The sequence below is a fragment of the Acomys minous genome, assembly GCF_964271855.1.
Source record: "Acomys minous genome assembly, chromosome: 3".
NCBI lineage: Eukaryota > Metazoa > Chordata > Mammalia > Rodentia > Muridae > Acomys > Acomys minous.
In genome coordinates this window covers 133,181,272-133,325,450 of record NC_140485.1, presented here as the reverse complement: position 1 = coordinate 133,325,450, position 144,179 = coordinate 133,181,272, and the positions used below count along the sequence as shown (strand labels likewise).

Sequence of the window (144,179 nt, the reverse complement as noted above, 5' to 3'; positions counted from 1 at the left end):
GTCTCGGTCTTGTCATTGCCAGATTCTCAACTCCACGCCCAGTTCTGGCAGAAAGGGACTCCATACACAGCTGCTAAATAAATGAAGACTCAGAGGTCCCAGCAGAGGGAGTTCAATTCCAAGCCAACAAGGCTGGTGAGAGGTCATGAGCAGAAGGCACATAGACAGAGGGTGTGGTCCACAGCACTGACTCACTGGCCTGTGAGATGGACAGGAATGCTGGGGTAAGGTAAGCAAAGAGAAGAGATGACACTCAGCTGACTAAACTTGTAGTGCACACGCTTTCGGATGCCCCTGAGTGATGCAGGTTTGGATGCAGCGCAGGGGATCTCTCCTCCATCTCCTCCCATGGGAAAGGAGTAAGCATTAGTGGATGCTAACACAGAGAGTATATAGTTTTTAAACATCATGTGTAAACAGCACAAATATTTTTATAACATCTGGCTTAATATATCCAAAGGAAAAGAGAGTGAGAAGAGATGTGTCATTCTTAGTAATACTGTGTACTTTTTATCTTAAATCCATTTTAAGCAACAGCCATCTTGGGGCACTCAACTGCACTCCCTTACAAAAGATCCTACTAGTTGGGCCCGTTTATGTTTTATAGCCTCACATATAGGGGCAGTGATGGGCACAAGATTCTCACCTGCAGGTCTGGCTGCTCCCTGCCACCTGTTGTGCACAGCTTTGCCTTAACTGCAGTGGCCTGAATGAGAGGCTCTAGAGTGCATATCTTATATCTGGCCAGGGAAGACAAAGCATAGACCCCAACACTAGCAAGGAGCCCCCATCCCTTCTGGGTAAAGGCTTTATAGGCCCTGCCATGTTGGGGTGAGGAGCAACCACACCCTGTACATAAGAACTCTCTTATGTTTTATAAGGAAGCCCGATGGACCATTGGTTTCCCAGAGAATCCTACCTCGGTTTGTAGTTAGAGCCTTGTGGGAAGGGGCTGACATTGTTTGTGTCTACTTCTGCAAAGAAATTCTAGCCACAACTATTAGTTTTTAAGTGAGCTGCCCCTCCTTGTTCAGCATGTTACTTTCTGATGTCTTTTTTTTTTTTGAGACAGGGTTTCTCTGTGTAGACTCAATTGTCCTGGACTCACTTTGTAGATCAGGCTAGCCTCAAACTCACAGTGATCCTCCTGCCTCTGCCTCCCAAGTGCTGGGATTAAAAGGCATGCACCACCATGCCTGGCTGTTTTCTGATGTCTTAAGCATCCCTTCTTGCAAGACCAAGTTACAGCGCGGATACCCTTGGCAGTTTCCACTGAAAGCACCAAGAAACTACAAGGAATGTCCTAAGAGAAGTAACCACCGTACTGGAATGTGCTCCAAACACTTATTTATTCAGGGTTTTGGTTGTCATGTTTTGTTTTGTTTTGTTTTGTTTTGTTTTCATTCTTCCTCAGCTAAGCTTAGTGCTATTTTTTTTCCTTATGCTGAAACACTGAAGATTTAGCTGAGGGGTTGAAGGGGGTCCTACTTTGATGTGTATAAATTGCCTATGTCAGCTCTCAGTGGCAGTTTGCCAAGCATCCTAGATACAGAGATTAATGCTACTATGCTGGTTGAATTTCACACTTATGCTCTCAGATGTCTATCTTACTTTGCAGCCAACAACTCTTCCCTTAATCAAAGAACACCATGTAGAATAAAAATGTATACTGGAAAACACTGAAACACAGGATCTGGGAAAAGAAGAAGAAATAATGCCTGCATTGGCCCCATATGTCACTTTGGAACAATTCCACAAGTAAATTTTTTTCCTTGAACTATGACAAAACAGAGACACAGATTTCTGTACCCAAATTCATAATCAAATCTAAATTTTCCTTGCTACCTTCTCATTGATAACAATGAATTCTCTAAAATGTTGGGTTATTTTTTATTTTATTTTATTAATTTATTCTTATTACATCTCAATGGTTATCCCATCCCTTGTATCCTCCCATTCCTCCCTCCCTCCCATTTTCCCCTTACTCCCTTCCCCTATGACTGTGACTAAAGGGGACCTCCTCCCCTGTATATGCTCATAGAGTATCAAGTCTCTTCTTGGTAGCCTGCTATCCTTCCTCTGAGTGTCACCAGGTTTCCTTATCCAGGGGACGTGGTCAAATATAAGGCACCAGAGCACATGTGAAAGTCATACCCCACTCTCCACTCAACTGTGGAGAATGTCCTGTCCATTGGCTAGATCTGGGTAAGGGTTTGAAGTTTACAGCCTGTATTGTCCTTGGCTGGTGCCATGGTTTGAGTGGGACCCCTGGGTCCAAATCTGCCTATCATATTTTTAAGGTGCTAGGGCACAAGTGTTTGGGACTGTTTCGTACACATCTGCAGATGGTGCCTATTTCATGTCTCCCTTTCCTCTTTGAACTTTTTGTGTTTTCTCATGCCTTACTTCTCTAGCTAAAACTTCAAGTGCTACAGAATAAAAGCTGAGAGAGCCGAGCCACACTTTTCTTCTGGTTTTAGATGAGACGCACTCACCGTGCCCCCCACTTGATACAATAAGGGCTATAGATTTGCCCTCTGTGGCTTTTATACAGTGTGGGTTTGCTTTTTCTTCTTCTTGTGTTTCTAGTGCCTACAGGGCTTTTATCATGAAGGAATACTGAACTTTGTCAGACCTTTTCTACAGGTAATGGAGGATCTCATGACCTTTGTCACTGATGCTATTCATAAGCTACATTAGACTTATTGATCCGTGTGTACTGCAGCCCTTGGACCTTAAAAATGAAACCAACTTAATTGTGTGATGTATCCTTTCAATGGATTGTTGAATTCTATTTGAAAATAATGTATTAAAACTTTTGTCATCATGGAAACTTGTGTGCTATTTTCACTGTTGTGTTCTTAGCACTTTTGGTATCAGGGTCTTAGTGGCTCCACAAAATGAGTTTTGAGGCATTCTTTTGCTTTCTTATTTATGGAAAATGTGCTAGTCTTTTAGAGGCTTGATAGTTGTTCTAGATAGTTCTGTTGCTGTAGAGAAGAAAGGGTATATTTTAGCTCACCGTCCCAGGCTACTTTCTATCATTGCGGAGAGAACACAGAGACAGGAGCTTGCAGCTTAGTCACACCAAACCTACAGTCAAATACCAGAGAAAAGCAAATGCACACATGATGCCTACTTGCTTGTTTCTAGCTTCACCCTGTCCTGTATAGCTCAGAATCACCTGCCTAGGGAATGGTGTCACCCACAGTGGGCTGGATCTTCCTCCCTCAGTTAACAATCAAGACAACCCTTAACAGGCAAATCTGATAAAGATAATTATGGAATTGAGACTCTTTTCCCAGATAATTCTAAAGTTGTGGTATGTTGAAATTTAAAACTAACCTGTGCAGTGATGTTCAGTGGTGAATCTGTCTAGTTCTCGGCTTTTCTTTGTTGGGAAACTCCTCATTCATGGTGCTTAGCTCTGTTTAAGCTACTTACCTACTCTTTTGATGACACCTCACTTTAAGGAGGAAAACATGCCTTAGTTGCTACTGAGTAATACGAAGGACAAATGAGAGAATGGATAAAGATCCATCTTTAAGGCTGGGACAGGCCATAAATGATGGCGATTTTGACTAGCTAATGCGCTGTGAAAAAGAAAAGAGATTATGTCTATGTTAGATGACAGTAAGGGGTAGGGACATATACAATCTAGGAATGTTTATCAAATAAACATTTATTGAAATATTTTGGGGGCCGAGGAATTTATCAGAGAGTAAAATGCTTGATGCACATGCATGAGGACATGCGTCCAAGTTCTCTGTACATGTGAAAACACCAACATGGCTGAGCAAATGTGGAACCTAAGTACTGGAGCATGGAGACAGGATTCTGGGAGCTCCACTGGCCATGCAGTTTAACTAAACTGGCAAGCTCCAGGCTGCCTGTTATACTAAGAGTGCTGCTGGTGGAAGTGTCAGGAGCCTGAAAGGCAAGTTCGTGTTATAACAATGGCCTCAGCCATGACAGGAACAGCTTAATGAACCAGTCCGTCACCATGCCTCCTTCTGGTTCCCCCAGGAATGAGTAGCTCTCTGGGATCCTGTCAGGTGGTTGGATGATGTGAACTAAACAACAGCAAAATTGTCTCTTTGTAATGGATGCCCAAGGGGGTGTGAATCCATAGACAACCTCCATCCCTGCCTGCCATCTTCTTATGTCATTGAAAGTGCGCATGGAGGGACTTGAGCGAGCACGTTTCTATCTGCTCACTCTTCGTTTAACTCATCCAGTCAAGCATCCAACCTTCAGACATCACGACCTGACGTTGTCATCTACAAAGTTCATGCCTGGGAAGAAGCACTCGCTCTGATCTAATTACCAAAAAAAAAAAAAAAAAAAAAAAAAAATTGCAAAAAAAATTTCACCCCTCATCAAAAAAAACTGTTTTTCACAACACATGGAATCAATTACAGAAGATTTCACGATTCCAATTTTGCATTGAACAAATTTACAGCTCTCCTCACCTATATGCAGCTTTACGTGGCCAATGGGTGTAAGGCTAGACATGACAGAACTTCGACAACAATAACATGTGCCCAACTCGGGAAATTCAGAATTCCAACTTGACCTCATCTCTGCAATGCTACCCTTAGCAACACTTTCAGCACACCTGTGTTTTTTGTTTTTTCAAACATTTCATCATTCATGTGCAGGTCATTTATTTATACATGAAAAGTTAAAATACCCATTTTTTTAAAAAAATCATTTTATTATTGACATCCACCTTAAAATTTTGATTTCTCCATTGTGGAACAACATAAAGACTGTGACATGTTCTATATTGCATTATTAATCATTTTCTGAGGCTGAAACAGTTAAGGAGTGAATATACATATATATATACACACATTCATATTTATATGTACTAAATATATGCATATATGGATAGATAGATGATTGAGAGAGAGATAATATAGAGAGATAGATAGGGAGATAGATGACAGACAGACAGACAGACAGATATTATATCTAAAGTTGTGTGGCTTATTTACACACACCGCTCTCTTCCTTTACTCTTAGCTCTGCGCCCCATCTAGTTTTCAAGGTCTATAGTCTAACTGACTAGTTACCAGGTTTAGGACATTTCTCCAAGCTTTGATACTTCTTTAATATATTATTGTATGAAGAGAGACATCCTTCCCCTAATATAAATTCCCATAACTAAAATTACTGAATCAGATGAAATGAATATTTTGGGGCACTAAATACAAATACCAGCATGCCTTCAAAAACAATTGATAGGTTTGTTGTTGCCATTGTTGTTACTATTTTGCTGTCAACAATGTTTAGAGTTTGCAAGTGGGTTCAAGCTAAAACGATGTCTACTCTCTTCTATCTAGTAGTTAAAAACTGCGATCCTTAATGGCAGTAAACTTTATATTCACCTGCTCCTTCCATTTCTGTGTTTGTCTTGTTCTTCAATCATTTCCGCACAGAATAATCCAATTACATTCGGGATTTATCAACAATTTGGTAAATTATTAAACCATTAAGTCCTGTACATTCGACTGCCACCACTTTGCAAATATTTGTCAAGTCTGTCATTAACTTTTAATTCTATTATTCATTTCATTTGTTTGAGTCTTAAGGTTTCAAACATGGAGTTGCCATTCATTCTCGCTTCCCTTCCCAGGTTTTGTCTCTGATGAGATAACCTAGCCAATGCAATGGTAGGCAACAGCTTGTTATAATTGTATCATATTTCTTGGTATACCTTCTCTTAGCTTATATCATATTTTTATTCAAGAGTCTGTCTATGTGAGTATGTGCCATGTGACTGTGTGCCCACAGAGTCCAGCAAAGGGCGCCAGATCTTCTGGAGCTGAAGTTATAGACAGTTGTGAGCCGCCAGTGTGGATGCTAAGACCAAAATTATGGTCTTCTGCAAGAGCAGCAAGCACTCTTAGCCACTGAGCCATCTTCTCTAGGGCCAAGGTAGGTGTCTTTTAACATGGTTCCTTATAATGACTTTGTTCTTGAGTGGGACAAGCAAATTTTTTTTCAGCACAAACTTTGGCTTATGCTTTGTCTACCCACAATTCCTTGCTCTACTTCATGCAGTTTCCTTTGTTTTCTTCAATACATGGACTTTCAAAAGTTTCCTTTGCCTATATAATCTCCAATATTTTTTAAGAAATGCAAAATTTATTTTGCTAGTGCTAACTTTTAAGTTTTGGGGTTTTTTTTTCTCCTATACTTCCTGGCTTTGTTGCCTATAAACTGGGGTTTTATATGGCAAATGCCGTAATGAGATTTAAGCATTATGTATTTAAATGTTTCCATTCTTGTTTTTCATTGGTTATTTTGGCTGTATTCCATTTTTATAGTCCGCACCCTTTTGCTGAGTCATGATACCACAGTTTATCCACGTTGTATCCTTAATCATCCCAGCCTGACACTTCCTCTGATTTGCCTTCACTTTGGATAATATGTGTCATCGGGTGATTTTTAAAAGATGACATCACATAGGTAGCATTTAAGGTACCAGTTTTATTAATAAGTATGCTTCTATATCCCTTCATAATCAAGGAAAAAACTATGTGGCTTTATTATCACATCACATAAGGCTTTACAAAGCATCTCTGTCATTTAGGCCCACATAAAATGCTGTAGTTATAGTCTCCTTTTCCCTCCATGCAGATTTAAAGGAGCTGCTCATTTTATTTATTTTTTCTCTTTTTCAGACTCAAAATATGCCACAGTAAGTTTTGTACCCATTGCCCTTGCGTCTTTCTATTGGCACATACAAAGAGGTTTAATTGGTTATGGCTTGGATTATTGTTGTCTGTGTTTATAGTCTGCAATAAAATTTGTCTATTCATTCCCTCTTTTCTGTCATTTGCTTCTGAATTCTCAAAGAACTTCAGAGTCTGTGCTGCCAGATCACTAACCCATTGTCTACTTTCTGGTTCTGATATTTGACCAGTCATAATTGGGCTATTACAATGTCATTTCATTTTTAAATGCCCTCCTATGCAATGTATCTCTGATAGCTTTTTTAGTGCATCCTTTGGTTTAATAATATTTGCCTAGTATTTCTTTGGGACTTTTAGATCCTTTCTCATTGTCATTATTTTTTTTCTTACACTCCATAAGATTTTTTGCAACAGCCTCATGGTAATGTTTTTGGTTTCCATTTTCCTCTCTCTTTATAATTATGCTCCTTTTCCTGGCCCAGAAGTTTTCCACATGGGTTTCATTCCTTGTCTTGTCCTTGAATAAAGCAGAGTACAAAGGCATGAAGCTTTCTCCGAGGGATCCTTTCAGTGCCTTGCCCATGATGCTGTTAGTCTTGTGGGTGGTTCTCGCATTGATAACTGGAGAGTAAATTCTTGTGAAGGAACCTGAAGGCAGCCATAGTCCCCAGTGATAAGATGGCTAGTATTCTCAATGTGATAAAAATCTAGAATCACCTGGGGGAGGAACATCCTGCTTGGGATTATCATTATCACATTAATTGACGGGTGGGACCATTCCCTAGCCAGGGGATGCTGGCATGTATAAAGTGGAGAGGGATCTGAGTATCCGTCATCACTCTGGTCCTGATGGGACAGATGCGGTGTGGCCAGTTGCCTCCAGCTCCTGCCACCTTGGCTTCCTGGCCATGATGGACAGCACCCTTGAACTGTAAGCAAAACTAAGCTCTTTTATCAGGATATCTTAACACAGCAACAGGAAAAGAAACTGAGACAAGTGATAAATTGATGTGGTTCGAGGCCGTGCCAGGTGTTGTTCTACCCACTGTTTAGTGTCCCTGAATTGAAGAACTCCGTCCCTAGAACCGACAGCCACCACAGCTCTCCCCTCTCCTAGTGAATCTCTCTTTTTAATCTCCTTATCACTGTATATTTTGCTTATTCTTATACTGCTGTCTGAGCATCCATATTTCTACATTATCTCGGGTGCTGAGAGATTGAAGTGTTCTGCTTAGAACTGCTGGATAGATGGTAGTTAAACTTACGTATGAATTCCCCAACTCTCGTATCTAATAAAGGTCTTTATGTAGAATAATTAGCTCCCGACTCTTCTGGATGCTTATCATATTATACTTTATCTAATCCATTGTCACTGGATAGATTGTACCCCACCCCCCAATTGAAGTTCAAATGTAGTTGCTATTTGGAAGTATAGTTTTAATTAACTTTCTAAATCTAAGATATTAAACACAGGGTTTTGCTGTGACATTTTACACAGTGTGTATATCATCCTTGTTTTTATTCATTCCCCTTCCACCCTCCCCCTCCCCTAACCTCCTCTCTCCACTCTTCCCCCCCCCCCCCCCGTTACATGTATTTGTTTGTGAGGGCAGGAGCCTGCCTGCGTGCCAGAGTGTATGGATGAGTGGAGGCAGTCAGTTCTCCCCTCCCACCAAGTGGAGTCCAGGATTCACTGCAGGCCTCGTGGCTGACAGCCTCACCGGCTGCTGAGCTATCTCCTGGGCCTTCTTTCTCTAAGATGAGAAGAGAATGTTACACAGAGATTGTGGTCATGGGATTTAGAAAGAGGCTGTCAGAATCTGAGTCCTCGCCTGCCCCTTCCAGGTGAGCTTGAGTTGTCTCACCTGCAGCTTCCTTACCTGCGGGATGCACTCACACCTCACAGAACAAATAATGCACCAAAACTACTTAGTAGGAGATTTATATGCAGGAAGCGTTCAACATATGATTTCCTGGTATTGTGGCTGCCTTGGTATCAGATGCTAAGAACAGTTCTTTTTCCTTTGAAGTCCAGAAAAAGCCAGTTCTCCTTCTGTGCACCCTCTAAATCAGCATTAGCATACCTAGGCTTTTATTTCCTATACTTTCCAATATCTGTGCCATGGGGGAACAAATATTTTTCTAAATAAAACCAATTTTAAGGCCTTAAGTAGCCCTGACTACATTGCAAAAGAAGTGAGCAGAAGAGCTGTGGGAACCAAGCAGCGGGGCATTGCAGTGGTCTTCTGGCTAAGGCATGGCTGCTGTCATCATGAACACAGGGCAACGGTCAATGAGAGAGCCTGGGAACTGACAAAAAAAAAAGGGAAAAGAGGTACCTGATGGGTGGGAGGAGACTTGGAGACTCCTTGAGAGGAAGAGGTGGGTGAGCAGAGATGGGAGAACAGAAAGATAGAGGGAGTTACTGGGGTAAGTGTGGTCACAGGACATGGTGTACAAGTGTGATACTGTCAAAGATAAGTAATTAATATTTTCTAAGTTTAAGTTTAAAAATACACTCACTTATAAGAGGATATTAGCCATATACTACAAGGTGACCATATTACAATCCACAGACCTAAAGAAGCCAAGTAACCAGGGGGACCCTCGGGCAGGTGTTTAATTCTCGTTCAGAAGGGCAAATAGAATTAGATAGACAGCGGAAGTGGTTGAAGAGAGGGAAACAGAACTGCAGCCTCCCATCGATGTCCTCTGAAAAGACTCCACCCAGCAGGGGATCAAAGCAGAAGATGAATCTCACAGGCAAACTTTGGGCAGAGAAGCAGGGAGTCCTACGGAAGTGTCAGGGGATAGAAGGACCCAGAGGGGCAGGAGCTCCACAAGAAGACCACCAGAGCCAACAAATCTAGGCCCAGGGGAGCCAGCAGAGATGGATGCACCAAACATGAAGAGGATCTAAGCTCCCTCAGCTCAGATGTAGCAGATAAGCAGCTCAGTCTCCTTGTGGGTCCCCTATTCAGGGGAGCAGGGGCTGTCCCTGCCATGGACTCTGTTGCCTGCTCTTTGACTGCTTCCTCCTGGGGTGACTTACCAGGCAACAGAGGAAGAGGATGCAGGCAGTCCTGGTGAGACTTGATAGGCTGGCGTCAGTTAGTAGGGGAGAAGGGTTCCCCCTCTCTGAAGACTAGGGCAAGGGAGTAGGCAGAGAAGAGGAAGAGAGGGTGGGACCAGGAGGAGGCGAGGGAGGGAGCAACGATTGGGATGCAAAGTGAATACATTTAAGAAAATAAATTTAAATTTAAAAAAAAATTAAAAAGTAAACCAATTTTTACCCAGCCTTGCCCTGTGTTGTGACTGGATTCTCCCATTTCTTTGGAGCTCCTGGCGTTCCGTGGCTATGGGTGACACAATTCTCATCTTCTCCCTGACAAGTTGCCTAGCTCCTCAGCCTCTGATACCAGCTAGAGTCACTAAAGAGGAAGGAGCCTCAGTCAAGAAAATGCCTCCATAGGATCACGCTGTAGGCAAGCCTGTAGGGCATTTTCTTAATTAGTGATTGATGGAGAAGGCCCAGCCTGCTGTGGGTGGTGTAATGCCTGAGTGGGTCCTGGACCCATGGAGGACAGAGGAGGGCATCCAATTCCCCTGGAGCTAGAGAGTAACAGAAAGATGTGAGCTGTCTAAGGTCGGTGCTGGGAAGTGAAGTGTGTGTTCCTAACCATTGAGCCATCGTGCCACCCCTCAAAGCCTTTTATTTAGAATTTCAAATGAGAAAATTGTAAACGTTGTTGATCTCTGATGAATCTATTATTTATTTAGTAACACAGGAACATCGTGAGGCCTCAAGGCCAGAGCCTCTGTTAGAATTCTATTGGGATGCAGCCTCTCCATTTATGAGAGAGAAAAAAATGCACAATTTACCACAGGTCTGTGGTGTGCTTGATGAAGAAATGATTCACTATGTTTTAGTGTCTCTGGTACCTTTGGCTCCTTGCCAAGATTCAATCAAAGCAACATCTTTATTACCAAGCAGTCCCTCCTTGTCACTTTGGTATAACTCTAGCTTGCTAAATGCACACTGGGGTCACTTCTTGTCACCAACCTTTTCCTCAGCTTCATTCCTAAAGTAGACAGTATTTTAGACCCTCCTCTGAGTCTTCCATTTACCTTGTGGAGTCTATTAACTGCAAGCAGACATTCAGGTAAGGAGAGGGCAATTGTTGATTAGGAAAAAAAAATGAACACATCCCTTCTGAAGTCTAACGAGAATGGACCAGATTTTATATCTACTTTCCAAGCTGGAAATAATCCAAAATATATGTGTCCATCAACCCCTTTGGAGTCATTAAGTCATTAAGGAAACTGGGGGTAATCTCTCTTTACAAACATTGGAAGCCCATATAATCTGTACTTAAGTATTGGTGAGAACAATATGTTTCAGAGGTGGCTTTCAAAAGCCAGTTAAAATTTCCCATAGTCCAATTAATGTATTTGCCTTTTAATTGATCTAATATTGAGTTGCTCTACTACAGCTGGCATACAAAACCATATCTGTCCTGCATGTCTGCAGACTTACCCCCATGTGCTCTGCCTCCAACCCCAGCTTAGGAAGGACCAGAGTCTATATAATTACTGAGATATGCATTACACCTTAATCTCTTTATGGGTAGAAAGAAAAACAAATAAATTCTGTATCTCCCACCAACAGATCCTCAGATTTCCCATAGTAAATAAAATATGCTGAACAAGTATTGGTGGAATCAATAAATAAATGATTAAGTAAGTTGATAAAAATTTGACTCTCGGGGACTGATCTTGAGTCCTTAGCTCAAATACTCATTGAGTGTGAAAATATGAACTGGGTGGCCGGGTTGGTCAATAATTCTATATTTCTTCTTTTTCTTAAATTATTGTTTTTAATTATGTCTGTAGAGGGTCTGTGCTTGCACTTATGAATGCAGGTACCCATGGAGACCAGAGGACGGCACTGTCTCCTATGGACCAGTAGTTACAAGCAGGTGCTGGGAACTGAACTTGAGTCCTCAGCAAGAACAAGATGCACTCAGCAGTCACTGATCTGCCTTCCCAGCACCCAATAACTCTTTGTGAGCAACTGTTTTGATTTGCACTCAAGTCCTTTCTTAGCTTTTATTTGTCAGAAATTTTTGGTCTTGCATTTGTTTGAATTCTTTTACTGCTAAGCCGGCTCTCCTTTGTGCTCGCCTTGCAAATTAAAATGGTATCTTTAATTTTGATCTCAGCATGGGTGTCAGGCCCCATGAGACATGTTGGAACTTCAAAACAATCAGACAGGAAATGAGTCAAGGTGGGTCTTAAACATTTCAAATGAAGAATTTCTTTCAGATTTTTCTTAATTATTTATTCCCTGCATCAGAGACAAAAATCTACAATGCAAACAAAAACAATTTTGACCTTGCATCATGAGAAATGTCAGAAATTCACTCTAGGGTCTACACCTAGATCGTATTCTATCTTCTCGGAGATGTTCAGGGACTGGGTCTGATGGAGAAACCGATGCCTCTATTGTATCAGATTGGGATGGAGCTCTGTGTCCTTGGTGAATCATATTAAATATGTAAGTAGCTTCATGCATATTTCAAGGCATCATAAATTTAGCAACTTAATTTCTTCCCCACCCCCCTTTGAAGAGAGTTTAGGGGATCTTTCCGAAGAGATGTCAAAAAGTCATTGTTCATTTCTGGATGGAGTCTGAGCAAGCCTAAGCAGGTCTCACAAGAATGAAACCGTGAAGTTCAGTGTTTTTCTACATCCCTGCCAATATTCCCCAACCAAGCATGCGAGCACATGCACACACATACACACACACACACACACACACACACACACACACACACACACACGATGAGATAAGGAATGTGGTCAAACCAAAGATAAAGAGATTTTTTTTTAACAGATAGGTACATAGTAAAACTCCGTCTGCTGATTGAAAACAGCACAGGACAGAAGAGAGAAGACAGCAAAAGAGAGTCTATCCATCCAGAGACTTCAGAGAGATTACAGACTCGAAGCAGCCAGTGAAAAGGCAGAAAAGTGAGACCGTAAAGTATGATTTAAACTTCCTTCAGGATCCATGGCTTACATATAAGATTGCCGCCTTTATGTCCTGTTCCCAAGGCAACCTAGGTGTTCTCTATCAACACCTGATGAATTGATCCAATAAGACTGGACCCAGGAGCGGGCACTGGCTCACGCCTGTAATACCAGCACTCGGGGAGGCACAGGCAGGTAGAGCTTTGTGAATTCCAAGCCAGCCTAGTCAACAAAGCAAGTCCAGGACATCCAAGGCTACACAGAGAAACCTTGTTGTGGAGGGGGAGCGGGTGGGAATAAAAGACTGGGCCTAGGCCCCCTACACAGATGAAGCAGATGGGCAACTCAGGCTTCATGTGGGTCCCCTAGTAAGGGAAGCAGAGGCCATCTCTGACATGGACTCTGTTGCCTGCTTTTTTTTTTTATCACTCCCTGCTGCTAGAGCTGCCTCACCAGGACACAGAGCCAGAGGAAGTGCTCAGTCATAATGAGCTGGGGTGGGTAGGTAGGAGAGGCCTCCCCTTTTCTGAGGAATAGGAGATGGGGGAGGGGGAGAAGGAGGGAGGCGGGGAGTGTGAGGAGAGGAGGGAGAAAGCTGCAGTAGAGATGTAAAGTGAATAAATAAATTCATTAATAAAAATACTTTAAAGGCTAATGGAATTGTTGGAGCTCCCGGTCAAATATAGTTCATTCTTGTACATCTTCAAGTGAAAATTATGAGATGTCAGAGGCATGAAGACATAAAAACATTTTTTAATCTTTTTTTTTTTTTAAGTCTGAGTCCATGTTGGATCCATCTGGACAATCCGTGGGCTTTCATAAAGGCCTCGAAAAAGATGCATAACCTTTCTGAATCTCTTAGGCTGAAACATCCAAATGGGGCTCGCTCCTCGGCGGGTCTGTTCACCAACAACAGGTCATTCAGACAGAACGGGAATTTAACAGAAGGCCATGGGTAGCTGAGGCCTGGAGAGTAGGCTCGGAAATCTAAGGTACTGAGAGAGCACACATCAGTTTTCCGCCCAGAGCAGCAACGCTGGGCCTGAACCACGGGCATCCCAGGTGCAGGAAGTTATCTCAGGGCTCAGCAACATTATCAGCCTGGAGATAGACAGCTGCTCTCAACCACCTTGGGGCTCTCTGAAAATAAACATAACAGCTGATAGTTTTGTAATACATACCCCAAACTGTCACTTTTTAGAATTCCCAAAGATAATAATTCTCACCAAGGATATTCACTTGTGTCAACTAATAAGTTCATTCACCTTGACAAAGCTAATGAGATAAAAATTATAAATGGCTTAGATTTCACATGTATTTCATGTGTATATGTGTGTGTGTGCATGTATGTACGTGCATGTGTGTGTGTGTGTGTATGTGTATACACTCAGACATGCACAGGTTAAGAAACCCAAGAACAATGGTATTAAGTGACGTTGTGCCAACACTGCTGAACATAGGTTAGGTGCAAACCCACTCATTACTAAGTGGTGTGACTTCTGTAGCACCAACAGCACTCGTCGGTAGAGTGGAGGGCAGGCAGCAGCTGCTCTGTACTCAGATAAGATGGCGAGCTACTCCTCACAGCTTTGGGGAACAGGTGGACCTGACCGTCAGATATTTCTGAGTCATTTATATTTCAGAAATGCCTTTCTGCGCCGTGAGTAGACAGGTTGCCTCTTTTGAACAAGAAGACACATTGGTGTGTGTCTGCAGATTCAAATCCCAGAGATTCCTTGGAAACATCAGGGAATGAAAGGAAACCTTAGATAATGCTTCCTTTCCATTTTATATCATGGCATTTGGGGGGGGGGAAGTAATATTCTTACAGTGAGATAGAGAACCCTGCCAGGAATTTTAATTTTCCAGGGAATCTGTACACTCGGGGCAGCTCTGTAAACCATTCAAAGCAAGTCAGTGTGAGTGCTGAGCACCACCTGGATCCTGAGAGAACATTCTTAAGTGTTAATACATGAGATGATGTTTTTAAAGTATTCTCTTTCCCCATTGACTAAACCACCAAAAGAGGAGTAAACTCTTCGAGCCTCCCACTTATTTCCCGTGTGTGCATTTTCAGGTTCCTAGAAGTGCCACTTTCAAATCACGTTACACAGCAGGCCTCAGCTACTCCCAGGGAGAGCATGAAAGGGAAAGCTTGCCAGAGGCTGACGCATAGGCCGGCACTCAGAGCTTACACTCTTCCTCCTGTGGGACAGCTTCACGTTCCTGGAGGGGTGTATGGGAAAGGTTGGTTTACATAAAACGGGCTTCTCCCTGCCTCCCTGACCTCTGCACCCCACTGTACCAACTGCTCCAATCTGTCTTCATCACTGGATTTTGCTATATAGTCAGATATATATATATATAATCATCAGTGTTTGAGTCACAAGAGCAATGAAAGTGGATCCTCAGCAATGCACACCCCATCACTTGACTTCCTGTGCTCCAAGAGCTGGGGGTGCCTGGCGTATGGGAACCTAAACTAATGGGGATTTGGATGCAGGCCTCATCTACCCAGCACCCTGATATACATTTAGAGAACGTGTGCAACAGGGGAGCCTTTCCTGTGAGTAAAATGGAAGCCAGGATATAACAGAAATAATGGAAGCCCTGAGATAAAATCAATCGCAAGAGAAAACACTGCTTTTAGTGACACTTTTGTATACCAAAATAAATTATTCTATTAGTGTACAAAGACAAAAAATAAAAGATTTGATGGTTTGGAAATAACTCTCTTCCATTAGTTTGAATATGTTAGGTGAAAAACTGATGTAAAGAACTGTTTTCTTTATTTTATTAATTTATTTGTTCACTTTATATCCTGACGGTAGCCCCTTCCCTCCTCTCCTCCCGGTCCCACCCTCTTCTCATCCCCCGTCCCCTACTCCTCAGAAAAGGGGAAGACACACACATACACACACACACATACACACACACACACACACACACACACACATGTGCACACACACACACGCACACACACACAAACACACATGCACACACACACATGCACACACATACACACACACGCGCACGCGCGCACGCACACACACACACACGCGCACACACACACACACACACACGCACACACACATGCGCACACACACGCACACCCCAGCACATCAAGTCACATCAGGACTGAGCCTGTCCTTTTGCCCTTCTGCCTGCAGTGTGTGTGTGGGGGAGGTTAGCCCCACCAGGTGGAAGTGATTGAAAAGCAGGCAACAGAGTCTAAGTCAGAGACAGTCCCTGCTCCATTTACTAGGGGACCCACATGAAGCCTAAGTTGCCCATCGGCTACATCTGTGTAGGGGGCCTAGGTCCAGTCCATGCATGGTCCTTGGAAGGTGCTGCAGTCTCAGCAAGGCCCCCTGGGCCCTGTTAGTCGGCTCTGGTGGTCTTCTTGTGAGGCTCCTGTCACCTCCAGGTCCTTTTCTCCTTTTCCACAAGACTCCCTACGCTTCTCCCAATGTGTGGCTGTGAGTCTTCATATCTGTTTGGATCCGCTGCTGGGCGGAGCCTCTCAGAGGACAGCTGTGCTAGGCTCCTGTCTGCGAGCATAGCAGAGTATCCTTAACAGTTGTCCAAGAGTTGGCTTTCTCCCATGGGGTAGGTCCTAACCTGAGACCCACCCCATGGGAGAAACAACTATTTTCTAATCCTGAATGCTTTTTAACACCAAGAGGAGGAAAAGAGAGATCTGTGATGAAGTCAGCTTTGTCGTATGAACCCTAAAGCCACGTAAACATTCAAATTAATACACACATGTGGTCCTATGCAAAAAAAAATGCTCCTCTATTAAAACCTCAAATTTTGATTAAATGACAGTGAGGAAGATTTATTAATAATAATCAATAAACAGCCTCCGGACAGTTGGTGAAGTTCTCACTATGTACTCTTCAGTATTTGAGATTGGCATTTCCACGCATCTTTGCATCTACCATATATGTGCAGGATCTCACGGCTGCTGTCATAGATGGCTCACTAGTGGAAAGTGCGTGCTATCATTATTATTCACCACTATACCTTTTCTTTTATCTTTAATAGTGGACTTCAGTAATTATTCATTAATTTTATTAAATAAGTATCTCAAGAGGGGAATGTTTACTGATAGTAACAGAACCATGCTCAGGCCTTGACATCTCGTCACAAATCTCTAACCCACACTCCGAGCTTAACTCAGCATCACTAATTTTGGTGCAAATGTCAACTATTGCAGCCCCAGTCCATTTGCCTCTTGCGGTGTCTAGATATCTTCATTTTTACCGTAAGGTCGGTCGACACATGTCTGCTCCTGCCAGATGCTGTATTCTGAGGCATGTATAGTCTCTCCCTACCAACATTTATCCAGTTTAGCTCATATAAGTAGTTCACGGGTCCAGAAGATGCTATTCAGTTCTTCGTTGCATAAATACTAGTTAAGTGACTCACACCAAAGGAACTTTGTGGTGTTTACTGGGCCCATGGAGTCCTTACACATCTATGCCCAAGAAAAATGACGATCCTGGTTGTCCAGGGATGTAGCTGCAAGTGGATACGTTTTCTGAGTTCTTCTTTATTTCCCCAAATAGTCAATAGTTCACATAAACAAGTCTATGAGGAAAAAAGTATAGATGAGAAATGGGAGGTGGGGGAAAAAAAAAACACTGGAGCAACAAGACAACTGCTAAACCCTTGAGGCATAATGAAACAGACCCACACGTGGTCCATAAAAACAGCGCTACAAGGGTCTCCGCTCGGAGCTGTTTTGGCCACAGGAATTCACCAGAGCAACAATGTGGTCAAAGAAGATGACATCATCACCAACTGAAGAAAGGGTATATGATCATTCCTCCTTTGTTCTCTTCTGGGTGGGCAGAGCGTACCAAGGGAGGAGGAGTTAACAGAAAAGAGATGGTGGAGAGTGAGCAGGATACTCTTTCCTTACAGAAGGTTCTGAAGCAGCATGGCAGATGAGAATGACAGGAAGAGAGACGGGATCTGAGTGTAAGCATGACATTAGCATTGTAGATAGGCCCAGCCTGCCCATGCTGACTAAGGACTTGCAACACACCCCTCTAAGCATCACTAAGGCCAAGGGAAACATGGCCTGCTGAGGCTTATTAGAAAGAAGTAAAAGGAGAGAGTAAAATAGAGAAAATAGAAATGTTCTCTTTCAAACGAATGCTTAATAAATGTCAGCCTTTGAATAAACTAGCTGTATAGACTATCACCTTCCTACTCGGCCATGTTAAATTATTACAGTTCCACCAACATACATTTCCTTTTTCCACCTCAACTTAATATTCTTCCACCTTAAGATTCAATATTTTTCAACACTAAAACCATATACTTGACCTTGAGCTCAGAAGGCTGGTACCGTCTTAATCTAACCTAAGATCATAGCATCATCATGCATGCCAAATGTGTGCTTTAGCTATGGCCCCCAATCTTCATGCAGACCTCCGTCCTTGTCAAGAGACCCAGCATTCTGGACTATATTTCCCATTTTTAAAGAATGAGTGGTATGTTTGCTTTGTCATTAGAATGCAGAGATCATAGCAAATTGGTTGAATTTATTTTGTCTTTCAATCTGGATGGAGATACATTTTACAAACTCACAACAGCCAACCTGTACAGAACAAAACAACACACACAGAAAAACTACTCAAGGGACAATGCATTCTCCACAATTGTGTGGAGCGCGGGGACTGCCTCTGACATGAAATCTGCTGTCCCCAATTTGACCACTTCCCCTTGGTGGGGATACCTGGTAGCACTCAGAGGAGGGGAAAGCATGCCATCCAGATGAGACCTGATTGGCTCTGATCATATGGTGGGGGAGGAGGTCCCCTTCTGTCACAGGTCTAGGGGAGGGGAATAGGGTGAAAGAGGGAGGGAGGGGAGAGCGGGAAGATACACATGAGGGGACAACAATCAGGATCTAATATAAATAAATTACCTAAAAAATGAAAATTAAAAAAACTACTCAACAACCCCCCACCCCCCGCCAGATTCTTGATTAACAGATAAGTAATTTCATGGCTCAGCAATGTTTTGTGCTTCTGATCATGAAACAAGGTCAACGATAGATGAAGCCGTTCTTTCTATGAAACTGGACGTTCACCTCAGATACTACTGAAAAGATGCCAACTATTATCTTATCACTGTTATTAAGTAACCTCCAGATGGCTGGTCTAGGAAGGTCTCCTTCCTTCCCTGCCTCCCTCCTTCCTTCCTTCCTTCCTTCCTCCTTCCTTCCTCTTACCTTCCTTCCTTTCTTCTTCTTTCCTTCCTCCTTCCTTCCTTCCTTCCTTTCTCCTCCAACCCCTGTCTCTCTTTCTGAAAAGAAATACAATATTTTCAAAAACCCAGAATGTTGTCTTCAATCTATATCATAACTCACAGACTAAAAACACTAGCAGATAATCCGAGCCTTATCTGTACATCAGAAGCATAGCCTATATACTAAGTGATCACAATCACCAGGAAAAAAAAAGACAAAAACAAAAAGCCAGCGCTCTTTGCCATACAAGCATGCCCCTGACTAGAAACAGCTTGATTCAAAGCTGTGATCTAAACCCTGTGACACAGGAGTAATGGAGCATCGAAACTCTATTTATGCAAGAGTTTCTGAAAGACAGATTTATGCAATTTTTCAATTACTCAATCCCAAAAGAGTGTGTCCACAGATTTTATATTCTTATTTAAACATTAAACATTATCATGGGAAAAAATGACTTAGACTTGACAGTGACAACATTTTTATTAATTTTTATTAATATTAATAAGGTTAATAATAAAGATTTAGTTTTTGTTCAAATTAAAATGGTTAACTGGTTCCCAGGTTGGTTTTGTTGTTGTTGTTGTTGTTGTTGTTGTTGTTGTTGTTGTTGTTTTCCCCCGTCTTGAGTTACAGCAAAAGCAGGCATTCAAACAGTGGCTAACATATTTATTATTCAGCATTCTCATAGTTTACTACTTTATCAGCATCATTTACAGAGAAAAGTCATGCTTTGTGGCTGTTACTATATGATGTCATTAAGCAATGTTCACACACACACACACACACACACACATACACACACACACAAACTTATGACAAAATTCAGTGCTATTTCCTTTTTACTGACGATATTTTACCCCGGACGCCTGCAATTCTATGGGAATACCATGGGAAGGCAACAATGCAAGGGTGGACATGCGTGAGACCACGGCCCTTTGCCTAAGAATATGGTATTTGTGACTCACGGTCAGGAAGCCCTGACCTTTTAGTTTCAATGATGGTGATGACTTTGTCCTGAGTCATCCACAGTTTTGCCCAGATGTTTCTATGACTAAGTGCTTAATTCTCACCAAGAACACTCCAGCAAAACAAACATATAGCATGAGATATTTATATTAATTTATAAATGTTTATATGAACATAAGTTATCAAATGAAGACGACTTCTACACCACGGCCTGCAAACATGTATAGATTCACTCTACAAGATGACTAAGGCCACCAGTGTTTTTTAGCACTAATGACTAAACGCTTCCTCTATCTGACTTCCAGCAGGCGTAGCAGGGACTACCAGTCACTGAAGCTTAAAGGGACAGTTACTGGGGTCATTTTACTGATATCTCCAACTCATTCCCAGTCATAAAGCTTTACTTCCCTTCGTTCTAAAAGATAGGAAATAGAAGGATATTTCCACATAGCTGTGTGCTTAGCAATGCTACAGGATGTCCTGCTAGAGCACTCTGGTCACTCTTTCCAAGGCAGCTTGTTCAGAGACTGGGTGATAACGGTTAATATAATTCTTGAAAGTCAGTACTGTTATAATCAGTAGGGCTGGGAGATAATAGTCTCCTGAAATTAGTTTAGAATTTGTGTCTCCCGGCTACATTAACATCTGTGTGTTCCTCAAGCTTTCAGAGTGAGTGCTGCTTTCGGCCAAGGGATGCTGTGTTCTCAAAGATAGATGCTTCAGAACCCCCCCCAAAATATGAGGCAAAATAAACAGCCCTTCTGTGAATTTGTCCTCCCAGTGTTTTGGTCACAGCCACACAAATGCAGTTAACACAGCAAGTCATTTACACATTTGCAAATGCAAACAAGCATCATCCTTAAAATGTTGCCTGAGAACGAAGATCACCTCCATGCCCTTAGAGTGGTGTGTAATCAGTGTAAACCAAAACAGATGCAATCACTTTGGAAGGCCGAAGCTTAAGATTGAGAAACTAGCTGGCACTGGATGTTTATTAGAATCTGAATTATTAGGCAAGGGTAGGCCACATAATTCTTGAGGATTATGATAGTCCAAGCAGGGTTGTTTGTTTGCAAAACACTAAGCGCGGTAAAACTTAAGCCCTAGCCAGTCCCTCTACAGTGTTTGCAATTAACTGACAAGATTCACAGAAACTCCTGAAGGAAAACAACAGACATGCAAGCCTGAAAGGAATATTATTTAAGCCTATTACGCTGAAAGCAAACAACTGTAAGTTTCCATGTTGCTTTTCAAGAAGGCGATTGGGATGCAAGTGCTCCTGTTTATTTGATGTTTATTAGCATCTAGTCTTGAGAAGTTTAGCAAGGAGTCGTCTTAAAGTACAAGATTTCTGGTTGTGAGCCTAGCCTTTCACGGCTGAGCCATCTAGGAGGCAGAGGCAGGCAGATTGCTGTGAGTTCGAGGCCAGCCTGGTCTACAAAGTGAGTCTAGGATGGCCAAGGCTACACAGAGAAACCCTGTCTCGAAAAAACCAAAAAAAAAAGAAAAAAAAAAAAGATTTCCCTTTCTTGCCCTGCACTGCTTATATTTGATTGATAGAGATTAAATAAGATATACAACCTTGGCTTCCTGCATTCTGAAACATCTTTTCGAAGGGCAGTAGAGTAGATTCAAGCCTATATACTGCACAAGATCGACTAAACAGCCATTTCATTAGACTGAATCAAATAAGAGGTAGGCATGGAAGATGTCCACCTCTCGTCTCTTCCCTAACCCGGTACTGCCCATCACTCTCCCACCACTCTTAGTAAAAACTTCATGCAAAGCTGAACAAACCATCCATGATGCTGAGGGAGTCACTCAAAGAGACTGGCTAGGATCAAAACTCACAAGTTAAGTAACATGATGGGTAGTAGGTGGTCAGCCCATGTGCTGGAATAAAACAGCGTGTGTTCTTTCTTGATGCGGTGAGCCTATCTTAACATAAGCTGCTGGTGAGTAAGGCTCCAGGGAATATAACCTCTTCCTCTGTGGCCTGGCAGGCCACCCTACACTGTCAGCCCTTTGCCCAGTATCCATCTTTGAGTCTCTGTAACTGTCCCTATCCCCCGCTGGGTGGAGTCTCTCAAAGGACATCTATGTTGGGCTAAAATCCACATATAAGTGAGTATATACCATGTGTGTCTTTTTGGGTCTGGGCTATCTCACTTAGGATGATTGTTTCTAGTTCCATCCATTCACCTGCAAAATTCAAGATTTTCTTGTTTCTAATAGCTGAGTAGTATTCTGCTGTGTATACGTACCAATAAGGTCTTCAAAAGCCTCAGAGGCCCACAGAATATGGCATTTAAAGATGTTTTAATTATTCTAAAGATTCTTTGACAACAAGACAAGTTAACTCCTGGCAACACCCAGCCGACCTCAAAGAAGATGCTGAGCATCACAGAACCTCCTTACGGAGATGGCTTCAAATATGGCAAACAAGCCACTGGGGAAAATGTCCTTGTTTCCACCACAGACAGAATTCTGCCTAAAAATGGACAAGCTTAGATGCAGATGGAGTCAATGGCCAAACTCTGCCAAGATAGGGTAAGCAAGTCCTCAATAGTTCCTGCCTCACAAATATGTCTCTCAGATATACTGGGCCAGAAGGCTGAAGAAGAGGCTCCGTTATAGAGAGTGTTGGGTGACTCTCTCAGTCACTTTTTCATTTTGGAAGCTGCTAACCTGCACTACTGGTTCACCCAGGCATTTAAGTTTTATTCCTTCTCAAGTCTCTGAGAGAGGGTTGGAGACCAGATAGTTTAATTTTACAATCAAGCTCAGTTGGTTAGGCGATAAGATCTTTTTAGATCAAGATAAAGGATTAAAGTTAATAGAGGTGAGATATGATAGGTATTGGATTTCATTCAGAAATGTAAACCCAACAAGAAAGGAAAGATGTTTATTTCAAGTTTGACAAATGCAAACAGCCAGAACACTATGAATGTGACATTTATGGAACTCATGATTGCCTCATGGTTCTCCCTGCTGTATGTAGTTTGTTTTATTCATGTATAATAAAATAAATATATATGTGTTTTAAAAAGACTCAAGGGAATAAGAAGCCAACTTAGAAAGCTGTGGAAGAGGCATGCAAGGGGCTGGGAAAATCCCTGCAGATGGAGTAGAGTGACTGCGAGTTTGAGGAAGTGATGCGGTGTTCACTGTCCTGACAATCCTGTCTGTAAGAATGGGAGCTTTGGGGGGAGGTGTTGAACAGCTTTTTTGAAGTTCAATTTGGCTTAAAAGTTTGAATAAGGCCAGCCAACCTTTGCATATTCAGGGGAAACTTTCAAATTACAACTAAAATCATCATAACACTTTTCTATATTCTTATCTAGCAGAATTATCTATTTAATTATCTGCTTTTGTTATGCAGACAATTTGAAATTGACGAAACATTTCTTCTTTTTAAAAACACTTTTTTGACATCATAATACAATCACATCACTTTCTCCTTCCCTTTTTTTAATCCGTCCAAGCTCTCCTATAGATCCTCCTTGCTGTCTTGGAATTCGTAGCCTCTTAGCTTTCATCTTTTATTAGTTTTTAAGAACTCCCCAATGTATTGCGAGTTTCGGATTTCATTATTCTAACCTTCATTTTTAAAGTTACTGAAACAAGTTAGGTGAATATTAATTCTTAGAGCAATTTCTCCCATTTTCAGAATGGAAACTGGCTGTTTTGGACCTGGATTTAGGGATGCACTCAAGTTTCAGATAAAAAAACACTTACAGGACTCACAAGGAAACTGGTCTAGAAATCATTTGTACAACTCAAGGGGTCTGGCATAAGGAGGGATCATCACATAAAAGAGACAATTGGATTTGCAAAGACACTAAACTCCAACTGGAGCAGCCCTGATTTTATCTCTGCCTTTCCATTTGCTGTTTTATTGTAATAATATATAGCACATTGCCCACGTTAATCATTTTAAGTGTTTAATTGATGTGCAAATTCAGGGCCTGGAGAGAGGAAAGGGAAGGGAGTAACATTGTAATTAAAATACAATCTCAAAAATAAACAAAACAAAAACTTTGCCATGGGGTGGAAGACAGCATATGCTGGAAGCATTATGAGCTAGATCTTAAATCCTCCGCAACTGACACCAGCAGTTAGAAAAAAACAAAAACAACAAGAACAAACAGGAAACTTGACTCTGCATTCTCTTTTATGTCACTTTATACCTTCATATTTTAGCTATACCTTAGCCCTCTGATGTAGTTATTTCTAATTTCTTTGATCGTTGTCCTCACACTAAATCTACGAATGTTTTGTCTGTTTTACAGTAAAGCCTTCTGAGTTTGTGTGTACGGTTTCTCTTACCACAAATAGATGCATCACCATACTTTCTTCTCACTAAGTTTTTTGGGTTTGGGTTTGGTTGTTTAGAGCTGAGGACCGAACCCAGTGCCAAACCCAAGGCCTTGCTTGTGCTTGCTAGGCGGGCGCTCTACCATTGAGCTAAATCCCCTATCCCCTTATGGACAGTATGTTCCGAGGTATTGGTTATATTGTGCTGCAGCGTCATCATTACCCAGAAGCCTGTCATCCTCAGCTCTACTCATTAAACATTAAGTCTCACCGTAAGACTGAGGACCCATGAAACTGAGATTTTAGATACAATTGCTTTAAGAGACAGAGCAGGGGTCCTGCTCAAACTATGGCACCAACCAAGGACAATACGTGCAGTAAATTTTGAACCCCTGCCCAGATCTAACCAATGGACAGAACATTCTCCACAGTTGAGTGGAGAGTGGGGACTGACTTTCACACAAACTCTCGTGCCCCATATTTGACCACGTCCCCTGGATGGGGAGGCTTAGTGGCACTCAGAGGAAGGATAGCAGGCTACCAAGAAGAGACTTGATACCCTATGAGCATATACAGGGGGAGGAAGTCCCCCCTCAGACACAGTCATAAGGGAGGGGAGTAAGGGGAAAATGGGAGGGAGGGAGGAATGGGAGGATACAAGGGATAGGATAACAATTGAGATGTAATATGAATAAATTAATGAAATATATTTTAAAAAGAGAGAGACAGAGCATCATGGGAATGAGCCATCTAGGCCTGCTTCCCCGAGCCCTGGTCCCTTTTCTTCTGTGGGTACCCTACAGTGAGCTAACAAATACTTCTCCGTCTCTGTGGCTAGAAGCAAGCACAGCCTGCTTCTATCAACCCAGGCCAAAAGACACCCCTTTCTTGTCTGTGCCTTCAAGTGATGCATTCCTCACAGAGAGGCCATTTATTATCTTAGAGCCCCAGCTCCTTTGAGAAACCTCTAACCTTGAAAAAACTTCCCTTTGTTCTCAGACTCTTCCTCCTTTAGCTTGGGAAACTTCCTTGCTAGGATCTGGAATGAAGGCCCACTATGGTGTCTGGCATCCTTAAAGGACCTGTTTACACGAAATACTTGTTTGCACCTATTTGTTAGAACTTGCTCACCTGTGTGCCTTACATCACACCCATGACCTGTCCCCTACACCTGCCTCTCATACTCACAGCCTGCAGTTTGTGTCACTATGACAAGATTTTTTAAAGTGGAATCACAAGATCAGTATTCACTTTTTAAAATATAGTTATAAATTTATATAAATATATAATAAAATATATTAAAATAAAATATAAATAAAATATAAAAATAATTTCATATTACATTTCAATGGTTATCCCATCCCTTGTATCCTCCCATTCCTCCCTCCCTCCCATTTTCCCCCTACTCCCCTCCCCTATGACTGTGCCTGAGGGGGACTTCCTCCTCCTGTATATGCTCATAGGGTATCAAGTCTCTTCTTGGTAGCCTGCTAAACTTCCTCTGAGTACCACCAGGCCTCCCCATCCAGGGGACGTGGTCAGTATCCATTTTTATCTGCCTTGTTTTACTTAGTGCACAGGACCCATGCGTGTTTTACAGTGTTTATCAAAATCCCATTCCTCTTCATAGACAAATACTATCCTTTCACGTGCAATCCAGCTTGGTTCATCCACTCATCTACTCGCTTCTACTTTTCAGCTACAGTAAGTAGTGCTGCAGTGGACACTGTCAAGCAAATACCAAGTCGAGTCCCTTTTCCCCTCTCACGAGTGTAATGACTACAAGTGGGATTAATTACTGGTTCCATTGTAAATGTGTGATCAGCCATTTGAGTGGTCCCCAGGTTTTGCACAGGAGTCACATTCACATCCTTCAGAGGAGTTTCAGTGTCTCACTACCTGCTTAACTTTTCTGGATTTTTTTTTGTCTTGTTTTGTTTTGTGTTTTATTGTTGTTTGTTTGTTTGTTTTGTTTTGCCGTAGCCTTCCAACTTCGAATGCTATAAAGGAAGGGGTCATCATGATTTGCTTTTTCACCTCCTTAATCCCACTAGGTCTAGTTGTAAAGTCCATGCTTAGTAAGGCATGTTTCTCGGTGTTCATTTCTGGTATTTTATTAAGTAAAATGGATGACTGTATATTCTTGTGTCAACACTTTAGATGAGCTTCACGACAAGAATAGCCTTGTTGACATTTTTCCGAGTGTACTCTGAAGCCAAGGGACAGCAGCATCTTGACATAAACACGCAGTCGTAGCTTTTAATAGAGTGCAAACATGTACTGGGGTTATAAAAACCAAGAGTAGCAAAGAACATCTAATGGAAGTATCATGTCAGAGTTCCTCAGCAGCGTTCTTACCCACTTCTTTTAAGAAATACGGAATGTGTTTCTAATTCTAAGAGATTTGTTTTAGACGGTTCTATTAAGACTTTTTTTCTTATATTCATGTTTTTTACTAAAAAGACATATCACTTCATCTTTAAATGTAGCTTTATTTTAAAAGAGCTTAAAGGACGTTATATGGGTCAGTATTGATCTGCAGCTTGATAACTCTGCAGTCACCTGGGAGACAAATCACGTAGCACATCTAGGAAGGAGTATCTTGATTAAATTAATTGAATTTGGAAGGTTTGTGGTAAAGAAAGGAGCACTGTTCTGTGGGCTGGCATCCTGGACTGCATCAAAAAGAAGAAGTAGGCTGAGCTAAGAAGAAATGGTCCTCTCCGTCCACTTCCTGACTGTGGGCGCAGCGTGACCGGCTGCCTCAGGCTCCTGCATCATGGCTCCCCTTTTCTTCTTTCAGTTGCTTTTGTCAGAGGACTTTGTCTTGGCCATGAGAAAGCTAATACAGTTGTTCTCTGTCCATGAACTTGTAAGACACAAAGAAAATACTTGTCAAGCAGCTGGAGCAATGGCTCAGCCATCAGGACCACCTGCTGCTCTGCCAGAAGACTTGCATCATATTCCCAGCACTCATGTGACAGGTTACAATGACTTTTTCAGACTCTGAAGGCACCAGGAACACAGGCCTACATGCAGGCAAAACACCCATATGCTTGAAATGGGCACTTTAAAATGATTTTTAAAATATTTTTTCTATTGTCAAGCCTCTCTGTGTAGAGTTTTGGATTGTTATTTTCTTATACTCAGAGTATAAAAATTGGACTTCATTATTCATGACATCATAAGAATTCATGGTCATCCTTTAAACATAGGCAATATAATTCTAAAAATATGATATGTAGATCACCAGGTAATTAACCTATAATTTATGCACCTAATAATTAAACATACTAAACTCTGAACTCAGAGAAGAGACATGTGGGTGATCTGTTTCTAATACAGTAGTAATATAAAACTCACTGAAATAATATTTTTGTAAATTATTTCCATTAGAGTATACATTCACTTATCATTTAGTAATTCCTTCATTTGTCTGAATATAGAGAATAAAATGAGTGACAGGTAATGTGACAAAATTACTCTTAGTCATCAAAATGGCTACACAACATTGATATCTCATCTTGTGACTGCATTCCATTAAAACTTTTATAAGTAAGGAGCAATGGGTGCTTTCCTGGTTTTAAATTCTGAGCCATTAAGTGTGAGAATTGCCAGCTTATCATCGGGGTTTTCCAGCATCCACACCCACCATGTCTCTCTGAAGCACTGACAAGAGGCTTCTGGGAACTTGGCAAGATCCTCGTCAGGGAAGGGAGGCAGGAACAGCTGCCCCACTTCCAGCTTCAATCAGATACAAAGCCTACAGAATGTCGGCACAGACTGCTTTCTTCACTTGCAGGTTTGTGTGGTGATCAGCTGGGGCAGGGAGGAGGATTCTATCACAGCCCTAACTTTGGAATCCAGGAGCCAGGGTTTCTTTTCTTGTTAAGATGATGATAAAAGACATGAACGATCCTTGCTAAATTAAAAAAAAAAAAAGTACAGTGTAGTAACATCTAAGAATGCCCTTCACTGTTTTCCTTGGTTTTTTTTTTTTTTTTAAAGAATTATTACCAACATTTATTTCTACCTTTACAAAGAGGAAACTGACAAAACTTCACCCAAAGCAGAAATAACTGGCCAAAAACTAAAATTTGGCAAACTTTTGGCTCTGGCCTACACTATTTGTATTTCTGCTAATGAGGAAATAGGGCTTGAGAGTATGTAACTATTATGATGCCATAGCAGCTTGTACACTCTTATCCGAACACCAACAAATAAACAAATAGACACAGACAACAAAAGCCACACTTCGAGTGGCCTCTGCCTTTGCTCATGTAAGACAATTAGTTGTGCCTGGTTGTAAAAGGTTTGACTCACAAAATGGGACAACCAAACAGTAGTGCCTTTCCCTGATGCTCCCAGGGTATATCGTGACGTGCCCTAGAGATGAGTGACAGCTAAGTGATCCCCGTGACCCACGGAGAAGGTTGCACCACTCAGGAAGACCCATTGGCAACTTCTTTTTTAGAAATAAATTGGTCTTCAGTTCAAGCCTGGGGAATAAAGTCAGGCAGTGAACACCAGAGTCCTCTGCTGTTTTCTGGCCCCTTACTTGCATTTCAGTGACCCAGGGGGTTCTGCTCTTAGCTAAGTGTAGGAGTTCCAGAGGAATCTGAGATAGTGTGGACACACAACACACAGATACACTCTAAAAGTGAATTGGAAGGTGCTGAGATAAGAAAACAGCTCACTGTGGCATACCTAAGAGGAGTTCTGTCAAAGATTATGGAATAGTATGGAATATTTAGGCATAGCCTGCTGTGTAGATTTCTCATTTGTTTAAAAAAAATTGAAGATTCTGAGCATCTGCTACCCTGTGGCCTTGTCTTAATAAGTTGCAGACACTAATAGAACTATATCCATGTGATTTGGTTGCTTTACAGTTTGTAACATGTACAGTAATGGCCACAGTAAGTACAGCTTGTAACATGTATAGTAACGGCCACAGTAAGTACAGCTTGTAACATGTATAGTAACGGCCACAGTAAGTACAGCATGTAACATGTATAGTAATGGTGACAGTAAGTACAGCATGTAACATGTATAGTAACGGCCACAGTAAGTACAGCATGTAACATGTATAGTAACGGCCACAGTAAGTACAGCATGTAACATGTATAGTAATGGCCACAGTAAGTACAGCATGTAACATGTATAGTAACGGCCACAGTAAGTACTGCATGTAACATGTATAGTAACGGCCACAGTAAGTACAGCATGTAACATGTATAGTAACGGCCACAGTAAGTACAGCATGTAACATGTATAGTAATGGCCACAGTAAGTACAGCATGTAACATGTATAGTAACGGCCACAGTAAGTACAGCATGTAACATGTATAGTAATGGCCACAGTAAGTACAGCATGTAACATGTATAGTAACGGCCACAGTAAGTACAGCATGTAACATGTATAGTAATGGCCACAGTAAGTACAGGTTATAACGTGTATAGTAATGGTAACAGTAAGTACAGCTTGTAACATGTTATGTTTTGTATATACTGCTAGAACTAATGCTGAAAGATTTCTTTTCACCTCTCTTGTGTGCTTTCAGAAAAAAGCAAAGAATCGTCATTTTACTATAGAAACAAAACCTTGGAAGACACTTCACACATGAACAGCAAACTTGAAATTCTTACCAGGAATCTACTCCTTACTAGACTCAAATGGAATACCTTGGGTTTATCTGTGTGATCAGTTCTCACACAGTGACTAACCATAGCTCCAAGTTTCAAAAGCCTTTACTTACCAGCTGTCTATGGTAACATTTTCCAGGCTCTTACAGCTCAGATCAGCATAAAAACTTGCCAACTCCCACAGTATACAGTTAAACTACAGCTGACAGATTTGCTGTCAATAGGTTCAAGACCCTAAACTGGGCTCAGTTCAGCCACACATGGGTGTGATTTGTGCTAAGCAGTCCTTAGGAGATGTTGGGTAAACTAGGTGGTGTAACACCCATCCCAAGTTATAACCATATGAAACCCACCAACCCCATATCTACCTCACAGTATAGGAACATTTTCAGGGCTCAACAGTGAAGATTCATTGGCTTTCCATCTGTCCTGCCATACTTTAGTGGTCCCTAGAGTTAAGAGACCAGTTCCCGAATCAAGTGGAAAGGAATTACAATTCTTGCCAATAAGCCTAATGAAGACTACGCAGCTATGCTCAGCCATGACAGCTGGCCAACTACTGTGTCTATATTACATTTGCCTTGCCTAGATCTCTCTAACGATCCTATTAGAGAGTTTAATTTCAAAACCAGAGCAGAAGCCATGGGGGAAAGTTAAGCTTTCCTCAGCAGGCTTCCTTATGGGCTGGGGAAAGGGCTCTGGACGTGTTCTTAAATTCTCTCGAATATTCAATGACTAGATTATCAAGTGACCTGCGACAAGTGTAACCAAGTGGACATAATTTGGTTCACCCTGGATGATAAGTATGTTATCAAGCTTTGTATCCAAGTGGAAGAGGCAAACTTTCACAGCTGACACAAGGCCAGAGGAGTGCACTGTAATATGGGCCAAAGCTTCACATGGTCAGGATTCCTCTATGCATGAGTGTCAGCCTTCAGAGGACACTTGGGCCTCACACAGAATTGTGCCCCTCCCCCACACCCACCCAAGAAGTCCCCAAGAAACAACCTCTTGGCTAGTTGATTATATCCTGGTACCAAGCAGAATAGCCAGCCCTCTGCCTTATACATGTAGACCCGTCCCCGAGGGACAGTAGACATAGGAGCTCCTCCCACTGGGAGGCAGTGTCAATTGAAGTGCCAGTTCATTCTTAGCTATCTCTAGGAAATATTTCTGTTAAGCTGCATAAGGTTGCTGATACATGAGCAGAGACAAGGAAAGGATGTCTGTCACTTGGGGAATTGTCCTTGGTCCTTCCTGGTACACCACGTGAAAGTAATAATTTATCAGTATAGTCAGAGAGCACCATGAAAGCTGCAAACTTCTTATCCAAGATTTTCAAGTCAATCACTTGTTAGAAAGGTGTTGTCTAAAAGCAAAAGAAACACTTAATTAGGAGTTGAGCAGAAAATGATTATTTTTCAAATATGACCTTATGAGTTTCTGTACAAGTGAGAGCTATAATGACCCACATTTTTTCATTGTACCACAATGAAGGTGTTACATGTGACACTAGCACACTGAGGTTCTGTGACTCTCCCTGGGACTTCAATTATAGGAAGATAAATGGGAGGTGATTGTTGACCAAAGTGTTCATCCTGTAAAAGCCAATTTGTAGTCATAATTGATTCAAAACTCTTGGCCAGCAGGAAATAGAACTTAACTTCCTACACCCAATGACAGAATTTAACAGTCACAGAAGCAAAAGTAATCACATCACTGAAATATAGGTGTATTTCTGCACTCTTGGTAATATAATAAAACAAGAAAAGAATGTGATAAGTTATAAGTATAAAATAAAAATATGAAATTCATCGTTATCTTCAAGTGATATTGTCAAAATGGCCAGAAAACAACAGTGATTGAAAGCTCTCCTAAGCCAGCTAAGACTGAGAGAAGTGTGTGTGGCTAGGAGAAATAGGCCAGGTCTGGAATTCTTCCTGGTAGAAACAAAACCAAGAAATTATTACTCTGTTATTCTACAGAGAAAGCCAGTGTGCCTTGCAAGTCTCAAAATAATCCAAGAAATCTCATTTTATTGTAGTTCTTACTCTAATAAAGGGAACAAAGAAATGTTTTCTAACACCTTAGGAAATTATTACAAGGAAGTCATGAATAAAGCCTTGATGACCCTAAGACAAACAATGAGAATTCATGAGAAAAACAAGGTCATGAATCAGATGAAAATAGTTAAGTACTAGGGATTAATTTTAGTTTTCATTAAAAGAGAAGGTACAAGAAATAAAAAAAAAAAACAGAACAAATCAATAGGCATCTATAAAAAGACAGCAAAATGTAGAAAACAATATTTCATTTTTTAAACTGTGAATTAGAAAGCTGAAAGAGCCCAGAGAGACTATAAAAGTCACAGGGAGGAAACTGGAATAGGAAAGAATATAATCCACAGAAGAAAAATGAAGCAGAAGTAAGATTTGAGAAATCTGTGTGGCGGACAGAATAGTGACTTCCAAGATGTCCCCGCCTCCACCTCAATCCCTGGAAGAGGTGAAAATGTTGCCTTGCAAGGCACAGGGACTTGAGAGGTGGGAATACATGAGGGAGCTCAGTGTCCAGGGGTGTAAGACAACACATGCGGAGCCATGGAATGCAACCAGTCTCAGGATGCTGAGGCAGGCCCAGCTGAAGGAGGCAGGCCAATGGAGACATCTACCTTGCCTTAGTCATTTCCTGTGTTCCTTTCTCCCTTCTTCCTGTCTGCCGGGAAGTAAACAGCAGTCTCTATACATTGTCCGTCACCATAGTATTCTGTCCAAGCACGTGGGACAAAGGGACCACGGGGAAAATAAACCATCTGAAGCTATCACACACACACCATACACACACACAGACACACACACAAACACAGAGAGAGAGAGAGAGAGAGAGAGAGAGAGACTGACAGACAGACAGACACACACACACACACACACACACACACACTATATATATATATATAATTTTTTTTTTTAAAGAAAGACATTCAGTGGCTAAGAGCACTGGCTGCTCTTTTAGAGGACCCATTTGCTTACATCCATCTGTAACTCCAGTCCCAGGGAATCCAGTGTCTTCTTCTGGCCTCTGAATGCACATAGTACACAGATAAACACATGCAGGAAAAACACATACACACATTTTTTTAATGGAAAGGCTACCATAAAAGTTGTCTAAGTCTTTTATCACAGTAATAAAACTCAAGTCATAGACACTAGACACAAAATGAAGCACTACTTTAAAAGATTTTAGTGGGAGGAAAACAAAATGATACGTTCAACATTCAACCTTCAAGGAAGCCCTGAGGGGTTAGTATACTGATTTGGAAAGGTAAAGCCTAGTTTGCAGTAGAGACACCATGATTCTGGAAATGCCAGGACCATGTAATGTTTGCCAATGAAGGGAAAGTAGGAACAGGGAAGAACCAGGACAAAAGAGAAGCCACATGGGCCTGTAGTTGACAGATCTAGAGGGACAGGCCTTCTCAAGGCTGTTTGAGCCCAGGTGATTCCATCAAGAGGCCCCCCCACCACCCCCTGGGGTGCTAGATGGAGTGCTGTAAGAGCTGGTGTTCTCCATACTGCACTTTGGTTCTGAGCCAATCCTTCCTTGCCTTCCTTTTGCCCCTGACTACGTCACTTGTATTAGAAGCTTTTGTTTGTTTTCATTTTTAGTGGGGCTAGTAACTAAGAGATTACCTTGGGTCTCAGAAGAGACTTAGGATTTGGAACTTCTGAAAAGTGTCAGAACCGTGAAAACTCTATGGTTTGGGACATTTCAATGCAGGCTAAATGTATTTTGCATTATGAGGGGCAAAAATAAGACTGTGGGGGACAAGATAGAATGTTCGGGCATAAAGTGTGATGTTTGGGTGTCAGGTTGGCAAAGGATGGAATTGTTGGTAATCTTCATTATTAATGTGACTGGATTTAGACTCACCACAAAAACACATATGCAGGAATAATTTATATGTCTGATTTCAGGAGGGTTTAGTTAATCAGGGAAGAAGAGCTACCCTAAATGGGAGTGGTGTTATCAATATTGTGGTGCTGCAATCTGAACACAGAGGAGGACTTAGGTAGAACACCAGCCATTTTCTGTCTCTCCTTCCTGATTGCAGATGGAGTGGCTCGTGTTGGTCAGCGCCCCTTGTTAAGCCATGAGTCAAGACGGGCCTTGATTTCTTAAGTTGCTCTAGTGGGATATTTTCTCACAGCAATAAAAAAGTTGACCAACATGTCTACAAAACTAATTTCTTTATCATACCAATAAAAAAAGGTATTTTGGATAGAATTTAAAACCTAAGAGTGAACAAATATAACCAAATCAATAGAACATAAAGTATCAACTAACATGTACAGGCAAATAGCATCAAGAAATACTGGGGAAACATCTATTAAAATTCATTTCATAATGCTAAAAGTTACATTTTTAGAAATGAAATACACTAAATATCTATATACCAAAAATGTAACAGTGAATAAGCCCCAATTTTCCTCAGAGATAAAGTCCCATAATTTTACTGTGTCTTTTATTTATTTCTATTGCTGTGATAAACATTATGACCAAAAGTAACTTTGAGAGAAAAAGGTTTATTTTTGTCTTTTACTTCCGGGTAACAGTCTATCCTTGAAGGCAGTAAGGGCAGAACCCCGGAGCTAGGGACTGACCTACAGCCCATGGAGGAGGCCTGCTTACAGGCTTGCTACTCATGGCTTGCTCAGCCTGGTTTCTTACACACCCATGGGACCACCTGCCCATGGGTGGCACCATGCCCATATCAATCATTAATCAATAAAGCACACTTCAGACATGACTACAGGTTAAGTTGGTGAAGGCACATTCTCAGTTAAGGTCTCCTGTTCTCAGATAGCACTAGCATGTATCAAGTTGACAAAATAAAAACACAAACAAACCAACAAAGGGTGGGGGATGTCATACTAAATCAAATTCTCTTTATAATATTTTTCATATTTACATGTGTTATATGCATCAATATCAAGTACATTTTATACTACAGATACTAATTAACATACTTTAGACATTTTAATATAAAGTAAATGGGCATCGGTTTTGTGTGATTTTCTCCAATATAAATATGTAGCAGTGTATATTAAAAGTTTTTTTTTCTTCATTGACTCACTCGGGTCATTCTGTTGAAATTTAAATATAATATTACAGATCTTTTTCTAGATAAAAAAAATCTGTGCCATTGATGAGTGACCACTCTTGACAAATGGAATATGAGTTATTGTATCTTTTATTGTAAATGCTAAAAATCAGATATTGCAAGTCTTCCAATTTTTTCTTCCTTTCCAAGATTGCTTTTCCTGTTCTAGGTCCTTTACATTGACGTGTAAAATTTATTACAAGTTTCATTCGTGCTACAGTTTGAATCTGTTATTTCCCCCAGGAGTTCTTGCTTAGAACATTTACTTACCAGCTGCAAAGCAGCTGGGAAAGTCAATAAATGCTTTAGGAGGCGGGACTTGCTAGGTCCCTAGAGACAGGATCATTTTCTACCACTGCTGGTGCCTCCTTTTTTGCCTCTCTGCCAAGGCATGAAGACCCACCACTCAGGAGGAGGCTGTTCGGCCCCTGTGCCTTCCTGTCATGGTGGACAGCACCCTGTGAGACCTGAGTTGAAGTAAATCTCTCTCCCTGTAAGTGTTTTTGGCCCCATCCACAAGATAAAACTCATTTTTAAGAAGCATGCCTTCGGAGTATATATTGACTGATTAAATGACATCAAGGATTTTTGTCTGAATTTAAACTAGCAGTATTAGCCCATCGTTTCATTTTTAACAAAAATGTCTTTTGGGACCTATAAGTGATGTCATTAAAACTTACTGAAATGAGCTAGCAGGCTTGAAATTAGGTCCTTTCTTAAATGTTTAAAGTTCTGATGATTATGTTTCATTGTTTGTTTGTTTGTTTTGCTTAAAGACTTGACAGAACTTCATCAGTATTAATCATTTATAAATGTTTTGCTTTGATTTAATTTTTTTGTACAGTTTTATCTCTCCTGAGCTGGTGGCCCTTCTGTATCAGGACTCCGAAGTTTACAGAGGAAAGGCTGGTGACTAGCAAAGTATGAGAAACGTTTGCCGCTGTGAACATTCACAATGTTGAGAGCCTTGAGTTTGGGGTGTGTGAGTGACAGCAGAGGCCAAAACACAGCTAGAGTGACTCTAGAATCACACAAGGTCATTGAAAAAAAATCACAATATCTGAAAATGACACAAGAAAAAAAATGTGTCAGTGAACAAGTTACTCAACATAAAAACAGAAGACATAGGAGACACCGAACAGGAAATTTAAGAATTGTGTTTTAGTTTTACATACATAAAATTGGATTCCTAATACAGTTTGAACAGAGAAGAAGAAAGAATTTTTTAAGTTAATCCCAGCAGAAGTCCCACTGTTGTGTATTTGTTTTGGTAAACATCAATCTAGAGATGTAACATGCTTAATGAGATTCAAGTAACATAAATTAAAGAAACGCCTACACAACCACATGGTGATCCACTGTATATGAACAAAAACCAAAGAGAATACAAGAGAGTAGCAGGAGAAACTGAAAAGCTAGCCCTGCTTCATTCAAGACAATAGTAAGGAAGAAGTCATTCTTGACTTCCTGTCATGAGCAAAGCATGTCCAAAAAAAAAAAGAAAAACACTATTAGGGCTGGGAATTTTTTTTTTAATCAAATTGTTTGTTGCAGGAAATGGAAACACCTACACATACATAAAAGCTGATAGAGTTAGTTATTGGAATGCTACACTGCAAAAAAATAAGTCTTACTTTTAAGTTCCAGTGTTTCTTCCATTTCTCAGGGTGCGGGGGAATGCTACTGAAAGACTGAGTGTCTGGAACAGTAGTAAATATGCCAGTGAATAGGAAAAGGTCTTTTATTTTTCTGACTTATTTAAAGGACATCTGGCTATTTAAATCTAAAAGAAAAATCTGAATCATGAGGTTTATGACACATCTGATAAAAATAGCTAAAGTTGGGGTGTAGGCAAAAAGAAATCTATTTCAACCTTCTTCAATTATGTATGAGGTAATAGATAAGATTCATTTGTGATAAGGGAAATCAATTAAGAGTTTGCGCTGCCATTCCTGGGGAATGCTCTGGGGAAAAATTAAGATATGTATAAACTAAAATCCAATAGAGATAAAATAAAACAGAGTATAAAAGGCTAAATATCTGCCAATTTTTAAAAATGCAACAAAAATGGCAAAAAGAAGAAGAAGAAGAAGAAGAAGAAGAAGAAGAAGAAGAAGAAGAAGAAGAAGAAGAATCAGCTTTTGTCTGAACTCAAGGTCTGAAATGGCGACACTGTGAGCTTTCTGAAATTCTAACTTGCCCCTAATCCTATGGCTGCTCCTCAGTGGTTATAAACTAGAGTGCCTCCTCCCACGCCCCAACTCGTGGTCAAGACACTTGGCCTCCAGCGCAAAGCCACTTGGGAGATCGGCTCTAAGAGGACCCTTTAGGTTGTGAAGGTTTTGTGCTCATGAGGGATGGATGCTGCTGTGAAAGGGACTGACAAGACACTTACAGGATTCACTGCTTGTCTACCATGCAAACAGATAACATTCCCCATCTTCTGCTGCAAAAAAAAAAACATGAAAAGAATCCCCAGGTGCTGGGCATGGTGGCCACACTTTCATCCCAGCGCTCAGGAGGCAGAGGCAGGTGGATCTCTATGAAAATGGGGCCAGCCTGGTCTACCGAGTGAGCTCCAGGCATTGCAAGGCTTGTGTTCAAGGAAAACTTCCATGGCAACCTAAGGCAGGTGTGTTACAACGTCTGCATCACTCATCTCCCCTCACGTCACTGTTCAGGCGTTGAATCCTCATCTCACATCCTCACAAGGACAATGACTAGGGCCTGAGGTCCTGAGAGAGAAAGAGGAACTGTGTTTACACAACTTTTATTATAGCTGACTGTTACAATTATCCTATTGTTAGCTGTTAGGATAAAGTCTTCTTGCCTGGTTTAAAGATTAAATTTTATTGTAAGTTATGACTATATAAAGGAAGAAGCATAGTACATATCGGCTTCACTGTTCCCTATGATCTCAGACATCCACAGTGAGTCTTACAATGTACCTCTGGTGGACAAAGGCCACCAGGGTTTTGTTTTTTTTTTAATTTGTTTATTTATTATTATGTATACAGTGTTCTGCTTGCATGTACATCTGCAGGCCAGAGGAGGGCATCATATCATATTATAGATGGTTGTGAGCCATCATGTAGTTGCTAGGAATTGAACTCAGAACCTCTGAAAGAGAGCAGTCAGTGCTCTTAACCACTGAGTCATCTCTCCAGGCCCACTGGATTTGTTTTAAGCTATTCTCAGAATCACAGAACTGCAAAGAGAGCCACGCTGGACCTGAAATGAACTGATGGAAGAATAAAGACCAAGAGATGGTCACAAACGTGCCCAGGTAAGGTCAGGAAAAAGGAGGTAAGGAAAAGAAAATACGAAGTAGCCTAACAGATACTCAAGAAACACAAGAAATAAGTTCAATTTCACAACTTGCTACAACAGTAAAGAAATGCCTGTTTGGGCACTGCAGTTAGTAGCACGTACTGCTCTTGCAGAAGACCTGAGCTCAGTTTGCAGCACCTATGTCTGGTGGCTCTCAAGCGCCTGTATCTCCAGCTTTAGTGAGTCTGATGCCCTCTTCTGGCCTCTAGAGATAACCACTCATGCATGCACACACGCGCGCGCGCGCGCACACACACACACACACACACACACACACACATCAATAAATAAAATAACATTTTTAAAAATGTGTTCATATGAATCAGGGGGTATTTACAAGACGATTTGGCCCTGCAATGCTCTTAAGAGTCTTAAACAAAAAAATTAAATTTTTATTAAGAGTTGAATAGATACATAAATAATGTTATATTCAGACCATAGAATATTGAGCACCAACTAAACTATAGCTGTTTAAAAGGACTAAGTACAAAGAGCAAGATGTACTGCTCAATTCTTTTTTTTTTTCCAGTGTGGACACAAAATAAATTGTTCAAAATTTACCTTCAGGAAATGTGTGTGTGTGTGTGTGTGTGTGTGTGTGTGTGTGTGTGTGTGTGTGTGTGTTAAAATAATCCCACCTTCCCAGATGCCTGCATTTGTGTAACCCACACAGTAGATGAAAATTTGGAGATGAGGTCACATTTAGGACCCTGAGGTAAGGAGCCTAGTCACAAGGGTACTTAACTCAGAGCAGGTGGAGGTGTCAAAGATGCCGTGCTGCTGGTTTGAAAAATGGAAGGGACCACAAGCCAAGAAGGACATGGGCCTCTAGAAAAAGAAAGGGGAGGGAATAGTCTCTGCCAGAGCCTCTGGAAGGAAATGCAGATCTCCTGACAGGTTTAACTTCAGCTCAGCGACACCTTTGCATGACCCAAGATCTCCTGCACTGGACAATAGTACATTTGCATTGCCTTAAGCCCTGTGGCTCCTTGTAATTTATAACAGTAGACAGAAGTAAGTGTGCTGAAAATATCTTTTTGATGTACAGGAATGAATTAACACAAAATCTAGACTCAGAAGATGCACTGGGAAATATTTCAGTTCTCAAAAGGGAAAACATGCAGTTGAGTATTTTACTGGTGTGCTTGAAACTGTCGCTGTATGATTATAGACAATGTATTCTTCAGACGAAGCCTTTAACAGTGCCAGGACTGAGTGCATAGTCTTACAAGTGCCAGGCATACTGCCTGCCTACTGAAAAACAAAAACAAAACAAAACAAAAACAAAAACAAAAAAATCTTTCTTCTCCTTGTTGTGTTTTGAGATAGGGTTTCTCTGTATAGTCCTGGCTGTACTGGAACTCACTTTGTAGACCAGGCTAGCCTCCAACTCACATAGATCTACCTGTCTTTGCCTCCCTCATGCTGGGACTAAAGGCGTGTCTTTAAAACAAAACAAAAAAAACTTTTAAGAGAGACTAGAGAGATTGGTGAAGTGCTTTTTCCCACAACTATAAAGGCCTAAGTTTGATCCTTTGAAGCCATGTAAGACGCAGGGCGAAGTGGTGCGTATTTGTGGTGTCAGCACTAGAGAGAAAGAGGCAGGTCTCAAAAAATAAGGTGGACACCTTCTGAACTTCATAAACACACATCACACACACACACACACACACACACACACACACACCTTTAAAACAACCAAAGCAGTAAACAAAAGTGTCTGCAAGACGAGTGTTGACTTCAGGACAGGGCATGGGCAGCTGCTTGGGTTGTGGGCAGACTCACTGCCCTATGACTAAAGGGTGGCAGTAGAAGAGGAGGGTAGCCAGAGAGGAAGTAGACTGGGTGACTGTCTGGTAGTTGTATGTCTAGCAAAATTTACCTACATTTGAGACAATTTGCTGGAGTCCCCAGCAAAGTGCCAGCTTGCTTAGGAAGGAGAATCCAGCCCTAGGAGTTTATGGATAGAGCCTCGGTGGCAGGAACTATTGTAAGAGAAGCTTCTAGAAGTTCTGTAGCAGAAGCAAGCCCTCAAGGATCCGGGACCTGTATGGTAAGAGACCATGCCCTGCCTTCTGAAGACCCCGCCATTGTCCACGGTTCACTAGCATCTGCACCTCTGCTACAACCCATGCAAATGCCAATGTCAGCATATGCTGTTTCTAAGCATAAACAGCCAACAGAGAGCTGTGGCCAAGACTAGCTCAGTGAAGAGCTGTTTACCCTTTCCTCTACATCTCTCTCCCCTGCTCACCTCTAACCCAGTGTGAGCTGAATCACAGCTAGGAGAGGTGGGGGAGGGAACGACGGAGCTGTGTCCAGTCTTTACTCCAAGTCTCCCAAGCCAGAAGTTTGCCCTGCCACTGGGAAGAATAAATGTTTCCCAAAAAATGAGGAATTGGATTATAAACTTCACTAGCGTTTAATAACGGAAAGTGGCCTGATAATTTTTGGAATCCTCCAAAGTTATCATCAAGGAAGGCGGGGGAGAGTGATTTCACACAGGGAAGATTAAAACTGTAGTTGGAAAAAAGAAAACAGAGACAAGTTCGATTGATAAAATATCCCATACATATTTGTGGGACATATATAGAGGGTCATATGATTCGCTCTAAGCAAGGAAGGGAATGTGCATGTTCAAAGATCGTAGAAAGCATAGATTTCCACACCAAATGCTCTCGCTCGGGTTTGCTCACCTACACAATGAAACATTCCTTTTAAAGCACTGTCAGTTTGCTCAAGCTTCAAAGACAGATAATAAAACAGGACCTTTTCACAGGATAGGTGTGAGGAGCAATACAAAGAAGAAACACAAAGCTAGCCGGCCTGAGAGGTGAACTTTAGTGACTCAGGCTCATGAAACTCAAAGGGAGAAGCTAGAGAGATGGCTCAGTCAATAAAGTGATTACCGTGTTAGAGAACCCGAGTTTGGTCCCCAGGACTCACATAACGCTGAGTGTAATGACAGATTCTTATAGGAGATGGATCGATCCCCAGGGCTCGTTAGCCAGCCAGCATGGCCTATGTAGTCAGCTACACAGCTCCAGGCCAGTGAGAGATCCTGTCTAAAAACACAAACAAACAAACAAACAACACGTAGACATATCCTGAGGAATGGCACCTGAGGTTGCTGTTGGTCCTCTACACGCATGCCCATATATGTGCACCTACCACACAGGCACTCACATACACAAATGGACACACACACACACACACACACACACACACACACACACACCATCAAGCATTGTGATGGAGGGAGGAAAGAACATATGCAAAGAAAGCAAGAGATAGAAGCAAAGTGACCTACAGGGATGCCCCGACATGAGGAGAGGAGGTGTGAGGTGTGCAAAGGTGTTAGCACAGCTGGAAGATAAAATGTTAAGGGAAAGTAAGGCCTAGACAGTGAAAACCTTCATGCTGTACTTCAAATCCGGCCAGGAAAAGTCACAAGCTGTTTAATTCGCATCCAACACAAACCTTTCCATCTGGTTCCTGGACACCTCCCTAAATCCAGCCTCTCCTGTTCTACTTGGATCCTTTGCTGCTTGAGTTTTCTTGAACTCGTTTTTGGGGTCTCCATGCACTCCTTCTTGTTTGAAACCATCTTATTCTTTCTCTAAAATGTAATTCAGCCAGTATCACCATCAGGAAGCCGTGTCAGTAATTCAGTTATTACTGTTGTTGTTATTGTTGTTGTTGTTGTTATATTATTATTATTATTATTATTATTATTATTATTATTATTATTATTATTCAACAAATATATATTGGGCTCTTTGCACATAGTACTATACAAGGCATCGGGCTGCAGATTTGAGAAGGTAAAGACCCTTCTGCAGAGGCAAAAATTCAGTGAGGAAAGCTTAAATAAACAGACAATTGCCAAGGTGCTGATATGACTGAGCTCAGAATAGGGTGCCATGCCAGGTCTGAGCCCCAATCCGTGGTGTCAGGAAAGAAAAATAAAGATTAGTCAAAATGTACTCCTCTTCTAGCATGTGTCAGAATTTCCTGTGAAGCACTGTACTTGGCCATAGCCCTGCAACACATTATTCTGGCTTGTTTCTCCATTCTTGTGAGAAACACTGGCCAAAACCATGTTTGCGGAGGAAGGGGTATATCCGGCTTACAGACCACAGTCTCTCATCAACGGAAGCCAACGCAGGAGCCTGGAGGTGGGAAGCAGAGGCCATGGAGGATCACAGTTTACTGACAGGATGTTTCCCCTGACAAGCTCTGCTACCTTTCTTGTTTAGCCCAGACCCACCTGGGTAGCCATGGCACCGCCCACACAGAGCCACGCCCTCCCACATCAATCGGACAGTCAAGAAAATACTCCACTCACAGGCAATTCCAAGTCTCAGCTGAGGCTCGCTCTTCTTACTCTGTGTAGGGTTAACAAAAACTGACTATAAATACATCTAGCTATAGCCTCATTAAAAAGACGACAAAACAGGTGTAAATTCACATAGCAGTGACAGTGTCAAGTCCACTCTGACGTCAGGCTGAAAAAACACACACTACAATCCTCATACAGTGTTTGCTTTTTAAGAGTATGATATACCAGTACTTAAGTTGCAATTAGCACAGTTCACTAAGGATGAGTGTTGCAGGATCCTTGATCCCGTTGTGATCACTGAGATTGTGAACTGTAAAATCCTGTCTTTTGTTTGGTGCAGCTGAGCCCTAACACACACCATTAGTCCAAGACCTGTCTGTACGAAGGATTTAATAAAGTTAACGCTAGGTCAAGAGGTGGAGCAAGAAACCAAATGACAGGGATTAAAGACTACGAGAGACTTCGAGTTGAGGGTATTTAAGATGGCGTGTAGAGGTAGACAGGCTCTTGGGCTTCTCCTCTTGAGCTTTCGAGTTCCTTGGCCTTTGCCTTTTTATTTGTTTGTTTTGTTGCTGTTGTTGTTTTGTTGTGTTTAGCTTTGAGCTAGCAAGCTTTTGGCCTTGAGTTTTTTTGGCCTTTTCCTCCTGGGCTATAAGCTGAGCTAGTGAGCCTTTCAGGCCTTTTCCATTAGGACGTGAGCTGAGTAGGAACATGTGGGAACAACAATAAAGCTTGAGAAGACGGTGGCAGATGGTGATATGGAAGGTTTGGGCTAGGATGGCAAGCTGTCCTCATCCTGGAACTCCCACCACCGGCAACAGACAGAACTTTTAATGGGCCAGCAATGTCTGTGTCCACAGATTTACCAACACACAAAGCAGATGGCAGCAGACAAGGGAGGTAGATGGCACCAAAGACTGTGGAACAAGACGGCAGGTACAGAAGAGCGCTGCAGGACCTCGTTGCGTTGAAGGATTTTTATGGATAGAGTGGCGTTCCTGCCCTAGACTACACAAGTCCACATCTGGAAGCACAAGGCCCAAGATATACAGAGCCAGGATGCAAGGCCAGTGTGGCCCAAATTGCAAGGTTGATTCACGTCATTGGCAGCAAGACACTTGCGCAGCACCTCCCTGGATTCATTTACGCTACCTATAACTCTTCCAGATCGTTACAGCAGAGGACCCTGAGAGACTAGGTAAAGGCTGCTTATAGTAGTTTATTGCCCTCAACTATAAGATTCAGAGAGCACTAACCCCAGAAGTAAGACCCATCATTATTAAAGGAACACCCTAGTCCTAACAGTAAATCCAATGGTGTATTCTTGGTCCCTTGAATTCTTTTGGCTCATAATCTGACAGACTACCTGGAAACGCACACAGCATCTGACTTCTCCCGAACACTTCCCCTACTATGACCCTGATCCCTGCCATCCTCTTCGTAGACTTCCCCCAGCCTGTCTTTCCCCACTGTAGTGTGCAAAATAATCATCGTCTCATTTGCCTCACTTTTTTCTATTTGGATTTCCCCCTCTCTGATATTCAAGAGGCCTTTATAAGGTTGACTTACGTGTATTGCCACTGTGTTCTTGCGTTGACTATGGCTCCGCCTTACAGCAGTCCTTTTCAAGATCCTCCAGCCCTCCTTCAAGTTACCCAGAACACAAAGCCAGCATCATAAAATGTAGTGAGACTTGGCTCCTTTTCACCGTCTAACCTCAGTGGCCACCACTCTCTCTGCTGTAGTTTTAATGTGTCCGTGAAGGTCTCATGTTACAGACTTAATCGCTGAAGGTGTATGTCAGTGGTATTCGGCTCAGAGTCTCCCAGGCATTATTAGAATTAGAGGAGGTCATAAGGGTGGGGCACTGGTGGAAACATTAGTGGCTTTTTAAGATGAGAAAGAGATAGGCAACTTGTCCTGCCTCACCATCTGATGCCATCTTCCATATGTAATATGATCCCATATTACATAAAGATGACAAGCGGAAGCTAACACCATACCCTTGAACTTCCCAGTCTCCAGAACTGTGAAGCAGATAAACTCTCTTCTTTATTAGTTGCTTAGCCTTGAGTAGTCAGTTATAGTCTGCATAACTAAGTGGATGGAGATGTTCCCTCCCTGTTCTCTGCTGTTTTACCTCTGAGCTATAGCCCCACCTTTCAGGAAGATTGTTCCTGTGATCATACCTAGCCCACATGCATGCCAACTTCTTCTCCCCCTTTTCAGAGTTAGTTATTCCCATCAGCACTTATTGCTAGCTGACTTACAAAATATTTTACTTTATTTGCATGGAATTTCATCTGTATCATTAGAATATGACCTGTATGTAGGAAGAGCTTTGTGGTATATTTTCCTCACCTCATCTATAGTGTCTAAAGCAGCGCTTATTACAAGCCATATGATAGGCACCCCATACAGTGACTGGATGAAATAAGGGAAGTGGAGCTTAATTACACTTGTAAACAAATAATGTTCTGGTTCTGATAATGTCACATGCATGTGTGAGAAATGAGAGAGGGGTTTCCTCATATATTCATGGAAGCCGTTGTAAATTTTCATCTTGGAGCTTTTCAGAGTTTTTAATATGCCAATTTATCAAATCTTAAGAAATACATGTATATGTCTGTTGTCATTACTCAAGTTTATTTGACATGTGAGAGCATGGATCTTAGAGCGACATTTTTAGGCAGGGGAGGAAACAGCTTGAGACTTCTTCAGTAATTAATGCCTTGATGTATGTGGCCTCTCCATTTCAAAACCAACTGCATATCCAGTGCTCTCCACAGGTTCATGGGTTTGAACAATGGCCCCCAACTGGCGGTGCTGACTTGGAAGGTTGTGGGCCCTCTGAGAGACAAGCCACGGTTAACACAGGGGTGGCTGTGGGTGGGCCTTTGAGGACTGGGGCTCCATCTTTATTTTGGTTCTCTGTTTTCTACAAGCCAGGGGTATCAGCAGGCCCTGCCATAAGCTCCAGCCAACATGCTTTTCCTACCGTTATGGACTGTGCCCTCTGAAACTATAAGCCCAAACCTCTTCTCCATTAATCTTCCTCTGTTGGGTATTTCGCTACACTGAAAGGAAAAGTAACTAACACGACCTCCCAATTGATTTCAAATGCCGCACGAAGCACCCACAGTATATCATGCAGAGCTAGTGATAGCAATCATCTTCTTGCTTACTCCCAATAGTGACCACCTTAGAATCCCACCTAACACAACACTATTTGCAATCAACTAGACTCAGAACACAGATGAACAAATGTCCCATAATGAGCCCTTAACCCCACTCTCATCACATTTGCAACTTTATAACTTTACTTTAATGAGTACTCCAGAGTACAGCCAAATAGCCTGCAATTCTCACCAAGTCAGTCAACTAATTATGAAAGAGGCCGAAGGGCCAGCGAAGGCTACAAAACTAACCCTGGATCTTATTGTTATTGAAAAGGCTTTGGATGTTGAAAAAAGAAAAACATTAGAGCCAGCTTTACTGAAGACAAAATTGTCTTACTGTGTTACATTAGTAGGACATTTTCATCATTGGAAATTCTGTACTGGGCAATTGAGAGTTCTGAAGATTCCTTCCCCTCCGTAAGTTTCTGGCTTGAATTTGAAAAAGAAAAGAAAATGTCAAATATTCATACCATATGATTAACACCTACTTTACCTAGCTTCGAGATTATTTTTCCATGATATTTCCATTCCCCACAATGCCAGGCAGATGCTGCCTAAGAGAGCTCAAGTATGTGGGAGAGTGGATGGGTGACTGGATGAAACTTGAATGGGCAATCACTCCATATCCGGTAAATTCTACTACTATTCACACATAAAGATTTAGGTGAGACTCTGTAAAGCACTTTCGTCTATCTGTCCCACATATTTCACACTGTGACTAGTGTACACACACACACACACACACACACACACACACACACACAATCAGGAAACCAGGAAGTCTTTAACAAGACTTGTCTTGTAGCAAAATGAGTCTACATTCTGATCTGCATCTTAAGTGCATTTCGAAAGCCAGCCGTGTGAACCCTTCTCTGTGTTGAATATCCTTAGTGTGCTAATTCCCTCTCACACACACATTCAAAGGCCTGCTTTAACTTTACAGCCTTTCTCTACCATGAACCGAAACATAATAAAGATACCAAAAACCTTGCAAAAAATAAAATCAAAACATGGTTTTCCCGTATCTTTACTTCCTTCCGGCCCTGGAGGGAGATCTGATAAGGGAGGAGATCGCTCCACAAACCAGCAACTCTCATGTAGGAAGAGCTTTTGCGAGTCTCCAGACAACATACCCTTCACTATTAACTTCTGGAATTTGCTAGTCTTCCGTGAATCCCACTGTAATAACAGAAAGTTACCACGTTTTCTGCAGGAGGTAAACACACAGAAAAGATATGTTCTCACTGTGAAGGAGCAAACGTGTGTCCTCTCACAGTACAGTGCAGCAAACCAAACAGAACGTAAAGGTGAAGATTCTATCAACTGAGCATTCTCCTGAAGCAACTCCAGATGTCTCTGTTGGAAAGAAAAGGTCCTAAGAGGGATTTATGCTGAGGCCACACTGTGAGTCAGCTAAAACATGGCTGACATCCGATACCCAGGGACTATTAAGTCAGCACAAAGTGGTTGATGCGAAATATGCAAGGAACCCCTAGAGATCAGTGCTACAATCGGTTATATAACAATTTTTGGTGTTGCACTACTTTTGTGTGGGTTCTACATGATTACGATCTTGATGTCCAAGGTTCCAGAGCCTTCGCCAGCCCTTCCATATGTGTCATTTCCTAAGCCTGAATGGCTACCTCCATGAGGCCCGTGTGCTGGTCTGAGTGTTGCCTATGCCTGTCCTGGGGTGACCCGGGGTATGCCAGCCTGTGCCTGGGTAACCTGCTGGCATCTGCTTTGCCCATAGCCCTCTTTCTTTTCCAGCTATGGAGCCTGGACATCATAGTCTCAAAAACAACTCTGCATCCTCAAGCAAGAGTGGGAACTCATATGAATTTGAGAGCAACCAATAGACATTACAGAAAGATGTTTATGTATATCTTTACAGAGCCATCTAACTCCCCTGAGATACAAATTCTTTACTGGGAGCCTGAAGTAATAACATAGAGATTTTCAACCCAACTCAGGCAAGTTGAGCAATTCAGGCAACTTTAGTAAAAAATAAACTGTAAAAAAAAAGTATGTATAAAATATGAAACTGTATTCCAGTTTACACATTTGGGAGGTGGTCTGCATTTTCTTTCTTTTTCCCTTTACCTTGTCTTTTTCAAGTATCCACAAAGAAACCCAAGGGTTTCCACATCTGGTTCTCTGGGAAGAAACGCTGGATTTGACCATGTCCCTTGGATGGAGACGCCTAGTGGCACTCAGAGGAAGGATAATAGGTCACCAAGGAGAGACTTGATACCCTATGAGCATATACAGGGGGAGGAGGTCCCCCTCAGACACAGACATAGGGGAGGGGAGTAGGGGGGAAGTGGGAGGAAGGGAGGATGGGAGGATACAAGGGATGGGCTAACAACTGAGATGTAATATGAATAAATTAATAAAAAGAAAGAAAGAAAGAAGATGAAGAAACACTGTAAGCTCCTTGACTAATGTCATAGAAAATGTGTCCATAAATTCTCAGCCAGGTGATACTTCCCCATGGTTCTGTAGAAGTTTACCTGGATGTAGCAGTCACAACTTCCTAAATTCTAAATATCTTTATTTTCCCTTGTTCTTTGTAAGGATAAAGTAGCTACTTTAAGATAAATATGGGGGAAAGGAGAAAAAATGGAACAACCTTTTAAGGGGACCAGATTTACTGGGGTGACTTCCATTTCTCCTAATGAAGACAAATATCTGTAATTATGAATAAATGCGCTGCAGGTGTTTGACTGATGTTTTTTTTCCCCAGCATCTTAGATCTGAGAATGTTTTGTCTATAAATCTCCTACTTTATTATGAAAACATTGTATCAAACCTACTACTGTGCCCAGACTTCTCCTACTTGAGAAATACATTTGTTGCAGTGTGGAGGTGTTCGTGGGTGAGATTCTGCTTTTCATAGTTACCACACACATGCTTAATGCTAATCGGTTCAAACCGGCTGTGAGGTCTTGGTAGACAGTACAACATGTGTCCCTGCTGTCCAGATGAGTAGCAATTCATTTCTGACTCACCTAAGGTAACTGTATATCAACAATACTTTTTAAAAGATGACAGGGGTGGGCAAGTAGGAGACATTCATAAAGCTTATTTAGATGTTGACCTAGGTAGGTATCACTCTGTCAAGACAATTACAGATATTTTTTAAGACCAAGATATATTCAGAGACTGAGATAATTACAAGAAGATTATTTTGAAGGCCCTGATTGGACTTGGCCATCTTGCCATCTCCCAGATGGGAGTCATCATGTCCCGTTCCTAGAACCTTAGCACCTTTTCTAGGTTTGTGATTTATTCAATCGTTCGTGTTTTCATTCAACAGATATTCATCTACTTGATGTTATGTGTTGAATCTTGTTCTGGACCCCAGAGATGAAACAGGGAAAGTGAAATTTTGGAAGACTTTACTCTTTCAAAAAAAAGGGATCCTTTTCAATAAAAAAGAACTGCTTGCCTCAGTAGCACTGTGTATGTATAGGATTCTAGGAAGGAAGAGCAATGGGTATCATATGCGGACGTCTCTACGCAGCTTGAACACTCATAGCTATGGACCCTGGAAGCAAGATTCAGCAAATAAAGTTTGAAGGATATTGAACAGAACCTTCCACGCTAGGGCATGGATCATGGGCGGTATTTAAACTGCACGGAAGACTACTGGAGGATTTTTAAGCAGGCTCATGACACAATCCGTATGCTTCTAGGAGATCATTAAGCTGCTATTTGGAGTGTCTGGAAGAGAAAATCAAGGAATCCAAATAGGCGGCTCTTGAGTTGTCCAGGTGAGAGAAGAGAGTGGGTTGGACGGAGGCTACAGCAGTGGAGTGGGAACAGAGTGTGCAAATTGGACATATATTTTTAAGGTAGAGGAAATCTGACTTGCTAATTAACTGGATGAGGATGCAAGTAAGGAGGCAAAGGAAGGACAACTTCTACATTTTTGGATTGAATAACTGGGTTGAACAATCCAAGGAGGAACAGGTTTGGAGGGGGTGGATTTCCGCCGCTCAGCTTCTGAGATGCCTGTTAAACATGGTAAGAATAGTAGCTACCTTGTGGGGTTGTGGAGAGAGTAGGAAACACATGAAAAGATTTTAGGCCAGTGTCAAGCAGGAAGTCATTGCACAATAAATACTAACAACGATAGCTGTTGAAGTAAAGGTTCGAGAATGTTGTTCAAGAAGATTAACGTCCGTAGTTTTTCATTTAACGCGACACAGCAAAAGCTCATTAGAGATTAAGAATAAAGATACAGGTATACCAGGGTGTTACACTGCTGCTCATACCATTTTTTGAAGTTTTTTTTATCTTTCTTTTTGCTTATTATGGACCAATAATATAGAATGCCTGTCTCCTTCAATGCTTATGCTGACACCTGAACTCCCAAAGTAAACATAGTAAGAGATGTTGGCTTTGAACATGGTTAGGTCAAGTGGATGAAGGCGCATGTGTGGATGTAGTGGTCTTCTAAGCATCACACTGGAGAGCTGTCTTGCCTACTTCCAATGCATAAGGAGAGAGCAGCCCATAGGTCAGGACTCATAAAACACACAACCTGACATTCTGTGATATTTCGCTAAAGCAGCCATAATGAACTAAGGTAAACTTCTGTCATCTCCAACAACAACAAAAACGAATTCGCCTCAAAATAAAGCCTGTCAAGTACAACTGACTAAAACACTCAGAAGCCATGGCAATGGTACATCCCTACAAAATTTTCTAATTTTTACTCTTCGTTTCTGTATTTATTTCTCATTACGGACCAGTAGAGGTTTCTAGATCAGCTCCAAGGAGTGCGCTTTCAGGGCATCAGTATCCAAAGCAGAAGACGTAGCTAGAGGAAACAGACTCTGAATTATTGTAACTGCAATACCAACCTCATTTGCTTCCAGGACCCCAGTAGGGAGGCGGCATATACATCTACAAGCAATCAGTTCTAATTAGGTGCGAGGAAAGAGCCTCATCACTCCTGCAGGAACTCCTCTTCCCACAGATGTGGAATCTAAAGAGAAAGACATCCGCTTTCCTTGTGCCCCCTCAGAAACACTTGAGGCTAATCACAGGACTTACAATCTAGGGCTTGGAATGCGTTAACCACCCCAGGTTCCTTTACCACCAAATTGGCCTCTGCTAGCTGAAAGACGAGCAATTCCTGTGTCTGCCAAGTGGTCCTATAAGGATGCTTTAGGCCCCAGGTGTCCATGCCCGGCTAAGAGTTCTTGTCTCCTGCTTTGATTTTAGGTTTCTCTCACTGAGAACCCCAGCTCCAGTGGCCAAGAGGGTGCATATACCTAGGTCCCAAGAGCGCCTGGAGGAATTCTTGGTTATTTCTTGGTAAGACATCAATAAAGTAAAAAGGTTAGAACTTATTTAACTTTACAATCTCTTGAAATCTCCCCAGGCACAGCTAAGGCGCACTGAATGCCTGAAAGACCTGCAAGTGTGGTCCCAGGGACTAGGCGAACACTACATGGGATGTGAGTGAAAGCGAATTTGGAGGGTCCACTCCACAAAGTGTGCCCTCTTCAGGAATAACCATCGCGCGCGCGCGCCCCGAACCTACCCACTGGTGTCGGCTAGAGCCAGCTAGCACCGAAACACCCCTACACCGTGAGCTCGGTCCGCGGGAAGGAACGCCGGGCAGAGACGCGACAGTGACTCACGCGGCCGCGCGCCCGCGGGAGGGGAGGACGTCTCACCTCCGGCCGCGCGGGGCGAGGGGCTGCGCCCGGCTGCGAGACGCATGCGCTGCGAGGCGCTCCGCTCCCTCCCCGCCCACCCCAGCCTCCTCCCTCTCGCCTCTATTCTGGCCTGTCTCCCTCTCTCCTTCGCCGGGTGCTGAAGTTGGGCGGATGGCAGCGAACAGGCTCCGCTAGAGGACCGAGCAGCCCAGCCTCGCGCACCCTTGGACTGGGACCGCGGTGCGCTCGCCCATACCCCAGGCCACCCGGTAAGACCCGACCTCTAAATCCCGGAGAGGATAAGAAATGACATAAAAATGTCTGCTTTGCTCTGATGGGTGGGTTTGATTTTTTTTTCTCATTTTGTTCACCAACCCCCCCCCCACGAGGGGGAGGTGCAGGAAAGAGGGGGCGGAGGGGGCGCTTCTCGCCTGTTCTCTGGCTGGTGGAGCAGTGGGGCGCACGGGTTTCGACGGGCAGCACTGCGCCGCGGCTCCGTGAAGTTGAACCCCGCGTGGTCCGCCGCAGGGCTCGGTCCACTCGCGTCTCCCCGCTCTGCGGAGGGGCTGGACCGCTCTCCTGCAGGGTAGCGTTTTCGGGTGTCCCCGCTCCCGCGGGCAGAAATCACAGCACCTTTGGAGACCTGGAAGTGAGAGGGCGCTGCGGTGGCGGGACGGGGAACGCGCAGGGGCTCGGGGTCCTCAGACGTTTCGTGGCTGCTTGGTTGGTAGAGAATCGAAGGTGAAATGAACAGCGTCTCAGCCACCGACCACCTCTGACGGTCTCATTTCTCCCTTTATCTTTTGGTGCCTTTAGGGAAAATGAGCGATTCAGGTGCCGATGATGGGCTTTACAAATACCTTGAGCAGCAGCTGGTGTGTGTGTGTGTGTGTGTGTGTGTGTGTGTGTGTGTGTGTGTGTGTGTGTGTGTGTGTGTGTGTGTGTGTGTGTGTGTGTGTGTGTGTGTGTGTGTGTGTGTGTGTGTGTGTGTGTGTGTGTGTGTGTGTGTGTGTGTTGTGCAGAAGGTGAGAGTCTCTTTTGTTCCTCCCCAATCCCTTAGTCCAGAGAAAGCGAGTTCTGATGTGCATGGCACAGGGTCGGTTTTACAGCAACCCAGGTGGTGTGAGGACCAGGAACGCCCACCAGCCCCCAGCCGCTGCCCCGCTGAGTGCATCAGCTTGCTGTGGGAGCCGGTTCTCTTGATTCTGGGTGGATCGCAGCTTCTAGCTGCCTCCTCACTAGCCTCCCTCCTCCTCCTCCTCCTCCTCTTTTTTCTCGCGCTGCCGCAGAGGCTGGGTGCAGACACTTCCCTGTTGTCTCCTCTTCTCCTTACCTCTGTGTCTTGGTGAAAAATGTCGGAGGACCTGAGGGTGGCAGAAGGACAGAGCAGTGGGTGGGGACCTGCTCCTCGGTATTGGGAGGCTGCTTGCTGCGAGTCCCAGGCAGTCTGAGGAGTCTGAGGGCTCCTAGAGACTGCGCAGGATTCACCTGGTCTAAACGATGCCAGCATAAGACCATCCTGTGTCTTCTAACTCTACTGAGACCTAGGGATGCTGGTGGTTCTCTGGGCAGATCCCGGTCACCTAGGAACCCTGTCTCTGTCTTTGGGCATAGTGTTTCCAACTCCCTAAGGACTCTTCAGTAAATTTATCCTTCTAAATCTTGCCTGGAGAACTTTGTAAGCTTTTAGCTGCCTCTTTCCGTCTCTGGGGGCCGGGGAGGGGGGCGGCGTTTACAGCTAGAATCTGTCCATCATAGGTTGGCTGTCACAGATAGAGAAACCTTAGGTGATAAACACTTCTGAGACTGGAGTCCAGCTGCATTTCCGGCACTCAGGCACACTGGGTTTTTTTTTTTTTTTGGGGGGGGGGTTGTTGTTGTTGGTGGTGGTGGTGTTTTGGTTTGTTTTGGTTTGTTTGTTTGTTTTCAGGGTGTTGAGCCATTCTGAAAACTATTTAGTTGGTGAAACGAGAAATACATTTCACTCGTATAATGAAGATGCTTTTCTCATAGGTTCAGAGCCGCTAGATGCATGTATTAAAGTATTTGCAAACTGTACCGCTCTCTAAGTTCTTTGTATGCATTGCCAAAGCCTGTCACAGTAATCGTAGCAGCTATGCACGGAGCATGCATTATAACACTGATTAACTAATCAAAGGTTAATTCATACTCGTCATGTCACATGACTGAGAAGTTGGACCTGGTAAGCTGGAAAGGTAAAGCCGTGTTTCTTCTGTTAGCGTGAACTAAAGCAGAAATTAGCCCACTCGCGGCAACGTAGACTTATTTACTGATTTATAATCCTAAGGACTGTATTTAGGGCCCGTGGGCCAGGTTTACTCACTGTTTTTGGAGCTAAGAAAACAAGTGTTTATTATTACAGAAAAAGATCAGATGGCATATTTTGTTAAATGGGCCGCCTCTTCTTGGTGATAATAAGTGAGCCCAGGTCACCAGTAGCCTTCTTCCCTCTTGACGTTGTGTCCAAAAGATAAAGAAAAGCCAGTCCCTTTCAAACCAGCAGTGCAAGGTGTTCATTTTGCCCATTTCCACCATTTTTTTTTGTTGTTGTTGTTGTGATGCCTCAGCTTCTCCTTGGTTTAGTCACTACTTTGGGGTCTGTGATGATTTCTATGGCGAAGAAATGGCTCCCCGCCCTCAGGTTTGGAAGGCCATCCTAGCCAGGATTTAGTTCATTTAAGCTCATAGTATTAAAATGGTCTAGCTGCATCATCATCATTTTCCTAAGTCCTGTTAGCCTTTCCTACCCCAGAGTTAGATACTTTGAAAACAAAAAGGTGTGTTCCTATTAGCCTAGCCTTATTATACGACTAAATACAAGTGAGTGATCCCCGTCCTAACTGACGAGTGAGCATTCCGCCAGCTCACAGAGTGAAGAGTAAGGAAGAAGTTAGGTGTGAATGCTCTGCTGTGAAGACAGTGCATCGGTCTTGCATTAGAAGTCCACTTGCTGAGATGCCTGCACTTCATCCTGGAGAACTGGTCACTATCTGTGAAGCGTGGGGCTAAGAGGGATAGGAAACCATTCCACAGCATTTCTACACGGGATCCAGGTACCCTGGTTCTGGCTACAAAGCAATAAAGATAACACCATTCTTCAGAAGAGAAAGTGTGAGGACCAATGAATTTGTTTTCTGGTTACTACAAGACTATATTATGAGATTTTACAGAAAGAGTTTAAAACAAATGCATCATTTTCCCTAAGTGGATGGTAGGATTTTTGATGTGATATTGATGGATATGTTGCCCATATTTCCTGTCTCCCCTTACCTCCTCTACCTAAAGACATTTTAGCAACTTAAAAAAAAAAAAACCCACTTAGATTATTATGCTTGCCACCGCCAGCACTCAGCATAGTAATGAAGAAAGGGGAGTACTAAATATTTCCTAAATAAATTAACTTTGAAAAACTGACATTGCTCAGAAAAGTCTTCTGACCTGCTTAGCTGAAATTGTGGGCTCCAGGTTCTGTGGGAGACAGTGTTTAAAAAACTAAGGTGGAGGGTGGGGAGATGGCTTAGGTGGTAAGAATGCTTTTGAAATCAAGGGGACCTGAAATCAGATCTCTAGCACCCACATGTAAACATGGCATGTTCTGAGTGCCTGTACCCTCAACACTAGGATTCAGGGAGACAGGTGGGGGGATAGGAGGAATTTGCTGCCAATCAACCTGGCAGAAACTATTAATGTCAGGTTTAGGGAGAGACCCTCTCTCAAAAGTTAAGGTGGAGACAGGAAGTCCTCATTTACACACACACACACACACACACACACACACACACACACACCACTCTTGCTATGGTCCTATATCTTGGAGGAAGCAAGTTTTAGAATTGTGAACGCATCCTCCTGATGTAACACTTACCAGGTTGGTTTGTTTCTGGGTGATAAAACCATGTTTGCTTGTCTTAGGTCTTCTAGAACACAGGAACGTATATGAAATGAGAACACATGTCGATATAATAAACGAAAATATTTCTTGTCAAGACAGTTCTGATTTATGTCCTGATCCACCATTTAGTGACTTTGTTATTCATCTGCCCCCAGCCTCAGTTTCCTTCAGTGCAGAAATCCTGGGATAGCTTTAAGCACAGATAGAACACACTGTATAGAAGATATACTTTACCACCAATTCATCATATGCATAACTGTACCATCATTTGAATAATTAATGTGTATCCAACAATGTCATTCTTGCTCCTTAAAAAGCTCCTGTTACCTTGTTACTGTTTCTGTATTTTAGTGTGATATAGTGACAGCAAAACAACTCATACATGATTTAGTTTACTAACCGTCCTTTTATTTGTGGGCTTTTATGGGTTTTTTTTTTTTTTTTTAGTATTTTACTATTTTAACAGATATATGCCTTTATTCTCTTATTTTTTATGCATACCTGTAGTGGACCTTTTTTCTTTAGGTTTGATATGTACACGATATAATTCTCATCAACATGTTTTTTAAAGCATTGCTAAGTTTGTAGGTGAAGCTGATCTTTTTCAAATTCCTCACATTTCACTAAGAAAGATGATCACCTTGTGACATGCTTGTAACCATTCATTTCTTTTGTTGCTGCTGCTGCTGCTGCTGTTGTTTTGTAACCATTTGTTTCAAACACATCCTGAAGTATGGAAGAGCATTCAAATGCTTTTTTTTTTTTCTTCCTTTAGTGATAGGATTCCTCTTTCCAAAAGGAAGTGTAAACAAGGAAAGGAAATGCTCAATGGCAAACATTAGAGAAATTACCATGGTTACCGCTGAGGGACTGAAGCCTGATGACCTAAGGCAGCACGGTGCTCCACACTCATGCCCCAGTGCTCCACGCTGATGTGCTGGTGCTCCACGCTCGTGCCCTAGTGCTCCACGCTCATGCTCCGGTGCTCCACGCTCATGCTCCGGTGCTCCACGCTCATGCCCCAGTGCTCCACGCTCATGCCCTGGTGTCCGGCTTCCATTCCAGCCCCCAAAATTCCCATTTGAAGCACCGGGCACTAAATGGCTGTCAGGCTTATGCTTTAGTCTGAATGGTTCAATACAAAGAGTTCTCTAGCTTTTGCAGATTTTTCTATCAGTCGCTGATGTCATAAAGGGAACTTTCCAATTTTAATGGGATAAAAAAAAAAGAAAAGAAAATAGGCATAATAGTGAATCCTATGAGGTGACTGAGTGACATTCTCATCAAAATAAAATATTTAAAGTGAGTTACAAAATCACCTCAGGTTAGTGTCAGGTCCTGTCCTTAAATTTAAGCTGCAGGTAAAATTTAAATAGTTTAGAAGGCAAATGTCTAACTTGATACCTTAATGATTTTTATGTCCAGTGTGTGTGTGTGTGTGTGTGTGTGTGTGTGTGTGTTAACAGTGTTTTAGTTACTGTAAGCAAACACCATGACCAAAAGCAACTTAAGGAAGGTTATATTTTGGCTTTTAGTTCCTGAGGGCTAGATGTCTGGAGTGGCAGGGAAGGGGTGTCAGCGGGAGCAGGCTGCATGCAGAAATCAGGGAGCAAGGGCTGGAAGTGTGTGTGTTGGGGGTTGGGGGGGGGCGGTGAGCTATGAACTCTCACTGCTTGCTCCAGTGAAGACTTCTTCCTGCAGGACTACACCTGCTGACCATCCTCCTACCTCCCAAGCATCCCAGGCAGCTAGAGACCACGTTTTCCTGTACACAAGCCTGTGAGGAACATTGCTCATTGAAACCACCAGACTGTGTCTCAAGAATCAGTGGGCTTTAACAACAGACACTTTTATGAATGTTTTTACTAATAATACACGTGCGGGAGAGAGAAGGGGGATGGTAGACATATTAAGAGAGCATGCCACAACATATGCATAGAGGTCAAAGGTTAACTTTGAAGTCAGTTTCCCACCCCCACTTCCCCTCCATCCTCACATGGTTTCCAGAGTCAGACTCGGGTCCCCAAGCTTGCACAGCCCGGGGATTCCTCACCTGCACAAAGCAATGGCCTTCTGAGCTTATAGTTTTGACTTTTAAAATTCTATGACTTTTGGTGACCTTAGCTCCCGAAGTTTAATTACTGAACTTGGGCAGCCAATGGCATTCTCTAAAAACTAAACAAACTACAGAGCACGGAGTTTTATAGTCATCGCCTATTTTCCTGTATCCGCTTCAGTGAAACCTGCAGAGATCCGGAAGTGGCCCTGAGCTTTCGCATGCTAGGTGGGAGGTCCTTATGAGCAAAGCAGTGGGAAACAAAATCCTGTTTCCAATAGAACTAGGTTTGGGTTATTATTCATGTTGATATGCAGGGTTTTCATAAAAATTATTCAACCATCTTGTATTGGGATTTCTAGCACGAGGCACTGACATCCAAAATCTCCTTGACTTTCTTTAAACTTTGCATGTGACGTTTTCTTTTAAATCCCTTTGTCAATAAATATAATTTTATTATGGACAATGAGTGTGGTTAGCAAAGCAAATATTTACTTTTTTTTTATAGTGTTGCTGATTGGCCATTGAAATACACGGGCCGTAATTCAAGAGCTGTGGCATCATGAGACAGCAGGCCCAACCCAGGGGGAAATTATGGCATTGACAACAGAGGAGGTTGAGTGTTTATTCCATTTCTTCGGTTTGCCCTGACCTTCTTAGTTTGCTGATGGAGATTTCACTAGAACCATGTTCCGGTTCATCACGTCTCAGTGAAAAGTATGAGCTTGATTTTTGGCATAGTATAAAAAGTCTTGCTGGGCATGGTGGTGCACCCCTTTAATCCCAGCACTGGGAAAACAGAGAGAAGAGAATCTCTGTGAGTTTGAGGCTAGCCTGGTCTACACAGTGTGTTCTAGGCCACCAGGGCTATATAGTGAGACCCTGTCTAACTATTCAGTCTCATTTAGTGCAAAGTATCTACTCCTCATCTCTATTTCCCCAACTCACTTTTCTTTCTTTCTTTTTTAATTAAAAATATTTTCATACAATGTATTCTGATTAGATAGCCCTCTCCTCCATCTTCTCCCAGAACCTCCCCACTTCCCCACCCATCCAACTTGTCCCTTGTTTGTTTTTTTGTTTTTTGTTTTTTTGTTTTGTTTTGTTTTTTTGAGACAGGGTTTCTCTGTGTCACCTTGGCTGTCCTGGACTCCCTTTGTAGACCAGGCTGGCCTTGAATTCACAGAGATCCACCTGCCTCTGCCTCCCAGAGTGTTGGGCTTACGGTTGTGCACCACAGAGCTCGGCTCCCTGTCTTTTTTCCTTTTTTCTCTTTATCTCTTTAGAAAACCAACATGTACATGAAGGGGGGAAAAAAGGAATAGAAAGAAAAGGCAAGAAGATCACACACACACCATTAAAAACATGAAACCAGAAACCATAATATATAAGTAAAAGAACAAGAAGATTTTTAAGTAAAAAAAAAAACCAGATATTTTAAAAATCTGCAAAAATATCATTGAGCTTGTTTTGTGGTAGCCATCTACTGTTGGCATGGGTTACCTACTTATTTTTTAATTTAGTTAGCCAAAACGAAAGTCTGACATTTGACATTTCATTTAAATAACAGGTGTAATCAACGTGTGGAAAACTGTCCCTGACAGAGATTTGAAAATCAGCCGAGTGTAACTTGTATGCAGATTTAAGGCTTTTATCACAAATAGCCAGGAGTTTAGCCTTAAGCTCTTTGAGCCCCGTTATCACCCCCATCTATAACACTGAAAGTGATAATTTTCAAAAAAATGCTGAGGGAATAAACTAGAGGATACATCTATGTCAAATGCCCCAGGGACTGCCCATCGCTCTGCAAGCATTACATACTATACTACAGTTAAATAAATAAATAGAAGAAACACTGCATAGGTGTTACACATATGAAAGAATTTTTCTTTCTTAGAAGTCCTTGTCTTAACCAATGAGCCCTATCCAAGTTGAAGCCTGTCTCCCTGTCCGTTTCTTTTTTCTTTTTCCTTTTTTTTTTCCTTTTTCTTTTTTCCTTTCTTTCTCTGACTAGTTTGCATAACTATTGAAGTGAATATTTTTCAATCACAAATATTTTCCAGTAACTAATATCGTAGACTCCATGGTATGAATTTTGGATGCAAACATTAACCCCTTTACCTAGAAGTTTCACACATATTTCTTCAACAGACTTTATCATATGGGAGGAAGAGGGGTGGAATTTCTTAAGCTTTTAGGAACTTAAGTTAGTTAGATCTCAACATTCAAAAGCCACTACCTCAAAAGGGGCAAGGGAGCTGCTAAAAGGAGACTCAAAGATAAGGAGAAAGGCAGGAAGTGGCTTTGTTGGTGCCTGGCCAGCCATTGAGCAACAGCCAGCCGCCACCACATGTAAGCAGTGAAAGATAGCAAACTTAAGCCTCTTAGTGAACTTACAAACAGGGAGAGTCTCCAGTTCTTGCTGCAGCTGTCCTACACCCACCCGCCCTCCATTTAAAAGTCCCTTTGGGGTGATGTCCTGAAAGGACTTAAGGAGTCCTGTAGTTTGCGCATCTTAGTGTACCAGGACCCAGCATGTCATATGTGCTCTGTAATGTCGTCTGTGTCTCCTGTGCAGAACAGTGATCCACACTCTTCTCCTGGTGCTGTTCCAGTTCCGCGTTTGACAGCAAACTGTCTTTGAAACAATAGAACAGCAGGGCATGGTGGCACAGGGCTGTAATCCCATCACTCAGGGAGGCAGCGGCCCAAGGATCTCTGTGAGTTCAAGACCAGCCTGGTCTACAAAGTGAGTCCAGGATAGTCAAGGCTACACAGAGAAACCCTGTCTCAAAAACAAAGGCAAAAACAAAAACAAAAAACCAGAAGTCTCAAATCCAGCATATTTTTATTTTAAATTAATTAATCTGTTTGTTTTTGTTTTTGTTTTGTTTTTGTGAGACAAGGTCTCACACAGCACAGACTGGCCTTGAATACACTAGGTAGCCAAGGATAACCTCTACCTAGTGATGCTCCCGCCTCCATGCTCCTGCACGCTGGAATTATAGGTGTTTGCCATGATGCCCAACCAGAAAACTCCTTTGAGAAAGAAAATTTTGATTTTGGAGACATAAAAACATCTTTAAATTTTATCTTTTGTAATCACTAGAGTGATTTCTAAACCTGCCACCCAGATTTACAAAGATTTAATATTATCTGTAGAACAGTAAAGATGTAATCCTGCTAGGCAGTGTTCTACACACACCACTGGTTTGCTTACTTGTGGTAATAACAGGCGTCCGCGGTAGGAATGAATGAGCTTGAAGGTAAGTGTCAGGCCCTGGGTTTTACACGCTTGTCATTAAACCTTTGACTGGGCTGTTAATAAATAACAGTGTGTTCTAATTTGACGGTTGAACCTTTTTTTTTTTTTTTTAATTATTGCTCCCCATGACTGTACCACCACATTTTACCTGTAATGTCTGAGTTGTGTATGGCCAAGATTGACAGGATAAATGCAAAGGGAAAACTAGTAGCTTTCATAAAGGCCCTAAGGTGTAGACCTGCATGAGTCAATGTGTAGTAACTTGTATCATTTATAGACTGGCACAGCTTCCTGCTGTGGTGCTCTGTGAGTTAGAGTGTTTGAGACCATAAGTTACAATACTGAAGGGTCTCCGAGGAAAGCCTGCTATCCTGTGAGGTTTGACCTTTGACTCCCCTCCCCGTGTCAGTATTGTTAGTCATAGTGCTAAGCAGAGTTTATCTGTGTGTATGTGTGTGTGTGTGTGTGTGTGTGTGTGTGTGTGTGTGTACATGTGTAGATGATATGCTCACTATTAGGGTGAGAAGATGTCTTCCTCAATCACTCTCTCACCTTACATTTCAGGGCATCAGTCTTTCACTGAACCTGGACATCAGAGTTTTGAGGAGACTCAGTGGCCAGGGAGCCCCTAGGACCTGCTTGTTTCAGCCTTCCCAGCACTGGGGTTATGGAGGTGCCTGACTGCACCCAGAGTTTGACTTTTATGTGGTTCTGGGGATCAGAATTCAAAGCCTCATATGTGTGCAGCCAGTACCATACCCAGTGAGCTGTTTTCCCCCAAGCCTCTCATGCAGAGGAGGAATATACATTCTTTTTTAAAAATACCTAACACATCAGAAAAACATTGGCATTGACTGTAATTTTATATTTTTAATTATTTATTTGTTATTAATACTGTGTGTGTGAAAGTGATAGGATGACTGTCTCAGGTTGAAAGGAGTCTCCTTTTGTCGAGGGCTTCAGGGCTTGCACCCAGGTTGTCAGGCTTCTGTGGTAAATGCCTCTGTGGTAACCTGCTCTGCCATCTTGCTGACCCTATTTCACATTATCCGGGCAACTGTAAAATAGGTTCACATCAGAAAATTTAAACATATCAATGCTTTAATCTACTTAAGCACAAATGTTTCAGTCTGTCAGGACAAATTGAAACAACAAGAAGAATTAAAACACAAAATGCCGTTTTGCTATCTATTTGGTGTATAACTACAAACTGCCTGCTCACTTCGTCCTGTCTGTGTGAACTTAGAAATAACTAATATTGACAATTTTACTCAAGGTGTAAAAGCCACATAACCCCAATTTTTACTGGTGAAGAAATTAGTTAGATAAAATTGTCTTTGGTAAAGTCAATGTCTAACGATTTACCTATATTTATACAAAACAAAATGAGTGACTTCATTGAAAAATATACTTACATAATTATTTAGTACTGAAAGCCACAAGATGGAAACTCCCTTATAGATTGGAGTTATCTCCCAAGTGTAATGTCTGGCGTAGATGATTCATGCGTCAGTACGCGCACATATGTGTGTTTTATTCATGGATGGAAAGATAAGCACTTGTGTACGATCATAGATTAGTGTTTGGGGGGAAAAAGTTGTGTACTTGGGACATAAATAGATGGCACCGAGGAGGTAACAGAGGCTAAGGTAGAAAAATGCAAGGCTGCAACCAGAAAATGAGACTACCAGATAAAACCCGCTGTATTTTAAGCATAATATCATTCACTACGTTATTATACATCAGCTATATTATGTAACCAGCTCCAGTTCTGAGGATTCATGCAACCAGTCTTGAGAAGGTAATTTTCCCCCATTAATTCAGTAATTTCATTGACTAAACATCTGAGTGATGCAAGTGAGTTGTCATGAGGTAGAATCCCATTAAATAAATGCCAGTTCCAGGAAGGAGAAAAAAAAGCATGAAGCCGTCCTTGCCCTGATGTGTACGTTACTAGGAATAGTCGGTAACATTTTATAAGTGATACCAAAATTCTGTCCCATCGGTAAAATATCTATTCCAAGCCTATCTTTTTACCTGCAACTATTTGTGTGTCTGACGGATGTAAGTCCCTGTTCTGGTTTTATGGTGTTGACACACCCGTGCGTATATTTAAATAACAGCAATAAATTAATGTGCAAGCTAAGCTTTTCTTTATTGACTAGCAGGGCCATTCAGTGACTTAATGTCTAAACTATTTATTAAGATTCTGGAGGAGTGACAAGTGTACATGGAGAAACTTTATGACATTTGTTGTGCCTAAGACTATTTTGAAGAGAATGTGTAGTTTGGCTTAGTAGGACTGCCAAGATTGTCGCTCAGTAGAGCCGCTGGTTATAACTGAAATCAACTTCGGTACTTGGTGTGCTAGCCTCTGACCACTTAGCCCCAAAAGAATGCCAGTCTGGTTAGATTTCAGGGGAAAAATAGAGACCATGTGCCTGAGGGTATATTTCACATCTTCAAGGCAGATGTGATGGAAAGAGAGAGAGGAGTCGGATCTGGTTTCCACGCGTTTGCATCCAACCTCCGTGTCTTCTTCAGGCTCGGCTGCTCATCAGTTTCACCTCTTCTGTGTCCTTCCTCCTCATTCTTAATTAATGTGCCGAATAATTGGAGACCTGATCTGCATCCGGGAATACGGAAATTATGTAAGACACAGTCGAGTCTCAGGGAGATGAGTTGAAGACAGAAGATATATATTATCTTTTATTATTATAAAATAGTCTAAGAGAGAAACAGAGGGCCCTGTGAATTCAAATGCTGAGACCATGTGAGATGAGCCAGAGTCCTGGGGAAATTTCCATGGAGAGTGTGACTTTTTAAAGTATTGAAAGAATTTTGATAAGGAAAAAAAAAAAGTCTTTCCTAGCTCAAGAGTAATAAAAAAAAAAAGGTGCTGAGTACTTACATCTTGGAGACTGCAACGTCCCATGGGCAGTGGGCTGGACCCACAACACAGTGTCCACCACTTCTAGGGCAAAGGAATGTGGGGGAGCTCTGGGTTTAGGGTGGCAGACAGATCCCTGTGTTGGATATGACCACTGAGGCAGGAGCAAGAGACTTGGCAAAGCCTGGAGTGCTGTGGCTGGTTGAACGGCCACGTTGCAGACAGAATGTTGCTTATAAGCTTCCAACAGGAAAGGTCTCAAACAGATATTTGATGCTGGAAAGAAAGGTGGCCACAGAACCATAGCAGTTATTATTTTTTAAATCCCGAAGCCCTCATACTAATATCATCCCATATGCCACTATTTATTGGGCTTGCGATGAGATCCTAATTATTTTGGTCCTGTACCTCAGGAAGACGTTGCTGAATGATGTTTTAAATATAGGTGGTTTAGACTGGAGAAATGCAGAGTATCTTTTTGAACTTAGACACTGTTAAGAATCCTTCGGCCTGAGGATATAGATAAGCATATACTCTCTTTGAAATAAATTAGTGAAAGAATGTGTAGAAGAGAAATAGAACTCAGATGCACACGAAGGCTGATTCATTGCCCTTTCCAAGCAAGCAGAATATTTAACCTTCGGGGAGTAACGTCAAGGCACAATGCTCATGTGTTTACTCGAAGATATTATTTTTATGCTGTAGTCTGATTATTTTCTAAGCTAAAATATTAATTACAAGTGTTCTGGGGCATATATATTCAGAAGACTGACATGTAGGAAAGTTTGTTTCAATAATAATCTTCCAACCATATGACACTGAACACTTCAGAAATGTATGGCTAAGAATTCAGCTCAGTTCTTTATCAGTGAAAATAATTCTGTGGTCTCATGTCACAATATCGTTTTCAAGTTTTAGATGATAAAATCAAAATTACAACAAAAGAAACAATACCATGCCATCTTACAGTCCTATGAAATAATTCTGAAAGCATGGTTTATAATGCACAAGCTTAAAATGATGTTTGCTTAGAAATGTATGTAATGCAGACAAGATTTTAGCCCCCAGTGAAATTTTTTCTCTGTTATTCAAGTTTTAAATGGCACTTTTAAATTTAGACCAAAAGATGTTGTGAACTTTTTAATCCAAAATTTTCCTTAGAGTAATAGGAAGAATTTTTTTTAAAAAAGGAGTTTGACTGCTGGACATGGTGGCGCACACCTTGATCTGAGCACTTGGGAGGCAGAGGTAGGTGGATCTCTGTGATTTCAAGGCCAGCCTGGTCTACAGAGCAAGTCCAGGACAGCCAAGGCTGTCTCGGAAAACCAAAATAAATAAATAAATAAAAATAAATAAATAATAATAACAACCACAATAATAATTAAAAGGTACAGGGTGGGAGTTTGAAAGAGAGACACTGGGAAAACCTGAGTGTTCTGTGGCTCAATTGTTACAAAGGCCTAGCAGGACATTGCAGGGTGATGGAGGAAAAGCAGATCTATGCCATGAGGCCCTTCCAGGCTCGGAAGGTTCGTTTCCTTAATAAGCAAGTACTGTTTGTCGAAGGAGGGCTAGTGGATTGCAGGGAGCATTTGGGAAGGGCACTCCAGCAAGCAGCTGTGTGTACTGGGCAGGAGAGGGGAAAGACAGCAAAGCCTGACCTCTACAAAGAGGACTCTAGGAGAGGATATGTGGAACCTTCTAGATCTCATCAATAGAGAGGCCTAGACGAATTAATGGGAGCCATAAAGCTAATGTGTAGGATTCAAGCCTTAGTGTCTGAGAAGGAAGATACTGCTAAACAGGGCAAAGCAAGGCGATGAAGCATTAAGAATGAAATAAAGTTTGGGAAATTGTTTTACACATCCATGAGAAGTCTTCTAGATGATTAACACACTATAATTAAAAAGCAGCAGGAAGAGCAAGATGTGCTCGGGCTGTGTCAGTAGAGGCACACAAGGTCGGAATGAAGCAAGTGACAAGTCTGCTCCCTGCTGCCCACTCATATCACAACTGGAGCGGACTAGAGATGGTCAAATGAACTCTCAGAAGAAAAATAGCTCACACGAGACAGGACCTTGTGCTTTCCGAGACTGGTATGGAGTGGTTCCTCTGGAGGATGGGTGTGTTTTTCCTCTTGGAGAAAAGCCATGGGAAATAATTAGACTCAATCAGAATTACCACAGGGTATAATGGAAGCAATAAACCCTCAAGACAGAGTTGGTCAGGGATAATATGTGCAATGCCCTGGCGTACAGCTGCTGCCGGTGCATCTAAGGTCTTACTGGGAGTAACATTGGGACCCGTGGTCACACAGCACTGTGAGAGGTTCAGCTGTCCCACTGGGGATACCGTTGCAATAGTCTGCTAGTGAGGTGAGCTGCCTTTAAAGGCAACGAGCTGAGTAAGCTATGCCAGAGAGCTGGAGGCAGACACTGGCAGAGATGTGCTGGAAGAGATTTACGGAGTGGAAGCTGAGTAAAAAAAAAAAAGAGAAAGAGGAAAGGGAAGTCAATGAGAACTGCTCCTAGGCATGGTGGAGGAGACGGTTTGTTGTAGATCTGTGAGAGAACGTAGCCAGGGGCAGGGACCTCTGCCGGAGTCCAGAATACACAGGACCAGACTGACTTTGCCACGTGGAAAGGGGGAAGGAAAGGGAGAGGGGAAAGAGGGGAAGCAGGTGCAACAGCCAGGAGGCCCAACGGTAAACGAAGAGTGGGTAACCAAAGTGGTTGGATTCCATAGGGAAGAGCAGCCAAGCCACGCTGGGCTGGAGTGTGCACAGTAGGGGGTGGGGCATGCCAGCCAGGAGGGCCCTGTAATAGGTAGAGACTGACACATGCAAGGAGAACCTGGTGGCCAGGTCTACTTTGATACGTTAAATAGGCATCTCAGCCATTTGCCCTAGGTTTGAAACCTAACCAGAATGACAAGTGTCCTTATCAGAATTGAATGGATGTGGGGGGAGGGGGCAAAGAAGGGGGACTACATGTGCATGCATGCATACACATGTATGTTTTATGCATGTGCAGTCATGCATGAGGTCATCAGAAGTGTTACAGGTAGTGTTAAAGAAAGGATGAAGATACTGTAGTGTGCTCAAGCCAAGGAAATAGAGAAGATTTTTATCCAAATATACATATATAGAGACATAAAAACATGTAGCGTATATATATAAAACTTATGGAAAGAGTTAGGAAAAAGAGATTGCTATACCAGGAAGAACAGGTAACTTACGCCATGGAGCAAGCTGAGTAACATCAAAACCATCGTGAACTGTCAGAGTTTGCTGCGAGGATGTTACTTGCTCTGGTCTAGAAAGCCTGGGTGTTAAGGGGTTTCTATACCGTGTTTGACATCTTCAAGCAGCTTAAATGGAAGGGCTTTCATTCAGCAGAGTGATGGAAATGAAGCAAGGCCAAGACAAGGAGGCAGAAAGAGAGATTATCAGGGTGAATACGGAGGGGACCACAAGGCTTAGATAAGACTGCTTGTAACAGGAGCCCTGCATATTCACTAAGGCTCTGGGTAACCAGTCAAAGTCTCTATAACTCCATTAGTTAATGAAGAAGGTAATTTTCTAATACAAACTTTCTTTTCTGGCATCCAATTCTGTAAGAGTTTATGGTATGGATTCTTAGAAAAGGACACCGACATAGTAGATAAAGTGCATGAAACCCCAGCCTTGTCCAGAATTGCTGCTTCTCCTTTAAGCCTTTTAAGGTCAGTGTGCAAGGTTAGGATGAAGCCCTTCTTAGATTTCCAGTATTGCAGTGGCAACTCCCTTGGGCAAAGACTAGTTAGACTTCCAGACACTTCCTTGGTGTGAAAAGTGAAGATAAGTGAGCACTGGGGCAATTCCAGGAGGATCTCTAGGGAAAGCAAGAGAAACCAGAACCCTGTAGCTTCTCTATCTGAACCGGCTGCCCTTTGTCAGTAGTCTCTTCAACTCCAAACGGACTTGTTTTTGCTGGACTCTGCCTAAGGTGTGCTCTCTCCTTCTCCAAAGTCAGCCATTTCCGCTTCGCAGCATTTGCTGTTCTGTTCATTATTTTACGCATTCTCCGTCTCCTTCCTCCCACACAGAAGAATGTAAGCTAGTGCCAGAGACACAGTAGGCGCTTCGTATGCTGGGGGGAATGAAAACTTGCAGTGTAGGAAAGAATTCAGCTCTGTGCTGATGTGAGAAGGTAGATGTGAGGAGGGGCTGGACCGAAGTTTCCCGCTATAGAGTTGAGAGGAAAATAATGACTATCGTGATGCTGCATTTCTTTCTTTTTTTTTTTTTAATGAAAACACTGGGGAGAGGGCACACTTTACTGTGTATACTCTGTCCTATATGCTCAAGAGTCTTAGTTTACTAATAGGAATGGAAAAATCATGAATATTAATTGACTGTGTTAATATGGGCTAGGGCCTCAGAGGAAAGAGTGTAAGAGCCATCATTTGTATCCGTGCCATTTTCTTTATTACATAAAAGTACATCACACTTATGTGTGTGCATTGCATGCATTTGCATTTGTGTGGAGGCCAGAGACCAGCTTCTGGTGTTATTTCTGGGGGGGGGAGCACCTTATTTTCTTGAGGCTTTGGGGCTCGGTGTGTGGTTAGGCTGGCTGACCAGCAAGCATGTATAACCCACCTATCCATACCTTTTTAGCACTGGAATTACAAATAGGCACCACCATTTGTTCCATATATATATATATATATATATATATATATATATATATATATATATATCATACTTAGAGCCTCATGATTGAAAAGCAAGCATTTTACTTACTAAGCTATCTCCCCAGATGCCCATTAAAACTGTGAAAACTATCTTTCAAAACTTGCCTAAAAGGTAAGCTAAGCTGCTGACGAACAGAAAGCTGACACTGAGTGTAGTGGAATGCCTTAGAATTAAAGATGAAGGGGAATCAGGAGCTGGCAGCCTAGAGAAAGACCAGGAGGTGAGGCAGAGAACACCGCGCTTGGAGGAACTAGCAGACCCACTAGTGAAGAAGTAGCAGACTGAAGTGTCTTGCGGAGCACAGAGAACTTTCTAACATTTACTAGAGAGCTTAGAGTGTCCCAAGCTTCTCGGCCGTGGGAAGCAGTCTTCAATGGTGAAGCAGTAAGAAGTGTCAAGGGATGTCCTGGGGTTCAGTTTTAGTCATTCCTGAGAAATTTAAAATGTTTTCAAATCAAAATAAAAACATAGACGAGGAGATAGTACACACTACTTACGGGGCTTGTTTGTGTTGTTTTGTTGGCTTAGACCTAGTCCTGAGAAGAATTCTGATGATCTTGGCACCATATGGGGCTTTGGCTCCAGGCTGCAAGTTTGCAAAGTAGAGATAGTGGAATTTCCCCAAAGCTGGGGACAAGCAGAGGAGCTTAGAATCACAGAGCATGATGGGTTTAAAAGCCATCTTGAAATCATCTAAGTCTGCAGAAATAAATGGATTTCTCCCTCGTCCTCTTATCTCTAATAAGTTAACTTATAGCCAGAAGAAAGATGCTGTGTAGCAGCTATTATGAACTGACGTTTCTCCAGAAGCTTTATTTGAGGTAGCCGAGTCTCACCCTCCTCTCTCGTAGTTTTCAGTTGAGAAAAAGATAGAGCATTGTGACTATATTATATTTTATATGCTGAACAAGCTTTGATCCTAGTGTTGAGTGCATTAGTAAGTCAGTACAACCAAATTTCCTTGTTTTTTTTTTTTTTAAAGCAAAAGACAAAACAACAACAACAACAAAAACCCCAAAGGCTATCCTCATTAGAATACGTTCAAGTGCTCTGCAGGAAAATGAGCAGGCTAATGAGCATCGTCTTCATGCACCAAGCAAAAGTAGATTGCTATTTCCACAGGGAAACAATGTACTCTTCAAAGTGGAAACAAATGTTGCAGGAAAAAGACCTCAAAAAGCTTTGGAAAAAGACCCTTGATTCAACTTTGAAACACGGTAACTTTCCCTGCATGCTCATTGTCCTGTATAAGGAGGAACTGTCATCCCAAAGACGATGGAGACAGGACATCAATGAAGCTCAGAGAATAAAAAAAATTTTTTTAAGCATTGGAATACAGCTACATGTCTTTCAAACATAAAGCAGAAGCTAAATTCACCTTCTGTGTGTCACTTGTTCATTTTGCTGGTTATTTGCCTTCGCTTCTATAGGTATAGACTGGGAACGAGAGGTAGGCATGTAGGGAAGAAAACACAATAAATAAATGCCAGGGGGGCGTGCTGAAATTCTGTGTACATTCATCCTATTGACCTTCTCTTGTAAGAGATACTCATCGAGCACTTACTATGCACCAGACCATGTTCTGGAAGATTCTGATTTGTTAAAGGGAAGAAAACAAGAGAAATACTTAGCTCTAGCAGGCATCCCTGCTTCCATTTTGAGTCTGAGATCAGAATCTGGAGTCCTTTGTGAAAGAGGGATGCTGAGCTGACATCAGGTGCAAATGAATGAGATCGGATGAAGAGGAAAGAAAAGAAGGCTGGCTGGGATCTGACGATGATGGGGACCTAAGGATTGGCATAGCTAGCTGCCCATCCCTCTCAACCCAGTACTCTACTGAAAATCATTAAGAGCAGCTTGAAAGATATTGAAATGAGATATTAACAGAAGAAGGCAAATTCTCCCTCCCACCCCCCACCCCCCGCCTTTTTTTTTTCTCTCCCCACCCCACAACCCTCCCATGCTCCCATTCAAGAAAATGCATGGCTTGTCGCATAGACATTCTGGGCACAAGGGGGAGAAGTCAGCCCATTTTTTCTCAGACTAGAAGTCTGACTTCTGTCCAGGAATTTCCCAGGAATGAGCTTCATGTTTCAGCTTCATCCCTTAACTGTTCCTGCACTTGCCTGCCAAACCTGGTTCCAAGTGCTCTAGGCTCGGAGGAGCATTCCAGAAAATTTAGAACATAATTAACTGAGGCAGAAATTCTGTAATGCATCAGAAAATGAAAATCATATTCAACAGAAGTCAAGGGGAAAAACCAGAAAATGAATATATTCTTGTATGCATATCTAGGCAACTGGATAGGGAGTCAGTTTTATATCGCCTTAGCTCTTGGTGAAATTGCAGATGGAGGCTGTCTAAAGCAGAGAACCACAGTGGGATGAAATGTCGGGAGGGGCAGTTTAATGCATCAAAAATATCGTATTTTCCTCTTTGGAGAGTGGTTGCAGGTAGTTTTCAAAATTCTCTGTAGCTGCCATGCACTCAAGTGTCTAGCTCCCAGAAAGATGATTTTTAAAACAACAACAACAACAACAACAAAACAAAAAATTTGGAGCAATCTGAACTTTTATCTGATTTTTCTTCTCTTCTGGTTCATAGTGGTATACACAGGGGGAAAAAAAAAGATTGCTTTATTTTCAAAAATAGCACCAAAGCAAGACATGACGGATTACTGAGAGCTGCTAGGGATTTGATTGTTGTCAAGGGAAGGAGCGAGAATGAGCATGAATGTGTTCCAGGAAAAGGTGTAGCGAGAGCTGGTGCCCTCGTTGGTAGCCTATTTGTTTGGAAATGATGGGTGTGGGTAAGACACTGCATGTACTCCACCATTGCCTGGAAGTTACATAAGGCTGAACACAGTGAGCAATGGCTTTCTTACAGGCAAGACTTTTAAAGGTGGATTTTTCCAAGATGTCACATGTAATTTGGATGGAATTTTAACTTGATGATCATAATACCCGATATAACAGAGATATAATGTGGATTCTAAAAGATGTTTTATTTAATTCTTTCATAATTTCATATATTGTATTTTGTTCAGATTTATCCCCTCCCCACTTTCTCCCAGATTTACCCCATTTTATACCCTCCAAACACTGTGTCCTCCTCATTCTTTTCTTAAGCTCCATGCATCCTATTAGCTCTGCAGACATGTAGACATCTTTATGTAGTGCACAGATTTACTTTTTATAGGTTTTTCAAGACAGGGTTTCTCTGTGTAGCCCTGGCTATCCTAGACTAGCTTTTTAGACCAAGATGGCCTTGAATGCACAGTGATCCACCTACCTCTGCTTCTGGAGTGCTGGGATTAAAGACATGCACCACTATGCCCGGCTCCAGAATTATATTTTAAAGTATAAAACACTCATTAGAGAATTTATTGAGTTAAGCTTATACCAAAAAAAATTAAAGATAGATGAAATGAAAATCAGTCAAAAGCTGTTAAGACTGCTTTCAAGTCTTTATGTATCTCCAGCACTCTGCTGGAGAATCCACAACATCAGTGGATATGGGCTAAATTCCTAAAATATTTTACCCTGAGGGTTAGAGAGCAGAGTTCTGACAATAACTCCAGTTCCAGGAGGGAAAACATTGCGCAGTAATGTGTGCATTCGAGATCAGTGTCAGTGGTGTGACACTTTTCACTCAGCATCCAGGAGAGGGTGGTAGGTGGTAGACACAGAGGGATTGCAAAATAATGCATTGTCTCTCTGCTAAAGAAAACTTCCAGATGCGGAGCTCGTATCACTCGTAGGTCGGCCTCTTCGTCACTTTTCTTTTAACTCCAATCCACTCTTAACAAATCCTTGTGCTGATCCCCCCAGAAAATGTCCTCTAAGCTTTCTCTTCAGGGTGCCATTGCTCACATTGCTTCTAGCCTACAGGTCTCTGCCTGCTTCTCATCCCTTTGTTTTCCACATCTTAATCTCTGTAAAATGTAAAAACCAACAATTCCTATACGAGGTCTTGCTCTGTACCCCCACACACTCTTCAGGTTCAGTGTCGTCTTGCCTCAGCCTCTCAAGTAGATTGTGGGTGTGTGACAGCTTGCTTACTTAGTGCAGGTACTTAAAAAGACTCATTTCTATTTCATATGTTATGTGAGTGCCCACATGCGTGTATGTGCACGTGTGCATGCCTAGTGACCTCAGAGGTCAGAAGAGTGTGTCACATACCTGGAACTGAGATTCTGGGTGGTTATGGTCCACTATGTGGGTGCCGAGAACCGAACTTGGGTTCTCTGTAAGAACAGTGATGATTTTTTTTATTGCTGAGCTGTCTCTCCAGCCCCACATACAGAATAGTTTACCTGTGTTTACCTCACCTTACATGGTCTCATCCAAGTTCCCCTCAAACACAATGTTCAGTAATGCTTTCTCTGGCTGTAACTTGGTGGAGCCAGAACCCTGTGCACACTCCTCCACAAATGGACACTTCTTAGAGAATGTTATGATTTCATAGTTAAGTTATAAGCTCACTGATAAAGGGGACCAAACCTGTTTTTGTTGGGGTGGGAGTAGACTCTTCTTACCATATTCAACATTGTTATTAGCTAGCCATCTTGCTGACAAGGTTCTGGTCACTCCCGAAAGCAGATCTTACCTCATAACCCAATAACCAAACAGAAGAAGTGGCATCTGACTTCCAGGTAGCTAAAGGTCAAATTGGACTGATGACGTGGACCGATGTGGGTTCCTAGGAGCATAGTCACGGATGCTGTGGTGGCTCACTGTTATGAGGATGCTTGGCCTAGGATAGCTGTTCAGCCCTGAGTGAGTTCCAGTCCTAACCTGGGTTCCCAAAGCCTTTCTGTGATCTATCTTCAGAACCCTTCTTCCTAACCTTAAATGCTCAGCATCTTCAACACTCTTCCTCTCTGCTCCTTCATACAGTCTCTTCTCTGATCTTGTATAGAGGCAGGACACGCCCAGTTCATCCTTTAACCCCTGACCACAGTGCTCTTCCCATAGCCGTCCATGTGGCTCACTTTCTTACCTCCCTCGTATTGCTCAAACATCACAGTTTCAGGGATGCCTCCCACTATTTAAAGCCACTACCCGACACCAGACACACGTGTACTTTGTGTCCACTCAGCTTAGAAGTTCTGCATGCTTCTGTTTTTTTTTTTTCTCTTACTCGCCACTGTATCCCAGGTACCCAAATGGAGTCAGTCACTCAATAAATATTTATTGAATAAATCAATGAATCCCATGGACTTGTGCACCAGCCCTTCTTACATATCCAAATAACACTGTGCTCTTTTGAATTATCTTTACGCCTGTGATCCAATATCAGATCTGACAGTTGGTTAATGTCTGACCTTAGGCAAACATGTTCTGGACTAAGAGCCATTTATCTTGGGCTTCCTTCCTAGCTCTGCCACTTTCTAATGACGTGACCTCGGCTGAGTCATCTAGTCATTCTTGGACCGCTTTCTCCCATTTGTGACAAGCAGGACAAAGGCACCTACTGAATCACGAAGAGCCCCTACAAACACAGAGCTGCCTCAGAAGCTCTGTAAGCATGTCGGCTGGCTATTTTTATCTATTGCCTGTGTAAGCAACTGAGGCAAGCGTGGCATAATGAGGCTGGGTGTCAGGGTAAAATGGATAAGGATCTCAGATGTGTCTTACGTTTTTTCTGGCTGTGTGGATCCAAAAAGCCTAGGTAGGATCCTTACCACAAACCAGGGAACATTTCAATACAGAGTCCATTAAGATATCAAATGAGGTAAGAAATCATGATTCAACACTTCTTTTTTTTTTTTTTTTTTTTTTTTTTTTTTTGACACAGGGTTTTTCTGTGTCGCCTTGACTGTCCTGGACTCACTCTGTAGAGCAGGCTGGCCTCAACTCACAGAGATCTGCCTGCCTCTGCCTCCCAAGTGCTGGGATTAAAGGTGTGCGCTGCCACCAACCGGCCTTTTTAAGGTACACATTTTTCATACACTTTAACATTTCAAAAGCATGTCTTTGGTCATCAGTGCTCTTTGGTTGTATAGTATGTGGTATCTACTTCAGAGATATTATTTGTGGAGCAAGGTATTAATTACAGTTCAGAATCTTTTGGGACATACTGATATTCCCAAGAAATTTGACTTTCTTCCTCTTTTGGGAAAAAGTGACTTCTAATGGACAAAGTGATGAGTTGTGTTTTACAGTGTTTAATAGCCATGATTTTTATAGTTTATCTTTGCTGTTGGTCTGTCCGGATTTAAAGGAAAAGGTAAAGTTTGAAAACATCAACAGCAAAATGGTTTGATATATTTGTTTCCTCTTATTAAAAAGGCATTTTTTTTTTCCTGTTCTGAGTCCTGCTACCTGTGTCTATGCTTCTCATCTGCTTTACACTCTCTGGTTTGGGGCCTGGTTATGGAAGACAAGAATAGAAGAATATCCTGGCAACCTCAGCAATTGCACTTTAGCATAATATGGTTGCTAGGAGAAAAGGACAGAACAGCACAGCACGTGAGCGGATGTGTGGCTCTGCTGTCCTGGAAGAGACAGCGGGTTATGGCAGAAGGCCTGGGCTCAGAGCAGCCGTCTCCGCCCTCTCTGCCTTCTGCTAAAGCTCATGGAAATCCAGCTATCTTATCATGCCCTCAGTCAATCGGTGTCAATATGTTATAGTCTGTTTCAAACAAACAGCAAAGACAAAGGAATAAAAGGGACCTGTTACTAGAGATCATAGTGACAATGTGACATTTCAGACTCATTACTCCTTAAGTGATCTTCCGTTGAGCAGAAGCTGGTGGCCCTTTAACGGGAGGACATTACTCACAAGTGGGCATTCTGAGTCTCATGATGGGTTATAAAGTTCCTGGTTTTCACTTAATAAAACTGGAAAAGAATAACCAGAGAGCCAGATGGATACTTGGAGGAAATTCTAAACATATTCACCACAGTCTTTGCTCCATGAAATAGAGAAAATCTGAGGTGCATTTCTATAATGATTTCTAATAACAAAATCTCAGTGCATCACATATTATTCATTCAGCAGTTGTGGCTGGCAGTCTATGCAGTGTCAACCCTTGGGTATCAGGGAAAGGTCTAAAAATAAATATTTTGAGAAAACACAAAACAAGGCACAGATACAATGAAAACAGGGTGCTTTGTGTTCGTGCTGTGTTTTGCCCTATATCAAAAGGGTACACAAAGCTTTGGAGTTTGCAAATATTAGCATTTGAAAGAAAACAATATTCTGGAAAAAATGTTTTACAATCTATTCACTTAGGCCAGCTGCCAGTTTATTGGAATCCTACACACGCGCAGAGGGACCTGTGGGAATACGAAGAGACCATCTCCCTCTGGAGATGTGGAGAGTGACATGGGCTCCTGAAGTATCCACTAACTGTGTTGGGACACTTTTAGTAAAGCCCAGGGTTTCTTCTCTGTCTGTTTTCATTCCGTACTGGATACCATTCTGATCATGTCCATGACTCAGGTGTGCGCCTCTTGCACCCCACATCTGTGTGCTTTACTCCAGGGAGTCATGGAGTTGCAAGTTAGAGAATCTCTAAGAGTCATCTCCCCTCCCTTTTCCCTGAAAAACCAACTGACCAGGTTGGCATCTGGGAAACTCTTTCTAACTTAAGAAGCTAAACCATCCATTTGCAATTCCCTTTCCCTTTGACCTGAACACTGAGGAAAGAGGACATTACCTTTCCTTTGAATGCACTTCCATCCAGGCTAAAAATATGGAAGCAGCTTAGAGGACCATGTGGCTGCAACTCAGCGTAAACTTAAAATGTAAGTCATAAGGATTAAAGATGGGTCGGATGAAAAGTCCTGAGGAGTCTGCGTTTAGTCTGCTCCTTTGCAGCCCGGTCACATCTCTAGGAGCATGATAACAGTAGGGGAGATCTCTCTGTGTGTTCTTGTTTGGCCCCATATGCAGCTATTTTGACTTTGACGCAACGTTGGTTTTGTCCACTTTATTCCTACAGAGCAAAGTATGACCCATTCCAGGCCCTCTGGCTGTGTCCCACTAGCCCCTCTCACAGTGTGGCCTGGGGCCCGGCTCTTCACACTTATCTAACAGCTATGTGATAGGGCTTATTGTCTCCCACCACAGAAGAGGACACAAATGCCTTCAAGTCTAAAGGAAGACAACTCCACAGGTGGCATGTGTGCTAGGTAATAGATTTGCCCTGCAAAGTCACAGCAAGTTACCACTAGCAGCAAATACAGGAAGTGGCTTAGGGTAAGCCTATGTCCTGCTCTGTTTTAGGAAGGGAGTATGCTTCAGAATGCAAGAGCACCTGCCATTACTGTTTGGCCACACCCTGCTTCAGGGATTGACCTGACTGGGACCATGAGGGGATGAAGACAGAACAGACATGTACATGTGCATAAATATTGGCGTCTGGTGGGCTGTGCTCACCCTTGAGGATGTACACCAGGTGCATGTGAGCAGCCCAGAAGCTCAGCACTTTTATTTTATCCATCTGAATTAACTATCAACCGGGGCTTATGGTATACAGTTGAATAAGGAAGCATGGTTAGCTCACCTTGGTAGGTGATCTCTCTAGGGGAACAGTTCCATCCAGACACTTGGGGGTGGGGCAGGGGGAAGCTGTGGTTGGTTATCTCTGCATATGCTGTCAACACTGACATGCTGATCAGAAGAAGTCTTTCCCAGCCTTCTGAGCCTCACACCCAAGAGAGCAAGCTTAGGCACTCCAGTGGATCTGAGCAACTGGGGTCCTTGCTCTGTCTTTGAACACCCATGTCAAATAACACACGTTCACTTAGGACTTCAGACACTCCTCACATGTTCACTTCGTGCTTCCTCTACCCCTGTAACTTTGAAATTAATAGATGCCAGAAGGATGGGAACTTGGTACAGACAGAGTGTTGGCTTCCTATAAAACACATGTAAAAATTGTTAAAGCACATAAAATAAAAAGAGTAAAAAGTATATAAGTTGCCTAATATTCAACATGAAACGTTGATTTATTGGAATGCTCAGGAAATGGGCCTCTCCTAGCTAGAGTGGTTCTCAACCTTCCTACCACTGCAACCCTTGAATACAGCTTCTCATGTTGTGATAACCCCCAACCATAAAATTATTTCCTTGCTACTTTATAGCTGTAATGTTGCTACTATTATAAATCGTAATGTAAACATCTGATACATGAGTCCCCTAAAGGGTTGTGACCCATAGGCTGAGAACAGCTGTTCAAGCCGCTTGATATGGCTTTCGATGGTCTACCTGGTTAATTCAGGCTTATAGCATGTTTAATTTCTTGGGGTGGGGGTGAGGAGGTGGGAATCTTGTCAAGTTAAAATGCATTAATCCACATTTCTGCCCTAAAGAGAATGTCCTGAGTATACCATCTGACAGAAGAACCTGTGGCATCTGAGGTGCCCTCTTAACCCCGGTTCTCCCTCCATCTAAAAGCTTGATGTGAACCAGGCAGTAGCCTGGAGTCGGAACTGGGACAGGCCCTTTCACAAGAGCTCTTTCCCTTGGCCCTTGATTGCTCTGAGAAGTCTCTTGCCCTGTGGGAAGGAGGAAAGTGAACTTAGGGACTGTGTTAATGTGCGTAGAGTTCCCTATTGAGCTCACAGGTTGGGTAATAAGACAAACTACATGGGAGAAGTTTGTCTACAAACCCTCAACTCGTTATCCAGCACTCAAATTCTCTAGCATATGCAAAGGCACTCATCACATACCAAGCCATTTAGATATCAGCACTGGGGAAGTAGGCGGAGGCAGAGTGCTAGCTTCCTGTAAAACACAGGCAACAGTTTTCTTCCCTTTTTTTGCCCCCCTGAATAAATTCTAGATAATAGTTTATCTCGAGTATTCTTATTTAATTGTGACAAAGTAGAAAAATAATTGAAAGTAAGCCCAAATTATACTTACTTGAACCTCATTTTGACCCAGGCATATTTAAAACTGAGTCTAAAGCTCTCCTGTTAAATCTTTGAACAAGAATTGAAGATATATCTAAAGCAAGTGGATATAAATTAATAAGTAAATACTAAAAGAAGTGTAAAGAAATATATCTGGGGGGGTGATCCCCACTTGGGATGTGGAGAGCAGAGGATCAGGAATGCAAGGCTACCTTTGACTACTACATCGTTAAGAACAAGAACAGCGTGAAAGGCAAAACACCCTGCCTCTCAAACGGAAAAAGAACCCCAATTAATTAACAAAAATCAGAGAAAGGGTCACCTTTGCCTAAACTCCATCTTTGCTAGAAGAAAGAGACAAGTGAGCAAAGCCCAGCTGGCTTCTGGTTTAAAGTGGCCGTGGTTGGACCAGACTTTAATTCTAACTAACTGTCATGTGTATATATGTGTCATCAGGGTGTTCGCTGTCATTTTGCAACCCCATTATCGCTAATGTTGTCACGTCCCTTATCGGTCGAGCCCATCACATTTTAGGAAGTGGAAGGCAATACCAGAAACCTTTACATTTAGGCCATGAGGTGTGTGGACACGGGTAGTCCAAGCAAGTCCTACTAAGTGCATGTTGCTATGGCACCTGCTTCCATCTTGATGTTGTTGCCCTTATTTTTCTTTGGCTCCATCACTGTATCTCCTTAGACTTAGTCACAAAACATGTAGTGCTAGATAATATTCTGATTGGTTGAGTTGATTCCAAGTTAAAGTTTAACCTTTGAAGGTCATAGAATGGTACATTGGTAATAGGATTGAAAGTTTGCTTTCAAACTCCCTCCTTGACAGGCCATCTTACCCTGGGACTTGGCTCTGTCTGTTCTTCCTTGTCAACTGGTCTTCAAACAGAATTAGACTCCACCGCCATCGTCACCTTTGCTCACCACTGCCCTTCCCAGGGCTATCTTCCTCTTTTCTTGTTAAAAGCCTCTAGATTTATGACCCTATAACTGTCCTTGCTGCCTTGGCCTGCTTTCCCTGGGCCAGTGACCCTCTCTTGTCACCAACTTTGCGTTTGTGTCTCTCACTCTCTTCATCCCATTCCTAATTCAGCAATCTCTCCAGGAGTGTCTTGATTTCCTTCTTTCTTAGTGATCACGTGACCTGCTCTACACCAGACACTCATTCCCAGGCCACACCTCCTTAGGCTAAAGAAATGATGACCTTCTATGGCGCCTCCAGCATCTCAATACTGCCCTGTCTTTTGACTCCAGTGCCCCATTCTCACCTTTATGTGAACTCCCAACACTCATTTGCCTATATAGGACCTAAATTTAATTCAACATACTTTACACCCTTAATGTTTTCTTACTTCTGGGTGCTAAAGCTTTTAATTTTTAAAAATTAATCTAAAGGTTGATTTTTCAATGATAACAATAAATAAATAAAATTTAAAAATAAATAAAATATTTTCAATAAAACCTTGAAGTTTCATGTTAACTACATATTTAAATGTATTTTTATATTTAATATGTAAATATATACATATATATGTATATGTATATATATACAATTACACTAATCTGTGTTCTCAGTAGCCACTAACAGAATTAAGTCAAAATATGTGTGATGAATCCTATTGATTTTGCCTTTAGAAATACTTGTTTTTCAGCCAAGCGGTGGTGGTACAGGCCTATAATCCCAGCACTCGGGAGGCAGAGGCAAGTGGATCCCTGTGAGTTCGAGGCCAACCTGGTCTACAAACTGACCAGACATCTAAGGCTACACAGAGAAACCCTGTTTCAGGAGAAAAAAAAAAAGAAAGAAAGAAAGAAAGAAAGAAGAAATACTTGTTTTCTTTCTTTTAATCTATGATAGATGCATTTTTTTAGATTTATTTATTTGTTATGTCTATAATGTTTTTTGCTTGTGTGTACACCTCCACAGCAGAAGATCTCAGTATAGGTGGTTGTGAGCCACCATGTGGTTGCTGGGAATTGAACTCAGGACCTTTGGAAGAGCAGCCAGTGCTCTTAACCTCTGAGCCATTTCTCCAGCCCCCGATACATGCATGTTTTAAAACCACAAATAGAGGCTGGAGAGATGGCTCAGTGCTTAAGATATGTGACCACTCTTGCAGAGGACCCAGTTTAGATTCCCAATAGCCACATGGAGGCTCAGAACTGACTATAACTCCGTTTCCAGAGCTGTGGTTGACCGTCTTCTGGCCTCTATGTATACCGGGCACACCCATAGTACACACACATACAAGTAGGCAAAACACCCAAACATACAAAATAAAACTTAAAAAAAAAACCATGGACTATTTCTCCTTGTTTTAAAGAAAAAGGCATAAGTAACAATTGGCAAACTCACGGTTTTTCATGAGCTTTATTAAGAACAAATTAATCCAGGTGCCTGCTAAGGCATTACATTTCAAAACTTCTAAATTGCAGCCGGGCATGGTGGCACACACCTTAATCCCAGCCCTCGGGAGGCAGAGGCAGGTAGATCTCTGTAAATTTGAGGTCAGCCTAATCTACAAAGCATGTCTAGGACAGCCAAGGCTACACAGAGAAACCCTGTCTCAGAAAAACGAACAAACATCTTAAGGTGAGACGCCGAGTTAAAACAGACACATAGCAGACCTGCTTTAAATGCTCTAAATGGCTCTTCATCACGTACTCATGTAATATTGAGAGGAAGAGGCCTTGGTATGGAAAAAGAAGGGGTGAACTCTATTTTAGCCATGTTTCTTAGATATGCTGTCTATGGTATTTCTGAAATCGGTTGGGGAAAAAGCCCACTTATCTGAAGTAAACACAAAAGAAGTGTTCAGTTCTGCATGAGTCATTGAAGCTGAAGAAATGAAAGCAAGTTCTCTGACCTTTTAAGTCATCAAACTTGACATATTAAAGTTTTGTAATACGACATTACTTACAGAAAATATTTCTAAATTTTAGAAATCAGTACAAACTACTGTTTATTTAGCAGTGGTCATTCATGTATCTGTGATAAATGTGACATAGAAGAAAGCAGAAATCGATTTCTATTTGATACATCTCCTGTTACAGAAAAGAAAGAGAAAATGAGTGACTTGCAGTGTGCGTGTTGGGGAATCCTAAGTTGACCCACTAACCCACCAGTACCTTGTACATTTCTTCACACAAGGCTGTTGGCTCCATGAAGACTAATGTTTTTTATTTGCCCTTGTATTTCTTTCACCAAAGCCATTCTAAGACAAAGAATACATCTAGAAAATATTAGCAGTGTGGCTGTGACAGGCTTTTGTGTGTGAGCAGGGTCCCAGAGACCTGCAGCTGTTATATCCAAGTGTTAGGAGATGAAGCAGTTTGGGTTCTAAGTATTGTTTTGGAATTACGAAAGATATGAATATTTCTTTTAGGCTCCAAATGTCCAAGTGTTTTCCTATATGAGGAGTTCTACATCTTTTTCCATGACTCAACAAATATGAGCAATATGTATACAATTAGATCTTTTTTTTTTCCCCCAGATCCAACAATAAAATTTGGCATTCTGATAGCCAGGTTGGGATCTTTTCTACTAAATGTTTCTTTGAGAGAGTTTCCTGAAGCAGTTTTAGAAATTCAGTTCTGCTCCCAGTCCCACCCTTTTCCCCCATCCCCCATCCCTCACCCCATCCCCCACCCCCATCCCCTTCTTCTCAGAGAAGGGAGGCCCCTCTCGCCCTCCCCATGCCATCCCTCTTCATGTTGAATCAGAACTAAGCTTGTCCTCTTGCACTGAGGCCAGACATGGCTGCCCAGCTAGGAGAAAGTGATCCAATAACAGGCAACTGCACCCATGTCAGTGGCAGCCCCTGCTCCAGTCACTAAAGGACCCACATAAAGACTGAGTTGTCCATCAGCTCCATAAGTGTAGGGGGCCTAGGTCCAGTCTCTGTGAGCCCCCATGGCCCTAGGTTAGTTGACTCTGTCGATCTTGTTGTAGGGTTCTTGTCCCCAACTCTTCCACAAGATTTTGAGATCTCTGTCCAATGTTTGGGTCAATCCACAGCTGGGTGGACCCTCTCAGAGGACAGTTAGCTTGGTTCACATCTGCAGTCATAGTAGAATATCATTAATTGTGACAGGGGTTGGCGTTCTTCCATGGAGTAGTTGTTCTTAAGTTGGGCCAGGATTGGTTGGCTATTTCCTCCAACTCTGCTTCATGTTTATCCCTGCCCATCTTGTAGGCAAGGTAAATTTTGGGTCAAAAATTTTGTGGATGGGCTGGTGTCCCATTCCCTCCATTGGAAGTCCACTGGAAGGAGAAGAGGGAGGGAGGGGGGCTGTTATTCCTATATAAGCTGAATAAATAAATTATATATATATATATATATATATATATATATATATATATATATATATATTTGCTATATGAAAGAAGGGAGGGTGACTAGGGATTAAAGAATTAAGGAGGGACAGGTCTGTAGGTGTGCTAATTGGGATGTTTACAAAGGAAATCCACCAGTTAATTAAAAAAACAAAAGAATTCAATTCTGTGTCTATGGAGTCCAGTCTATGTAATATTCAGTTATACTACGGATTGAGTTACTACATGGCTTCCTCTCCCTAGTGTCAACATACCTGGCATTAAATTTCTAAATTAGAATTATATTTCTAAATAATTCTTTTAATTGCAGCACTTCCAAGAACACAAAGTAGAGATGTTTAAAGTTGTGAACATAATAATACAGTTTTAGTAATGTTCTTCCTGTCTCCTAGCCACTGTGCATTCACTTGCTGCTTCCATATTTTCTTTTGATAAATATCTAGCATATGATGGTCAAAAATCTATCTCATGTAACCTCTGAATGTACCTTCTGCACCCTATCTTCAACATCACCAAATCTTTCATTATGGCTTCTCCCTATATATCAGGGTGTCTAAATCACTTGCGTCAAATTGATGACAACTGAATTTTACAAATGGCACACACTCATAAAGTATAATGGATTTATAATTTATTTTCTTTCTATATTGCTTTTAAAAAATATGACCATCCAGGAACTTCTGCACATTAAATTCTTAGGTTAAATTCTTATGGATACACATGAGATTTTACTTTGTTAATATTGTAATCTCTAAGTGATAAATATTAGTTTATTTGATCACTAAAATTTATATCAATCCCTAAATTATCTGTGAATATACTGGTTATAAAATGGCTTAATTTTTTTAAACAAAAGCAAAATTATTTGTAGAGCTTTTATTGTAAATAAAACCTGATATGCTATTTGGAGAAAATACAAAGCCCTGGACTTGAAATAGCTGTCTATACTCAGTAAAGAAGGGAGGGAAAATGAGGAGCAGAAGACTAGAGGCTTCTGCCATTTTTATCCCATAGGTTAATGGAGTAATTTTCAAGTCACCATCATCCTGAAAGCATTAAAAGCATAAGGAGAAAACCCAGATAACGAGATGACAGTGAGGATTGTCTTCTGGTAACAAAGTCATCCTTCCTGCAAGTGTTCATGCTCTGGATGTTTTCTACGTTTGATTTTCAAAACTCGTGAGGAAAAAAAAAATGTGAAAATTAGGTGTGGGGAAGCAGAAGAACAAAGTCTGAAAATTATTAATGGAATGGAAATGCTTCTCTCTAAATATTAACTTCAAACACATATCATTTATTTACATAGCTTAACAAGCTTTCTGTAAGTCATGGATGTGGCTGACGTAGGTTGGAAGGCAGCACACAGAACCTTTTTCCTTGATGGTGCCCAATACTGCATGATTATACTTATGGAAGGCACATCAGTGCATTTCACGTCATGACTTTTGGAACTCAGAACAATTCAGCAAGGTAATGGTTTTATCTTAGTACCATAGATGAAGAAATGAAGACTTAGTAAATTAAATTGATGTGCATGGTTTACCCTGCCTGTGGTTTACCGTTCAGTACAGGTAAGGCTGCAGTGTGGTTTAGCTGGTTCTTTGGACTAAGCATCTTTCTATCTGATTTCTTCGCATCTCCAGAAAGCTGTAAACTAAGATCCACCATGTTTTTAAGCCCTCAGCTCTCAAGTCAAGAGCATGTTGAACAGGTGCCAATTCTGAGAGCTCGTCTCTTCTTGTTGTCGTGTGAATTATTTATCTTAGCCTTTAATTACCTTTCTCGCATGGGCCCCAGTATCCTCACCACACATCCCTTTGTTTCTTCCTCGTCTTTGGCTAGGATGAAGAATGAACATAATTAAGTGTAGGTCTCTTGCCTGGCAGTTAAGGAACTCATGGACTATAAAGTGAACTTTACTGGCAAAGAGGGAAAGATGATTCAAACTGGAATATGATGCATTGGCTTAGAAAAAAGGCTCACCATCTCTCGGACCATGGAGTTGTGCCTGGAAAAAAAATCGATTTCAGAGATATAGAAAGAGTCAGGTAATTCCAGGAGCCTAAAGTGGGTCACCTGCCTGCAAACAAAATGAATGTGTGGTCAAAATATCAGCATGGAGATGACACTCAGACCTGGAACATTAGGTGTTTTCTAATTTAAAATGGCTTCTGGTAGTTAGTAGTAGGATCGAAGACTAATTAACACCAACAACAGCATTTCTTGTTTTGTTTCACTTTTTTCTAAGACAGGATTTCTCTGTGTAGCTTTAGCTATCCTGGACTCACTTTGTAGACCAGGCTGGCCTTGAATCACAGAGATTTACCTGCCTATGCCTCCCCGAGTGCTAGGATTAAAGGTCTGGCTTGTTCACACACTCAGGAATCCCATTTAAAAAAAAAACACTAAACTCTAGGCAATAATATATATGCAAAGACCCTGTAGAGGAAAAAGAGACCTAGCAAGACATTGTAAGTCGAGGAACCTCCAAAGATGCCTTGGAGTCTGTTATCTGTTGGCCATCTACTGTTCGGCATGGAGCCTACTTTTAATAGTAGTTTGTTTCCTATTTGAGACTCCCTTGGAGGAAAGTAAATTTTCATTTGCAAGTGCTTATTAATTGGAGGTAGCTTCTGGGTTAGGGACAAGGGTATGTGTCCATTTCTCCTTTCAGGTCTAAGGCTCCATCCAGTGCAGATCGGTGTAGGTCCTGTACATCCTGCCTCGATCCCTATGTGTTCATATGTGTTTGTTAATGATGATTTAGAGGTCTTTGCTTTTTTGGTATCCTCCATCCCCTCCGGCTCTTCCAGGGGATTTCCTGATACCCAAGGGGATGGATTTGATGGAGACACACAAATGGGATGCGTGTGGCAAGGTCTCTCACTCTCTGTGTATTGTATGGCTGTGTGTTGTCTGTATTTTTTTCACATTTGCTACAGGTAGAAACTTCTCTGATGATGGCTGAACAAAGATGGGTGGATGGATGGATGGATGGATGGATGGATGGATGGATAGATGTTGGATGCATGAATGGATCGATCAATAAATAATGGATGTATGCATGGATGATGGATAAATGGATGGATGATGGCTGAATAGATGGATTAATAGATAACAGATGGATGGATGGGTGGATAGATGATGGATGGATGATAGATGGATAGATCAATAAATGATGAATATGTATATAGATGATGGATGGATGGGTGATGAGTGAATGATTAAATGGATGGATGGATAGATGATGGATGGAAAGATGTATGGATAGATGTTGGATGGATGTATGGATGTATGGATATATGTATGGATATGTGAGTGGATGGATAATGGACATATGAAGGAGTGGATGATGGATGGATGGTGGATGGATAGATGGATGGATGGGTGAGTGGATAGATAATGGATGGATAGATGGATGTATGACTAACAGATATATATATATATGTGTGTGTGTGTGTATATATATGTATATATATATATATATATATATGGATGTTTAATGGATTGATGAATGATGGATGTATGGTGGATGGATGGATGGATTGGTGATATATGGATGATAAATGGACTGACAGATGATGAATAGATGATGGATGGATGGTGGATGAGTGGGTGATGGATGTATGGATGCATGCATGATAGATGGATGATGAATGGATTGATAGATGATGGATGGATGGATGGATGGATGGATAGAGGATGAATGGATGGATGGATAATGGGAGGATAGATGGATAGATGGGTGAATGTTTAATGGATGGATAGATAGATGATGGATGGATGGATAGATGGATGACCAGAGAGATAGACACTAATACTTGGTTTTCCATGATAGAATGTTTCTTATTATAGTGAATATTTGTGTTTTAAAAACTTTTTCTAATAGCATTTTTTAAGCTTTTGCAGCATATATACCCTCTAAAATATTTTTAAGTGAGAGAAATAGACTTAATCAAGTACCCAATGTAATGAACTACTTTATTCTACCAGATTGCAAGACAGTATAACATGGACAACCACTTTCTGTTACTAATAAATGTTAAGGAATGTTGCCACTAGCATCTTTCCTGGCTTGAATATAAGAAGACCAAACCATAATGAGAGGTTCCTGGATGTGATGGTTTGAGTAGATTTGACCCCCATAGACTTGTTTGAATGTTTGGCCAACAAAAGTGTGGCTTTGTTGGAGTAGATGTGACCTTGTTGAGGGAAGTGTGTCACTGTGAGGGTGGGTTTTGGGGTCTCCTACGCTCAAGCTCTGCCCACTGTGCAATCAGAACCTCTTTCTGGCTGTCTGCTGAGGATAATCTCCTTCTGGCTGCCTTTGGATCAAGATGTAGGACTCTTGGCCCCTCCAACATCAAGTCTGCCTGCATGATGCTATGCTTCCCACCATAATGATAATTGGCTGATCCTCTGAAACCCACAACAATAAATACCTAAGACACTGGGTAAACATCAAGTCAGACTAATAGGTGAAGTTATTAGAATGCTCTCCTTACAAAAGGTGATGAATGTACCCATTATACAGGGATGGGCACTGTTTAGTCAGTTTGTCAAACCATGCACTGACTAAAACTGGGAAAGTATTTTTTCTTTTATTTCGAGACAGAGTTTCTCTGCGTAGCAGTATTTTTTTTCAATTCTAACTATTCTGTGTTTCTTTTTAAAAACATATCTTCTATTATCAAATTTTTATATGATACAATTTAGCAGCTTGAATTTCAGTTTATATATACATACATACATGCATATGTATGTATTTTATTATATATAAAATTTACATATTACATATAAACTATATATAATATATATATTTCATGGTACTGGAGAGATTGCTCAATTATTAAAATGCTTGTTGCTCAAGCATGAGGGCCAGATTTCAGATCCCCAGAAGCCACATAAATGCTGGGTGGACATGGCAGCACACGGTGCTATTCCAGCTTCAGAAGGCAAACATTGGATCCCCAAACCCAGCTGGCTAGCAAACCCAGCTAGCTAGCAAGACTATCTATATCAGCAAACTTGGGGGTTTCCTTGAGAAACCCTTCCTCAATGAATAAGGTGAAAAAAAGGATTGGAGATAATTCTTAACATCCATCTTGGGTCACCACATACAAGTGTGCACACATGCACATACCCACACACATACACATATTAGTGTACCTACGAACATGCAAACATGCATGTACACACATGTGCAACACACACATGAAAATTAACTAGATAATTAATAGATAGAGCGATGATAGATAGACAGATAGATAGATAGATAGGTAGATAGGTAGATAGATAGGTAGAATTATTTCAGAACCAAAATATGGTATCTAACACGAATGGGGCATGGTATTAGCTGTGGTTTTCTTCACAGGGTCAGGAATATAGTATGCACCACGGTTAAGTGACTGTGCTGTCACTTCTACAGATCTTACAAAATAGGATATGTACTTTCTCTTCAGCATGACTCATGTATAGATTGGTTTGTTGATAAGGAACACAATTAGTGACCACCAATGCTGCATATCACCCTAGGAAATGAAAACAATCCCTCTCGTGTGTAGTGTCTCTCTTCAGATAGTCTATGAACTGTAGAGTATATATATATTTAAAGCTCAGTACCCAAATTCGTCATCCATTCTCAAAACCAACTCAGCGTGAGTACAATGAATCATCCCATCCTGACATCCAGTATTATATTTTATGCTGTCATTTTCTCCTAATTAAGAAAAACAGAGCAGGATTATAATGGCTCATTTTGTGATTAGACCCATAAAATAATTCTTGAAACAATTATTTTAGTAGTAGTCAGAGGAACAACTGAAGGATGTGACTTAGCGGAGTCATAAATATCCTACAAGAGTCACTTTCTTCCAGTCACACAGAGAGGCATGTGCACCCCAATATCTCCACTGAACTTTACAACAGTGAAAGAAACCAAGATGAGAGGGCAGAAGCCTCCATTTCCTAGGTGAGCCGTTACTAAACCATTACAATAAGTAAACTCATTTAAACCATTACAGTTAGCATGGCACTCTCATACTTGTTAATGAGATACTGAGGCTACATTTTCTTTTCTTTTTTTTTTTTTTAAACATACTTAGTTCACTTTATTTTTCTTGTATGTACCCCTACGTGGTAGACACAGCTGAATCCTGGGTCCTCTGAACAGAGACTCTGGTGTGGGTTTTCACAAGGTGAATTCCTGATAAGGAGACTTGGTGAATACAGTTGCTTTCCAGAGGCTGGCTGTCAGGTAGCTGTAGGTCCTGGAGACGGCATCAAAAATGGCCTTGGCAAAGTTGCCCAGGGTGGTAGTCCAGCCCCTGGCTGATATGTAACAGTCATCAACACTATCCATAATCAGTAGCTTTTTGGGCACAGGAGCAGAGACGATACCTCTCTGGGGGCAGGGATGAGACGCACCAAAACAGAGCCATAGCAGCCTGTCACCTTGCACTGAACAGCATGTGGCCTGCAAAGCTTGTTCTCCCAGTAGCCTCTCCGCACAGGGACAATGGAAACCTTGGCCAAGCTGATAGCCCCTCAGATGGCAGTGGCTACCTCCTTGGAGCACTTAACACCAAGACCAATGTGACCACTGTAGTCCCCAGTAGTGACAAAAGCTTTGAACCTGGTCCACTGGCCAGCCCGTGTCTGCTGCACTGGCATGATCTTTAGAACCACATCCTTCAGGAGTGTACCCGGGGATGGGCATGGAGAACAGGTAGATCTCCTCCAAGGACTTGATTATTATGTCCTTAACCAGGTGGCCAAGCTTGGTGATGGGGATCCACTCCTTGTCTTTAGCTTTACCTACAAAAGCCCCCCTCGGCCCCTCCCCCATGGCCATGGCCACAACATTGGCCCCCCAAGACCACTGCTGAATCCTTGTCTGAAGCCTTGGCCTCCTAATCCTGGTCCCGTGGGCCCTCCCACTCACTACACTGGCGTCATCTGCCATTTGGTGTTGTTTTCCCACCTGATGCTGTGTTTTCAAATATTCAATCTCTTGTGGGTTCTTAAAGGAAAATTTGTAAGAGTAGGAGAAGCAGTTGGCTAGTAAAATACAGAATAAGGCTGGGAAATGGGTCAGTCCTGGTTAGGGTCACTATTGCTCTAATGAAACACCATGACCAAAATCAAATTGGAGAGGAAAGGGTTTATTTGGCTTATTCATCCACATTCTCAGTTCATCACTAAAGGGAGTCAGGCCAGGAATCTGGGAGCAGGAGCTGATGCAGAGGCCATGAAGGGGGTGCTGCTTACTGGCTTGCTCCTCATGGCTTGCTCAGCCTGCTTGCTTATAAAACTCAGAATCACCAGCCCAGGGATGGCACCACCCACAATGGGCTGGGCCATCCCAAGTCAACTGCCAATTAAGAAAACAGGCTTGCCTACTGCCCAGTCTTTTTTTTTTTAATTTATTATAATTTATTCAGATTACATCCTGATTTTTATCCTCTTGCTTGTATCTTCCCATTCCCACCCTCCCTCCCTTTTCCTCCCTCTTCCCCTCCCCTAGACCTCTGACAGAAGGAGACTTCCCCCGCCCCACCATGTGACCACAGCCTATCAGGTCTCATCTGGATAGCCTGCTTCCCCTTCCTTCATGGGCCAACATGGCCTCCTCACCAAGGGGAAGTGATCAAATCAGGGACACCAGAGTTCATGTCAGAGGCAGGAGACTGCACTGTCCATTGGCTAGATCTGAACAGGGGGTCGAGGTTTACTGCATGCATTGTCCTTAGTTGGTGCAACAGTTTGCACAGGGCCCCTGGGTCCAGATCTGCTCTCCTTGATGGTCTCCTTGTGGGGATCCTGAAACGTCTGGCTCCTTCCATCCCCACCATTCTTCCAAACCACTCTCACCTGGAGTCCAGCATCTGTCCTGATCCCCCACTGGGTGGAGCCTCTCAGAGGACACCTATGTTGGGCTAATATCCATATGTAAGTGAGTATATACCATGCATGTCTTTCTGGGACTACGTTATAGAAGCATTTTCTCAATTGGAGTTCCCTCCTCTCGGATGCTTCTAACCTGCGTCGTTGACACAAAACCCACTAATATAGTCAGTACATAAAACAGTTGGCATACCAAGTGTGAGGGCCTGAGTTCAGATCACCAGAGCCATACAAAGCTAGGAACAGTAGTGAACATATCTGTAATTCCTATGTTCCTCAGGCATGATCAGAGATTGAGACAGGAGAATGCATGGAAACTCATGGACCAGCCGACCTGGCGTATGCAGTAGACATGCTGGGTCACACAAGATAGAACACAAGGACCAACACCTAAGGTTGTCCTGTGACCTCCATGGGCATATCATGACATGGTTTCACATCCACAGGAGCCATATACTCTCCGTCCGTCTGTCTATCTGTCTGTCTGTCTGTCTGTCTATCTATCTATCTATCTATCATCTATCTCTACCTATCATCATCTATCTAGCTATCATCTAGCTGTCTCTATCTATCATGTATGTATGTATGTATGTATGTATGTATGTATGTATGTGTGTGTGTATCTATCTATTTATCTATCATCTATCTATCTATCTTCTCTCTCTCTCTCTCTCTCTCTCTCTCTCTCTCTCTCTCTCTCTCTCTCTCTCTCTCTCTCTCTCTCTCCTGAATAAGGAGCCAGAGGTGCTTAGTAAAGTGTTTATCATGTAAGCATGGTGTCCTGAGTTTAATCCCCCAGTACCTCATAAAGAGGCAGGGACAGTGGCTTCTGCAATGCCAGACCTAACACCATGTAGCCAAGATGAGGATAACATTTTAGCCCCTAACAACCTCAATTAGTCAAGCAAGTCTATTTTGTCATTTCACACTTTGCTTTGATAGAATTAGGCTTTTGGTGTTGAGATTTAACTGCTGTAGCAGTGCGGGTCATTCAGCTCCAAGGTCAAGAGCACAGAGTAGTAATTTGTTTATGTCTTTCTCTTCTCCTTCATCAATATTGTCTGAAAGTTAATGGATTGTGTCCCTTACATTAGTACTAATGACCTTATTTCCACCAAACACTCACCATTCTGCCAGCTTTTCCTTTTGCTTGCTCTCCTGTAGGAAATGAACCATCAGTAACAAAATAAAACAAAAATTATTATTTCTAGAACATGGTAATTGGCCAGTTTTAACATTTTTTTTCCGCAGACAGAAACTTTTAAATATATGATATAAATTAACTTATTTTCATGAATCTGTTTCCTAAAAACTAATAAAGACAAATTTCTTAGCCTCATTGCAAGATTTGGATGCACATTTAGTTAGAGATGTGCATTTATGCTGGTGGAGACAGAGAGTGGAGTTTGTGGAGAAGGGCATAGAATGAAGGTCTCTTTTTGGAAAAAGAACCCTAGAACTCTGACTAAGGTCATTTGGAGTCTTCTCTGACAACCAACCTATGAATTAAAAAAAAAGTGAGACTCACAATTCAAGAAAAAGAGAATGTAAACCAAATATTTGCAAGAATTTACAGTGGGGTGGGAAACTCTAGATAAGCGCGCTAGAGAATTCAAGTGACTGCCTATAGCAGTGAGCATCACTAGGCCTGAGCTTCCTGGAGCCATGGTGACTATGGGAAGTGGGCCTTAGTGGCTCTCCTCTCTGTAAGGAGCTTAGTAGCTGCCAGAGCAAACCCCAACCCCCACCAAAATTAGGCTCCAACCATCTGTACTAGATGTGAAATTACTAGATGTGTTTAAAAAAAAAAAACCACAGTAAAGTATGATTTCTATCCTGGAGAAATATCAGCCAGTGGGACTGGCTGATAGAAATAGTAGAGAAACATTAATGCCACCATTATAGAAATGCTAGGGGATTTAGAAGAAAATTGGACTACCATCAGAAGCTAAACCACAGATACCTAATTAAAAAAAAAAAAAACAATGCCACAGTCAAATAAAATCACTATATCGGCTTAACCAGAAATTAGATTACACAATAAAAATTTAGCTTAAAGATTGACCAATAAGTCTATTCAGCTTAAAACCCAGACAGAGAAAAAAAATTCAAAATAAAATCTCAAGGGTCTCTGTTAAGCCACATGACATACACACAGCTCCAGCACCCAAATTTGGAAGGGATACACACAAAAAAAAATATTTGAAGGGATGATGGCTGGAAGTGTTTCAAATTTGTTGAATCCTGAAACCTCAGTTCCAAGATATAACCACACCACATTTACTATAAACATTATCATAAGAACTGATAATAAAAAGGAACGTAAATATAGCCAAAATATGTTCATGTGCACATATGATATCTACATGAAAATAAAATAAGGAGAACCATAAAGCTTACTAAAGGTCTATGAGAGCCGTGAGATGATGGAATAACCAATGGAGGCACAGAAAATTATAACCCAGAATTATTGTCCCGGCCATGTTTCTTGCAGATTAATGCCTGGATGGTGCAGTGGATAACATTTGTGATAATCAATGTTGCAAGCCAGTACATGATGCAAGAGCTTGCTCAGTCACAAAGAAAAATTGGTATGCAGGAAACCAGAGCGCCACCAAAATATTTTCCCAAGTAGTAAAAAAATCTGAGTAAACATGAAATACTGTTTTTCCTAGTGATTTTCATGTTCTTTAAATATTTGTCAGTTGGTTAAACAAATAGACTAGTGTCATGTAAAAAAAATTATAGCAATTTCAATACATATAAAGGATGATGATGAGATGTGGGAAAAGATAACCAGTAGCAAGGTGGTATTAAAGTTAAGATTAAGGTTATCAGAGCTAGGGTTGTAGCTCTGTGGTAGAGCAGTTGCCCACCATGTGCAAAACCCTGGGCTTCTTTCCAACTATAACCACACCCAAATCAATGACCATTTGAATGTTCTTTTGATTACTCTTAGATGATAGAATATACAAACAAACAAGACTTGGCTATGTTGCGTTTATGTGATCTAATATAGTCACATTAAAAATAAGTACAACTCAGTTTTATCGTAAGAATATACAGCCTAGGTTCAGTAGATAGATAAGGTAAAATATTTAGATAAGGTCTTCAAAAACCTCAGAGACCTACAGAATATGACATTTAAAGTTTTTTTTTTAATTGTTTTGAGAATTCTTTGAAAATGAGACAGGTTGACTCCTGGCAGCACCCAGCCTGCCTCAAAGAAGGTAACGAGCATCAAGGAACCTCCTTATGGAGATGGCTTCAGATGTGGTAAACCAGCCACTGGGCAAAAATGTCCTTGTTTTGTTTTGTTTTGTTTTTTGCCACAGATAGCATTCTGCCTGAAATGTACCAGCTTGAATGCAGGTAGAGTTGACAGCCAAACGCTGCCAAGACAGAGTGAGCAAGTCCTCAATAAATGCCTGGTTCACAAATATGTCCATCAGGTATACTGGACCAAAAGGCTGAATATGCTGCTACAACGTGTTAGAGAGTTTTGAGTGATTATTCAAGCAGCAAAGTGTTCCTGTCTTTTTTTTTTTTTTTTCATTTTGGAAGCTGCTAACCTGCAGTTCCTGTTTACTCAGGTAATTAATTTTATTCCTTCTCAAGTCTCTGATGGGGTTAAAGACAGCAAAACACTATGATTATAATATGAATATAATGATTGCTTTGTGGTTCTTGTGTGTGTGTGTTGAATATTGGTGTAATAATATAAATGTATAGGGGAAAGTTTTTTTTTGTTTTTTCTTTTTTATTAGACTAAAAGGGGGAATTGTGGAGGAATGCCTTGAGTGGGTGTAACAGTTGTCAATAAAATGCAGTTTAACCAATCAGCTGGACAGAAGGACAGAAAGTGGAAGGCGAGGCTTCCTGGAGAGAAGGAGGAGCTAGGAGTTGACAGCTGAGGGTGGACAGTTGACAGAAGGAGAGAAAGTTGGCCAAGAACCATCAGATGGGCAAGTGCTTGGGTTATAGTTGGGTTATAGTAGGTTATGAGGACATAGGATTAAATTAGTTTAGTACATTAGTAGCAGTTTAGATTCTGCCCAGCATAGTGCTTGCAGCTTTGAATTACACACACACACACACAAAAATCAATTAAAAAAATTAAAACAAGTACAAAGCTGGGTGCAGTGCCACATACCTACAATCCCAGCACTCCGGGAGGCAGAGGCAGGCAGATCTTTGGGAGTTCAAGGCCAACCTGGGCTACAAAGCGAGTCTAGGACAGCCAAGGCTACACAGAGAAACCCTGTCTCAAAAACCCAAAAGCAAATGAACAGAAAGGGTACAAGTAAAGTTTAAATGGCTTAACAAAGGTGCGCTGTGAAATGCATAACTGTCAGTGATCTGAAGGAGTGCATCAATATCAGAGACCCAGACTTGAGAATTAACAGTACGCATAGGTAAAAAGGCAGACAACAGAAGATTTATGGAAAGTGCACTGAGATCCACCTGCCTCTGCCTCCCAAGTCCTGGAATTAAAAGCATGCGCCACTATATGCTCATTTTATTTCATTTTATAGGTTTTGCTTTGTTTTTTAAACATGAAAAACGGGGGCTCAAAAATAAACTGAACATAAATGGTTATATTCTGAGGACACTGCTGCTAATTGTCCCAATTGCTTTGGTTCCATTACAAGTAACCACTGTGTTGTCTGGTTTCTCTTCTCTGTGTCACTTTTTTAAAACAAAAGTCGGCAAGCATTCACGCTTGTGTATTTATGTGTATGTGACACGTGTATTTCCTTTTTGCTTTCTCATTTCATACACACTCTGAAGGACACTTCTGTGCACTGAAGGACACACTGCTTTGCTTTGCTTTTGTGGATTAATGCGATCACAGACCTTCCCTGTCATTCTTTCACGCACACAGCTCCCCACTCTGAGGATGTGCAGTGCCCTCCAGGAGCAGTCCTAGGCACTGCTAGCCATCCACTCAAAAGACTATCCAGCTGCTGACAAAGCAGAAGCAACAGGAGCCTGCGGGCAGCATCCGTTGTCGCTCTCAGCAGTAATCCACGCAACCATCAGGTTGCTGTCCAATGCCCAGAAGGCAGCTCAGGAGCTCCGTTCCTTAGGTAATGCAAGTCAGGAGCTAGCAAAGGAGCTCCACATCAGACAGGAAGGAGAGATGGGGAGGGCACGGATACTCCCTGCTCCCAAAGAAGCCAGTACTTCTAGTAAAAATACACACACACACATACACACACACACACACACACACACACACACACACATACACACACACACACACACACAATTTGCTTTGTTTGATACAGGATCCCCCTATGTAGCCTAACTGCACTGAAACTTCCTATGTAAACCAGGCTGGCCTTGAACTGAAGATCCTGCATCCCTCTACCTCCCAAGTGCTGGGATTAAAGATATTCATTACCACACCTGGTCCTGATAGGCATATAATCTTAACTGTCCCTATTAGTCATATGCCCAGTTTAAAAGGTTGCATATATATATATATATATATATATATATATATATATATATATATATATATATATATATATATCTTGGCTATGAAGGTAGTAACAAGTTATATACGTGTGTGTGTGTGTGTGTACATAACCTTCCCAGCCAAGTCACATTTTATAAGTTGTGGTTGCTTATATTACACGGGGCTATAGTGAGCATCCTAACTTTGTGGAGTTGCCAGGAGTAAGTACACAGTTAAACAAAATCCCCACCCAGTGCGGAACAGGATTTGGCTAATGGTATCCACAGAACATAGACCGCAGTTTATTCCACCAGCCCTCATACTGATGGGCGTCTGGGTTCCTTCTGATCTCTCAGCTCAGTGAGCATTGCACTACATGACTGAGCTGAGATTTTTCACACTCGCAGCAATGAATGAGTGCTCAAGGAGTCTCTCGGAGGTTGGCTGTATCAAAGGGGTCACACATAGCACCTTATTCCCTCAGCAGGGGCTGAGTGGTTTTGCAATCTCTCCTACTGTGAAAACTCATGCTTTATACCAGCTTTGCTAAGGGGCTGTGTTATCCGGATCTCAATGCTTGCATCTAGTGTTTTAAAAATGGTGTCTCGTGAGCTCTCATGAGAACTTATTCTATATACGAGATTAGATTTCATGTCATTTTCTAAACTGCATTTTGTTTTAATGTGAGGCAGGTGGGTATGCGGAGGTATGTGTGAGGTGGCTAGAAGAAAATTCTCCCTCTCTCTCTCTCTCTCTCTCTCTCTCTCTCTCTCTCTCTCTCTCTCTCTCTCTCTCCTCCCCCACCTCCCCTCTGTCTCTCTCTCTCCTCACCCCTCACCCTCACCCACTGTGTAGGACCCAGAGAAACAACTCAGGTCATGAGGCTTGGTAGCAAGCCCATTACTCACCAAGCCATCTCACCAGAATGACTCAATTTCTTTTCACTTAATTACTTAATTATCTTTATTTACGTGTGTGAGTGTTTTGCCTGCATATATGTACTTGCACCACATTCATGCCAGGTGCCCACAGAAGCCAGAAGAAAGCATCAGATCACCTGGAACTAAAGTTCTAGGCAATATGTCAGCTAACTTGGGGATGCTAGGAACAGTGCTACACCTCCCCAACCCATTTTTTAATGTTAAAATACAATTATACATCTTTTTGTGTGTATATATTGTTTCATCTTTAGTAGGGTTTTTCTCCCTTCTTTCTATTTTAGACACCTCTCTTATCTGAAAATTAACCTCTGCACTTTAAGGAACACTTGTTTTCTCACATTCTGTCATTGTTTATGCACATAACACCGGGTTTTGGTTTGGTTCTGCCAGGTGGAGCCTCTCTGTATAATTTCAGTGTGGTTTGGAGGACTTGGCTTCCTCCGGATTGTGAACAGTTTCATTCAGATTGTCCTGGTCTGTGAATTTCTGTCTAGAACATGTTTAGACTATATTCTGGGGCATGGTGGGTTTTCTGAACATTTTATTTATTATATCTAGTGCATGGGTATTTTGCCTGTATGTATGACTGCACCATGTGTGTGAGTGCCCACAGGGGCCAGAAGAGGGCACTGGGCATCAGATCTTCTGGGACAGAAGTTATAGAGGGTTGTGAGCTCCCATATTGATGCTGGGAATTGAACCGCAGTCCTCTGGAAGAGCAAACAGTGCTCTTAAGTACTGAGCCACCTATAGCCCCGCCCTGCCCCCTTTCATGATAAGGACTCTCCATGTAGCCTTGGCTAGTCTGGAACTTGTTATGTAGACCAGACGGGCTTTGAAATCATAGAACTATGCCTGTGTCCATTTCCCACGTGCTAGGATAACCTGTATGTGCCGTCATACCCTGCCTGGGCCACAACTTTACGGTCATACTAAATTTTAGCCTTTTGTAAATGCTTAAACTTTCTTTCTAATGCTACTTCAGAATACATGCTCACTTCTATATTTATTTCCAAATTTTCTTTGTAAATAATGTGTTTCTCTAAATTTAACTTATGACAAATAAGAATAAAATATTAGCTAATAATAAGTGAAATTATTCTCAAGCCGTTTGCCTAATCTTATTTATGTAGATAATTTGTGATACAGGAAACTCCATGGGCTCCTTTTTATACCTCATTTTGTAAGTTTGCCCAGTTGAGATAATCAGTTCAATTTTATTCTCTATTCTGATTAGTGACGGGGAAGGTCAAACTCATGATTTCCCTGTAGCAGAAGATGGTGTCTGTCTTGCCAGGGTCTTTGTCTCTCTGTCTCCCAGTCTCTCTTCTATCGTCTTCCTCCCCTCCTCTCCCTTCCCTCTCTTGTCCCATCCCATCCCATCCTATAGTCTATCTATCTATCTATCTATCTATCTATCTATCTCTCCCTCTTTCTCCCTCCCTCCTTCTTCCTCCCTCCCGCTCTTCCTCTCCCTCTTCCCTCTTCGATCTGCCCTCTCCCTCATCTCTCTCTGTAAGTGTACAATGTGTGTGTGCATGCGTGCTTCTGTGGGTGGCTGTGGGTACACACACACAGAGGTCAGAAGACAATCTTTAGTGTCAGTTCTCACACTCCACCCTGTTTGAGACAGTGCCTGTCTTGCCAACTGCTGTGTCCTGGATGCTAGCTGACCCACAAGCCTCCAGGGAGTCTCCCATCTCACCTTAGGAACACTGGAATCACATGTACTACCATAACCAGCTTCATGTGATTTTTGGAAATTCAAACGCAGGTCCTCACAGATTTACAGCAAGTGTTTCACCCACCGAGCCACCTCCTCAGCCCCACCAAACTTCTGTCCCTTAGGCTGCTTCAGAAGAAGCTCTCCATCCTTTCCTATCCTCAGGTTTTCACACAGAATGCAATTCATCCATCGCCCTCTGCCCCCATCAGCCAATGAGCAACTTACTTTGGTGTTAACCATGAATAGTTATAAAAAAAAAATGCATTCCTAGGTATTATTAAGGCTGTTATCTGTGAGAATAAAGGTCTCTCACAAAAATCCATTTACTATGGTGAGGCAGAAGTTTCTAATAAACTGTGCTATGCTTCTCACGTCTGCACACCTGGCATTTGTGGTGGTAATCTTCTTCCTGCCAATTAGAGAATTAAGAAAAGGTGTCTTTTCGTCTTGCTTCACAGTCTGATCAAAATATTAACTGGAGGGTCCCCGTGTCTGGCATCCATCCTTTTTAACAGGATGACTTCTCATGAGGAAGCTGTTGAAAATGCATAGTGTTTGTAATCATGTATTTTGAATGTCTCATTAAGAATGAGGGAGACAGAGCCAAAACTGTGCAGGCAGTCTATTATTAAGGGAAATAGAATAGTGTGGAATTGATTCTGCCCTCCATCAAAACTCAAAAGCTGCCCTGGGATCCACTGCACTGTGCCGACTTTTGGCTGCACTGATTATGGGTAAATGAACAGCCCTGAGTAAACTGTTAGTCAACAAGGCACAGCTTGGGAAATGTGGGAACTTTAGCTCCTGGGGGATTTTTTTAGCTACTTCTCCTTGGGCTGAAGATGTGGTTCAGTTGGTAGTGTTTGTACAGTATTCACAAAGCCCTGGGTTTTATCCCCAGAGCCACACAAGCCAAGCGTGGTGACGTATGCCTGTGAAGCCAGCCCTTGGGGAGGAGAAGCAGAAACAGAAGTCCAGGGTCATCCTCAGATAAATAATGAGTTGGAGACCAACCCAGGTTGTATGAGGCCTTGTCTTTAAAAGTAACTTTTTAATCCTAGAAAAAAAAATCTCCTGATTTATATTTCAAGAGTGACAGGTAATATAATTTATTGAAGCTAAGCAAGCATCATTCCAACACACTCCTTAGGGTTTTATTTCCCTCATGTTTTTAGGTCCATGTATGACACGCGTTGCGTGCCCTGTTCTTGTTTCTGTTGCTGTGGTACAATACTCTGACAAAGGGCGTCTCTGAGGGAGAAAGTGTTTATTTGGGTTATAATTCCAGGGCCTAGTCCAGCATTGTGGGGGCAGTCAGAGCAGGGACTCAAAGCAGCCAGCCGCATCCACAGTCAGGAGCAGAGAGACAATGAACAAGTGTGTGGCTACGGCTCAACTCACTTGCTCTCTTCTTATAGGGTCCAGGACACAAACCCAGAGGACTGTGTGCCCCGTGGTGTGCTGAGCCTTTCCACATCCATTAACCATTCAGGAAAATCCCCACAGATATGTTCACTGGCCAAGCTGATCTACACAATCCCTCACTGAGTCTCTCTTCCCAGGGGATTGTAGCCTGGTGTCAAGTTGACAACGAAAACTGACTGTGGCTTGACGAGTAGTCAGGAACATTCTGTCACAAGTGGCTGAGTACAAAAACATCCAGGAGGAGCAATATCCAACAGTTGTTCCTCCAGGACAGTCTCTCTCCTGTTCCCCTTTGTCCCGGTAGCCTGGTCTGGGAGAGATTCTTCTCTTCTGTAGGTGTAGCCGGGCGTTAGCACCATCAAGAGAAGAAAGGCAGGTCACTAGGAGGAGCTGGGGTCCATTGTGTGGAATGTACAATCCCCAGGGCAGGCTGCTGCTCTCGACCCAAGGCCGCTTTTGAACTGAGGCTTGTGTACACCGGCCACTCTGACCCTCGCTCCTCTCAGTTAGCATCGTCTCTCCCATCCCTCGTGACTCAGTGGTTTGTTGATTTCTTACCGATGACCTAGTTGCTGTGTGGGGCACCATACCTTGGAGTTTCACTGTATTTGCCCACACTTATTTTTTTTTTAAACCTATTATTTAAAATTGATGGTACTATCAATTACCCCGAGAAATCTTGACTGCCTGACCCTCTGAAGATTTTACAGTATCTTGATGGTTGGAAAGATACGACAGTGGCACCTGAAGCACAGGGAGGGAAAACAGAAGCAAGTCCACTTATCTGCATCTCCTGGCTGGGCTGACGAAGGAGGGTGAGAGAGAGGCTTCAGCAGAACAAGACAGCACGAGAGGAAAGAGAGAACCAACTCTTTCTAGTTATCTTTTGTCTGAATATGCACTATGGCATGAGTTCCTCCACACCAAAATAAAACAAAATAAATATACAAAATAGAGCAAGAAACTTTTCCTTAGGGGAATTCTAGTGACTACACTTACACTGTTCTCTGAAACACTGCAGACCCCCTGTAAGGAAACCTTTGCAGTGAAGGGGGGATGCTCCTTTGTTGTGAACCCATGCAGACAGTTATTCACATGGAAAACAAGATGCTATCATCTTCAGGCCCGATGGAAGCTGTACAAAAGAACCGTCCATGTGTCTTCACTGGCATCAGAAATTTGCAAATCTATTTTCAATTTAGATCAAATGCTTCATAATTCATACAAGATGGAAATCAAGCACTATAAATTTATTTTTATGACAGACCTTTAGCAGGTGTCTCAGGAGACTTCTCAAGTAAGTAACTCCATTGGCTTCAAGCCACAGTAGCAAGGTACTGCAGTCTGGCCCACCCAAGAATTCAGTGTGGAGGATCACAGCCAACAAGCTCTTTAAGGCATCTGAACTATGTTCGTTCCTTAGAAAGACATTTGCAAGAGGGGTTTGGTTTGGCTTAGATTGGTTTTGAGGGGTTTTGGATTTTGTTTTTGTTTCTGTTTTTTGAGACAAGGTTTCTCTGTGTAGCCTTGGCTGTCCTGGACTCTTTTTGTAGACCAGGCTGACCTCGAACCCACAGAGATCTGCCTGCTTCTGCCTCCCTGAGTGCTGGAACTACAGGAGTGTGCCACCGCACCCAGCTTAGGGTTATTATTTTTATTAAGATTACTTCTTCAATCTTCTATGAGTTTTGCTCTAGAAGCTTGTCCACTCAGAAAGAAAGTATCATAGGTTCTGGAGACAGGCAGTTTTAATTGGTATTAGAGTAGCCAGTGTCTGGGTAATCTGTCTGGTTTCCTGTTGGTAAAATAGCAATGTTTGCAACATGAGCTTGCTCTGGAGATTGCATGAGAATGCAAAAGAAAGTCCTCAGTAGTGAAAGAAGTGTCTGCGCCCCACGTCTGTTAGTTACGCAACCCGTTTCTACCATCCAGCGACACCCTGACACAGGCTGTTCATAGGCTGACTCTTGCTGAGGCCTATGCTGACTTCGCTGTGTCTGAATGTGAGTTTAATGTTCTAATGGCTGCGAATGACGTGGAATACACAGTTCTCCGGCACTTTCCCAACATCTTGTGAATGGTTTGGACGTTTCCTGTGCTTTAGACATACTTCTGTTTCTACATGAGAAATCACCAGCATTAACTGATCTCCCTGTGGCAGTTGGACACTGCCCTGGATGCTAAAGATATAAATAATAACTTCAAAGATTTCTCATCCTCCAATCACACGTAGAGAAAGTACAAAAGCTTAAAAATAAAGAGAATTTACATACATTGACAGCTCATCCTGGGCCTACTTCTGTGCTGATTACTGTAGTGGAATTCTGTAAATTAGGTAATGCCACGATTTTGAATTTTAAAACTGCTTGGCGTAGGATTCAACATGGTTTCCCAAACAGCTAGAGGATCATAGAGAGTGTGACAGTGCTCTGTAAAAAAATGGTTCATTCTCAGGTGCTGAAACATAGCTGCTCTCTGTGTCATCTGTCCTTGTTGGCTAAAGCTTGTTATTAGTCTTCAATGGTGGTTCTCAATTTATGGGTCACTACCCCCTTTGGAGGGGGTCAGAAGACCCTTTCACAGGGCACATCTCAGATAGCCTGCATATCAGAAATTCACATTGCAACTCATAGCAGTAGCAAACTTGCAGTTATGAAGTAGCAACACAAATAATTTTATGGTTGGGGTGGGGGGGAGGATCACCACAACATGAGAAACTATATCAAAAGGTCACAGCATTAGGAAGGTTGAGAACTTCTGACTTACTACAAAAAAAATATGCCACAACAGTGTGAGTCCAAGTTAGAAACTTCACAGCCATTTGGTAGAGGATTTTCTGTCTATTAAATTTCATTTAAAAACTAACCAGGGACTGAATTTTGCATGGCTTTTTTTTTTCATTGTGTTATTCATTGTTACGGTAGTCAATGGAAATCTTGTTACATGGCTGGTTACAGATTAAAACAAGTACAGTAACCCTGATCCTTCACAAGCAATCCTGTGAAAGTGACACTCTAACCCAGACGTTAGAAAAATGACATGGTCTCCAGGAGAACCGTTAAGTGGTGATGGACAACCTGCTACCTAACCATTGTCTAGGGATTGTTTGGTACCTTCATAGCAACCCTGCAGCATCTAGAGCCCTGGCAGGGCTTGCTTTATCTGATTGCATTTCAAACATTGCTGGCAAGGCTCACTTCTCCCAGCTCGCCCAGCTTTAGGCTTTGCTGCAAGCTAGACCCATCATTATCAGCGATCTTGCATGTATATGCAAGGCTACAGAAGTTCATCACCACCCAAGAAAAGAGCAGGGGCCGCTGTTTTACTTCTTATCTTTGCCCCAGTGTTTAGAGAGGACTTTACTAGGAGTCTGGGAATTGCTGTCTGGCCTTAGGGTGGAGCCTAGCCTCTTTTACTGACAAGCACAGCCCTTGATGGCCACTGCCCTCTGCTCCTGGGATGAATGAAAATCTTTGGCAATGTGCATGAAAAACACTGCTTGGATGGCTTCTATCACTTGGGTACTTCCTGGATGTCAGCGTGTTGATTTTACAAAATGTGATTGGCCTGGTATGAACTTTACAGCAAGTCAGGGCCAGTGTGCTGAAAATATACTATTGCCAAAAGCACATTATTTTGATTAAATAATATGGTAGTTCATGTACTATAAGGGAAGATGGCGTAAACCTTCCAGGGTGGGTTTTATATTGAGTGGAACACAGGCTTCTGAAAAACTACTCACTCTTTGATCACATCTTTATAGACCCTTTTCAGATCTCTATTAGCTTAGATAGACGTTATCTAGTTTCAGAAAGACTTGGTCCCACAGCCTCTCCTGTGCTGATGAGCGCATCTGAGAGCATCCCAAAACAGAGCTGTTCTTCAATACACAAGGTGCTGTGGACCACAAGAGAATTGTAGCAATGCTGTGTGGATACAGAAGCACAAATAGCTGAGTCACATTTGGGTGTGTTACATCAAACACAAGCATAAAGGGGACATGTCCAATGTGCTGAGTTCTCCGTGGGTACCTCCCCATCGCAGTGACATCCTGCCCTCTACATGGTAAGCATTGCTATGTGTTGTCTCCATAGCAACTTCCCTGTTTGAATCAGCCCCATTAAGAACCACGTGACCATTGCTGTTAAAGAGAATTATTGTTCCACCGCGCATTTTCATTTGCAGCAGTTTTGTTTTCCTATTTAATTTTTCTCATGTCTGAGGTTTGCTTTCCTCACCTTATTTTAACCTAGCTCATATTCTTTATTGGGGGAGGGAGGCGGATAAAGAGCACACCTGCTTTGGATATTATTTATTAAAATGCCCACGTCATATGAACGAGTGTTTTGTTTGTCATTTCCTAAGTGATCACATTATGGCTCTATATTAAAAATGGCTTTTTCTTTTAATAATGGGGACATGATAATAGAGTCTTTTTACCATCTAGTGTCTATGACTAAGCGGCTCTTGCTGTATTTTTTTCCCATCTTCAAAACATTCACCCTAAGGTAAACTGGTGTTCCAAAATAAAACAAATCCTGAACAAGATCAGGCAAAAATTGTGTGTGTGTGTGTGTGTGTGTGTGTGTGTGTGTGTGTGTGTGTGTTTTCTTGGGATACACATAAGTTCCCATGCTTGAACAACAAGCATTTTACCAACTGAGCAATTCCCCCAGCCATGAAAATCACATTTTTAAAAACTCTATTGTAGTGGCTTCTGGTAGCAGATGTCTTTAATCCCGGGACTGTGGAGGCAGGCGGGTCTCTGTGAGTGGTCTACATAGTGAGTTCCAGGCCAGTCAGGGCTACCCAGTGAGATCTCATCTTTAAAAGCAGAGCAAACCAAACCTACCCCAGAAATGCTATTTTATCAATTGGCCTTCCAGGTGCTCCTAAATGTCTCAGCAATGGGATCATCTTTCCTTTTGCCTTATCTATGTAAACCTGCTCTCTGTGAGGGAGCCTGGATGCCGACCTGGCTAGAAAGAAACCTTGCTTTCTCTTGCTTCATTCCGCTAACATACATTGTAACAGCCAAGATCGCCAGTTGAGCATAATCATACAAAGCGAGAGTGTCAAAACTGCTGATGTTAAAACGTATTGCCTGAGTGGACTCACAGGTTGCATTTACATATTCATGCAGATATAGATATGCGCAACAGTTGCAATAAGAAAAGAAGGCCATTAATTTGAAGGGTGTGGAAATGGGAAGAGTTGGAGGAAAGTAATTACGGGGAAATTACATAACTATATTTTACTTTTAAAAATTTATATGTGAAAAGTAAATACCAAACCACACTACCTTTTAATACACAAATATGAGCAGTCACTTTGAAATCATAAAAATTAGCTGGGTGTGGTGGCACACACCTTTAATCCCAGCACTCGAGAGGCAGAGACAGGTGGATCACTGTGACTTTGAAGCCAGCCTCATCTACAAAGCGAGTCCTGGACAACCAAGGTTACACAGGGGAACCCTGTCTTTAAAAAGAAGCAGCAACAAAATAATAAAAATTGTGAAATCACTTTGAGAGATGTTTTCTCAGTTAAATCTTTTTGCCTCTGAGAAAAACAAGCTGCGTCTGAGAACCTCTCAGCGCGCAGTGGGGCGCAGTGGGTTCTCGATTCTTCTCCCACAGACAACAAGAGCACTGAGGTGGCAGACCTGGAGCGTCTTGGAGGACATCGCACAAACAGCAAAGCTCTGCATCACTGGGTGATGTCAGGCAAGATAAAGCGATGCCGGTGCCTTCCCAAGGCTGAGAGTGTCTGCCAGGACTGGCTGGAGGAAGCACTTCTTCAGGGTGCTAGGAAGAGGGAGTGAAGGAATAGGAATCCAGCAAGCAAATGTGGCCTCCGTGCAAATTGTAGCTGCACGTGGCTAATTCACCATGCTGTATGGACACAGGGGGAATTGCCCTGCTTCTGCCCAAACCGGAACAAAGATGAGAGGGCAGAGACCACATCATGAGACCCACAGTGGATGCCTGGGTCTGCTCCTCATGCCCTGTTTACACACAGATCGACGATGGCGCTGTAGGGGACTTCATGCCGTACCACAAGTGGTACTGAGTGATGGACTGTGTGTGGTTTCATACAGCACAGCTATGTCCTCAAAGGAAGTTCACATCCTGGGGTGAGTCGCACAGGATAGGGCAAAACTGAAATCCCACAAAGCGAAAGTGTAGATAATTAGGGGTGACTAGAGCTCAAGCAGTCCTGTGTGGATTTCCTCCACACATGTGCATGTGTAAGCCTGACTACGCATGTATGCATATGTATGTGTGGATGCATGTGGGTGCCGTTCCTCCATTGCTATCTACCTTACTTTTTGAGACAGGGTGTCTTACTGAGACCTGAGGCTCCCCAGGTGACTAGACTGGCTGGCTAGCCAGCTCTCGGCATCCCCATACCTCCTCTCTACCACTAGAACTACACGTGCCCTGTCACCACAGCAGCTTCTTCCCTGGGTGTTGGGGATCAAAGTCAGGTCCATGTGCTTGTGTGGAAATGCTTTGATAAGCAGTCTGTCTCCCTAGTGCTGATATTTTAATATATTCATGAGTATATTGGTTTGGAGGCAGGGGGCAGCAATTTGGCTCAGTGGGTAAAGACACTTGCTGCCAGACCTGACAACTTGAATTCAATCCCTAGAAACCACATGGTGGAAGGAGAGAACCAACTTCTTCAAACTGTCGTCTGACCTTCACACACACACTGTGGCATGAGTGTACACAGACACGCACAAAAAATAAATAGAATTATATATATATATATATATATATACATATATATATATATATATATATATATATATATATATACACACACACACACATATATATACTGATTTTTTTAAAAAACAACACTAAAATATATACTCTCCTAGCCCAATAGCTCACTTGGGTACAGCTATTTTATATTAACAAAATAATAAAATCATGGACTATGAAATGGTATCTATCAGATAACCTGCTCAGTTAGAAACACGTGCTGACCTAGCTGGAGCAGAGGACTGAGCAGCAAATTTGCATTAAGGAGTTGCTTTTCTCCAAGGGGTAGGGGCAAAAACACATCACGACTAAAATATCTTTGTGTGGTGAATCGCTTCCCTGGTCCTCCACGCTGCTAGAGATCAACTCACAAATCCGGATGATTTGGCAAGTACATTTTAGGGGCTCCACACGGAGTCTTCGAGGACATAATGGAGCAGAATGCCTCCCTTAAACATGGCAAGATGGCCACAGTTATATTGATGTGCATTGTTGGATAATGAGCTGATTGTGGGTGCTATGAGTCACTAGAGACTCAGTTCATTTACATGAGATAAAATTACAGCGTAGTAGTGAAACAGAAAGAGCCAAACCGCGTTCGTCTTATTTCTTCACTGAGAAAGCTCTTGTGTAGCTCCCTCGAGACAGGAAAATCCTAACCAATGCACGTAAAAACCCACCACGGAGGAACTGAGATGTTCCTAAGAAAGAAGATACTGATGAAAATCTTTGCCATCTGTAGCCTGGAAACACTGTGGCACCCAGCTTGCTGGCACATGGGAGAGAGCAACTTGCTTTGGAATTCGCTTGACAGAGCTGACACTTACCCAATACTTACTGTGAGTGCGGGATTCGGTCCAAGTCTTTAATGCGTCGAATTCTTTTAATCCCCACAGTTAACGCTGATCTGCTGCTGCAGTCTATTAGTGTTAACATCTATCTGCCAGTGAGGAAACTGCCACCAAAAGATGGTAAATAAGTGCCCGAAGGTCTCCCTATAAATGATAGACTTAAGACTTGGACCAAGGCAATGTGAACTGGGAGCTTGTTCACGTAATATATGTCAGTGTGCCAACGAACCTGGCTGGACCTAGGCTTGCATCCAGTGGGGCCCAGAGGTCCTTGTGCTTCTAGCTTTTCCACCCCCATAGATCCAGCACTGCAGACAGTGCTTATATAGACCCAGGTGGTGGTGGCGGCGGCGGCGGTGGCAGCGGCGGTGGCGGCGGCGGCGGTGGGGTTGGGGCATAGGGTTTAATGGTCTCAAAGAGAAGAGCGATGGAGTCAGAGATATGAGGCCCCCGCCAGGCTCTCCCTTTGGACTTCAATGGAAAAGATGTAGTGTCCTGGTACTACGGGCCAGACCCAGCACATGGGGTTCCCCTGCAGAAAATGAATCAGATGGCTTAAGGAACTCCTGCGCAGAGCCCAGGATGACATTACAGTCGGGATCTATGTACAAGAAGTAGCCGACTAGTGTCCTTCCATCTGTCATATGAATATGCACCATCTTGTTGAGTAATGCCTCTCGTTGCCGCTGGGCATGCGCAGGCAGAAAGGCCTCCTGTTCCCTGTAAGAGTCCGCAGCTCTAGAGCTCTAACAACCTTTCTCTTCTTGTGGCAGCCCTGTCGCCCCACTCAGGCCATTGGCCTTGAGACTTCCTTTGGGCCTTAAACTTCCTGAGAAGGTTTCGGGTCAGGTCATCAGATCTCGCGGGTGCTCCCAAGCCTAGACCCAATTTTTAATACGGGTTCTGAGGACATGAACTTAAGTCCTTACACTTGTGTGGTCAGTACCCTTACCCAAAAAAACTAACTTTGATGTACAGAGTCAGTTCTTCCCCACGTCTTCCTAATTTCCCAAAAGCGATCGTTTCAGCATCACAGTATCCTAGCTATTCAAGAAATTGAAAGAGCTTTCTTGTTCTTCAGAAATAAGAACACATAAAATTCACTGTTCTCATATTTATATGCGATAAAGATTTTTAAAAGCCAAATTTTGTATACGTTTTCAGATAAAATACAAGTGTTTCCCTTGAAGCGGCCTTTGGTTAGTATTCTGGACCTAAAACTGAGGCTTATACTCATCCCTTATGAGGGAGATTTTGGGAAAAGGTGACGAACAAACTCAAACTCGGTGTGAAATGTATTTAAAGTTAGAGGACGGCAGGTGAAATCTCCAAACCTCATCCTGGAGAAATAAACAACTGAACTATCAAAGGAATGAATCTTATCAGTAATCGGTATTCACTGTGTGCCTACTAAAGAAAGAGAGCACTGTGCGATTCCAGGAAACATACACCTGTTCACTCACACACACACACTCACACACACACACACACACACACACACACACAGATCACACAGTCACACACTCATACGTAATTCTCACATAGACACTCACACACACACAGATTCTCACACATTCACTCATACACATACACACACACACAGACACACACACATACACACACTTATATACACACACAGTCGCGGTCACTTGAGACTCACCCACAGTTAAGCCTAAGCTCAGCATCGTCTATTTGTTGACCCGTCTTCTGACCCCTGCGGTCCTCACAAAGCCAATCCACATGCCCTTCCCCATGCCATCATTTCACATTCAGGATTATGTGCAGCAGTTTTCAACTTGGGGATATCGTCCTCTCTGGCAAACCTATCTCCAAGAATACTTACATTATGATGTGTAACAGAAGCAAAATTACAGTTAAGAAATAGCAATGAAAGTAATTTTATAGTAGAGGGGTCCCCACAACATGAGGAACTGTATTAAAGGGTCATAGAATTAGGGAGGTTGAGAACCATTGGTCTAGGGTATGTTTGTCTTATGAAAATGGAATTCTAAAAATAAGTATTTGTGTAAAGATATTTTTGTAAAGATATTTCTAAATTCTCTTTTTAGTTTTTTGAAAATATTTCAATTTGTTTTATAAATGGGTATGACAGGAATTGGACATAATGCTTAAACCATCCCAAAGAAAACACACCTCAGCTTTTCTTAGAAAATACCCTTCTGTTAACGGAGTCTCAATTCCTGTGAATTATTTTATCTGGAACAACATGTGGTCGGTTGACATAATCCTGCAAGTACCTAGACATTTTCATGTTCTGCAGTAAAGCTGTGTTTCTCTCACCCTAATTTTAAGCAGCTGCTTTGAGACAGGCAATCGTCATCCTTGGGTCTGTCCCTTTAAGTTAAGTTGTATCTTGTTCTATATGGCTCAGCCTTCAAGATCATTATACATATAATGATCTTGATCACTGCATCAGATCCAAAGGGAACCTGAGGAGGAGGAGAGATTGAAGAATAAAGTCCTGTGCAGCTAGAAATGAGGTCCAAATTTGGTTAACATTTCTTGAAAGACACAAGTATTACACCACAGAGAGTCAGCCCTCTCTGGTCACTGTATCTGATCTGTGGGTTTCCCTTAGTTTGCTTAGGCTCTGGGAAGGGCACAGTGATGCCGGGACCGTTGATATGGGATACACTACAGCCTACCCAGCACCTTATTATTAAGATGAAATGAAGCGTTTCTGAATGTGGCTGCTGTAAGAGAAGCATTTAGGGCTGCAAGCCAGACACTTTGCTAGCTCTCCTCTCCTCCACTCTGGATCCTGAGATGCTTGAGGAGAGCTTGAGTAAAGTCAGCGTTTGGAGCAGCTGCATGCTTCTTTTAAAGACAGGCAATAGGGCTGCGGGGGGTGGGGGGGGTGGCTTCTTGTTTACTTTTCCCCAAGACTTGAGGAGAGAGATGAAAAGAATTAGCTTGCACATATTCAAAAGTATTTGAGAATTACGCCTCATTTAATGCAACGCTTTCATGTTTTATTTATGACATTAAAATTTGTTTTTTGCTTCAGAACTGAGATTGATGAGGTCTAGAAGATAAAAACTGAGTTGTTCCGATTTTTCTTGTGTATGTACTGAGAAGTCCCAGCCATGCCCTCCAACACCACTGTTTTCAGGTGCACGCCCGTGGGAACATCCTGCCTTTCAGCCATGATTGCAAGGGAGGTTTTCATAGTCTCTCAATGCTCTGGGGTCAGTCTCTTGATCCATTTATCGATTTCATTGCTATTCTGCACTATCAAAATTATCCTGACTACAGGGGTCGAAGGAAAGCACTGAGTAGTTAAGGGAGCTCTTACTGTTCTTTCAGAGGACCCACGTAGTGGCTCACAACCACCATAACTCCTGTTTGGGGTAATCTAACGCCTTCCTCTGGCCTCTGCAGCCACCAAGAATGCATGCAGTGAAAGCAAACATGTACATACATAAAACAAAGCATAGGATTACATTGATAGGTAGGACAAGCACCCCTGTATTTTCTTTCTTCCAGAAGTGCCTGGTTTACACATTGCTCTTTGTCTTTGGGGTGTTTGTTTGTTTGTTTGCGTTTAATGCCTTTTAAAAAAATCCTTCCATTAGGTTCTGAGTACACTAATATTTTTATCATATGCACACTGAATTTTTCAAATGATTCTATGACGATTAACATTTGATGCTACTGTCTGAGAAAACAGCCAGGCTCCATGAAGGCCCTGAGTTTTTATAGACTTTTGTAGATTTTTTTTTTCCATCAAGCATTTACATCATCTTTAGGTACAGTGCTTTTTATAAAGTTTGCTATTTGAATTGTGCCTTTCAGAATATATTCTGATGGTGGTCAGTACTAGTGTTTTAGAAATAAACAGCTTTGCAGGACTGCTTCTGGAGCTGTCTATAGTGAAGGACTCCTCAGTCTTTTGGAATTTCTTTGTAGGCAATGCCACATAAGTCTGCAAGTACCTGCTTCCCTTTCGCATGGTACTTGTTTTTTCTCACATAACTGAATCAGCTGTCTGGGAAATTGATAATTTTAAATAAATGCCAGGTGTAAAAGACCTCACTGTACTTTCCTTGTCATTCATAGGACTCTGTGGGAAACTCACCAGCTTAGCAAATATTTATGACTGCCTTCTAGATGCCACACATCGCCACAACAATGAAAAGAAAGGCAGGAAACAAAGTCTTTCTCTTCAGGGAATTTACTCTCTAGTTGGTTGGGGAAATGGGTAAAACCTGTAGGAACCTAGTGATGGCACCCCACTAGAGAGAGAAGTCAAGGGGGAAAGATGCCAGTTCACCATAGGGGCAGAAGGAGCTGGAACTGTAAATAAAGCAGTCGTGGAATGTTACCCGGAGAATGTGGCATTGGACCAGGCACAAAGGCTCCGACACACCTGTGGACACACCTGTGGGCACCAGATGTTGCTAAGGAGTAGCCAGGGAAGCTCAGATATCAACATGTGAAAAGGAGAGAAATGTCACTTACAGAGAAAAATGATGGAGGCAATAATCCCAGCCAGGCTTGGCGGCGCACACCTTTTATCCCAGCACTTGGGAGGCAGAGGCAGGTAGACCTTTGTGAGTTCAAGGCCAGCCTGGTCTACAAAGCGAGTCCAGGAGACAGCCAAGGCTATACAAAGAAACCCTGTCTAAAAAACGAAAAGGAAAAAAAAAAAAATCCCAGCTCCACTTGTAAGAATGAGAAACTGCAGGAAAGATTTTTGAGCAGGGCCAAAGGGAAGACTCTTTGCTGAAATGATTCAACTTTGTTTTAAAAGGCAAAGTAGCTTAGGAGTTAGGAGTAAGTAGGACGAGATGGGGAAGAGCTGGGAGCTGGAGCCCAAGGGGAAACAGAGAATATCTGCTAACAGGCAGATTTGCTGACCTCCTGATGTGAACTCTGGATAGAATTGAGGTGTGTGTGTGTGTGTGTGTGTGTGTGTGTGTGTGAGAGTGTGTTGGCAGGAACTGAAAACGTTGGCCTGAGTGATTAGAAGAAAGGGCGGTTTCATTTGCTGAAATTAAGAAAACTGGGAGAAATAAAGTTTGGGGAAAAGATCGTGGTCTGATTGCAGCATGCTGTACTTGAGGTGCCGTAAGAAAGCTGTGAGGTGGTGTCAACTAGACTGGACTGCAGGTCCTAGATTCTGAAAGAAAAGAAAATCTCAGTTGGGCACCATATTTTAAGGAATCTTTCTTTCTTTTCTTTTTTTTTTTTAATAGAAACCTACTAGATCCACTTTTTTTTTTTTTAATTTTTAGACAGGGTCTCTCTGTGTTAGCCTTGGCTGTCCTGGACTTGCTTTGTAGCCCAGGCTGGCCTCGAACTCACAGTTATCTGCCTGCCTCTGCCTCCCAAATGCAGGGATTAAAGGCGTGCACCACCACACCCGGCTTAGATCCACTTTTTAAATTAATCAATTATTTCAGAAAGAAATAGAATTGTCCTAACGATAGACTGCTGTGTCAGTCCTAATTTTGAAGGTGAAGGAGCTGAAAAGAGAACACCAATGGTGGCCCAGAGGAGACAAGTGAGACAGAAAACAGGTGAGGGTGGGGCCCGGGACAAGCAAGCAAGGACAGTGTGCCTCCAAGAGTCACCAATGTCTGTCTGACTTACTTCACATTGAGGCTGCCATAACAAATCTCCATAGGCTTGGTGGTTTGTAAAGAAAGGAGGTGTGTTTCTCATGGCTTCATGGGCTGGAAATCCAAGTCTGGGACTCAGAATTGCCAGGTTCTGATAAACCGCTAACGTCTCTTCGTGTCATTACATGGAAGAACATAGGGAAGTGTCGTCCTTACTATGAAGATAGTAATTTCACTGTCATGGACTCTATCCTCCTGACTCACTTATCTCCCCCAAACCTTACCTTTTAGTACCATCACACTAGGGACCAGCAGTTCAATTTAGAAACTTGGGGGTCATAAGTTCAGTCCACGTTAACGCCAAATGCTACCAGTTAGACCTGCTATGTCTTAATTTATCCTATCATACTATAACGGAATACCCAGGGCCCAGCAATGAAGAAAGAAAAATTTGCTTTGGGCTTTGCAGTTCTAGAAGCTGGGAAATTTGAAGTTGGGGTCCAACATCTGCTAGGTTTCTGGTGCAGGCCACATGCTAGCTCAACACAGGGCAGAAGCCAGGTAGCAAACAGGCATATGTGAAAGAGCGGATTCAGGGGAAACGGACTTACGGACAATCTACTATTGTGATAGCTAGTTCAATGTCATTAGAAGTGCAGTAATACTGTCATAAGAGTGGACCCACCATGATAAAAGCACTTGCTGCAGGGGGGTGGGGGTGGGGGCGTTTCACTGCCCCTGATGCCATCACATTGAGGAGTTAAGCTTCAGAGTGAGTTTTACTGAGAGAATATGACATTCAACCCACCATGGTGCAGTAAACAAGGAAAAAATTACTCAGATTAAAAAATACCGAGATGGAGTGATGTCTACAAAATCCATTTCAATAAAAGGGAAGGGCGGTGTCCCCTTTGCCTAATTCATGTAGTTTTAAATTTAATTCTGATTTCTTCTAAACAGAGAAACTTAGGGGCTTTCTCATAGCCAGTAATTAAGTCTGGTGTCATATTTAACCAATTTCAATGCTTAATTGTTACCATGCCATGACTCCCTCTGTCTGATTTTGTTTTTTTCTGACTAGAGTCCAGCGGGCTTAAGTAATACACTTGAGTGAATCTGTCAGTGATAATCCCCATGCCTGAATTTTTGTTTAGCTGAATATAAAATTGCTGAATGTCTACTCTCTCTCTCTCTCAGCACATGGAAAACAGTATTTTCCCTCTCTATTACCGTACTTGTTAACATCTTACCATCAATCAAAATTTTGTTTCTGTTATTAATTCCATATACCCCACTTTACTTTGTGAATCCGTGTTTTATTATAATATGTGTTAGTGTGGGTTTATTTTTGTTTTATTCATCCTGGTCAGCATGTGGTGTATTCCTTCAGTGTGAGCCTTTGTTTTCTTTTCTTTTGAGAAGTTCCCAGCCAACTCCCCTTAAAGTATCATTTTCCTGACAATCTGTTAATTCTCTTCTCAGGCTAAAAATATTGTTGAGCCGGGGCCTCTGCATTTCCCCTCTGCTTGTGCCCATGTTCCTACACTTTAATCTTTTGGCTTTATTGCATTCTCTATATATTCCTTTACAATGTAAGTTAATTCTTCTGAAGTTTTTTTTTTAACTATTGTTTTAGATTTATTTATTGTATGTGCATTAGTGTTTTATGTGTGTGCAGTGCCCGCAGGGGCCAGAAGAGGGCATCAGATCTCCTGGAACTGGGAATACAGGCTGTGAGTCCCCTGTGGACACTGGGAATTGATCTGGGTCCTCTGCAAGAGCAGGCAGTAGTCCTAACCACACAGCATCTCTCCAGCTCCTGGGGGTTGTTTGGAGACGAGACCATTGCAGTGCTTTGGGTTTTCCACTCATTGTGTCTAATTTTCTTTCCTTCTATTTATCTTTACAACCGCCTTTCACACCTTATATTTTCTGTCTTCTTTCTGCCAGTTGGGTTCTGAAGTAGCTGAAATGCGAAAAAGGCAGCAATCGCAAAATGAAGGAACACCGGCTGTGTCTCAAGCACCTGGGAATCAAAGGCCCAACAATACCTGCTGCTTCTGCTGGTGCTGCTGCTGCAGCTGCTCCTGGTAAGTCCATGCTAGACCCCATGTGAGCAGATGTCCCAAACCTCCATCCCACAGAGCCCTCCCGACCTGTTTGGTTTGCCCGCTGTGCATGTCGGAATTACCGAAGACCATCTCTGACATGAGACACACATCCCATAAGCAAAGCTAACTCCTTCAGAACCTACATTTAAAATGATAGTAATGTAAAGAATGGAAAATTACTTTGTGTCATGTCTCCTTCCATGCATGCTTCTTACGGATACGGGTAGACATAAGATTATAATTATAGGATTACCCACCGATAAACAGTAGTGTCGTGATGGTTCAAGAGCCAGGAATATTGAGGAAATATCTAATACTATTATACATAGTGTTATTTATTTATTTACTTTTGGTTTTTTGAGACAGGGTTTCTCTGTGGAGCCCTGGCCGTCCAGGCTGGCCTCTACCTCACAGAGATCCGAGTGCCTCGGCCTCCTGAGTGGCAGGATTAAAGGCGTGCGCCACCGCATCCGGCTGCACATGGCGTTCAATGTAGCGATCCATTACATGGTTCCTCATAGGGACTGGTCTTCCGGCTGCATGGTCAGGCCGCTGTGCGCCAGCGGTCGCCTCAGCCGCAGCACTCTCCCAACAAAGACAGGAAGTGAAGTGGGAGGGACTTATGACCACCAATCTGAAAGGCCGGAACTGTGCTCAGAAGGAAGATCCAGTTGGCCGACTAAAACCTCTGGAATTCGAGCCAAAAGATCTGATTCTTGTTGCAATTTAACACTAGCAGGCTGCAGAGTGTTATTTATTCCTTTTTTCCCCTCAAACCCCAATGAGAAAAGACATAATGAGAGAGCTTGTATCCAAGGTTTTATGCTAACTCTCCGTGATCCAGGGCTCTTTCCAGGCCTAGATTCCCAAAGTGTGCTTAGTGAGACAATCAGTCAGTTCAAAACCCTTGATGGTCACGTGGATGAGAGATCTCAAGTTGAGACCAGGCTTACTAGGACTTTCCATAGAGCCCTACAGTTGGGGATCTTTCAAGACCCAGCTCTATAAGCAGAGCTTCCAGGATATCAGTGGCTACTGGGTCTTCCTGGCTAATTTTGAAATTGGACCAAAGGCCCACGTGGTAGTCCTCGTCTTCTGCATGGCCTCCACGGTTTTCCAGCATCCCCTGAGGTTGGTCTTCTGATAGGATCCAGCCTCATTGTCGCCAGAGTAGAGAGTAGATAGTGTCATCATAATGTGTTGGTCGTTTCCCTCCATGATGAAAGCGCTGCAGCTGACCAAGAACACTGCAGACTCAGAAAACCTTCAGAATAGTGCAGTCAGCAGGAAGGCTCAGAACGGTTATTTCTATAAGTATAAAATTTCTTTTCTGGGCCGGGCAGTGGTGGTGCACACTTTTAATCCCAACACTTGGGAGGCAGAGGCAGGAGATCTCTGTGAGTTTGGGACCAGCCTGGTCTACAAAGTGAGTCCAGGACAGCCAATGCTACACAGAGAAGAAACCCTGTCTTGAAAACCCAAAAGAGAAAAAAAAAAAACCCATATTCTAAATTCTGTATAAACATTGGAACTACAGTTACGCAGTATAAAAGTTGTGCTTCTGTTTCTCATTTCTGCTTTGCCCCACGCTTGAAATTGGTTATTGTTTTATTTACTTGGTAAATTTTAGATTTTTAAATTTATTTTTATGTGTGTGGATATTTTGCCTGCATGCATGTCTATGCAGCATGTGCCTTGTTAGTGTGCAGAAAGAGCAGAAGAGTGCATCAGCTCCCCGGGGACAGGGTCACGGATGGTTATGAGCTGTCATATGAGTGGTAGGAGTCAAAGCTAGATCATCTGGAAGAGCAGCAGCCAGTGCTCTTAACCAACGAGTCATCTCTTTAGTTCTTCATTATCTTCAGGATTAAAACACTGTACAATCATCTCGAAGATGAGTTACACTCAGTTATATACCTAACAAATACAAACATTTGTCATTTTATCAATAGAGATAAATTCTGAAAATCACGACTAGGGCCATTTCTTCCTTTAGATAGCATTATATGCTGGACCTAAATACACCTAGATCATGCAGGCCAGTCACTCCACATGGCTCCTGAGGACTCAGTAGGCAAGAGATGAATGCTGCTTTTACAGTCCCTGAGATTGTTTTTAAGGGTGATATAATTTTTGTTTTGTTTTATTTTATTTTATTTTATTTTATTTTATTATGTGGGTGCTTTGTGTGTGTTTCTATGCACCACATGCATGCAGTACCTGCAGATACCAGAAGAGGGCATCAGGTCCCCTTGAATTAGCCTTATGTATGGTTGTGAGCCACTGCATGGGTACTGGGAACTGAACATGGTTCCTCCAAAGAACATCCAGTGGTCTTAACTGCTGAGCCACCTCTCCAGCCCCATGACAGTATATGTATTAGTGTACTCTACCAATAAAAAGTACAATATAGTAACTACCAAAAAAAATCAGTAACAACATAGTTAATCATTAGCAAATGTGTACTGCGCATCGCTATGTGTGTTGGTGCTCATGTGACCTACGGGACAGGTGGTTGTCTACATCGGTATCATTGCAGGTAAGTGAGCAATGTATTGCACCGTGACACAAAGTGGCTACACTGTCTCTAAGAGAGGGATTTCTAAGCTCCATTATAATCAGGGGCCGTTGTTACATATGATCTTTCACTGGTTGAAATACTTCTTATGTGCTATGTAACTACTTTCCGTGAGATTTGATTCTGTTGCATATAGTCATCTATGTGATTATAAGCACTGAATAATCAAACCCTCCAACTCATTTATAATCATTAAATTGCCACAAAACACAGACTAATGATCAAGAACAAAGTAGCTTTCAGATGTTTCATCAGCCTTGGGCACCTTTTGAGTGACAGTACCATATTTTTCAGACTATAAGACGCACCTGACCATAAGACACATCCGGTTTTTAGAGCAGTAAAACAAGAAAAACAGTAAAAACAACAATCAAACCATAAGGCGCACCCTAACTGCCCCCCACACTTTTGGGGAGGAAGTACATCTTATGGCCCCCAAAATACAGTATTTTAGATGCCCGCAAAGACATCATGCCTTGCCTGACCTGGGTGCTCTGTTAGCTAGTCTGAAACTAGTGTCTACTTGTCAAAAGCTGCACTTGTCAGCAATGTCTCATGACTACCTGAGTCTCAGCCTTACAGTTATAATCTATACATTTACAAAGCATGTAAGACACATGATGCGTAGCTTCTCCTCTTATATAAAATGTTATTGTTTATGTTCACTGTACACTGTGGCGGAGCCCATGAGGACATATTTGTTCACGTGGACCAGGTTCCTTGACTACAGTTGTTCCTTCACCTCTTTCTCACCTCTCCACACCCCTGCTCATATTTCTTCCTCCAGGTATAAGTAATTTGTTTTTTAAGAAAGCACAAATGCTCAATTGCCTTGCACTATAGATTTTAATTATAATATTGTTTTCATAATTGCAGATGAAAATTTCCTTTACATGTAAAGTTTTTAGAATATCACTAATTTTGCACTTTAAATTTAGGAAAGAAGATTGTAAGGGCCACTTTTAGAATGAGAAATAAAAAGAAGAAAGAAAATAAAAGAAAGAAACGTTCTTTATAATTTCCAGGCTAGGTCAAGGAGCAGAACAAAAAGCACCATGAAAAAAAAATGTAATTTGGAGCCTAAAAAGCGTTAGGAATCAAAACATGAAATAGCTGTCACCATGGATGGGGACTGCTGTCCTGTGGCTGGTTTCACTTCCTTTTAAGGAAATAAAGGGCTAAAAAAAATAAATTTCTATGACTAGAAACAAATGTAAATGCTTTGCTGTAGCTTCACATTACGGGCTTTTAAAATAATGTAGCATTCCTTTCAAATTTGCGTTTCTTATCATTCTTCTCTCACTGCCTGTCTCTCATTTTTTATAATTTACCCCTCCTCATGAAATTATTAGCATTTCATTGTAGAAAAGTCTATAGAGTACATACCTGCTGGGTATCCCTAAAGTTTACTTGAAGTCTAGAGTGTGACATAGTTCCTTACGGCTGTCATGAACTCCCTGTCGCCTCTTGCTTCCCTAATGAGGTCTCTTTCTTTTGTGCCCTCATGGCCTCCATTTCAAGAAAAAAAGACAAGAAAGTGAGGCTTATATCCTTTTCCTATCTTATAAATGAGCCATAAATGCCCAGAGTACAGTGAAGAAGAAAATCTGCACATGAACTGAGCCTTTTCTGCAGGAGAAAAAGAAGGAAACCTTGACAGCACCACTCATCTGAAGGTCCAGGGTTGACCCTAACTTGCTTCTTCAGCTAGTAGCCTTCCTTACCACCCAGTATAAGGATAGTATGAAGTATAGAAACTTCTGGAAAAACTTGCACCCAAGATAGCATATACACAGATGCACTGGAGACTAGAAACTTCTGTATTCACAAACATAAAGGGCACAGAGAAGCTCACAGAGTAAAGCTTTCAAATGTTTTGGTTTGGTTTTGTTTCATTTTGTTTTGTTTGTTTGTTTGTTTGTTTGTTTGTTTTTAACTCAAAGCTACAGTCCAAACGGTCTGTGAAAGCCCTCATGATAGCAGAGGTTGCATTAAAAATAGTTCAGGCTAGTTCTCCCTAAGTCAGTGGGTGCTAATTATCCCTTCGTCTGCCTGCTAATTATCCCTAAAAGCTGCCTACTTTTAGTGGTGTCCACCAACCAAGAAAGGTTAAAAATTAGAACTCAAGAATCATATTTTACCTGTCTGTCCCCCACATGCACATGACCTCCATTTGATGAAGAGTGGTGGTCACTACCCTGGTGAAGGTTTCTATTGCTGTAATAAAGCAACTATGACCAAAAGCACCTTGGGAGAGGGAGCTGTATTTCTACTTCTGGGTAACAGTCCATCACTGAGAGAAGTCAGGGCAAGCACGCAGGCAAGGCAGGAACCTGGAGGCAGGAGCTGAAACAGAGGCCATAGAAGGGTGCTGCTTGCTAGCTTGCTCCTCCTGGCTTGCTCAGCCTGATTTCCTAAGGCACCCAAGCCCATCATCCCAGGAGTTGCACTTCCCACAGTAATCTGGACCCTCCCATATCCATCACCAATCAGGAAAAAATAATGCACTACAGGCTTGTTGACAAGCCAAGCTGATGGCGACGTTTTCTCCATCAAGGCTTCGTCTTTCAAAGTGATTCTGGTTTGTGTCACACTGACCTAAAACTAGGCAGCCCGGTCAGGCCATGGCTATAGGGAATAAAGGATTCTTGACCACAGCCTTCCTGGCATCTTCTTTTTAGCTTCTATTTTCCATGGAATTATTCCTCCTCTGGTTTATTTTATGTATCAGAGTTAGTACTGCAACTTGCAGATAAAATGTTCCCCCACACAGGGTTCATGTACTTGAAGATTTGGTGACTAGCTGATGGTACTGTTTCAGGAGGCTGCATAACCTTTAAAAGGCAAGGCTTAGCTGGCGGACATGGGCTAGCTGGCGTGGACCTCATTCAAGCCTACCCTTCTCTCTACTTCCTCCCTGTACTGGAGAGAGCAGCCACCACAAGGCCCATCTTTACAGAAGAAGCTGTTTCAGATGGCACGCCTTCCCTGCTAGGATGAGTCAATGTCTCCTGAAACTGTAGGTCAAAATAAGCCTCTCATCTTTAGAGTCCTTCTGTCAGGTGTGTGTTTGGTTGCAGCCACAGAAACATTGACTGACAACACACTTAGAGCCAAGCTTCTGTTTGAGCCTGGTGGTGGTGGTGGTGGTGGCACACACCCTTAAACCTGGCCAGACTGTTCTACAGAGTGAGTTCCAGGACAGCCAGTGCTACACAGAAAAACACTGTCTCAAAAAATCCAACCAAAACAATAACGGGAAAAAAAAAGCTTTTGTTTAAAATAAAACTACTTTCACTCTTTAAAAAAATGATGATTGTGGTGGTGGTGGTGGTGGTGTTTGAAATATGTTTTAATTTCATAGGTCAGAAAACCTAACTGCTATAAAGGTGAGATTAGATAGCAAGCCCTTTAATATCCAGTGCATTGATTAGTCCCCCTTAACAGGGATCTTTCAAGCTTTGCATGCCCGGTTTGATGTGAACCACTGATCAATACAGCTTCCCCAGTCTAATTCACAGTCTCAAGTGCTACTTGGGGTATTGCTCACCAGATTTGGCCTGTGACAGCGGAGACTTTGTAGGAAAGATTGGTCACAGAATAAATTTAGTAAGTTAAGCAGTCCTTTGAAACTAAAGCTGTCTCTCATTTTAGACGCGTTAGTTCCCAGAATTCCCAGACCGTGGGATAGATCTCACCAAGTAAATGTTGGGACCTTCACAAATATGCTCTTGGTTGTCCCTCCGTCCACTTTTAGAAGGCACCCACAGCCTCTGTAATCCAAACCAGTGCAAAAAGAATGTCCCATTTTATCCTCCAATGCTGTCACACTCGAGCTGCCTGCCAATGGAAATACTAAGATGCATGCTTTTAAAGCCAAAGGATATTTTTTGACAAAGAAAACAAAAATACAAGTCTGCACCATGGTGAAGAAGCCACTCCCTGGAAATACCGAGGCTCACAATGTGCAAGCTGAGTCATCTCATCCGAGGCAGCAGCGCAAAAGTGTCTCCCGTGTCCCTGTCGCCTGCAGAGAGCTGATTCATCCTGCATGGAGTAAGCCATTGCTCTGAAACGCTCTGCACAGAGCTTCCAAAGTGCTTGCGACAGGATCTTCCTGAACATAGCTTACAAAGAGATGGAGGCTTGTAACTCCGTTCCGCAGTGCTGTGGGGGATTTCCTGAATAGCTCCTGTTGGCTGTGTGAGCTTCACACAGTCGGGAGGCCAGCTATGGAGGCCTGGTAGGTTTCATAAGCCATAGACATGAGCCAGAGAGCGTGCACCGGGACTCTGGAACTCCTACACAGCATCCGTTCACTAAATCACAAGGTTAACAATTGATCGAGCATCCATTGTTAGTTTTCTCTCATCAGCCTTCAGTCACCAGGTTCTCCCTGCCTCCACGGTGATAGAGAAGAAAGTCCTTAGACATTCCTGGAATGGGCACTTGTTTTGACTACCAGGTTAGCCTCTTAAAGAGTTCAGGATGATAGCCGCCTCTGGTCACGTGGGAAACAGACTTGACCGGCTCCTGTCTATTGTAAAGCTGTCAGAACGAAAACTAAACTGACCTGTGTCCATCTCAGGAATATCTCATCTGCTTTTTAAACTATTTCATTTACTTAATTAAAAAAAGAAGTAAATATCTTTTCTATGGCTGAAGAGATAGCTCAGTCGTTGAGAGCATGACCTGTTTCAGATCCCAACACCCACATGGCAGCTTACCACCACCCCTAACTCCAGTCCCAGGGGATCCATCACTCCTCTTTTGGCTTCTGTGGGTACCAGGCACACATTCCATGTAGTTACCAACCTGTAGGCAAAGCAATCATATACATAAATTTTTTAAAAAGAAGCTTTTAGGAGTGAATATTTTCTAAGTTTCACATTGCACCATTTAGATTTCCAGTGGAAAGATGGAAAGGAAAGAAGTGAAATAATAGATAAAATAATCATGTTGAGGGCATATTTAGGAGAGTAAAAGGAGAGCAGGGATGTGATCAGGACAGAAGAGAGATGATTAATTCGAGTCGGCTCAGGTAAGGAGGGAGCCATCTTGGGAGCTGAGACATTCCTGTATATATACATTAGCTAGTTCAGTGCAGAAGAAAGAAAACGGCCTGGCAAACTCCTCAGAGAGGAGTGGGAAGCCGGATGGCACAGCATCAGAGGCCTTGGGAGAAAGATGCTGTTCCTATCCACTGCCTTGCCCTGTGGCATGTGTGGGAGAAGTGGCCTATATACAGCTCCTTAGAGGGACAGTGCTGGGTACCAGGGAGAGCAACAGGAGGAGGAAGGCCATTGAAGGTGCGGGGTAAAGAAGAGTAGATATGACATGGCAGTCCATTCTGAGGACAGCCTGAAGTGTCACCTACCAGTACAGAAGCCCAGAGTCTTAGCCCAATAGGGTGGTGAAGCAGCTTAGTGGGTAAAGACACCTGCCAACAAGCCCAACGCCGTGAGTTCAATCCCCAGGTGGCAGAAGAGAACAAACTCCACAGATACACATACAAGATGTATATGTGTGCAATACAATTTTTGGAAGATCAATCTTTCAGACGAGAGAGGAGGAAGTTGTTCAGTCCAAAAATAAGGTGAGGCCTTCCACACCCTCTCTGTGGTACCCCCCACGCATTGGCTGTGGAGCAAATGCAAAACCCGTGGGAGTAAGTTGGCATTAGTGGGGGTAATCATATGCCATGTGTATTCAGTGTCCAGAAGATGGGAGCCATGGCTCTGACCAGTGTGCTGAGCACTAGGACAGACTCGCAGTGATAGATAAAGAGAGAGTGGAGACGCTGCTCACGAGGCCTGAAGATAAGACTGCTGAAGAGGTCAAAGCAAGTGTTACCAAAACTAAGAGAGTGGGGTCTCACGAAAGCAGGGGGAAGGCACAGGTAGCCCAGGAAGTCCAATCCCATAAGGACCCCACAGCAGCTGGTGATCTAACCAACCAACAAGTTATTGGTGAACGTTATGAGAACCAATCTTCTCCCTAAGTGCAAGGAGGAAGTTAGACAGAGAAGAGCTACTGATGGGGAAAACAAGTGAACCCTCTTTAAGTGGTCAGAGAGTCTGTGATCCTTTGGGGTGAAAGGTCACTCTGAGGGAAATGGATTTCCATTTCTTGCTTAAAGTAAATTACTCCATGACCAAAAAAACCGGAAGTTCAGTCCTCATTAAAATTCTTCATTCTTTTTTGTTTGTTTGGTTGGTTTTTTTGTTTGTTTGTTTTGGTTTTAGTTTTTGTTTTTCAAGACAAGGTTTCTCTGTGTAACCTTGACTGTCCTGGACATGCTTTGAAGACCAGGCTGGCCTCGAACTCACAGAGATCCACCTGCCTCTGCCTCCAGAGTGCTGGGATTAAAGATGTGCATCACCACCACCCGGTTTAAAACTCTTCATTCTTTCAGTAGGGCCCAGCCTAATTTCATTCATTGTTGAGGCGTAGTTGTCCTTGGCAATCTGTTAACTATTTTAAGACGTCATTCAAGCATTTTATCTTGTTTCCTTGGTAGATAGGACACCTGGCCTTTGTCGGGATAAGGCTTATGCTATAATTATCCAGCTGAAATGGGTTTGTGATCAACGCTTCGACACCCCTGTTCTCTTATTTCTGTTTCGGTTGCTGCGGTGGCTAGCTTCAGTTGCCAAGTGGACACAGTACAGGATCACTGTGGATGTCTGGAACCCTGAGAATGTCTGGAAGGGACAGCTTTAGGACATGAATTGGTGTAAAAGGACGGCCCACTATGGGTGGCACCTTGCCCTGGATTCAAGGTTCTGAATAAAAAGAAGAAAGCTAGCGGAAACTCTTGCATACAGTAATGGATCGCCCTCCACTCTTGACTCTGGAGATGATGTGATCAGGCGGTTCAAGTTCCTACTGCCTTGACTTCCCCACAACGGTGGACAGAACGCTTTCCTCCCTTAGGTCGCTTTGGTCAGAAACTAAGATAGAAAAACGAAAGTTGCTGCCATTAAAAACAAAACAAAACAAACAAAAAAACAAAAACAAAAACAAACCAACCCAATAAAAGCAACTTAGGAAAGATTTTTTTTTTCAATTTTGCCTCATAGTTCAAAGTAGAGTCCACTAGTGCAGGGAGTCCTGGCAGCGGGAGCTTGGGTTTGCTGGTCACGTTGCTTCTGCAGTCAGGAAGCAAAGGGGCAGTAACGCCAGGCCTCTCCTGGCTCTGCTGTTCACTGAGCCCAGGGGCAGCCAGGGAACAGGGCTGCCTGCCTTTAGGATGGATCTGCCCATGTGAATCAACCTAGTGACCAGAATTTGGCCTACTCTTTATGCTCCCTAACAGGCACTTGCAGAGGGCTATCTCCTACGTAGCTCTGGATTTTGTCAAATTCATAATTAATATTAACTATCACATTCTTACTTGTTTTTTATGTCCATATATATTATATGGACATTCCTATCATGGATGGCACCATCTGTTGCTAAGAAGAAAGCAAATGCCTACCACTGGTTTTTTGGTACAAACCCATATATATTACATAAGATCATAGAACCATTCTGCAAGTGGCAGTTACAATGGCAGTGCCATGCGTTTGAGCCTGAGTAGAAGCTACCCTGTCACATTTAAGGATAACATGAAAGTTCTCATGATATGTTTCCCCTTGAATAAAATTGACTTGCAGGAGGCAACGTGAAACAGGAGAAGACTAGCCAACCTGGGATTAGACAGATCTGGTGTGTCCCAGTTTGTCTCATGCAAACATGGAGCCAAGTTGCCAAGTCACTTAAGCCCTATGATACTCTGCTTGTTCCTCAGTGAGATGTGACTAAAAGCATAAACAGATCTGTGTGCTCTGCGTACACACAACATGTTCACATGTATGTGAACCTGCATGTACTTTCATGTGCATACACATATGCTCTTTCCTCAAGAGCCATCTACCATGTTTGTTGAAATAGGGCCTATCCCTGGGCTCTGGTCCTCAAAACTGAGGCTAGACTGGAAGGTAAGTGAGCCCCAGGGAAGCCCCTGCTCTGCCTCCCAATCACTGGGATTACAGCTGTGCACTGTGTTTTCACATGGGTACCGAGTCTTGAACTTATGTCCTTGAGTTAGTAGAGCAAGGGCTCTATTTCCCAGCCCTAGTGCAGATACAAATCTTTTGGCCTACAGTCTGCACATGAGTAATCCACACCTGGGGTTATCCTGACCTCCTCACAAGTCTCAGTGTGCGAGGGATTTACCAGACATAGTAAGATTTGACCACTGAGTGCTTGCCAGTGCTCCCCTAGCGTGTCACTGGTCAATGTCACTGACACCATTTCTGCATTTCTCTGTTGCTGTAATATTTCTCTTGGGTTCTCTGATTAGCTGGACTGTCCTTGAAGGGTGTACCGCACAGCAAAAAAAAAGCCCCAGAGCCTCAGAAATTCCGGAGACTGCACTCAAATGTCCCTATAGCTTAACATTGGTTTAATTTGTCAATCATACATGTCCCCACAGACGTCCCCCACTTCCATGCCACAGGAAATCATGTGCATAGTAACTGGAAGTCCCAGTCTAGGTATCACTGGGGGGAAGGGTGAAGAAGTGCCCCTGCCAACTGCCCAACACATTTCTGTAGATCAGCTGCCAATGCAACGTCTCCACCCAGCTGTTCATGACAGGAACACAACGTAACTAAATCACGAGGCCGAGCTCCAGTCTAATGGGTACGTTGACAGATAGGATGCTTACTCACACACCATTTCCAGGAGTCTCTGCCTTTGGCTTTCTCAACCCAAAGTACTTGTTTTTCTACAAGAAGCATCCACTAACAACATAAACTGCAGAGAAATTGACAGTGGGCTGAAAGAGAAGCTTAAACCACTCTGAGAATGGAAAGATTTGATGTTGACTTTTTGTTTTATAGTATTAGTATCTATATTTTGTGGCCCTGTAATTCTGTTCATTTTTTGAGGGAAAACAAAGATTTCTTCTTCATGCAAAATAAAAAATTTTATTCTTCTAACTGACTATCAGCTTACACAATAGGTCTAGATTTTAACTACCTAGTTTGTTGAATGAAGATGGAAACTCCAAGGCTAATAAGCTTGTCAATGGGCCTAAAATACCTGTTTTTTAAATTGGCATAAAATTTGATACAGATAAAAAGGATATTTTTGAAACCTACCTTTGAAATCATGTGTACAGAAGGAGAGAAATCAAGAACAAAGAAGAACTGAGTCAGGGTGAAAAACAAATGTCTCTATTTTTCCACATATTAAAAGGAAGTAAATGGCTTTTTGTTACCAGGTGTGGTGACACATGCCTTTTATCCCAGCACTCAGGGAGACAGAGGTAAGTGGATCACTATGAGTTTGAGGCCAGCCTGGTCTACAAAGTGAGTCTAGGACAGCCAAGGCTACTCAGAGAAACATTGTCTTTAAAAAATAAATAAATAAATAAAATGTTTTTGTATGTTTTGTTTTTTGTTTTTCAAACTACGGCTCACTATGTAGCTTTGGCTATCCTGGAACTCACTTTGTAAACAGAGATCCACCTGCCTCTGCCTCCCAAGTGCTAGAATTAAAAGCATGTGCTACTGTGCCTGGCACAAAGTAAGTCTTTATGACCAAGCTCAGCTGAAATTGAGGTAGTGTAGAGAATCTACTCTCACAATGGCTCTTTTAAAACACTGAAAATACAAAACAACAAAACAAACAAAAAACCTCTGTAAGTATATATGACCATTTTCCATAACCACATACAGTGCAAAATGAATTATTGGAAAGCATACTGGCAATGTTAATAAGATTATTCTAGAATCATTTTTTAATGTTCTTATTGTTGTTTGCTTTCAAGACAAGGTTTCTTTGTCCTGAAACTCACTCAGACTGGGCTGGCCTTAAACTCAGAGATCTGCCTGCCTCTGCCTCTGCCTCCTGAGTGAGTGCTGGGATTAAAGATGTGCACCAGACACATAGCATTGCCAGCATCTTTTAAGACTAAATGAAGTGACTTTATTTTCCCAAATTGAGTGACTGGGGGCCAGAGAGTATTCATTCTGAAAACCAGAAGTGGTAAATAACCCCAGGATTGCACACAGCTCAAGGTGAAAATCCACCCTCTCTTTCCATCCTGATTAATACGTCCAGAGAAAAACTGGACAGCTATTATCAAACCCCCTGAAAGGGCAGAATTGTCGAAATGTCTCATATGTCAGAAAATATTTATTTTTTCCAAATAAGGGTAATTATGCTCAGATTTTCTGCCTCTCTTCGGACTTAACTTTGTATTTCCAAAGGTAACAGGGCCATCTAGTGGAAGGATTTTTAATAGCAGATTCTCTTACTGCAGGTATTTAAACAGGAATGAGTTCTTACTTCACTACTTAATAGGATTGTAATGGTGTCCTGTGATTGGTTGGTTCTCTTGAGGCTGGGTCTACACAGTCCAGACTTGTAGTCCAAGCTTGAACAAGCTTTCTGTATAGCTGAGGTTGACCTTCAGCCTCTGGTCCTCCAGCCCCTGCCTCCCCAGTGTTGGGACTGGTGGAATGCGCCACCACACCCGGTTTTGCAGGGTCCTGGGAATTGAACTCAAGACTTCGTGCATGGTAGGCAACCATCGCACCAGCTGAGATGTATTCTCAAAACTAGCAGGGTGGGTTTTTTTTTCTTTAAAATGTCATTAAACACACTAAAATTATGCATTTGTGTTATGTGATATTTCCAGATACAAATTTCACAACTGTCTGCTCCCTAAATGCCTCTCAAAACCAAGTTATATTACAAAAATGTGGAAATGAAGATATCTACATCTTAGGCTTGAAAGTGATTTATTCTGTGTCTGAAATTGAAGGTCTTCCTCTCATAGCCTTAAGATCAGCCTTTTTTTTTTTTTTTTTTTTTTTTTTTTTTTTTGTGAATGACTAAAAAAGTAAAGTAAAACATCCCAGACAGCTTTTATAAGAAGAGTCGATGGCCATGCTGCAGAGCAAAGCTTGTGTCAGGCTAGAAGTCAGAGGGCGGAAGTTAGCGCCATCCTGCCGCAGTCAGCCAGGATAACTGTGTCCTTGAGAAGGAAATGGTGATGGTTGGTAATGTGATCCCAATTACCTTCCTGCAGCTTTGCTGTGGAAATGGATTACATTCAGGCACTGTACAGACTCCTCTCATGCATTTTGCATGGCTATATGTGATCATCTGGAATTCCAGTACCACCTTGGCTGCTGCAAAGGTTTTGTGCAATTTAGCACTTTCTTCAAGCCTGGATTGTTTTCTTACCATAGTGGGCCAGCTACCTTCTGAAATAGACTGTGTGTTATGCCTGATGGCAATCGAGGAGACCCACCCACAGCTGCTGCAGGGTTTTTGTCCCCCCCCCCCCCCCCCCGCCACAATCCACCACGTCGTTACTCTTTACGGACCGCCCACCATCCGCAGAGCTCACTTTCCTCGTTCTCTGAAGTGTACTAAACGAGTCTCCTCCCCTTCTCAAGGTCACCAGGCTCCACTGTGTGTCCATACTTGCTTTGGTAGATCCAGCCTGGGTTGTTGGCGTTTCTCCTCCCTGAAGTGGTGAGACTTTGATCTAGATCCTCACAGTGAGTGCTGTGCGTGTGTCTCATTCTCTCTGTGTCTTAGATTGAAAGCCAGAGATGCTAATTTAAAATGGTACCTACATGAAAGTGAGGGGGACCCATATATTTAATGAGGGAAAAGTTGATTCCAACTTACATTTCAAGGTACAGTCTTTATGGGGGGGGGAGTCAAGACATCAGGACTTTGAAGTGGCTGGTCACATCACATCCACAGTCAAGCAATAGGAACGACTGTGTCTTCTTAATGTTCAACTCACGTTCCTCATTTTATATAGTCTAGAATTCTCTGCCCGAGAGTAGTCCCACCTGCAATCAAGATGGGTCAAAAACAATTAGTACAACCCCCACAGGTGAGCACAGGGGATATTATGACCCCACAGGTCAGCTCAGGGACCCATCTTCCCAGTGGTTCTAGAGTCTGTCACAGTGGACACTTAGCACTAAGACACACACGGCTTTTTGGGAAGTTGCGATTCTTATGTGCAGTGCCTTCTTTTTCGACCTTTTCAAACACATGGAACGCTGAGGAGCAGAGAGTAAATATGAGTCATAATCCGTTAACTTCAAAAACAGCCCCAAGCCCAGGGATCCTTGGAACGGGACCAGGTGAAAATGAGAGTACATGTGTCTCATCTGGGACAGGCAGCCAGACCAGCAACCGTTCCTTCCTCATTTTCTCCATCTCAATCTCTAGATGATATTTTTGCTGCTGCTTCATCTCTTTTCTCCTCTTGCTCTCTCCTGTCTCTTTCTGTGTCTCTCTCCTGGGGGGGGTGCACACACATGTGAATGCATGTTTTTATGATAGAGCACATGCATGCAGGAACTATTAGAAGCCCAAGATTGACGTCAGATAACCTACTTTTCCTCCTCACTCTTTGAGGCAGCATCTCTCAATCAAGGCTAGAGCTCACCCATTCGGCTAGTTTATATAGCCAGCTGTCTGACAATCCTCATCTGATTTTCCTAAGCTACCATTGCTTACGTTCAATTTTTTGCTGAAGTGTAAGACTATGCCCAGGTTTAAATAAAGGATGGCACCCTTGGTGAACAGCTAAGCATTTACTGAATGTCATAACTAGTTTTAGTCCAAATGTGTGTCCATATTTTACCATCTGTAGAAACAAGAAGCATAAACACAATCCAATATTTTTTTTTTGCTGACGGCTCTAATATGGTAGCATTTGCGATGTTTGTAAACATCAGGCAACAGACAAGAGAGCCAGGATTTATTCTCAGAGCAGTGTGAATCATGCACATTGACTCCAGATTTGTTGCTGTGCAACAGAAGCACAGAAGGAAGGAATGTCTAAGATGTGTTGTGTGAAATGAGCGATGGCCTGGGTTTTGTGTGGTCCACTCTTGGGGCTACTGTAGGGAAACTCGGGACTTCCTATTTCAATGAGATCTTTTATAGAAGTCACAAAGAGCGCATATTTGACGTATGTGGGGAAGGAAGCGTGACAGAATAATGTGAGTGAGGTGGTAGATCTCACCCAAACACCCATTCAAAATTCCAGAGATATGCCTTCACTCAACACCATGGGGAGACACTGGTGGATCTCATTGATAACACATGCCTAAATGGGTTGCAGGTATAGAAGGCTGCAGGGTCCCAGGCTACCTCGGGCTCCAAGCACATTCCCAATACCTACGTGCTTAGACTGAAGCAAGCACTGCTGTTCCCTCTGGTACCCTCTCCCCTGGGCTGCACTGCACTAAAGCCTTTGCTTCTCTTGCCTGGGGATGATGGCCTCTCCTGGACTCTCCTTGAAGAGCTGCCAGTATTGGTGCCTCTTGAAACCAGCCAGCTGTTGGTTGGCTTGTTAGAGTCATGGGACTATGCCACTTTTCTCAGGGGTTTACGTTCCCCCCTGTGGCTCTATACCAGAAAACGTGCCACTGCTCCCAAGAGTGGGAGGGAAAAAATGTACTTTACTTTACTATTGTTTTTTTTTTCCTTTGAGAGCTATGGTGCTTCCAATTAAAGGGTCTTTCCCAACATGGATTAGTCTCTTTTCTTCAAGGGATGTACTTTCCTTGGTTAATTTTCCTGCCTAGTCAAACTCAAAAAGTAGCTTGAGATAGTTTGGCTTCCCTGGCAAGAACCTGAAGTCTTTAGATTCTTTTCTCTGCTATATTCTCTTCATATTTACCTCCCACATCCTGGGAGTTCAAGAATACAGTCGTGAGACTTTCCAGCTTGAGGAGGACCGCTCATGGATACCTCGCCAACCCCAAAGCCTTCCTTTCTACTGCAGTCATATTTAGTGGCAGGTAATGACTGTACCAAACAGAGTGCCTGGTGTATAGCAGCACTCGGTAGAAATGCACCGTTACAGAGTTCAAACTCTAGCCATACCACACAGCTAATGCTCTGTTTTCAGCAGTCACCTTGCCAGAACACTCCAACCTTTACTTTGTTTGCCTGTAAGATGGGTATAATAACATCAACGCAGAGGGCATTATGTCACTGAAAGATAACTTCCGTTGCCTCTGGGAGTGTATGAATGAGTGAACCAATAGAGAAGGATGCTACAGGAACTCCTTTTGCTTCAGATAAGCTCTCACAAAGCTGCTCATCTTCTCAGCACAAACAGCAGTTTGTTAACTCAGGAGCTTGAGTTTCTACTGAGAAAGGACCACGGAGTCATCCTCCTAACTTTTCTCTCACTGGGCAGGCGCTTTATCCAATTAGACCTGATCTGGGAGCACCCCCATCTTTCCTTTAATATCTCTACAGATGATCTTATTACCTCTAGCTTTTGCCTTGACGCTAGTTTCTACCAGAGGGCATGGTTTAGCTTAAGTTTACCTCAGTCTAACAATCCCTACTATTCTGGGTTAAAGGAATAAGCAGGACTTTCCTAGTTCCTGGCATCTCACTCTAGGTCACGGTGACTTGGCACCTTGTGCAGTTTAAGGGAGACAGTTCAAGGTACACTCCCTTATGCTAGGGAAGTCGAGTCAGCAGGAGCTTGAAGCAACTGGCTCATCACACTGATACTAAGGAAACAGAGAGGGGCGAATGTAAAACCAACCTTTTTTCTCCTGGCTCAACTGTTGTCTGAGAGGCCAACTGCCTCCTGCCAACCTAGGCCTCAGCCTGGGAGCTTCCAGCCTCTGTACAATCTAACATAGACCTAGAATGTTTTCAGCCTCTGAGACTTACTGCTTAATAAGCTCACCCTTACTTGTTCTTTCTGAGCTCTGGGCTGGCTGGTTCAACTTAGCTGTTCTGGCACAACCTCTTCTCCCAGCTGACTTATTTAATCTGGCTTCTCTCTCAGTCCAGAATTGCTCTGCATGGCCTCAACGAACTCAGCAATCTGCTCTAATCTTCTGGCTTCTTCTCATTGTCTGGCTTTTTCCATCTTCACCTTAGTTCTCTCTCTGCAACCCGTCTCTATTGCTGCCCTGGTAAAACTGCCTCCTCTCTCGGTAAAACTGCCTTTTGAGTAGCTTCCCTTTTCTCTTTCATCTCATGCGAGTTGTGCATATCCTGTTCTGTCAAATCTTCTCTGATTCGTCACCTTTTCTGCCACTCAGTTAGACATCACTTTCAACTATGGCTGCTTCCTTCTACAAACTTTACCTTTGCTTGTGATTAAAGGCATGTTCCACCACACCTGGACACTTTTCTTTACCTGATACTTGCTCTATACCAGGCTGGCCTTGAACTCAGATCTGTTTGCCTCTGTCTCCTGGAATAAAGACATGTTTGTATTCCAGCTGGATCACACAGACCTAGAAGGTCTTTAGATGTGATCTCTTGCCAGAACAGCCATGTTCTGAATTAACATTCCTCTCCAGGTGAATGCAGGCATTTTTATAATGCCCAGGACCTCTGGCTGAAGAATGCCCCCCACCCACAATTAAAATGAGTTTCCCTCACAGCAGTGAGCAATAGTCAAGGTATTTCCCCCACAGGCACGGCCAGAGTCCCGTCTCCCAGATGGTTCTAGGTCTTGTCAAGGTGGCAATGGAAAACATCCATCTCACTTACCCAGTGGTCTCCTGCTCCACACCCTCAAAATTGCTTCCTTGTCTCTCCCAAGACACTGAGGGATTGCCTGGCATAGAACCCAGGGCAGTTGCTTAAACCTTAGAGACTAGAAGAGTGATGGTATTGATGACAAAAGTATAGCTTGAAAGGAAGGATGGTAGGAAGTAATCTAAATCTGTATTGGCTTCTGATATAGTCTATCTCCTTAGCTGCTACTAGGGAGAAAATAAAAAGGAAAGCTGAACAGAACTAAGCAAAAATCAAATGACTCTCCACTTTTTAAAGGCAGCACAACAACATGTCAGATGTTTAAGCATGTTCAGTCTTGAAGCTATAAAGGTACATTTATGTACAATAATTTAAGTAATTTAAGTAATGTAATTGTGACATCAGAATGGACAGCGATGTCCATGTGAGGATTCTGATTTATCCTTTTTGAGGGGGGCATGGACCCTCACTCTCCACCATCATTTAAAAGTGTTGTTGCTCTTTCTGTGTTTTAAATAATCCCACAAGACTAGCAGCAAAATCTCCTGTGACATGTTTCTCCTGCAAAAGTGATGCTTTTCTTTGGCTGCTTGCATCTCCCTTGACAGAGTGTGTTACGTTACAGCCTCACCGTCAGGAATGAGGAGAGAGGAGACTCTGTGGGGAGACCCCCACACACCACCAAGATGGAGAGCATCCAGGTCCTAGAGGAGTGGTGAGTGGGATGGCCCACCAGAGTCATGTCTGTGTTTAAGGGACACTTATGTCCACCCAGCACCCAGGCCCCACCTCTTTGTGGGCCTTCCACAAATGGTTCTGTGAAATAATGGCAACTCAGCTCGGAGGAGCTGTTCTGTGATTGCGATTATTTTTCACCAGGTTTTCTAATAAGTATTTTACAAGCCGGAGGGAGCATTGTCTAAGTTTATCTTTCTCTGTTAGTAAATACAGATTATTGCATGAAAAGCAGCCTGTGCTCTTAACCACTGAGTTATCTCTCCAGCCTAGCTGGAAATATTTTAAAATTTGTGTTCATTCTATAAGAGAATACAAATAACACACACACACATACATGCACACATGCACACCTATGACACAAACATGAACAGGCACACATGCATGTTCACATATATACATGTGCACACAACACAAACATGCACAGGCACATACTGCAGTATACATATGTGCGCATGACATAAACATGCATAAACATACATGTGTGTATACACATAGATGTGTGCATGCATGTACATATACACAGCCACATAATGAACATGACACAAACATACACACACATGAACACATGCACACTCATACATGCATGTGCACATGTATACACACTGAGCACACATGAGCAGATACACACATATACATGTACATATACACACATACACACACTGGATTACTAAAATCAACCAATAAAAATACCCAGCCAGCCAGCTCATGATTTTTCAACCATCAGAACAGCCCTCAACCCAGTCTTTCTGAAATGAGAATTTGAAATGCAATTTTAAAGGATCAATTGGTAGTTTTTGCTTTTTACAGAAATTTTAATGAGTTTCATTGTGCTTTCAAACATTTGCACATTTAATTTTTGGTGAGAAAAAGTGTGTGTATGTGTGTTTATGTATGTGTGTGTGCGTGCATGTGGGGTGTGTGCGTATGTGTGTGGTATGTGTGTGTGCATGTGGTGTGTCTGTATGTATATGTAAGTGTGTAGTGTGTATGGTGTGTGTGTGTGTGCATGTGGTATATGTGTATATGCATGTGATGTGTATGTATGTATGTGGTGTGTGTGTGCCCACATATGTGGGGGGATGCTCTCTCATGTGTAAATGTGTGGGTGTGAGAGGTGAGCATCAAGTGTCTTTCTCTATCACTCTCTACCTTTCTTTTTTTAAGCAGGGTCTCTCACTGAATATGGAGCTCAAGGTTCTTGCTAAATGTACTGGCTTGTGAGGCCCTGGCATCCGCTTCCCTCTGCTCCTCCTAGCACTGGGGTTATGAGGCGCGCCATCTTCCTTGGGTTTTACATGGCCACAGGGGATTTAAACTCAGGGTCCCAGGCAGAGAAAGCACTCTACCCACCGAACCGTCTACCCAGGCCCAAATTTAACACTGTAAATGAATAAAGAGGTTCAGGCATTGTGAGACAACTGCAGGTCTATGTAAGAAACTTGGCCAAATGTTAAGAAAAATAAAATAGCACCCGCTCTAATCAAATATATTTTGAGTCAAAAGCCTAGATTCTAGATCATGTTAGAAAAAATAAAACTCTCCAAGCTTTGTGCTTCTCCTTGTGTGAGAGCAAATGGCTCAGTGACTGGTGGTCTTAGCAATAAAGTATTATTATATTTATTATATGTGGTTGTCCAGAAAAATCCTCTCCGCTTTTCAAGGAATACTTTGAGCATTTATGGATATTTTGTGACAAGTGCACATGTGTTTTCCTGGTTCAGATTGTGTAAATAATAAGGAATGAGTACTGGAGAGGAAAAATAAACTCTTATGGGTGGACAATTGAAATGAAGTAGACAGAATTCACACAGTGTTCCTGTCCAACAAATTGCTAAGAAACATCACCACTTGCAGGAGTGCCTGGCAGCCATGAGCACGTGGTACCTAGCTTCCTACTGTTCTAACCCTCAGCTCCCACCCTTACATCTTGCACCCACAGGGTCATTTATAGAGGTGCAGAGTCCCTCAGATGGTTTGCCAGATGAAGCCAAGCTGCAGAGCAAAACTGTGACCATTAGAGGGCAGCACATGGCTATGAAGCACAAACCTCCAGCCGCGCCCTCTGCCAGCACTCACCAGGGGATGTCGCTCCTAATGGCTTCTTCTGTCTCTGCAGCCAAAACCCCACTGCAGATGAAGTCCTGTCCTGGTCTCAGAACTTTGACAAGATGATGAAGGCGCCTGCAGGAAGAAACCTTTTCCGTGAGTTCCTCCGAACAGAATACAGCGAAGAGAACTTACTGTTCTGGCTAGCCTGCGAAGACTTAAAGAGCGAGCAGAACAAAAAAGTCGTTGAAGAAAAGGCCAGGATTATATATGAAGACTACATTTCTATACTGTCACCAAAAGAGGTGAGAACCCAAGGAACACTTTTCATTCAGAGTCCCGCCCCACCCCCACCCCCCAGATACAGTGAAGGCCTGGTCTCCCCACTGTGCTTTGACCATTTATCTCTGGCTAAAAGGTATGTGACAGGTACTTGCTTTCCAAAACTAACACTGTGAAGAAGCTGATATGTTTTCAAGCACGATGTTCAGGCCATGTGCCTGTGAGTCACCTGGGTCATTTGCCTAAAAGCAAATCGTTTGAAGCCTGCCTAGAAATTGAGTGTGTGTGTGTGTGTGTGTGTGTGTGTGTGTGTGTGTGTGTGCGCGCGCGCGCACTCCACATACATCAGGAATCCTCCTAATTGTCTTTCCACCTTATTCATCCAGGCAGGGTCAACCCAGCTGTTGACATAAATACTGGTTTGAAAACATTTCTTCAGATGGCGGCTCAAAACAAATAATAAAACCCCACAGCATCCTTGCTGACCCTTACGCTGGGATTTTTTTCTTTTTTTCAGTACTAAAGGTCTCCCTCTCCTCCTTTCCTTACCACTAACTCTTGGACAGAAATGCAGAGCAGGCACTGTTTTTCTTCCTGTCCGCTTTCTGTTATAAGAAGTGCCAGCCTGTTTTCCTCGCTATCTAAATGAACCCCTAAGGAGTAATTCTAGCAACCGTATTAAGTTTGTAAAAGTTAATTTGCTTTTGAGAAATGTCGCTTTCAAGGGGGTTAGAATAATGCCATGGCCTAGTCCCCTGGAGCCTGGGGCTCAGAGCTCTAGACACACCCACCAACCCCAGAAACCACAGTGGCTTTAATAAAGCCTTTCCTTCCCCTCCCGACCGGCCCTCGCCTCTTCTGTCCGTGGTGCTTACATGCACATTCGGATGTCCAGACCTAGTGTTCCTTTCCTTCTCCCAGAATTTAGCCTCTCGGGTGTTACCTGTCTGAAGTCCCCTCGAACTGGACTGTAGGCGCCGGGCCTTGTCCGGCTCTCAGCAGGACGTCATCCTTTCTTCCCTCACTCCTTCTTTGAGACATGTAAAATACAGACTCCTTTCCAATCCCTAAGTTGGGAAGGTGACCAAAACTGTTTCACACCCAATGAATTGCTGCTGAGTGACCTCAGTTTTCTTATTGAAATGTCACTAGTATACCAGGATTTGTATTTTCTCTACAGCTCGACAAACCTTCTGCCCAAGCTGTTTCTCTGTTGTTGATAAAACACTGACCAAAAGCAACCTGCAGAAGGAAGGGGGTTACATATTTTATTTTTTCAAAAGGCCAATGAAAAGACATCATTGTTGCTAAATGTTGGACTATTCATTCTTTTCTATGGTATTTCATTACTGTTAATTTTCAAAAAATGATGTTAGGTTTCAACACGTGTAATGATCAAAGTGGTTTGATTTGTCTTAAAAATCACACCACCTCATGTGAGACCAGCTACTGACAAGCAATGGTTTCAGTAGTAGATATCCCTATGCTGCTAAGAAGTAAGTAAACCTCTCTTCTTGGCCACAAGTCTTCAGTTTCCTTCTCCACTGAACCACAGAGTTCTCTCAAGGGTAAGAGTCTGAGTACAGCCGCAGAGCTAAAGGTGTGAGCTTGGTAGGATGTCACCAGGTAGTGACATTACAGAATAAGACGATCTACTTTAAACTCCAATGCCACTTTTTAAAAGGGTAGGAACATACAAAGATATTTTTATTTTTATTTTTTTAAAGATTTATTTATTTATTATGTATACAATGTTCTGCCTGCATGACTTGCAGGCCAGTGAGGGCACCAGATTTCATTGCAGATGGTTGTGCACCCACCCTGGGGTTGCTAGGAATTGAACTCAGGACCTTTAGAAGGGCAGACAGTGCTCTTAACCTCTGAGGCATCACTCCAGCCCAATATTTTAAAGAAAATAAAAAAGCTTAGGGGAAAGCGCCACATGTTTTATTACTTTGTAGTTGGTGGTGAGTTTCATGTGGCATGAAAAAGCAAAAGAAGAGTTCATTTGCAAAACATGCTTTTGTTTTGGCTTGGTTTTTAGTTTTGATTTCTGTTGTTGTTGTTTGGGGAGTTGTTTTGTTTTGTTTTTGTTTTTTGAGACAGGGTTTCTCTGTGTAGCCTTGGCTGTCCTGGACTTGTAGACCAGGCTGGCCTTGAACTCACAGAGCTCCTCCTCCTTCTGCCTCCCGAATGCTGGGATGAAAGGCGTGCGCCACTGCAAAACACCTTTTAAAAAGGGAATTACCAACAAAGAACATGTAGTTTAGCAAAGAGATAGGTATGTTTTTCTTTGCTTCAGTTGGGTAGGTCAAACTGAGGAAACTAGCTGCTGATCTCCGGTTCCCAACAAACCTAGCAAACTGCTATTTAGTGTCTCTGTCAGTCTCACGTGTTCTTCTACTGAGCTCAGGGACACAGTAGATCCAGGTAGATCCACAATAGATCGCTCCATTCTGCGATCACTACAGGCAGTATACGGTCCTGTCTGGAGAGGAGAAAAGCAGCCAGAATCAAGATGCTGTCTCAACATGCTTATGCCAAGGTATTTCTATGGAAACAAGAGAGGCTGTGTACGTTAAGAGACACTCAGCCGTGGACCACAACACCCTGGTCAGAGCTGAAAGCAGTCAAGATTATTTTGTGATTCTTTTGTCTATGGTAGGGTTTTCCCTTTCATCCTTTTATTTTGGCTGTGCTGGAGGATAGAAACCTCCCGTATTTGTAGGGTTTTTTTTTCTTACGTACTTTCAGGACAGATCCTTCATTCTAACCATGGCCTTAACACTATGTATTTGTCCCTTCTTTCCTTTCTAACGTGTCCCAAAGGAATTGTCCAGCAATAGGGGCATATGATAGACTGGTTTTGTTTTGTTTTGTTGGTTTTTGACTCAGGACTTCCCTCTGTAGCCTTGGCTGTCTTGGACTCCCTTTGTAGACCAGGCTGGCCTTGAATTCACAGCAATCTTCCTGCCTCTACCTCCCTGCTGAATTTCCCTTTTCTTTTTCTAAGATTTATTTATTATTTATACAGTATCCTGCCTGCATGTGTACCTGCAGACCAGAAGAGGGCACTAGATCTCACCATAGGTGGCCAGGAGCCAACATATGGTTGCTAGAAATTAAGCTCAGGATATTTCAGGGAACAGCCAGAGCTCTTAACCTCTGAGCCATCTCTCCAACGCCCTACTGAATTTCTTAATGAATTTAATTCCTGTATTGTTTGCTTGTTTGTTTTGTTTTGTTTTGTTTTTCACATCGAGATAGTGTTTCTCTGTGTAGCCTCGGCTGTCCTGGACTGCCTTTGTAGATCAGGCTGGCCTCAAACTCACAGTGATCCACCTGCCTCTGCCTCCCAAGCACTAGGATTAAAGGCGTGAGCTACCATGTCCAGCTCCCCTCAAAACACAATTTAAAGATGGTTTGACTCACTGATATTTTTTATGTATTTATTTTAGGATTTTTAAGACAGGGTTTCTCTGTGTAGCCTTGGCTGTCCTGGACTCACTTTGTACACCAGGCTGGCCTCGAACTCACAGTGATCCACCTGCCTCTGCCTTTCAAGTGCTAGGTTAAAGGCATGAGCCACCATGCCCACCTTCCTGTATAGTTTTAAAGTAACACTGCATTGAAATTTTAATAAGCATTCTGAATTTGGAAGATTCTTTAAATATTACCCTTCATTATCCCAGTGTCTGTGTGATAGAGCTCGTTTGCAGGTGTCTCCTGGATGTTCCAGCTTGGCAGGACTTTAAGCTGACTTCTCTTTCTGCTTTCCTCCGCTCTCCAGTGCCCCTGCTCTTCTACCCTTGGCTTGGGGAGACCACTGGAATAGGATGCTAATGAGTACCACATATGACCTGTGTGCTGATCTGGGTTACAGAACTCTTCTCTGCCTTCAGAATTGTAACCCGTCGTCAGCAGACTCACCCCCAAACACTCACAGGAAGTAAGGGCTGAATTCGGAGTCTGATTAGTCTCTGGCACTCTAAAAACGCATTGGAGATGATAAGCACAAAGCCAAGATGTCCGTGAACCAAATTTCTAGGGTTTTTTTCTTTTCTGTTTTCTTTTCTTTTTTTTTCTGTTATTTAACATTAGAAGGGAAGGAAATAATAAACCATTATGGATTGATTGATTGATTGTGGTTTTTTTTGAGACAAGGTTTCTCTGTGTAGTCTTAGCTGTCCTGGACTCGCTTTGTAGACCAGGCTGGCCCTGAACTCACAGCAATCTGCCTGCCTCTGTCTCTGCCTCTGCCTCCCAGAGTGCTGGGATGACAGGTGTGTGCCACCATGCCTGGCTGGATAAACCATTATTTAGCCTTTAAAAGGATGATCTCTGGTATTGTAGATGATGTCAGACTTAATTTATGAAGTCTCTTTGAAATGTCATGAACCTACGGTTACTTAACTGAGGCCTTTTGTTTGAAATCCACATGAACGTATCTGCTTCTGTCCCCTTTTAGGTCAGCCTCGACTCTCGCGTTAGAGAGGTGATCAACCGCAACCTGCTGGACCCCAGCCCTCACATGTATGAAGACGCCCAGCTTCAGATCTACACCCTGATGCACAGAGATTCTTTCCCAAGATTCTTGAACTCGCAAATCTATAAAGCTTTTGTCGAAAGCACTGCCACCTCTACTTCTGAATCTTAATTTTCATTTGAAAGGCCAAAAAAAAAAAAAAATCATTTCAGAGGGCTGGGCTGGGAAATAAAAGTAGTTAAGTAACATCAGAAATTAAGTTTCTGGAGAACTACAGGTTGGCTGCTGGGAAAAGACAACTGTGAAGGTCTTTTGTCTCCATTTTTAATCAAGGTTATCCATGATTCTGTTTGGAGAAAAGCCTATACAAGACAATGAATTGCCAAATTAAGTTTGTTTGATTCAACACTTGCTGTACTTGCAAGCAAACCGTGCTCCTAGTCCTCCGATCAGCCCCCTAGTGCATCCCCAGAGGCTGCATGTGCAAAGTAAAACTGCTTTGTCTGCCACTTAGTTGTACTATTATATCAGTAGCATACCTTGTATCTGTATTTAAGGACTTTTGTGCAATATGGTCTCTTAGAAACAATTGCCGACAAATTGGCTGTGGTTTGCATTTTTTAAAGCATAATCTGATTTTTTTAATGGCTATTTTAAACATGTAACAGTGATATTTAACCATGCTACATACTATGTGTAGTATACGGACTTTGAAGCCAATTTTTCTGTACATGAAAAAAAAAAAAGTAGCTGTTTATCTCTGCCGGTTAAAGGATCTTATCATGAGAGACCTCTGGTTGTACATTGCCCAAATTCTGGTGTTTTCATTTCAGAAGAGTTTGCTATGTTTAAAAAAAAGAAAGAAAGAAAGAAAGAAAGAAAGAAAGAAAGAAAGAAAGAAAGAAAAGAAAACAAAAGAGAAAATTACCAATGATAGGAAAAAATTTAAAAAGCACAAAACAATCTACAGATATCCTATCTCACTGAAAATTCCAAGAGTGGTACTGTTTTTAGGTATAAAAGATGACTCTGTGTATATAACAAATGTCCGATACTGCAATTAATTTATTAAAGAATGACTCTGCAGTTCTGAAAGAGTTGTGTAAACTTATGTATGCCAGCAAGGAAACCAAAATAAGCTCAGTCATCCAGTTTGGAAATAAAAAGGAAAAGAGTTACTGAAGGCATGCCTACATGTGGCAATGTAAAAAACATCTTGAAGACTCGCATGTGGCATGTGGCGTATTCACCTTGGACGTATCATCCAGTGAGAAGCTTATGTTTTCCCTGAGCAACATTTTATGAGAGGTTATGAAGAAGAAAACCTTCAATGTCACATCTTAACTGTTTCCACGTAGTCTCTCAAGAAAGACTTATTTTAACATTGCTAGAAAACAAATTATTAACCCTTGTCCATAATTAAAAGGCAGTACAATGCTCGTCTTTTAACCGCCAATGTTATTTTTTATAATTACATTAACTCCTTACATGAAATACTCCTCCGACCTTGGCACGTATCTCTGACCTTCAGAACAGTATCGCATCATGCACAAGACCAAAATTACAATCATGTCATATTTATATCAAGGTCTTACCGTTCAATATAAAAAATCCCCTGGAGACTATTTTTTTAATCTTAAACTCAATGAATATATATTGAGTAACCTAAAAAACAAAAGATTTAAAAAGATTTATATCCACTGAGAATACTGGCCTTATATTAAGGATGATATTAAAATTATAGGTTTTATTTGTCATTTTTAACTACCTCTCATTTTTTTAATTTATTAAACATATTTTTTTAAAAAGCAAGTTTGGAGTTTTCTTTTTAAATTTATTTTATTTGAAAGGCTGGCATCATATTTCTTTTTCCATAAATTTAAGACATTTCAAGAATTGTTTTTTAAGTGAATCTGATTTTCTAATTTATATAGAATTCAGGAGCTTTGATTAAAGGGCTATTACCTCCTCTCCCTATGCAAATGTTTTAACTGTTGCAGTGTTTGACAAATGGGATTTAAAAAAACAATTTGCAGAGTAGGAAACAAAATGTTCTGTTTACACTGGCGTCGCTGACTATCCTACCACATTCAGCACTTTTAAATACATTATTTATGAAAACATAGTTAAAATGTAAGATAGAAAATATTTATAATAGTTATCTTTTAACAGATGCCTGTGGGTTTTTTTTCTGACAGTGTTAGTATGTGTAAGGTATGCTTTATTCATGTCACCTAGATATTTACTATCTAAATAGTTTCAGTAACATGTTGAGAAAAAGATAGTTATGAAGATGTTTACAAAAAATCCTATTTTTTTTTCCTTAAGAGTTGAGAAAACTTAAAGGCACCATTGCTTCTATTGTGAAGTCACATCATTCAGACTCATTTAATCATTTTTTGATTAGTGTTTATTATGCTACTACGGTGTGTGCACGTGTACAGTTTAGCATCACGCTTGTTTCTGTGTTTGAGGCACAACAATTTGGTGCACATGACCAGGAGATGTGTAATATACTGCACCACCCTGCATGCGTAGTTGTTTTTTACATAGACCTTATATTCCTGTGACTATGGATGCTGGTGACTTACTGTCGCAGGTTATCTTTACAGGATGCTCTGGGCTATTGGGCGACTTGTCCGTGTGACAATGCATTGGGTAGTTTACCAAATGTAAAAGATAAGGGCCTTTACAAAGAGTCCTTGCCTCTAACCTAGGTGTTTGCGGTGTCTGCATTTCAAAGTGGCTGTGTCCCTTTGGAACCTGGTTAAGAAGCTCCACTGGGAAGGTTCTAGAGCCGATTTGCATGGCTCCGTGTTACGGTCCGTGTCACAGTCCATGTCATTAGCAGTGCTGTGTGATCAGGTCTGTGCCAAATTCCTGTTTCGAGGGAATGAGTAGTTTCTTACTTCATTTCAGAATGTTGCAGGTTTTGAAGAGTGTGTCTGTGGACTCGTGAGTACGTTAGTTTTTAAAGTATGATATGATTTCTTCTGTGTAAGTCACAGAGCTATAATAAACAAATA

At 42.3% G+C, this 144,179-nt stretch overlaps 1 protein-coding gene across 1 annotated transcript; it reads left to right on the top strand.

Moving 5' to 3' along the window:
- Positions 1-51,718: 51,718 nt before the first annotated feature.
- On the top strand, positions 51,719-142,965 carry RGS17 (regulator of G protein signaling 17). The gene is made up of 5 exons (XM_084775164.1): positions 51,719-51,884; positions 115,308-115,447; positions 134,227-134,316; positions 136,456-136,690; positions 141,136-142,965. Exons 2-5 carry the CDS (start codon positions 115,329-115,331, stop codon positions 141,322-141,324), a joined length of 633 nt encoding a protein of 210 aa, XP_084631290.1. The 5' UTR covers positions 51,719-51,884; positions 115,308-115,328; the 3' UTR covers positions 141,325-142,965.
- The last annotated feature ends 1,214 nt before the right edge of the window (positions 142,966-144,179 follow it).

Excerpts from the sequence above, each read along its gene's own strand:
- RGS17 (XM_084775164.1), top strand. The coding sequence starts at position 115,329 with ATGCGAAAAAGGCAGCAATCGCAAAATGAAGGAACACCGGCTGTGTCT. Across the intron at positions 115,448-134,226 it reads TGCTGCTGCAGCTGCTCCTG|CCTCACCGTCAGGAATGAGG; the intron begins GTAAGTCCATGC and ends GTTACGTTACAG. Across the intron at positions 134,317-136,455 it reads ATCCAGGTCCTAGAGGAGTG|CCAAAACCCCACTGCAGATG; the intron begins GTGAGTGGGATG and ends CTGTCTCTGCAG.